Source organism: Rhipicephalus microplus, chromosome 8 (assembly GCF_043290135.1).
Source record: "Rhipicephalus microplus isolate Deutch F79 chromosome 8, USDA_Rmic, whole genome shotgun sequence".
In the NCBI taxonomy this organism is placed as follows: Eukaryota; Metazoa; Arthropoda; class Arachnida; order Ixodida; family Ixodidae; genus Rhipicephalus; species Rhipicephalus microplus.
The window spans coordinates 39,064,586-39,186,960 of record NC_134707.1 but is presented as its reverse complement, the minus strand read 5'-3'; the positions used below and the strand labels follow the sequence as shown (position 1 = coordinate 39,186,960).

Genomic DNA, 122,375 nt, shown 5'->3' with positions numbered 1-122,375 from the left:
GTTGTTTCTAGAAACTCAGCGTCACAAAGTCATGTCTGAAAGAGATCTTTATGCGCTACGGGATAAAAATACAAATAAGCACGAACAAGTGAGGACATGCGAGGTATTTTATCGTCTTCGCTATCGAGTCTTGTTTGCTTGGTTTATAAGTTTGCCAATATACAGTCAGATGGTTAAATGATTCCCGGTAGCTGAAGTCACCTCCCATTCACCCGGAGTCAACCTGAACCTAAAGTGAGTCGATGAAACAAAGTCCTGTTGCCTCACATAAATACAGGGTCGGAACGCAAGCGGAGGTAAAGAATATTCATGTGTCGAGAACTAAGGACACGATACCCAAATATGCATATAAATGATAGTCCAATTACACTAGGTCTGCGAAAGCATTTTGCAGCGACTGCCATATCACACTCCAGAAACGCTCAAGCCTTTCCGTGCATTGAGATTCCGGTAGATTTCTGTATTCTTTTTTTCACAAAAGATTCATCTCATGAGGCAATGCGAACACTTTCAGTTTTGGGAGTTGAAAATCAAGTGTACCTCCAAGAGTTTTATCGCTCAGACAAACTAACATGCTGAGGGGGCAGGTTCACATTACAGTACTCCAAATAAAAGTATATTTGTCTACTTCCCAATTCTTGGTGCCACCAAAAGCTTAAATCATTTTAGGCCAAAAAAATAAAGCTTATGAAAGCTAGCGTGACGTTCCGTGTTTATATATTACCACGCGTGGAGTTGCAATTTCATGACTATTTTCTTCAGAAAAAAAAATATACGTGATTTATTCAAAAGCTAGTACTATTTTCGTAAGTGCTGCGCTCATACACAAGGTCCCTTGATATGCATACACTGACGTACAAGATACGTGTTCGTTGTCGTATTTCATTACGTGTATACTTTGGGGCTTTCAAGCGGCACATTCTCAGGGCTCAATACAGCCATGCACAACAAGCGCAGGAGTTAAGTGATAAGGAAAAGAAGAAGGAGCGTGAAGAAAAGGAGAGAGAGGGCTAACAGGAAAGAGAGGACAGGATGCACAGGCACGATGAAGAGCATAGGAGGAATACGCAGGTAATAAACAAAGAGCTAGAAAGACTGCACTGTGAACGGGACACACGGCAGCAAAGAGGCCCGACAACTGTAGATGTAGCGCAATAACAGTGCAACGACGTGGTGGTGCTGTCGAAGGCCGAATAGAAGGGTAGGGCTTGTCAGGAAATGGCAGAGGCCCTAAACTGTTCCGAGGGAAAAAGAGCTCACGGTCAAATCAGGTTGTGAAGACTCCGTGGTGCTGGAAACGGAGTTGAGGTTAACGAAGTGTTGCTCCAGCCTCGTGCCTTGCCGCCCTGTAGACGATGGCGATTAGCGTCAGGGGTAGATGAAAGGCCTAAAGTTAGCACCCAGAAGCATGCAAAGTGGAGAAAGCTTGAAAAACAAAAGTGTGGCAGTGCTCATATTCAGCTTGACGCGTTTGACGAAGAGCTTCAAACGGCGGGCCGAATTGGCGAGAAAAGGGCCGTTGTCTGCTCTGTGTGGTTTAAATCGCATGCGTCTCAGTGGACGAAGAAGAAATAAACGAAAAGCACTATGTGCGCGGCAGCGCTTGATTGATCGATTGATAGGCAATCAATAAAATGGTGCGTCTGAGACAGCTGATCTGCATATCGTTGCTGATCAGCCTCAAAGGCGGGCGAAAGGCTCCAAAAGCTGCACCAAAAAGCATGGAAAGCGACGAAAGCGCCCTAAAGCCAAGGCGAAAATCACGAAGCGTTTGATGAATGTGTTCACACGGCGGCGCAAAATGGCGAGAAAATTGCCGTATTGTATGCGACTGGAGAGGCGAAGAGAACAAGCACATTGTGTGTGCAAGCGGTCGGAGGGCGAGGGAATTTTTCTTTGTTTTCGCTGCGCGTTGAACGGGGTGCGGATCACTAAGCTCGGTGGTTTTCGCGAAGTGACAGGAAGGAGCAATGACAAGTTTGCTTGGAGGAACGTCACAGGGTTTTGTAGCAAGGTAATAGATCTTTGCGCATCTTGTACACCCCACTTGGCGACAGAAGCCTTCCGGGCGCAACCCCTGCGAGTTCGATTGAAAGTTGCTGAGAACAGCTGTTCGCTTTCGACACAGCACTGTTGAAAGCAGTGTTTTGGTGTTCACTGAAGCAAAGAATAGGGCTTTTTTCTTCGATGTCTTTGACTCTTGACGCTTAATTGAATAGTCTTGAGATTCGTTGTCTTCTTTACTGTTCTGTTTATCGCTGGCAGATAAGCGAGGTGCAGTTCATCGAAAATTAAGGGCGCGCATCAGAGTGAGTTGAGGACTCTTGAAAGGAGCAACTTTGATAGTGATAGGAAGCTTTTTCTGGGAATTGTTTTCCCGTTTCCGTTGGGTGTGTCATGCGAAACACAAGTAAATAGAAGGTCAGTGTGCACCACTAACTTATTAGTGGTGCCGTAGGAGTCAAAAGCAAAAGGCATGCGAAACTTGTTTATGTTTGTTATAACTGATTCGCAAGTGTTCTCTATAGAAGCAATTAGAGAATGGTTTCCGTGGAGGCTGATTACTCGAGCGTGTTATAATTTTTTGTGGCGTTGTGGCCATGTTAATTTCTCCTGTCGTTATTTTACTGTGTAGTTGATTGAAAGGGGAAGTTTTTTTTTAATTCACTTTTTTGTGTGCACTAGTTGTTTTTCCTATTGGGGTGCATACGGAAGTATTTTCACTGCTGCATAGAAATGCACTCAGCAGTATTTTTTTTCTTTTCTTGTCATGGTGTACATTCACGTGGTGTATTTTGTCCGGAGGGACGCAATGCACTGCTATACGTTTTTTCTTCTTTGTTTGAAGCATCAACATGTTGTATAACAGATCTCGGTGGTCTAAAAATTGCTATTGTTGTCGGTATAGCGGTTGTTATTGTTACGTTGATGCACCCCGCCTATCGTGTCGAGTATGAAGACAGCCCTTATTTCTTCTTGGTGTGTAGTACTTGTTCCTTGATGTCGAAAAAAGTGGTCGCCGTGTAAGCAAATGTTATAGATGACATTCCGAAAATGTTCTCGATGGAGGCAAAAATACTGTACTCTTTATATTTATGTTTGCAGTTGTTTGAAGTATCGAAATCTTTGTGTAGTATACTAGTGTATAAAATCTTTCATTTTGTTGTCACACACACGTCTCTAATCTCTTTCCTGCTTTGCTTACGTGTGGATTGAACTAACTTGTGGTTAATCCCGCCGCAGACTTCGCAGTGGCGAAGCTAGAGTGGCAGCTTGTAACATCGTACAACATGCTCCTTGGAACAGCCCTGAACTGCACTTCGCAGCGTTAAGGGTGATCCCCGCTTGCTGGAGATCACCGAGGTATGCTTAGAGGCGTTGGTCGTGCTTTTTTATGGTGCGGCCAAAACGAGGATGTCGTCTATTATATTAGCGACATCAGCCAATCCTTCCAGCAGGGGAGATATCTGACGTGGAAAGTACTCTGGGGCCAACGTTATGCCGATCGGGAAGTGGCAAGAGCAGCATTCCGAGGATTTTATCGATGATTGGAAGCACGTGGCATTCGCGCAGGACGAGCTTATTGAGTTTGGTCAAATCTACCCAAAGGTTGTTACCTCCAGCTGGCTTTGTAGCGACAACGAAGCTTGAGCACCAGTTTGTCGGTTCATAGGCGCGTCGGATCACATCATCCTCCTCCATGTTGTTGAGCTGCCTTTTGATTACACCTCACAGAGGTATCGGAATGCACGGGGCCGTGTTGAGGGAGTGTAGCACCACATCGGGCTTAATCCGAGTCGTGTACACTCCCGGAAGCGTGCCAAGGCCGGTGAAAAGGGCTGGAGGTACTTCTAGAGGCAGCGTTACCAGCTGGGCCGGCATGACAGTGCCGAAAAACTAGACGACACCATTGGCGACGATGGCGACACAGCCAAAAAGAGGTTCTCAATGACCTTCGATCACGCATAGCCATTCGTTAACTTTCCTTCCCCGCCAAGGAAGGACTGCGTAGAAAGTACTAAGAAGCTTCATAGCTTGTTTGCCGAGCCCAAAATGCTCTTTGCCACGAGGCTTGACGAGTATGGCTGGGCAGCCAGAAAACGTACGTGACACCACCGAGACGTCGGCGCCGGAGTTCACTTTGCACACAAATCCGTCGAGGTGCACTTCAACGTTGCGTTCTTACACCACCTTGACGGCGTGTAGCTCCTCCATTTTGAGTCACCTCTGCCAGGGACACACATATCCAAATGACCTCGCTTGTTGCAGTGCCTAATAATTTCTTTGGCAGCTGGGCCGCCCGACCATCAGTGAAATTCCTGACCGCGAATTCGGCCCTGCCTGCCGTGGCTGCTTCTGAAAGATTCTGTTGCCTAGTCGTCATGGACCTTGTTGCCAGAGTCTCGTTTGACATGTCATCCACGAGTACGCTGCTTAGTTAGCGGGAAATAGCCGCAGTGACGTCCAACGCTGACGGTGTTTGCTAGCAGTGAAGGTCAGGCGTTGTTTTTCGCCCTAAATATTTCCGTGCTGACGGGCTTGTACGAGTGCGTCGGTTATTTTGAGGCTTCGAGTGTGGATCAGCTTGTCCGAGAGACGAAAGCCTAGAAAACCCGTGACGAAACGGTCGAGAACAAGGCGCTCTTTGATAGCAAGCGACGGATAATTGCAGCGCGTACCGTGTTTCGCAGGGCCACGAGGAAACTGTTGCCTGCTTTGCCGGGCTGTTGCGTCCGCTTTTGGAAGAGAGAACTCTCGTACACCTCGTTTACTGGGGGCTCGAAGTGGCTTGTGAGACACCGGGTGATTTGCACGTCCGACCTATAGGCGTCTTCGGTGGGCATGAGCTAACTGTGGACGACGCGTTCCCGGGGACTCATGCAGTAGAGGAGCATCCTAACCCGCGTATCATACGGCCCCGCGTGCATGCCGATAGCGAAGCCGTATTCCTCGAAGTCCTGTAGCCAGGGAAGCCACTCGCCTGTATCGTCGAAGGAAAACGGAGGAGGGCTCAGGAGAGTGGCGGGAGCGAAGGCGGGAACGGGAAGACTAGTAACCGCGGTGGTGAGACCATGAAGAGAGGAGGCCTGTACTGGTAAGAACAGGAGCATCGTAGTTAGCCATGCCGAAAGGCAAGAACCAGGAATTTCACTTCTGACACCATGTAATGGGCGCGTTTGAGCAGAGGTGGCCAGGGCCACAGGCGAAAGCCTAAAGGCCGAGATAATGAGACGTACGCTCCGCGTTCCCAACAAAGTTACCTCGTTTATTCGTACATGCTTCTCCTACACAATTCATGGCTCTATTGAGGAGGAAAATGAAAAAAAAAAAGATGCCCGTTAGTGTTGGGTGGTTGCACCCTTTCATACGTCAAGACACACAAGTTCTTTGGAGTGGCAATTGATATGAATTTTACGGGGTTTCGTCAAGTACAGAAACCAAGGTAGATTTGTCGGCGTTGCACGTTTTCCGATTTTAACCTGATCCCAGCTGGGCTGCAGCTGCCAATCGATGGTGTTCTTTCTTGCAGCATACGTCTATGAGACATTGTAATACTAACTATTCATTTTACATATTTTATTGCGTATAAGCATGAGGAAAGTCGAGGAAGCACAAAACAACAGTCTTCAAATTTGTCTTGGTCTTCCAAAAGGGTGGTCTCGAGCGGACAATGTAGCAGAAGCAGATGCCTGCCTCTAGAAGTTATCTCTTCGCAGGAGACAATTCGTATTCATCTCAGGCTTGTTATTCATTCCAAAACTCACCTCTTGAAGAATTCTTCTGAAACCAATACTACATCTAGCTTGGGAAGGCCATCTAAAGTGTATGCGCACTTACACCGATGTCTGCTAGAGCGCCACTTATTATGCCAAGGAACATCTCAACTTTGGCACTGTCACTACTAAAAATTGTTTTTTTATATCCCCGGCATCGGCGCAATAAAGAAAATGACCTGAGCAGCGACCCATCAACAGCGTTGCAGTATAGGTACCAAGAACATGCTGACGTAATGCACGTACTCACAGACGGCTCTACAACAGAATGTCTCACGTCTTGAGATGCTATAGAACATGCTGTCGTAATGCACGTATTCACAGACGGCTCTACAACAGAATGTCTCACGTCTTGAGATGCTATCTTGGACAACTTTTTGAGTTTTCATGTCATGTTTTTCTACTTGTGATACGCAGATCAAGATTAAACATGACTCTTAACGTAAGAAAACTTCAATAATCTCCTTTAAAGCATGATATCTCCTATACAGTTATAATAAACTTAAAGTAAGTAATTAGAATGGGCTGAGAATTCGACACTTTCTTTTTTGCTCACACATATACTACACACTGAGTTATTTGCATTTTACAGGTAATGTGAAGCAATACTAGCCCGTATTGAGTGATGCTGGGCATTTAGCACCTCTCGCATTAGAATTTTCGTCGTTCGTTTAAACTTATTATAGACACTTTCTGTGGTTATTTGTAATATAGAGTTATATGGAACCATATGAGTCCTAAATGACTCATACGTATAAATGTGCAACGGCAGATCAAGTCTGTTTTAAAGTACCTATATTTTACACACTGTCATGGTAAAGAACAAAAACTGTACAACTTGCTATAAATTCTTTAGGTCAAAGGAGGCTTTTTTATTTTGAATTGCATGCTTTCTAAAAATATCAGCGTATTTTAATTCGAAGCAATCACTGAGAGAGCGTTTAGCTCACTTCTTTGTTCAATGCCAACAACGAAAATGTTCTTAATACATGCCTTAAATCGAAGACTTTTTTTTCTTTTCCAAGTCAAATGTTTTCTTAATATCGCAGTGTATTTTAATCTGAAAAGATCACACAGAGAGCGTTAAGCTTTCTCCTTTGTTCGTTTCGAAAAGGTTAAACAGGTACATTCGTTGACGCGCATAGTACTGCCAAGAGGCCTACCTCTTTACGGCGTCATGTTTAAAAACGACACTGCTGTAAAAACTCGCCCTTTAGATCAAGGTGGTTCTAACATTGCCGTGAGTCCTTTCTTAATACATGCGCTTCGGGAGCTGCTTAGCCATTCACTCACACGCATCAGTTATTTGTTGTTTGATTTGAGAGCGTAAGACTTCTGGCTATGAGTATTTTCCAGTGTTTTCGGGCTAGGGCAGATTATTTGCCAAGCTTACTGTGCAAGCCGTCAATCCCCTCGTTTTTTTTTTAGCAAAGCAGTCTCATATCAACATGTTTCTGGCGAGTGAACTGTGACATTAAAAAAAATAATTGTTTCCTGCTAAGCGTCGAGGCATGAAAACCATTGTTCCACGTTTGTTACGAATGTTTTACACATTTGAATGACAATTTAAGCCAACTGCTTTTCTTTGAGTATCTTGCTTAAGTTATGTCATAAGATATTTTCTGCTGTTGTTAGAGACCTGAAGTCTGAAAATATTGCACAAAACTAAGTAAAAAACAAGACCATGGCAAAATGAAAAAAACGAATTGTACATATAGATTGCAACTTGTAAGCGAATTTCAATAATTGCTATATAAACTTCAACGCCATTTGTCTTTATAGGAGCGCCCTGCCGCGGTGGTCTAGTGGCTAAAGTACTCGGTTGCTGACCCGCTGGTCACGGGATCGAAAATCGGCTGTGGCGGCCGCATTTCCGATGGAGGTGGAAATGTTGTAGGCCCGTGTGCTCAGACTTGGGTGCACGTTAAAGAACCCCAGGTGGTCGAAATTTCCGGAGTCCTCCACTGCGGCGTCTCTCATAACCATATCGTGGTTTTTGGACGTTAAACCCCACAAATCAATCATCAATCAATTCAAAGGCACCCTCCCTTCGACAAAAGGGCACGTGGCCGAGAGTGCACAAGGAATGTGACACAGAGTCATGCATTTTGAGGAACAAGAGAACATCGATATCATGGAACCCATTGAATGAAAGACGTCACAAACGACGTAAGCGACGACTCAAACAATTACTTCAAAGCCTTCCATATAGAAGATTCATTCCCGCGTGATCAAACAATCCCTGCAGCAAAGAAGGCAGTGCGGAAGCACAACGGAACCTTGCGCAAGAACATAGACAAACTGAGCCGATTCAGGAACATTGCGAGTACCTACGAAAAAATTAGCGTGATTTACTTCAGAATATTCTTGACGGCCCAATAAACGACGACCAGATATGGTGCACGCTGGAACACCTGGTAGACACAGAATGTTACAAGTCAGCACACAAACAAACTTGGCGTAAACTGATGCATGTGTATGAAGGCAGCAAGGAGAATTTCGTCGTAGAGGCTACCACGCACTTTCCCGCCACTTTCATAATACAGCATGCACGGACAATATACCGGTGGGCGGACAAGGGCTGCTAAGGGAAGACTTAATCATGGTTGAAATCAGGGCAGCGTTTCAGAAGCTAAAGGCCAAATATGAATGATGAAATCTTTTTGCGATGACAATAAATTAACAATAACATTAGTTTATGCCATTTAATTATTACCCTATGTGAGTTAGCAAAGCCAGATATTGTGATGTAGACTTCTACAGTATGTTCGCTCCAATGTACGATAATGAGATATTTCTCTTTTCAGGAGCTCCGCTACAAGATTCCTTTGGCAAGCAAGCTAACAAGCAATGGTTATAATGACGAGCAACTTCGTAGTGTGCTACATCTTCTTTGCACTGAGTTCTATGAGGTGAGAATAGACTTTTTTGAAACAACCAATCAAATCACTTCTTAATTACAAAAAAAAATAAATCATACCCTGCTCTGTATCTCAACATAAAAAAGTTTCGTGCTCTTTCGTCCACGCACACCATCGGTGCCTGCTAATTTGAGACCTAATTTTTCTCGCAGATTTTTGCATCCCAGCACAAAAATATTAGATGCGAAGCAGAATGGTGTAAGGCTGTCCCTCCGTGCGTCCGTATGATCGCGGCGCAACGATCTCCCCTCGCCGCAGAAGCTGGAGTGATGTGAAGTAGGTCCCGGCGTGGCTGCACCTAGACGTCACACTCCCTTGCAGTGCGCGCTTACGTCATTCTCTCCCTTGCGTGCCACACGCTCACCGCAGCACCTGCAGCTGCCATCTCATCCGTTCGCCTGCAACACTTACCACCACCGTCACTCGCTCCGCTACCGCCACTTGCTACGCCGCCGACTCGTCAGTTCACGTGCAGTAAACCTGACGCGTGCTTAACGTACGCGTTCAAACATGTCTGTACGTGTTACTTCTCCCTCGCTTCACCCTCTTCGTTACCGGAAACGCTCAAGCGGACATTGAGTGGTAACACTATCTCGGCTCATTTAACTGCGCTAAAGAGGACGCTGGAAGACGACTCTCCTTCGCCCGCCAAAACAACCGCGGGAGTGATTAGGCCTGTAAGCGATGTCCGAATGAATGTAGTCAAGGCAAGGTTCAAATTTTAAGAAAAACTGTATTGTGCTAAGTTACAGGTGAATCGGCAGTGGTTACATGTAAAAGAAAACTGGACTCGGTGCAGGAGCTCGATCGGATACGTCCGACGCCACTCGCGTCTCGGCTCGCTCTGCGGTGCGTTGCTCTGCGGTCCCGGCTCGAATCTCGGCTCGTTCTCCCTCTTTGGCGATGCGTCGCTATGCGGTCTCGTTCGAAGGCTCACTTTTTGTTTTTTGAATGTTCGTTGAACCAATGGGCAACCGCGTCGAGTGGACGCGCTCAGGGCTCGGAGTCCACGTTAACGCAGTGCAGCGTTTCCCGAGCAAGCACGGAGACGCTGCCGGAGAAGGAGGCGCTGCCGGAGAATGAAACGCTGCCGGAGAATTCAGCTGTTTGAACTCGAGTGCCGCTGACACGGCCCTCCCGAAAATTGCGCCTGTCGTCAGGCGTGCGTGTCGTTAGATGGCGATGGTTCCGTAACTTCTAGGAGCGGCTCCTTATATCTACGAAGCTGCTCCACGTTGACGATTTTTTGGTTGATCATGCCCGGTCTGTGGGGTACTCTTTGGATCTCGGCCCTGTTTCCTCCGACGAGGGCTGTTATCTCCAACGGACCTTCATAGCGAGGGTCTAATGTGCCTCGAGCGCTCAACTCAAGCAGGACGAGGTCCCCCGTTATGAACCTCGGAGTTCGCCGCTTCTTGTCGTATCGGACCGTTGTTTCGCGCTGACTCTGCAGTAGCCTCTCTCTTGTCTCCGCACGTGCCCTTGCCAAGTCGTGTAGTCTATGAGACTCGTCAATGTCTCCCTCGACTGAGGCGAGGTTGAGCTCTTCTAGAAGTTTTGGGTCGTAGCAATGCATGAGTCGAAATGGGCTGTGGCCACTGTAACGATGCTTCGTGGCGTTGATTGCTAGCGTTGCTCGGGGAAGTTCCTTCTGGCATTTGTCCTTGTTGTATAGCATTTTGCGTAGCACCTGTTTCAATGTTCCTACCATTCGCTCGATCAGTCCGTTTGATTGTGGCCAGTACGGTGGGGAGTTCTGATGAGCGATTTCCAGTCTGCGATGGAATTGGTTGGTTTTCTGGTTCACGAATCCCTTGGCTTGGTCCGTAATAATGACGATGGGAACTCCAAATCGCGGAATTCACCGGTTTGTCATGAAGTCAAGGTAGTGCGTCGACGAAGTGCTCGGTACGGTCACGGCGTCCATGTATCTCGTGGCGTGGTCGATACACACGAGGATGTGGTCTCCCTTCTCGTTTAGCGGACCCATGTGATCCAGGGATACCACCGCATTTGGCTCAGTAGGAATATCGCGTGGGATGAGGCAACCTTCATTCCGTGTCGTGCGGGCGTTGATACTCTGGCACGTGTGGCAGGAGTCAGCATACTCGCGTATGTCCTTTCTCATCGATGGCCACCAGTACTTTCGCTGGATCAGGTCTCTTGTCTTCTCGACGCCTAGGTGGCCGTTGTTGTCGTGGAAAACGATCATCACACTGCTTCGGAGGGCAGCGGGAATGATCACCCTCCGACGGACTCGTGCTCCCTCGAGCGATTTCTTCACCAGTATGTCGTTTTCGATCTCGTAGTCTGAAGATTTGTGCTTGGCCTCCTCCCAAAATCTTCTGCAGTCAGTATCCCTCTCCTGAAACTCGCGTAGGCGACTGTGTTTGTCGACCACTACTGCGCAGCAGTGGAGGTCTCGGGTCGAAAGGCCCTGGTCGAAAGCTTCTGCAGACTCCGACTGCCTCGAGAGTGCGTCAGCAGCGGAGTTCTGGCGTCCTGGCTTGTGCTTGACGTCGAAGGTGTACTCTGCTAAGTCGAGCGTCCACCTCGCGAATCTGCGGTTGCTGGCTTCCTTCTGGACAAGGTATGACAAGCTGAAGTTGTTCGTGAACACTGTAAAACGAGGGCCTCCTCTCAGGTAGACCGAAAACTTTTCTGTGATCGCCCAGTGGAGCGCCATGCACTCGAGCATATTAGAGTGTAGACCACGATCGTGCTCGTGTAGTGATCTGCTTGCGTACTCTATGATTCGCTCCTTTCTGTCTTGAGTTTGAGAAAGCACCGCACCCAGCCCGGTTTGCGAAGCGTCGACGTGAACGTTAGTCGGGCAGTCTGGGCGGAAGCTCGCCAAAATCGGCGGGTTCTTCAAGGCGTGTTTTATGGCGTTGACGGTTGCTTCATGAGCGTCAGTCCATACGAAAGGAACGTCCTTCGCCAGAAGGTGCCGTAGCCTGTGCGTGACCTTTGAAAACTCCGGTATGAACTTTCGGTAGTGGTTAGTGAACTGCAGGAAGGAGTACATCTTCTTTGCGTTGCGATGCGGCTCGAACTTCTCGACAGCGGCAACTCTGGATTCATCCAGTGTTCGTCCTTCGGCGAAGATCACGTAACCCAGGAAAGATACTTTGTCTTGAATCAACTGGCATTTCCGGAGATCCATCTTCAAGCCGTTGATCACGACTCTCCTGAGTGCTTCGTTCAGCAAATCCAAAGCCTCCCTCACTGTTGTTGCTCCCTGCCCGACATCGTCCATGTACGTAGCTGTCCCAGGTAAGCCATCGAACGTGTGACGCATGACTCTTTGCATGGTCTGAGGGGCCTTGCAAAACCCAAAGGCCATTCGAAAGTATTCGTACTTTCCATCAGGAGTGACGAATGCGGTCTTGTGTACGTCGTCCGGCTCCATTCTTATAGTGAGAAATTCCGTCTTCACGTCCAACACAGTGAAGTAAGCCGATCCGTCGAGCATGACATCGTCAATAACGTCTTCCATGACAGGCATTGGATAAGAAGGGTTGATGGTTTTCTCGTTGAGCTTGGGATAGTCGTGTACCATTCTTCGTGGTGTCGTCGGGTGGTGCGGTTGGTCGACGAGTATCGTTGGAGCACCGTACTCGCTTTCGCTCGGCCTTATGATGCCCTTGGAGAGGTAGTCATTCACCTGTTCTCGGATGAACTTGCGATCAGCCGGTGAGCACCTGTGCGGCCTCGATGACATTGGTATATTGTCTCTGAGTTCGATGCTGTGTTCGGTGTGAGGACACACGCCCAAAGTGTCGCCTTTGGAAGTGAACGCTTGGTGACGCCTTAACAGAATTGCGTGAAGTTGTTCCCTCTGTGCCTCGGTGGCATCCTTCGTTATCTTCCGTGTGGCGTCTTCGAATAGACTCGTGAAGTCTTCGTCGGGTGCGGGACATTTCGTGTTGAGGCGCACGTACCCTTCGTCTTCGGAAAGACTCTCGTCCGATTGCCGGCAGAACTTCGCAATAAGCGTTTCCCCGGTGCGGTGTGGTGTGCCTTGTTTCGGTGGTGGCACTTCGGACGCTGAAATTTTCCAGAGGGCTCGACTGGAACGATAGTCACATCGTTTGACGTGTGAAACGTTACGTCGACGTTCGCGACTCGTCCCCAGTCTGATCCCAGAATCAGGTCGATGCCGCTGGGCAATTCCGTTACCACGACGTCCTCGAGTAGCACATTCATGGTGCCCAGTGTCACATCAAGCGTTGCAGCGAGAGTTGGGCATATGCTGCGGTTAAGAACTTCAATGTTCTCGCGCGATACCCATGCGCGCGTGGGAATGTCGTCCGTCAAGGCATTGGCACTCATGATGGATAAGTTGGCGCCACTGTCAATGCACACGCGGACGGGTCGGTTGTTAGCAGTACCGGACACTATTGGTAATGTGCCGCCCGTCGAATGCAAAAAAACAGTTCGCTTGCCTAGGTGACGTAGTCCCTGTTTCGTGGCTGCTATTGTCCCTCTTCGCTTGTTTTTCGTCCGCTCTGACCGTTGCTGGCGTTTTCGGCTTTCCACAATCACGGGACAGGTGACCGATGTCGCCGCAGTTGAAGCACGAACGAGCAGAGATGGGCCGCGGGTGTTGAGCTCCCGAGAAATCGCTGCGCGGGTTGGCCTTCGGCAAGTTGGCAGAGCTGCTGGCTGGCACCCGCTGGTTCGAACCCTGACCACGGCTTGCTGTAGACGATGACGGTTTCTTGTCGTTCTCGACACACACGGTCGTGCGACGCCTCGCGTCGAGCAAAGCCGCTCTGTCAATGAGTTCGGTTACTGTGCCACACAGCTGCGCTGCGAGTGGGTTGGCCCATGTGTCGTCCTCGATGCCGCTGAGAATGAGGGAAATACGTTCTTCCTCTGCTAAACGGTACGGCGCCTTGTTCAGAATGGCGTTCTTCGAGTACATGTACTCGACGATGGTCTCGTGGCTCTGAAGGCGTCACTTCGTCTGCAGTTCCAGGAACTCCGGCATTGTCAGCTTTCGTTTGAATCGGAGAATGAGCGCTTCATTCCATTGCTCCCAGGTGTCATACTGTGAGCTGTAGGGGCTGTCCCAATCCTTGGCAGATCCCGTCAAGCGGCTTGCTGCTGTCACCAACGTCAGCGATGGCGTCCAGTGGGCGAGCGCTGCGATTCTCTCCACTTGCGTGATCCATTCGTGAGCACTTTGTTGCGGCGTCCCATCGAACAAGGGGATTGAGGATGACGTGTCGCTTGTGGAATGACTCTGGATCGGGCTCGTCGTCGGTGGACCTCTCGACAGCGTGTTGGCGAGCAGGGCTTGTGTGTTCACAAGAGCGGCGAGGATCTGAGCCATGGAAGGTTTTCCCTCGTGCGTTGAAATGGTCGGCGCGGTGGGGCGTGCCGCGTCTTGGTTGGTACCGTCGTTCAATGACGGTGGCCGCGTCGAACGCGAGGACATCGTTATGTCAGCAGGGACGGAATGGTGCAGCCCGAGGGTTGGAGTCGTCACCCGTTCCGTTGGCAGTGAAGCGTTCTGATGGGCTTCGTGCAATGTCTCACGTTCACTCGTGGTCGCACGGATAAGCTGGGCTCGCAGGCTGCTCAGTTCAGTGCAAAGCCTCGCGTTGTCGGCGGACAGCGTCTCCAGGTGCGCCTGCCTGTCGTCGTCGTAGGCAGCCTGGTCCTTCGTTGACGAGTCCGTCGGCTCTAGGGCTTGGCGAGTGATGTTGTCACGGATGATTCTTGCGATGAGTTCGTTCTTTCGTCCGGAGCACCGTAGACCTCGTGCTCTCAGCTCGTCGACGAGTTGCTTTTTCGTTACATTGTCCATCCTGCTGTGGTCGAGGGTCGTGAACACACTTTCGACGATGGTCGTTTCGGAGTCTCGAGACGATGCACGGCGTGGCGTCGCTCCTTCTCGTGGCGTCGTTTCCTCCTCCGCATGCAGCTCGGTCGATTCACATCCTGTCGGCTGCGCCATGTCAGCGATGTCCGAATGAATGTAGTCAAGGCAAGGTTCAAATTTTAAGAAAAACTGTATTGTGCTAAGTTACAGGTGAATCGGCAGTGGTTACATGTAAAAGAAAACTGGACTCGGTGCAGGAGCTCGATCGGATACGTCCGACGCCACTCGCGTCTCGGCTCGCTCTGCGGTGCGTTGCTCTGCGGTCCCGGCTCGAATCTCGGCTCGTTCTCCCTCTTTGGCGATGCGTCGCTATGCGGTCTCGTTCGAAGGCTCACTTTTTGTTTTTTGAATGTTCTTTGAACCAATGGGCAACCGCGTCCAGTGGACGCGCTCAGGGCTCGGAGTCCACGTTAACGCAGTGCAGCGTTTCGCGAGCAAGCACGGAGACGCTGCCGAAGAAGGAGGCGCTGCCGGAGTATGAAACGCTGCCGGAGAATTCAGCTGTGCGAACTCGAGTGCCACTGACAGGCCTAACCCAGCCATCGCCTAAAACGAGTCTTCCAGCACAAAAGCACCCTTGTTAGCGCCATTCATCCCATCACGCCAATCATGCGCAAGAAGAAACATTCCCCAAATCAAGCTAAACCGAACCCGTGCACAACTGCTGCTGCGCATACTGTCAGGGTTTCCTTTGAGAACGCGGTTGATAATTTTTTGCTCTACGCTTTATACCAGCATTAAAGGCACATATCATACGGACCTATACAATATCTCAGAACATAGCTCCGAAAAACCTATAACAAATAGTTTCCCAAAATAATGAAATACTTTGAAGTATTGTTTTTGACAACATAATGATTGATACAACATTACGTGCATGAAGACACGAATATCTATTCATGTCTTCGTGCGCGTAATGTTGTAATGTCATAGCGCAGCTGTGCTACAAGCCATCCTGACATTTACAGGATCTCTGCGCACATGGCACATTTTAAAAATAAATGGCTGTGTTTGAAATGTGTTGTCATTTGCAAAAAAAAATTATGCGTGGGGTAAAATGCCAATGTTGTTTTCAGAAAATGCAACAGCGACAAAAATGTTCATCATGGATAAATATCGCCGGGCACGAGTGGATTTTTCTTGTATGCAAATGGGCAGGGTGTTGCAGCTCTTCGGTCAACCTTTGTCAATGCACATGCGATTTATATATAGAGAGATAAAGATGCAAGGAAAGGCAGAGAGGTTAACCAGACGCACATCCGGTTTGCTACCCTGCACTGGGGAAGGAATAAAGGGGAGAAAAGAGGTTGCAGATAGATGAAAAGGTACACACAATCACGAGCACACTCGGGGAGCACACACTGTCTACAGGCGGTCGCTCAGGTTTGTTGACTTTAGGTAAAGTAGCAGTGCTTTAGTTGCTTTCTGCGCAACTGAGGCAGATGCCCAAGGTCCTAGTATCTTCTGCACACAAAATGGTCCGCGGTCAAGTTGATTCAAAACCATCCGGAGCTGGCATCGCTGTGTGTCGTAGCAAGCGCAGCTGCACAGGACGTGTTCGATGGTTTCTTCAGCTCCACCGTAGTCGCATTTAGGATTGTCTGCCATACTAATGCGAGAGGAGTACACCTTTGTAAATGCAACACCCAACCAAAGGCGGCATAACAGTGTCGCATCGGAGCGGGAAAGTTGTGATGGTAGCTTTACCTTGAGCGAAGGATCCAGTTCATAAAATTGACACCTTTGGAAGCTGGTAGACGACCAGAACGTGCTTGTGAGATCTCGAGCCAGCAGGTAAAGTTGTCTTGCTGCATCATTCCTTGATAGAGGAATCGGGACTACACGGGTTCCTTCATGGGCTGAGCGGGCTGCATCATCGGCTAATTGATTTCTGGTAATACCGATATGTCCAGGCAGCCTTTGATACATAATATCATGCCCTCGTGCTAGAGCTTCATGATGGCAATGTCTTATTTCTTGTACCAATTGGTCATGACTCCTCCTACGCATGGCAGACTGCAAACTCTGAAGCGCTGCCTTCGAATCACAGAATATGACCCATTTTCCTGGACGTTCTTGAACGAGATATTGTAAAGCAGCCCTTATAGCAGCAAGCTCTGATGCCGTAAATGTGGTCATATGCGACAACTTGAACTTGATTGTCATTGCTGCAGCCGGAATTACAGCGGCACCTGATGAGCTGCTGGACGAGACGGACCCATCAGTGTATATCTGCGTTCGGTCTAAGTACAACTCTTGTAATAATAGCAGTGTTGCTTGCTTCAATGCTACTCCTGAGTAATTGCTTTTCTTTTTGATTCCCGGAATTTCTAGACGTACTTGCGGCTGGTCGAGGCACCACAAAGGACATGCCATTCTCGCAGCTGGCGTATATCCTGATGGAATGCTGTTTAGGTGCTTTGCTATGACGTCTGAAAACGTAGTACGTGGTCTTCCGGAGGGTAGAAGGGCCAAGTGATGGTCGGGGACACGGCTAGCATGTCGAATGTGCGCTCTGAGGCAATCCACAACTCTATATGTCCTGACCGGATGGTCTTTGGCAAGCATGATTGTGGCATAGGTAGAAGCGCATCGGGGCAGTCTTAGGCAGATACGCAGTGCCTGACCCTGCAAACTCTCCAATGAATGAGTATTGGATTCCATACGATTTATTGGCACACTGGCAACCTTGCTGCTGATCAGTGTTCTTTATACTGACCAGCAGCAATACACCTGAAGAAAATATTTCACAGCTAACATTTAGACTACTTCGAAGTAATTATTCGAACCGCAATACATGTGATCACATTTAGCACCGTATCCGAAAGCGAGCCCTGTTCTTTATGCATGTTAGGGTCATACTGGGTCCAGAGATCCGATAACAGGTAAGCGTCTACAATTCGAAGAGCATTACTGCTGCATCTCACTTATCTCAGGCATGTTACAAGCCAAGTGCGGGACAAAAAAGGAAATAGAAACTCTGAAAAGTAGAGGAGGATTCAAAATGCCGTAACAACTCCTTTATAATGTGGGGCATATTGTATTTTAGACAAACACACAGTTTTAAAGCATCACGCAAAGGCTTCAATGATAAGTTGTGTTGCTGCAATGTCTGTTTAATGTACACTTCAGGGTTGTTTCGCATTGCCGACCATGCCGTCACCGTTAGGTCTTGTATAGTATCCAAATTGATAACTTCATCTCACGCTTTCACGCTTCCTTGGTAGTATCTTCAAGTAAAAGGAATTATAGCACCAGGAAGGGCAAAATTGCTACCATTTTCCGCTGCGCTGAAGGCTTATGCGGTGTTCAGGAGGACTGTTTGAACACGCCTCTGGCCGTAACTGCGCACTTTAGCAAGAAATACTCGGTCACACCCATCATATCGTCGCAGGGATTTGCAGATGAGATAGAAGGGGTTGGCAGAGAACTCCTTTTACGTGCAGTGGCCTCTGCGCATGGTCTACGATAAAGGGATGGACAGCATGTGCGTTTATTCGACCACTAATGCTGTCTTACGAACAGCACGCCGAAAAAGCTGTTTCAAACTGCCAAAGCACACCACTTGTGAAAGTGGAATTCTGCAAGTGGCATTAGCAGCATATACCACAAATTTTATGAACATATGCGCTCTTTGAAGCCGATTATTCAATTGCAGTCAGATTTACTTTGCAAGTTCTGCTTAAAATCTTGATTGCCGATAAGTGGTGCGATAATTTCTTCCCCATGCAGCAGTTGTCTTAATATAGCAGTGCCTTAGAAAATTATTGCATTTGCATACAAGCGATAAATTCAATTTTGAAAGAAAAAACACAACTTCAAGGCCCCATTTTTGTGCCACACACTTGAAATCAGGCGCCTGGGATGTCAATAGAAAGTTATCATTTGACTCCAGTCAACGAAACAAAAAATTACCCAAGCAGCATCCGAGTAGCCCACGCAATCTTTCTATCGCCATCAGTTTAGAAAAGTTGCCAAAATTGGCGAGCTTGTCAAACCTGGACTCTGATGATCGGTAGTGATTGCACCAGAGGTTTCGCATGTGTTGTCGTTTCTATGTGTTAATGTTGTATCTAATGATGTAGTAATACTTTCATTCCTGCTGTGTTTTGGTGCTTTTAAGAGTCTACAAGAAGTATGTTTCACGCATTCCCACAAGTACGCATTAGTAAAATAGGCTTAAAATATTTAAAAGAAACATGAGTACTAATGAACCTGTGTTATGAAATAGGGCGAAAATGATAAACCGAAATCACTTTATCCAATTTACATTCAAAACATTGCCACAGAAAATGCTAAAATTATTCAACAACAAATACGACCCTAATACAAATGCTGAGTGTAGCTGCTTAAGTGTTTTCATAATGCCGAGGCTCACAATTTCACAGACACACACATTTTTGTGCAGTTGCATACCAAGCCACTAGTAGCCTGACTGGAGTCGACAATTATGTGCAGGTCATTTCACATCAAGTGGCGCGGACTTAGCGTAGTGCTATTGCCTCGCCAACCGCGAGAACACGTGAGGCTGTGCGTGGGGGTGTTCCACAACAACCACCGGAGGCAAGCCTACAATCATGCAGCGCTTTGTAGAACTATGCAAAGTCTGCTGCCCTGCAACGACCAAGGTGTGCATTCCGCCATGTTGACGAATCAGCGTGCTCCACACGTGCGCGCAAATAGAGTGCTGTTCAAAGTGTGCCTATGACGAGTGAGTGCGGCGCCAATGCTACATTGTGATGGTGTGCCGCAATTACTACAGAGATGAAGTGCCGTGAGTGACGCAAGTGTGGTCCTGTGAATGCTACTGTTGTCATAAAACCTGTCGTCTCACCTCTGTCGTGTCCTTCTCATCGCGCTCTCTTTACTATCACCCTCTTTTATCCTCTTCGCTATCCGTATTCACTCTATTTAGTTCTCATTTTCTCCGCTGGTTACGATGATGCCGAGGCTGCTCATTGCAAAACAGATGCTTTAGAACCAGATAGAACAACAGATAGAAGAGTGCGCAGTCACCTGGCAATACCAGGGCACTCATAATCAACCCTTTTGACTTTTTAAACAATAGATCTATCTGCAGAATAAAATAATACATTCATTAGAAATAATTATGCCCTTTTCAGCTCTGACTGGCAGCCTTCAAGACATACAAGTGTAGAAGCTGGACGATCGATTTCCTTTCACGGCTGCATGGGAGTGGTAAGTAAAAAATCGAACAGCAAAGTACCCCCCTGATGAATATCGCTTACGCACTTGCAATTTTACGTCAAACGTTCAACTTGCCTGATAGAATAGTTTATTATAATTTTTTCAGACGCAAGTAGGACAGTACCACCTAAAGTGAAACCGGGGCGACAGGCACATAATTCAGCGCCCACAAAAGCTTATTTTCTAAAAAAAAAACAGCGAATGAGGTCAACATGCAAGCTTCCAAGCAACACCTTTTTATAAAGCTATGTCAGTCAATTGCAGTGCCACAGAGTAAGGCCACGGGAACCAATATCTTTCGCGGTTAGCAACAGCACTTGAAAATGCCTTAAATTTTGTGGGAGAGATAACAGAAGGTGAGGTATTGCATTTGTATCATCGATAAAAGTTCCATTTAACACACGCAATAGAGACAAGCAGCATGTTTAGAGAAGTTGGCTGTATATTTTTTTGCAGATCATTTTATGCAAGAATAATTATACACATCTTCAGCAGTTTTGTGCACTTGGTACACGTTGTCAGAATATTTTCTTTAAGAACGATGGGAACAATAGTTGTGCTCTTCTCATCGTGGTTACGCTTCTGTTCTTTCCAGAAATGTCAGTATGGCACGTGCCAACCGAACTGCCAATGTCCGAATGAGATGCACAAATATTTAGAAAATCACGACTGTTACTAGTGCTGACGACAAATGTTAGCGGAATTTCGTGATACGGTGTGTGCAATAAACATCTTGCAAGCATTTTTTGTCTTCGGTCTTCCCCGCCCCGCCGCGGTGGTCTAGTGGCTAAGGTACTCGGCTGCTGACCTGCAGGGCGCGGGTTCAGATTCCGGCTGCGGCGGCTGCATTTTCGATGGCGGCGGAAATGTTGTAGGCCCGTGTGCCCCTATATTTTATGATGTATTGGTACAGGCGCCAGATGTAATCAGCGTGAGTTGGCACTCGCATTTTCTTTTTCCCCCAAGGTATTGAGTTACAACATCGAGCACGATTCTGTAGCAAGAGTGCAGTGCTTTAAAAGCAGCCACATCGTTCATGTGCACGGGTTTGAATTCCACATAAAGCATCGCTTTATTGACAGATTATTCTGTTTTTCAGGATAAACAGTGTGCGGTTATATCTCGTGCTCCGTTGAAATTCGGAACAATATTGAAATCTCTGTCGACATTAGTGTGGTGCTGCTATCATCGATACACTCCTGTGTGAATAAGGTGCCACTTCAAGCCATATAACATCACATTATATGTAAAAAGCTAACAATACGCTGGTAAAATTTACAGTAGACTAAGCACAGCCATACTCACTCTTGCGCTATTTCACTCAAAATAACTTGCTAAGGTACAGAATCTTGAAATGACGAGTACCTCATGCAAAGTAGGTTCTTTGTGTGACTGAGAAAATGAGTACGAGATAAAATGATTTCATTGATTCACATCTGAGGTGGAACGTCCCAGAGCCACCATATGATTATGAGAGACGCCAAAGTGGAGGGCTTAGGAAAAGTCTTTGTTGATGTATGGTGCCTTCATGCATGTGTACCCTGCACTGCAAAGGAAAAACCCTAAGTTCTTCAATATGCGCACAAATTTTCCATGGTGTGGCGAGTGGAAGAACGTCGCCCGCACTACGAGAAAATGTGAATGGGGGTCCAAGAACATAAGAAACCTCTTCAAAGTACAGAATCTCGAAAAAAGACAGCAGGTAATCTGGCTGGCTTACAAGAATTGCAAGAGCTAGCAGGCGGGGCTGGTATAAGCCCAGGGAGCCGAAGAAGCTAATGGACTCCTGGACTGGAGACCACACCTACTTGTCCAAGAAGGAAAAAATAGATAAAAGTTTTTACTACAACAATATAAATCAAGACCTCCCACCTTCAGACATCGTTGGCAGCGGAGTTCACAGTTCTTCGTGCCACATTGCAATGGAGTAGTTATCAATAGGCGCACACATATACCATAATGAGCGATTCCAAGGTGGCAGTGCAATCACTTCTATCACCTTTACGCCGAAGTCCACACGAGCAACTGTGTTCGAGATTGCAGAAGAGACACACCATTTATTTTTAAAAGAACATAAAATAGCCTTATTAGTGAATTTCGAGTCAATTTAAAATAATCGGCAATGAACATGCCGATCGAGCTCCCTGCTCTGCCCATGCAATGTAAAATCATTTCCGCTCTCCTAAACTCACGCTGCATAGCAGCTCTTCTTGCTTGCTCGCGAATGCACTAAGTTGCAATAGAATAAGGCACATTTCGTGCACGCACAATTATATACCCTAAACCAAAATTTTAGTCTTCATATCCCCCCAGGAGTTTGCCGTATACACTGCTGCGCAGGTTATGGATGGGTGTCCCATTTAACCATGCCTATGCGTTCCACAGAGGAATGGCTGACACTGCAGGCTGTGATAATTGCGGCACTCACGAGACAATTTGGCATGCTCTGTGCGAATGTCCGCAGTACCGCTCGCAGAGACTATCGCTTTGCAACCCACTCGATAGCTTTACAACTACAATCTTTCGGAAGAAAGAATCCTTCGCTACCGACATGACTTTAGGTCGCAGAGGAAGGCTGTGAAGGAGCTGCTGTGCTTTCTTCATTCAACCGATTTCTCCCAACTATTGTGAGCGGAACGCCCTGTATGTGTGCGTATGTGAATTTTTCTTTTTTACTTATTAGATTTGTACCTATCTCACTTTATCCACCTTTTGATCCTTATTTCCCCAGCCTTGCACAGGATAACAAACCAGTTCTTCTACTAGGTAACTTCCTCGTCCCTTTTATTTATTTCTCCCCAGTATCAATACTGAGGATCCTCTTTCAAGAGCACACAGGTCTGTGAGCAAAGCGCGAATGGGGGCTTCTGGACCTATGACAATCGTCGCTGTTTCACCTTTTGCAAATTTAAGTTCACTTGTGTATTTTCTAAAGGACTTGAATTTTATTAACATATTTTAAAAAGGAAACTAGCGTAACATTTGCGCTTTCTTTGTAGAAAATGAAACAAATATAAGCTTCTGAACAGCTTCTAAACATGGTGATTAGAATGACTTAGCTTCCGCCTGGCTTTTCAGTTTGTAGTGTTTGATACCCCTAGATTTAATATGCGTCTACCAAGTGAGAACGTCAGGGTAGTTGAACGAGAGATCACTTATAAAGAAATTCCCCCACCTATCAGCCAAAAGGTGATAATAAGGCGTATCATTAAACATTTTACGGAGAATTCAATTAGAACTAGTCATCTCCAGCCTCACCACTAACCGATTCACGAAAAGAATGACAGCTTTTGTGAACACGAAAATTTCTTCCCGCGTCGCAAATGGAAAATTAATCGAGTATATGTCAACAACCAGAAAGCGAAGAGGGTGCCGCACAATGGCCTTTTCTTTTCCGTGATATTTCTCGCATAAACGATTACCTGCACGACAACAATCCTCTTCTATAAGAATACAATGCGTTCACAGATATTGCGTCATAATTGACTAAGTTTACTAAAAAAAATGGTATTTCGAAAATCTCGCTTTCGCGCGGGTCACAGAGGCAGTGCTTTGCAGACTGTTGGTTGGACGATTTCGAATAGTTTGCCTCCAACGAATAATGTTTACCCCCGTTACTATCCTACCACGTTCTCTTCAAACCGAACTGCAACATTTAGTGTTTTTGATAAAAATAAAGTTACGTGTTGTTCAGATGTTTTTGCTTGTATATTTTTAATGTAAGTGCGGATTAAAACATACGTGGTCCTGCCAGACACGCACGTCATCACCTTCGTCTTTATGGGGATTTGAGAGTGAATATACAACAAGAAATGCACAATGTAGCGGCGGGAAACGAGTGGTTTGTATTCTTTGATAGTCGGGCGAGGCACATTTTAGCTGCTTGAACTCAACAGGCTGCGCATATTTATGCGTATGTCACTAATCGAAAGCTTCATGGAATGGTGCCTGTGCATCATTGGGCGTGTAACAAGTGTTTGACCTTGACATTGTAATAATATGCATCCTCACCAGTTAGAATATTCATGTCAAGCAAGTAAATTAACTATGCTATAAGGATTAGGTTTTCATTGTGTATCGTTAAGATATGTATCTAGAGTGGCTGTGTCTACGTACCTTTTAAAGTACAGGGATGTATGAAGAGCAATGCTCGAAGAAAGAGTTAGTTACTCCAGCAGTAAAATAAAAACGACAGTTAGCCGTCAATAATCTAAGCGTTGGTGAACGTCTACCTTTGTACACGAGTAACTGAACATTACAGTGTCACTGTTGCTGACTGTATTAGCGCTGAAAAACAATTAAAATACACTCAGGTTTTCGCACCCTATATAAGGGGACCAAAATGTACTGACTTCTGAGTTCTCTTTCTTCATCAATAACTTTTATACGGTGCCTCAAGGTTAACCATTATTCATTCCGCCTAGCCCAGTCCGTGTAATTATCTTGAGGCGCACGTCAACGAACGTGTGGTTTTAAATAAACCTGTGTTTTGCCAATCGTTTATTTGGCTACACACAAAGGTGGCACAAAATCCACAAACGGAATCATAAATTCTGCGCTATAGTAGATCGCTTTAGTGAATTTCTGAATACAAATCACAGCACTTCTCGGAACAAAGCATGACTGCAAACGCACTGAATCATAACACAATAACCCGTTGTTCTCAACCACTCTCCTGACGTTGTTTCTTAATGCACTCAAGCATCCTGTGTCCGCGTATTGGATAGCTGTCCTAATGTCTCCCTTACAAATTCATCAGTGTCTCCAATAATACCGGATACCTCTACCTTTAAAAAAAAATACTTAACAGTTTCCTTACCAGAAGGGTTGCTGATCGGGCTAATTGCTCATCCATGAACGTAGCGTGTCTTAGCGCAGTACATAAAAGAGAGGGACACGACATAGACGTAGAGATAGGTAGGCGCTAACATTAGTGCCTACCTATCTTTACGTCTGTGTCGTGTACCTTTCTTTTATGTACTGCGCTAATACACAGTACTTGGTTACTTTTCTGTATAGCTTTTTTTTTTGTCATGTTCATTATACTGGTTGCCGGGTCAGTAAGGAATATGAGAATTTCTCCTTGGAGCAAGAGGTCCCTGTTAACATTATTACCTATCAAAACTTATTACAATGTAATTCCTTTTGTTAGTGAATGGTTCTTCATAAAAAAAGTATTTGTATTTTAAACAAATCATCAATGAAATCTTGTCTATCTAGTGGTAATCGACTCCCCTCTTATCAATTCCGAAATTGAGAACTTCGTTTCATAGGAACCGCTAGTTTGATGAAATATCCCTCGTAGTTTCTAGGAGCCAAATCAGAAAAACAAACAAGCAAGCAAGTAAAAACTCAACTATGCTCCACTGGTTATCTCAATATTAAGACCTTCAGCGTCGACTAATACGTATGTGCTGCAAAGTTTGGTAAGTGCTTCTGCAGACTACTGTTCCACTAAAGTTTCGTGAAACGAAGAATGCGTCATGACGCATGATGCTGAAATAAATCTCCAAGATTGTATACGAAACAGCAAACGAAAGGTGGCCAGCTGCACTGTAGATGTCGCATATTGTAGCATAGAGAGCTCGAATGGAAACCGTGAAAAAGTCAAACACTACATTCAAAAAGAACTTGCTCTAACATTTCGTGTCTTTCATGAAATCTGCGTTTCTTTCTGTGCGTTTCGTAAACCGTCATTGTCACCTCTCCACCTGCACTGTTTCGCCGGCCATCCTGTTTGACAAAGTGAAATGGCTCGTTAAATTTTCGTTTTATGGAGAATGCCACAGCTTAACAGATTTAACAACAATAGGAACGCCCGGTCGGGAACCGTACGCTAGGAACAACCCAATAAAAATCTGCAGTAAAGAAAAAAAAATTGAATGAAATCACCGCGTTAAATACCCATTCTCTAATAAAAATTCACACATTATCTAATAAAATTAAGTAGAACTTATAGAAGGGAAGTAGATACTCCTTCCGCATCAACCATTTCTGCTTTAAATGAAACTGTTAACCAAATGCTTGCCGACGTTCACACTTCTTGTGGGTCTAAAAGTGGTTTTCCTGGTCAATGGCATGTGATTTTTTATATAAAATCCCAGCTTCATTATACTACCATCTTCAACTACGCAGACCTCACGTAAGTGGCAAAGCCAATCGGACGCACGCTCAAGCTAGCTGATTTTCCATTTGACAGTATAAAAGGACACCCGTTAGGCCGTTAGAAGCCGTTCAACAATCTTAGAAAAAGAGAGCCACATTTCATACCAGCACTTTGTTAAACTCTCCTGCTTACCAGGATATCCATTTGTTGACCACGCTTCCGACAGAGGATTTGAAGTGTAAGACAAGGTGAGGTGCTTTCCCGGCAATGTGTGGTCTAGAAACCAGTCAACAATGTTTATATAGAATATTACAGGAGTTTGAATGTAGTGTATGTCTTATATCGCTGCGATCTATTGAGAGTTTAGAATTACGTAAAACTTGTTCGAAAACTAGAGACAGCAGTGTCATTTTTTAGAGTGGGAGTTTTGGCTGATATTTGTAACTATGAAGGTTTAAATGCACTCACGATAAACTCAGGGGGATAGAATTGTGTAATGCCGATATAGTGATTGGAGGTTCAACTGATGCAGATTTTGTTGTTCTTCTCGCACGCTTGCCTATGCCATGGGAATATATATGTAGAAATGGGTATCGCATTTTCGACAGCTGATAAAAAAAATGTGTACTCATTGTTTATAGCACCGAAGTGCAACAAGTTTTCATATACGTCTGCAGCTTTGTGAAAGATTTCAAAATTCAATTTGCACGCTGTGCATGTTTCGATAATGCTACATCAACTATAATGTTCTCAGGAGGTGACAGTACGATCAAGTTGGTAGTTGTGCCATAAAGCAGCTGCTTGTTGCAACAGCTCAAGAGTCATTCGCTGCATCTGCTTATTGCTGTCACGACCCTCCGCGAGAAACATCGCAAAGACTGTCCTATCAAAACTGCCAAAGCTGCCCTATCCGAAGGAAACAGTGTCCGAGAAAGGTGTATGAGTGTATTTGAACTCGCCGCGCTAGACGTGTGATTCGGTTATAGCAAAAATTTGACTCACTGGATCGGCAGACTCAAATTGTCTTGCGCCGAAAAAACCTCCTTCGTTCTGATCATGTTTTCTATTCTCCTTAGCTTATGCGACCGAGCATGACACATGGCTGACAAGTGGAATTCTCGCACGTCCTATGCTGACTATTCTTTCAGGGGCGAAGCTCCTTAGGGCGTGGGCTGTGCGTCCCCTGTAGCCTGTATGTAGCCACCTCTAGTTTAGTTCTTGCAGTGTTCACTAGATGGCGGTAGCGTCCCCTGTATGTAGCCACCTCTAGTTTAGTTCTTGCAGTGTTCACTAGATGGCGGTACCGTCTCCTGAATGTAGCCACCTCTCGTTTAGTTCTTGTAGTGTTTACTAGATGGTGGTACTTGTAGCTGATGATGAAAAGATGCAAGATGCTATAAACTAGAAAGCGGTACTTGTAGTTGATGAAAGACGCGAGATCTTATAAAATAGGAATGATGTCACATATGGCGCGTGTCATTGGTTGAAGGCAATCGTTCGATTTAGTGCGGCGACGTACGCTAGGGGGAGCGATGTAATAAAATCTAGTGGGCTAAATGTACAGAGGATTCATGGTTTACCAGGTTTACCTCCAGAGCTTCGCCCACTCATCATCATTCACTTCGTGAATATGGCGGAATTTTTGTTTGTTTGTCACCCTTCTCTCCTTCGACCATTTCAGATACTTCTGATCTTCCATGCGCAACAATGAAGTAGCGTAACGAATGCACACCTGAAGTAGGGGTTAGTTAGATGCAATTTGCGCAAGTATAGGAAAAAGGGCTCAAAGACAGATCCGCTAATTCCCTTCAGAAGGTAGGGTAACACAATAAACTGAGGTTTGTCAACTGCACATGAACGGCTGTTTATTTCATACCCATTCCATGTGGAGAAGTGTATATAGAACGGATGGTTACAATGACTTGGCGAGCATAAGCATAATCCGGAAAAAAGTGCTTTGTGCTGCCATTCGGCGGCACACCACAGGAAATCTGAAGACAGTGCCTGTTATACTCTTTACACTCAAGACACTGTTATATGCAAGCACAAGGATACTCTACCGAGAGAAGGAGTAGAGCTTTCAACGTAAAAATGAGAACAAACTCTAATGCACCCGCCAGCCGTCTATCATCCTCAACCACAGCTAAATACCCCTTGTAGACCTACAGTACTCAGCAATGGGGTTTACACGGGCATGACCAGTTCCGTCGTTTGAAGTTTAAAATTTTTCTTGCATCATGTTTTTCGCTGTTAAGTGTACGCAGGCACGCATGGTACCCTTATAAACGCGTCTACTGCATAACAATTTTCTGCTCGTAGTCAGTGCTACATATTGCCATTTATGTGCTTTAGCATAGTTATCTCATTCTGTTCGTGCTGTAACTTATTGTATGAGTACCAACTTGCACAGTTCACCGAACTCCTAAACATCACTTGTCGGTTAGAAGCAATCGCACTGTTTCTACGTTTAAGTTCGACAATACGTGTAATCGTAGCTTTGCCTTGAAAATGGTTGCTTTATTACGATAACGTTTGGACAAGTACTGTACCAATGTTTGATCTAGTTCTGGAATTCAATAATTGCACACCATAACTAAGAACAAAGCACTTGCTAAAACCATGAAGACCTCATTATTTAGGTGTGGGGTGCTTAATATATGTCTCTAAAAAACGTTATTACACAAACATTACTCACTATTTGTATATGACATCGCATTATGCGCTTGTTTATCCCAAAATGTGCCAAGAAACTTGTATACGCCAAAATAGTTAAATCGTTGTATACGCCAAAATAGTTAAATCATCATAAATCAAATAGCTAAATCATCATATATCTAATTTTTTTCAGACGTCACCGTAAGAAGAATGGCCACAACGAAGACGCTGCTTCCGATTCTCATTATTTTTGCCGTATTGGCATTGAAGTAAGTGTATGGTCGCCGCCGTGATTTTTTTGCGTTGCTATCGTACAACCTCAAGACGGTTCTTAATTTTCCTGTGTTTTCACCAAAAGCACCTTATCTCGCAAACAGTTCAGGGTATCTTGTTAGAGCAAAGGCGTCTTTCACAAAACAATCAGGGTACCAAGTCTGGTCCACGTGAGCTTACGCAAGTAATTGGTGTGTAAACATTTTTAAAACGTGACACAAGATAAAAGTCCCACTTTTTAGCCACTGAAATACTGCACGCACCTTTCGTATTGGTAAGAAACACTATCAGATTTCCTATCGTTTTGTCACCATTCCTAGAGTGCAAAGCATTTTTTGTTACAAAGGAAAGCCATTTTGAGCGCAGTCAACTGCATATCCATTCAGCTATCGAGGTTAAAACGTACTCCTATACGTCATATTGTCACTGCATTCATCAGTCCACCCCGTTTCGTTCTAGTGCATTAAGGTAGATCCATCTGTTTGGTATATACAACGAAGTCGGTAACCATTGTCATATTTAAGCTTCACTAACACTTAAAACGATCCCCCGATGAAAACATCAATAGATGTCTGTCATGTACAGTTGAATTCAAAAGATTACGACCATCACAGTGAGTTTTGAATAACCAATTTACATGTGTGTAATATAATGTCAGAGCACCAGTTTATTCTAACCCTTCGTCTTCATCTTCTTTCTCCCCATTCACCTGTGAACTGTCTCACGTTTCCCCCTCCCCTGAGAGAGCGTAAACATATTGGGACAATAATAGCGGCGAAGTTTTTTGGCATGTCAGCAGCTCTGCTTAATGTTGCTGCACATCGATTGATATGATAGTTCACAGGAGACACTATACGAAACAGTGTGTAAGGTTCTTTCATCACTGAACTGACCGTTCCTTTGTTCGGGCGCCAAAGTGTTTCGTAGAGCACCAGTTCACCAGGTTAAAGACTTTGTGGTAGGAATTTGTTATCGTACATGATCCTATTCTTCTCATTGTAGGCAAGCATGTTCTCGACTTCACTTTTTCGTACTTCTCGTACACTCTCCATTGGTTCTTCTGAAATTATGAACGTATTCCATACATAAGCTATCATGGTGGATAACGTGTTACTTAATGTGTGGTTCTGTTGTATTTCTCGACGACATCCAAAAGTTGTTGGACACAAGACGTCAGCGGCTTTTTCATTATTTTTCGCTTTAGCCGGGTTACAATAGTCTGAATCGTACGTTGGCTCAGGTCATTACACCGAGAGTTCTGGCAGAACGTGAACAATTGGCGGACATCATTGCGTTTTAGGAACGTTTGAGCTTTCCGGCAGTCAAAGCTGACCCATATTCTGATTAGAACGTTTTAGGCTTCCCTGCACGGAAGATAGTGGTGAGGCGCGAAATGAATGTACCACCTCTTTAATTTTTGTGAGGAAACGCTTAGACGTAGCGCGTAGCATGGTTGATTGCCAATTTACAAAACTTCTTCGTAGAGCCGTATCTAGAAAAGCCACCTATCAGTGTCCATTGCTAAAAGATTGAAGAGTTCTTCTGTAGGTGGTAGCGACTCGAGTGGTTCAAATCTTTTGGCTTTACACTACTTGCAACGCTCACATATCTCACAGTGGCGGACGTAGAATGGAACATCTGCGGTGATTTCCGGCCAGTAGTATATAGTGTGGTAACACCAAGTGCAGAGTTTTCCTTACTCGTACATGTCCTGAATGACAATGCGCTTTCTGCAGAAGGCCCCGTTGAAGCTGGTGAGTAACGTACACTTTGCGAATTCCTTTACGTGTCACAAAAGTGACCCCATTTACCGCTGTTTACTTGCAACAAAGGGGGTCATCCTGGCTACTTCGAAGTTCTGGTACCAAAAAGAACTCATACACAGGGCGCCGAGAAAAAGTGTCCACTTTGGTGTTTTCACTGCTTTATTTTATGTGGAATGGTGACTTCATACACAGACAGCTTCAGAAACCATTTTTTTATGTTTAAGCCTTTGTGAGACAGCATCATCGGTGACAAAAGTGAATGGTCTTCCAAGGAGATAGCCATGCCACTTCTCAACAGCGTCGACTACAGCGAGGCTTTAGAGCTCCGCGATGGCATAACTTCACACTTGTGTGAGTAGTTTACACGGATATGATAAGCAAATGGTGCTCTTTACGATCATAATCTCTCTCTTTCAGGACTTCACTGGTGCCTACGTTAGAATCCTTGCAATAAAGAATGCATGATTTCTCGCAAAATAATATTCGTAAAAATGGCTCGTTTGTCAGACAGTATTTACGTTTTGAAAAGCTTGTTCACATGAAAAATCCCCTTTCTACGAAGTGTCCTTCTTCAATAGACGTGTAAGTGAGAAAACAATGTCACTGAAATGCGGTATAAACTGGCAGTAAACGTTGGTGATGTCTAGAAAACTCTGCAGTTCTTTCAAAGTTTTTTGTCTTGGCAGTCTAAATACAGCTTCTCTATTGCTGCGTTAAGGCGATACTGTACCGTGAGACGTTCTGTGACGCAGATATTGAATATTATCCTGGGCAATGTTGCACTTCTTCAGTGTAAGTTTTGTAGTCTCCGTTTTAAAGCAGGCAATAGAGCTTGGAGGTGCTTCAGGGGCTCAGAAAACGTGTCAGAAAAGACTTCAATATTATCAGAGTAATTAACGACACTCCTCAAGTTATGTTTCCTGATCACTGATTTCACAGCACTTTCAAATGTAGCAGGAGCATTTTACAAACCAAAAGGCAGAAAAAACCACTCGTAATAGCCATTCGGCGTGATGAAAGTTGTTCTTGAAATGTCCTCTGGGTTCATTTCGACATGCCGATAGCCCGAGGTCTAATGTCGAAAGATATTCCGATTTTCTGAGGTAGTCCAGCATATCGTCTATACGCGGAATAGGTTGGTAGTCGGGTACAGTGACGGCATTAGGCTTTTGAGAATTTATGCACAAACAAATACGTCCTTCACCTTTTCTTCTCTGAAAGAATGATAGGAGCCACGCATGGTGAGAAAGATGGAAAACCTGCAACTTGCTCCAGAAGTAAGACCTCTTCCTGACAATTTTATCTTTGTCTGCTGGGGAGCATCGCATCAACATGGTGTTTTGTTAATAGGGACGTTGTTGCTGAAGACGTGGAGCTGTAGTTAATTCACGATACATCCAAAGTACATCTGAGAATGTCCTCGTAACAGTGAAGCATCTTTTTTAAAGCAGCTTGTTGCAACAGTGGAAACAGTGCGATGTCAACGGGCTGGAGCTAGGTCGTGACGGTGCAGAAGACACACTTGGAAGTACGAAGGAAGTTCTGAAGATGCAAAGCCGTAGTATTCAAGTTTATCGAAAGCTTGAAAAAGGAAGCATTGTGCAGGCCTAGGAAGAATTCAGTCTTCATGCCAGCGAAAACGTTTATGTAGACCACCCACTACACTTTTCCCTTTTCCCAACTATATATGTACGCGGACCAAGTTTTTTATGGTTCAGCTGACTTGTTAGACACTAATGCATGGATGATTGAGCTACTGACTCTTGAATTTTCTTAACATAACGTCACTAATACAGGTAATAGTATACGTTCCGCATCCAAAGTTGCGTTCACCAAGTGTCAATTCGTAAGTTTCAAAACGTATAAACGGAGCTATAGGACACCCTCTTCGTTTTTCTGGTCGTCAGTTAGAGCAGACAATATTTCACGACGTAGTCGCTCATTGTGATAGTGAAAATGATTTGGCAAACCAGCAGATTCACACTGTCGGCACTCGCTGGGTGGAGGGGGGGGGGGGGCACTTCAGTCCGGCAAGGTTCCATCGTCGCACAGAATGAGGCTCCCGTCGCAAATTCTGCCACATCGACGAGCGTTAGTAAGCATCTCTCTGGACAGATTCTTCCGCTTGAAGCGCTGCAGCAAGCCACCTGGCCTGGGGTGAGCATCAGACCTGCGAGGCGCCTTTCGATCTCCTCAGACACACCGCCGATCAAGCCTCATAAAACGTGAGCGTCCTTCAACTGTGGGAGGCGACCATGGTGCGTCTTCTATTAGTAGTAGTGCCTGACGCGTTGTTCTTTTGTGAGTCTGCAGTGCATAAATTGGCGTAACGGGGCCTTGACAGGCGCTGTAAATTATGCTATTTTGCTTGATTTGATGCGTTCCCACGCATCTTTTTAGTCGAAAATCTGTGTGAGGTACCAGTGCAATGCCTTACCTTGAAGGTACTTGCTGATGCAGTCAGTTCGATATCGTTCGGGGGAGTGGATGTTGCCGGCTTTCGTTTCAAAGAGACGCAACCACTTGTTCATAGGGGCGTCGTCTTCAGCTTCGGTGTATTTCGGCAGGCTGATCATCTTCTTTATTCGACTAATCAAACTTTTGAAATAGATACTGTCGAGTTACTGTAACGCTTGAGACATGAAGTCACTCTTAACAGCAGTTTATTAACGACGACAGTCTTTCTTGGGGTACTTTGACGCAAAAATTGTGATGTGTTGGTCGACTTGTTTGTGTGTCACCCGAAACGTTTAAAATTTAGCCACGTCCGCAGCGACCACTAATATCCATCTGGTTTCAGCGTTTATACTTGTGCGTATTCAAAATAAAAAAAAATATTGCGCGTACCTGAGACATAATATCACACGTCAATATCTGTGGCGTGGGTATTTATACTATAAAAGGCATACATAAGTATTTCGTCACTTCGTTTCACCTGACAAGACGTCCCTATGCATGCGACACAAGAATTCAGGACCTTTCGCTCCTGTCCAATTAACTATGCAAATCCGTCGGGATCATTACAACTGACTATACTCTTCAATACTTACTCTAAATATTACATAGCTGCTGAGACGGCTTCAACAAGCACCTTTTGCTCATTTCGACCGGCTGGTGATAAAACTTTGTTTTCAAGTAGCATCAGATTGTGATGATCAGTAGCGTATGCGTATCGGTTCGGCGCATAGCGTTTTCCTTGATGTCATTATTTTTCTTTTCTTTTTCTTTTTCTCCTGTTTTGCTTTCATTGCCTTCATAGTGTATGAGTGTATGAAACACTCACCCCGAACAATCTTTATGCCACTTATTGTTTCAACGATGTCTCCTTGTAACTGCCCACCTGCTTGGACCTAAGGGTCTGCAGTATGTAATGAATAAAATAAAAACTAGTACTCTGTTGACTTGAATTATATATAACGTTATGTTCTATAGATTATAATATTTTAATTGCTATGTTCCTTTCTTTCCTTACAACCCCTTTCACTCTTCTGAATCTCATTAATGTGCCTCATTACGTATAATGTGCCATGAAGAATAATAACTTTATGTTAAACCTACTTCCCACTATATCTCGCCACTACCTATCTTCGTGCATTTGACTCAATGTTTTATTTACATCACACATTTCTTTCTTTTACTCAACTATTTTCCTGCTGGACTTTGTAGGGGTCGGAGCTTCGTCAAGCCGCAGTACTTCGGCTTTCTTTCGCTACCTCCTTATTTCTTAAACAGAAATAAAAAAGAATTGACTAACTGAATTTTAAGGAACCTAGCATTAATTACGCTTAAGGCGGACGTTTCCTGCGCTTTGCAAGACAGTACGGTGGTGGCACCTGCCCGTCACCTTGCATTCTACAGATTATGTCCTCCGAGAGTCCATGCACACGCCCAGCGCTCGCTCTAACGGAGGCCATATTTACGTTTAGACATGAGTTCCAGGTGGCGCTCATGTCTCACGCAGCTCTTGTAGAATACCATTGGCCAATGTTCTCGCACAGAACATCAAATGACGGTTTTGTTTTATTAACTCTTTCGATATGCAAGACTATAGTCTTTCGACGACATTCGTAGTGCAACACGTAGATATTGGGCCAATTTTGTTTAACGCCTCCTCTACATCATCTTCCTTCCGCAGTTACGAACGCGCGATCCTCCTTTCCGCAGTTCACGGCGTTAGACGCCTCGATCATGGCGAGTACACCTGTCAGCATAACGATGACGTATTCATATACACCCTTCACCAGTGATCGTACACAGAGCTAAGACGTGCTTCAGCGCGTCCTCTTGTTCACCAGTGACATGGCTCGATTGGTGCGAAGCGCGCCATTTAAAGGGCGTCGCCCCGCTCGTTGCAATGTGGGTGCGGCTGCCACATCAAGCAGCATTGATGTACCTTACATGAGTGTGAGCTTATGTCTTAGTTAGGCAGTCTTTACGTGATGTGCTTCCACAGTATTGGGGAAGATGCAGATCGCACGAAGGTCAGTTCACTCGACAGCAGCGTAGTGCTAAAACAGATAGAAAAAACAACTGTTTCAATTGGTACACACAAGCTTGTCATTTGTATACCTGTGAATTCATTTTGGGCTTTCTTCTTTGCATTTAAACAGTCTACATTACGTGCCAAGCTGTGAAAATAGTTAGTTCACATCGTGCGCTCTTGCTTGTGCTCTTTTCATGCATCCTTTCAACTTGAGCCACGCGCTAGTTTTAAGCTGTTTGCCCTTCTTTGCGTTTTATTCCAATTCGTTGGCTTCGCAGTCATTTTTTCGCTGTTGCAGCGAAGCTGAGTATTTTCATGCCTGTCAGTTCAATATCACAATATATTGCTCACTTAATTCTGTTTCTTTTTTTTTTCAAACAACGCACCAGCTACAGCAAGGCCATCGCGTCTACACTTGATGACCACTGTCACATGAATTCAGGTCCTTCGACGCACTTGTAACTACACTTGCAACAAATGTTTACTTGTAGTGCATAGCATTATCGCCTCTTTCTTGCAAAAAATATCTGCTGCTACGTTATTTTGAAATGACGAAGTAAACTTTTGCCTAACCGTAATGAAACAATCAACACAAGAGATTGAAGGAGCTATCTTGGTTATTGCGCTGGCGTAGTAGTTGATTTTAGGTAATAGTTCCCTATAAAACGTTGTTTTCGGAGATCACGTACATATCCGTGCATTAAGTTCTAGAATACAAAACTAATATTGTGAGCACAGAAGTGCAAGTCTGGTATCAACACTTTGCGAAGATTAAGTTTCTTTTATGTGTACAATCATCCTCGCTGCTTTTGCGCGAGTCTTTTAGAGCGCTCTGATCACGACATGATGAAACTTACGAATTCTTCATGAAATGTGTTCTTTATGTATATTAATCATGAACTGAGAGTATGATGGAATCGTGGCCCAAATATATTCCTATAAAGCAAGCATTGTTGTGCAGCACCAAAACACATTGTTCCAATCAAGTAAAGTCAAAGCTTTTTTTATCTAGCCCCGGCCAATCAAAGCTTTGAGGGCGGTTCGACAAAGAAGCTGTATATGACGGCGAGAACGATTACCAATTACAACGTCGCTTGAATGGTATTTCCGCATTAGAATCGTACCGAGGCGAAATCGGTACCGAAAATTCGCCGGGAGTGATTTTCCAGAAGTTTGTTCTATTTTGCAGACCAGCCAGGCGTGTTTTCATCATTCACAACCATCTGTCTGGACGCAATGATAGTCATGGCTCATTGTCTTAGGTCATCGAGGTCATTCATGCCCATAAACCTCGTCATAGTCTATGGTCCTTTCATCCGCGAGGTGTTTTGAAATGCGGGTGTGCCAACAAATGGTGGTGACCTTGCAGAACAGCCTCTGTCTTTCAAATTGTAATTCTGCACCGGTGAAATACTTCATAATGTTGTATCTTCATCCCTTACATTCAACCATGGCTGGATTCGTAAAGCGCGTGGTCGTTTCTTTTTATGGCTATACTCTCACTGTGTGTCTCAGTGAGAGTATACGTTTTTCCACGATGCAGCGGCCCTTTCGCAGCGACCCCACAATGGTGCGTGGCGAATCGAAAACAGCTGAACGCTGCAACACTATTGTGGTTAAAGATCGAATACGAGCGGTGTTTGATCGCCGTCAATGGGAGAGTCGTTCGTCCCATGGCGAACACCCGGCGTGCAGGTGACAGTGATGATCCTCTTAGGAGAGCATGCACAAGCGCTTAGCCTATTATACGGATTGATCGTAGTTTTGTGCTTTTTTTTTATGGAAAGGAATTCAGAGCTGAGTGATCTGGAGGCGTAGCTTTTGGCCACGCCTATTTCTGCCCACGAATGCGAAACTGCTGAGGGCTAGAAGTAGAGAGCTAGGCTGTAAAAAGTGCTGCATTGCGTAATAATCAACCTATTTTTCTTTGTCAGGGCTGTTATCAAACTCCGCACCACAAATCATTTAGTTTTCAGACCTGCACAAGGTTTTCTCGTTCTGATGCCAATGGCGTGGGATACCTACACATTTCGTGGATCTTCAGGTGTGGGTGAAGATGTCATCAGTAAAATTACTATCAGTTCAAAAGGTTTTTGATGTAACTGACAGTGTCTGGGAAACATTAAGGTAGGTTATAGAAACTGTGTGACATACACAGGCTTTATCGGGTGCCGTTGACATTTAAAGAGTCGTGTTATGTCTTGTTGTGACTGTTACCTCGGACGGAATTTCATTGCACCACTTCCTCTTGAATTTTCAGTGGTAACTGTAGACCTCAAAACTCACACACCAACGTAACTGTGAGAGAACGAAGCCAAAGTATCTATGAATATTGCCTGAAACAAGTGAGTACCGAAGATAAAGTTTATTCCTCAAGAATTTTTTCGAAAGGCTACCTTTGGCTTATGACTCAAGGAAAAAAGGATATCTCCTAGTACATCATTTTAAATTGCCTACGTAAGACATGTCAAAAGCTATACCAAGAATATTTAACGAAGAGGAACAGTGCAGTGGCTATCTCTACAATATACGGGTGACGCTAAACTGGAGATTGTAATCAAGGATGCTCAAAATCTTCAGCTATTGTCAAAATGCTACACAGATCGTACGCTTAGAATAGCATTCTTCCCTATCACTAGTTGTCTGAAATGCATTTCACGTGCTTGAAGTCTCCAAATTTGCATTCAAATAATACAAATATGGACTATTGCGACTAGTAATATACTGTCACACACATCCGGTGAGGCCCCGCCGATCTAACATCGACGTGCAGCAGACTCGCCGGCTTCAACTTTACGCTTCGGCCTGTGACGTCTGAAAGCCCTTGAAGTGGTACATCTCAAATTCATTTGCAGGTTGGTCGACCCGTGAGGGGTTGCACGTGTGGTGAGGTATGGGCCTGACCGACGCACTCATAGAGTAGACAGAGATTTCATTACACACAGACAAGCATTCAAATAAAACAAGGGCAGTAGGCAAGAGATTGGAAAAATAATAGAGGAAAACACTAATAAGCGATGAAAGAAGAAGAGCTAAAAAACAAACTATGCTCTAAAAGAACACTACGACAGTTACAAGAAAAAAAAAACAACGCGGACTCTTAATAAAATAACAGCATGAAGAAAATCAAAGAGAGATACAAGAAAATAATTAGGGAACAACGATCATGCACGCGCTTTTGAACGTCTACGTGCGTCCCTGCGCATACAACTACACTCATTAAAAAGCTGGCTATAACAAAACAACAATTTAAAAAATCACAATAGAAAGATTCATATGGACCAGGCCAGCTCTTGGTACACGTAGGGTAGTTGACGGGTGCCGCTGAATATCTCGGTGGCTCGGTAGACGACGAGGGTGCCTGGTATTGCAGCCGTCTCAATACGTTGCGCGGGACACTCTATACTCACCGCCTGCGCGAGCCTCGCGTCACCGACGACCACGCCTCTTGCTGGTTGCACGTCAATTGCCCATTCGAAGAAGTCAAAACTTTCTCGGGGCGTACGCGTTCTTCCTCGCCCTCTGGAGGCGATCTCCTTTTCTTCGAACACGTGTTCCCTTCGGTACAGGTGTAAAGAAGACGCGGTGGCGCCGTCGCTGGGTCTTTAGTCACCAGATGTCGCCCTCCCAACACAAAAGCGTCTTTCCTTGGACGATGGGGCGCGTGGGCGAAACGAAAATTGCAGTTCTTTTTGACATATACTGACCACCTATCGCCCCTAAACATGCCTGAAATAATAATACAGGCTTGCTTCACACTCAGCCTTATTATAAAAGGTAGTTTTTTAAGATTAGCATTGAAACCAAATCTTCTTAATGAACCGCAACCAGTACACGCTGCTGAGTCGTCACGGTGGATAAAAGGTTCAATCGAAATAAATGCTGGAAACAACACCGACAGAAACTATTCAGTAAAGCGAGTTTCTCGCTTTGTTGATGTTTTTGTCGCTGCTGGGAGTGCTTTAGAAAACGTGCATAATTTATAACATATCACTGAATTTATTCGCTGCTACCCAAACATTACCAGTTGGAGCAGCGGATGTACCCACTCGCGCACCCATGCTTAACAAGACAAGACCTCAGTTCATCACTCTACGACTCTTACAGGTCGAGGCGTATGCATCGCCTCTAAATTGCAATAAATAAATAGATGGCATGGGTGCGGGGTGCCCGCGTAGTAGCCACCACTAATTTACTCTCCAACAGATGCTGTAGCAATGCTCTTCGTTGCGCGAGAGCAGCGAGTCTCCCTCTACGTAGGCGGGCTGAAACCGTCTTCTCACAAGCCGCGACAAAGGAGACCAGCTTAGGGCCATCTAGAGGGCCCACGACATAGGCGTGGAGCTTAAACTCTCCGTCCGCAGTGGGAGTGGCTCACCAGTGTCAAACCCTAAGGGGGGTGGAGCACCACCTCCAGATACTAATAAAGTTCTTTGCCTGCCTGCCTGCCTGCCTGCCTGCCTGCCTGCTGCTACCCCCCACAGTGGGGTAATGGCTAGGGCACTCGTCTGCTGACCCGCAGGTTGCCGAATCAAATCCTCGCCACGCTAGCCGCATTTTTCGATGGATGCGGCGGATCGATGGATCCAGTGGTGTGCACAATGCGCACACAGCCACGTGTAGAAAACTCCCAGAGGCTACTCCCCTTGGCTACTCATTGACCTCGCTAAGGCGTATTCACCACGCGTTTTAAAGATGCGCTGTCTGCTGGCTTGCAGCCTTTATGTTTCGTGCCTGGAGTTAGTAGGCTGGTGGTGAGGGATGTTATCGGTGATTCACAGTTCAAGTACGATTGGCTTAAACTTTTGAAATGTATTCTAATTTTTGAAATATTTTATTTTCCGTGGTGGATTCAGTCTGTTCAAGTGCACGCGGTTTTTTCAATTCAATGCGAGGTAACTAACAAAATTATTCTGTTGGATGCTTTTCAGAGTTGCAACGTCATCTGTCCACCACCTTGCGCGTGCCCGAGCCTTTTCTATCAATGGCTCGGATACCGGGGATGTACAATTGGGGACTGAAAATTTTGAAAAAAAAATGCTAGAGTGTAATAAACTCTCACAAACAAAGTTCATGCTTTGATTTACGTCTGCTCAGCAGTATATCTGCATGAAATGTTGCACCATTGGTCAAGTTTTCAGGGCAGGCCAAATGATTTCTTCAAATGGTTAGCGTCATCTGTTTGTAATAAGCTTTATCTTATTACTTCTGAAAGCCACAAGACATCTGAGAATTTGCCGACAAAAACAAATTCAATCGAAGTGACACTGTTCATGATAACGTATCTAAAAATTGCAGAAGTTGCGAATAAAGTGGCAGGATTGAAACGCAAGTCAATGCCTAGTTGACACGCCGATAAGGCAGTTTATTGGTGTGTTGAAGTTGCACAATTAATACGCTAAACTTCACTTCAGTACAAGTTGTGATGTGTTCAATCCGTTTCAATGTCGCTGTGTGAAACATACAATCCTGGTCATGTTCCCGATTGTTTGGTGCTTAAACTTCTACACTGTGTCGCCATCAACAGGCATCTGGTGGTGCTTATCATTGGAGGTAGTGTTACCTCGATGAAATTGTCATACCACTCAGGTAGAAAGAAAAATGAGAAGAGAAATGTAGTGCACTACGTCGGTTATCATCAGTGGGCTGAAAACGAAAAGAGCCCAGAAGTTGCATTGCCACCCAGACCGAAAAAAGTTGATCCAAGAGTGGGATACAGCGTTACGCCATCTTGAGCAACTTGCGATGATGCTATGACGTAAAAAACAGGACAAGGCGGGGCGCCATTACTTTGTACTACCAATGGTCAAATATACGGCTTCTAGACCGCATACCAGTACAGTGCATGCGAATAAAACATGGCAACTTGTCCTAGTACATCTGACGAAGCGAACAGGCGTACGCTATCCTTGAATTGTAATTCGCACCTGCGAGGAGACGACCATCATACGATATATTCAAATGCGCTTTCTGCAGAAATGTTCGGAGCGTCTTGAATTAGGTTGGTTTGCGCGTACTGGCTTTCAAAGAAGAAAAAAATGTGCTGAAACAGGACGGACACGGGCGCCGTGCCTGTGTGTTATAGTTTCTGCTCCATTATAGCGCTGTTTGTTTATTCAAAGTCAGAAGGTTCAGAGACAAAGGAGAAAACGCATGTCCTGTGCAAGCAGCTGAGAGACAACTCGACAAACAGAGAAGCTGTTTCGTCCATTCGCCGTAATTGACGCCGAACACATTTCAAGCATCCTCAGAACACCAGTGTCCAGAGGAGTGACCAATTATCGATTGCCCATGATGTATTCATGCTTGTGCAACATAAGGTAGCAGCGCACATCCCGAATGCATTCCAACGAGGGGTGTACAAGAAGTACCAAGATGATTGATTTGTGGGGTTTAACGTCCCAAAACCACCATATGATTATGAGAGACGCCGTAGTGGAGGGCTCCGGAAATTTTGACCACCTGGGGTTCTTTAACGTGCTCCCAAATCTGAGTACACGGGCCTACAACATTTCCGCCTCCATCGGAAATGCAGCCGCCACAGCCGGGAGAAGTACCAAGACAAGCGACGCACACCGAAGCGTGAGCGCACACCGAAGCCTAACCTTCACTGTAGTCTTTTTTTTTTACCTTTTACGGATTTACGTCCTAATTAGCATAATATAAAATACCATCACGTATACTTGGTAACTCAAATTGTTAATTCAATTGTTGATTTAAATCCATCAAGAAAAAAAAAGAGCTCTTAAACTTCCACTTTCTCTGTTCAGCAGATAACATAAGATTTATGGATAATAGATGCTAATCAACAATGATGTTTCGATCAAGTCCGCCTCGGTGGAACAGTGGCTATGGTGATCGACTGCTGACGTGAAGGTCGCGAGTTCGATTGGCGTCCAGCACATAAATTTAATAATGATCGGAACAACCGCTAACATTCTGAACATCAGCGCAGAGCGTCAGAAACAGTCTTTAGGAGATAAACACCAACACATAAACGTAGAGCGATTCCAACACGTCCCATGATGGAGGTGATGTCACGACGTCGTGGTCTTCATTTTTTTATTATCTACAACTTGAGCGGCCTAGCTTGGAGGCCAGACATAAATGACCGAAAGGTATCATTTTCACCATTCTTTATGATGTACTAGTCTCCTCAAGATATTTTGAGGGCGAGGCACCGATTTCGCACGACTGCGCTTATGGCCACGTTTACACGCGTGCCAAGGATTCGAACAAGGTGCAATACCCGACTGCACTGAACATAGGTGTATATATGCCAAAACAATGACTGTACTTTCTATATAGTATTTACCTTTACCCAAGGTGCTCCAATAACTGGTGGGCTAATACAGCCTCAAGGGGGCAGCCTCTATAACCTTTTGGTGTTTATGTGCGTATGCACACTTTATCATCTGAATAACAATGGCTATACGATGGGAAAAAAGAACCCCATCTATATTTTTCCTATGCGAAGAACAAACCACGTCTTATGAGGCACAATATTTGTAGAACACAGAGCATACCCTTAATGAAGAGATTTCACTCTCTTACAGTAAAGTGAGGGTTGATCATCATTTATTGAAGGCGTAGAAACACATGTCCATTCAGAAGGAAGCGCAAAGAAGAATATTGTGTGACAATAACTATTTGAACAAGCATCAGTATTAAAAAACAATCAATAAGAGGCATTAGGCAGTGTGTGTGTGAGAAAAGTTTGCCTATACCAAATAAAAGACGCTAGTAAGCTACGTTTTCAAAGAAATATCTCACTTGATAGATGTGAAAAATAACGGTGATATACAAAATGTTCGGGAAACAAATACCAGCAATTTCTGATGTGAAGAGCCACGTCACGTGCATACTAATAGATTTGCTAAAGCGTAGTCAAGCAGGAGATGCTTACTGCCTAAAGATCGACCAAATAAAATAAAGTTTCTGACCTGCCTTCTTTGCAGCTAGTTTATTCTAGTCTTTTTAAAAAAAATCGTCCAAAAATGATTCTTTACCGAAAATTGCTTTCTAAACTTACTTGCGAGCAGAAACGTCAGTGGCTGTCATCTTCATCGCGCCCGCGTACAGTAATGATTATGTTTAAAAAATCATTGACCTCACGTACTACACGTGCGACTGTAAGTACGTACGCCGCCGTGGTACTCTCGAAACCTCTCAGCTCGCGGCAAAAGAGCAGCCTGAGGAGCTCGCCCGGGTTCAGTGGGTTCGCACTCGCACAGTCCAGCAAACCTGTGTAGTGCACACCGACCCCACACTGGAGTCTCCGATCTTCGTCAGAACTGATTCGATTCAGGCCTAGCCCGAAAGCTTGCGATTCACGTGGTCCAGCCCCAGTGTTGCGGAGGTGAATTTCTAGCTCGCTTAGAGATGGCATGTCCGTGGTTGCCTCCAGTATTCGTTCAAGCCTGTTGGAAAGATTGTGGGTAAATGTATTAATTCACTGACTGTGATGACTCACGCAGTGTAAGCGAAGCAATATCAGGAGTCATTGGCTTTAAGAAAGCTACTTCGCAGGAGACGAACGAGCACACTTAACACTAAATAGTTTATTTTTGCTTTTTCAATGAAAGAATACGTAACTTTTTGCCCTGAGGGAAGAACACAACATCATCATCAAAATCAGATCAGCCCCGCTACGCCCACTGCAGGGCAGATTTATCTCCCATGTTCCACCAAGCAAACAGGTCATGTGTATTCTGCTGCCACGTTATACCTGTAAACTTCTTAATTTCGTTTGATCACATTAGTTTATTGCGAAACCAATCATATGGATACTCTCAGCTGATTTTTGCCGTTGCTGTCATGTCCCGAATATGTATGTTGAAATGGTTTTTATTGGCGTGAGTAGGACTTGCACAGCATGCTTATCGACACTGTAAGCAGAAAGTAACAACCGACACAGGAATCATAGTGCTGGGGACAACAGCTCGTGATCGGTGCTTCTGGCTAAACAGATGGCTCAATACAGCGTATTGTTCTGCTTCGTCCTTGCAATACTCTGGTGACAAAGGGAAGCCATCCAGGCGGGTCAAGGTAAAGACAGAAGGAAGTCCTCATGGTATGGCTTGAAGCGACTGACGTGAACTGTCTTGCGATTAATGCAGCGCTTGCCTGTTGATCGTTTGACTGGCTCGATTACATATGGTATATGAAAGCGACGTTCCATGACGCGGTAAGGACTTTGACACTTTGGGGCAAACGACGGGGACAAACCGGGAGAGTGAAACGGCAGTCGAAGCCAGATGAGCGAGTTTACAGTGAAACTCGGGACTTGCTCGTCGCGCTCGTGGCTTTCTTTTTCGAGGGCTTGTATGTCCGATGTGAATGAGCGGGCCAACTGAAGACACTTTCAGCGTGCCGCCAATTTCAGAAACAGTACTGACTTCGGAAGCGCTCGGGCGCTACGGCAAAATGATGGCAAGAGTGCCACATGCTTTACGGTCGTATAGAAGAAAGAGAAGCAAAATGCCGGTTGTATGCGTCGTGGTACTATATGAATAGGTTGAAAACGAGAGCACATATCCCATTTTACTAGTCAGAATTGGCATACATCATGAGCACGTCTCATAGGGTTTGATGGAAGTGTTCTGTTAGACCATTGGTGTGCGGATGGTAGGCTGTAAAGGTGCGGTCAACCGTACGGCGTGTGCGAAGGAGCTATTGAAGAACCTCGAATAAAAACACGCGCCCTCTATCGCTGAGTAGTTTGCGGGCTGCACCGCGACGGAGGACGAATCGTCGTAACATGAAGTTGGCTGCGTTCCGAGCAGCAACCGGAGCTGTTTCTGCGTATCTCGTGAGTAGCTCAACCGCGACAATTTGAATGCCAGCCGCAGTGTAAGGAAGCGGTTCATAGATCGATGCCTACGCTGTCGAAAGGGCGTGCCGCACATGGTAGAGGCTGCAGTAGTCTGGGTGAATGGGCAAACTTTTTTCGTTGTTGGCACAATGGACAGGATTTTATATATTTTTGAAGAAAGGTGTACATGACACGTGGAGCGCTGAAGACGTATGAAGGCGTATGTTCATGCTGTGGGTCCGCATGAAAATACGCACACACTTCATATCTCATATGGCTTGGTATAACCTAAAGCCATTTGTGACCATCCAGTTTTTTTTTTCTTAATTCTTGCGATAGTGGCTATAGACACTGGCGGTGGCAGCGGACAACTACGGCACTGCGCGTGGCGCATAACAGCTTTTGCTGCAAAAAAGAAGAGGTCTGGAGTGACGCTTCAATGCTGGCCGCCTGCCGGTACAGCATGATTAGCCACCCTGGTGCAATACTTGGCCAGTACATTCTTTATAAAAGCACCAATCAACCCTGCTCCCTCAGTCCCCAGCAGCTGTGAAGCGACAGTCTAATGTAGCAGTCACACATGCGACGCAGTGGAGGGTTCTAACAATCTCTGAATTCAGACAAAGTACCATCGTATCTTGAACTTGGCTGCGTTCAGTGTTAGAGCACTATAAAAGTAAGCTAGCCTAGTTGTGCTATTCAAAGAACCAGAGGGTGTTAAATGGAGTCTAAATGGGCTTAGCGAAGTTACGACGACAAGTGAGGCCTATACAGTCCTAAAGAACTGACATGTCCTTCGGTATACCGTGGATTAGTTGACAGAAAATGGCTAGGGGGGGGGAGATTTTGATAAAAAAAATATCGCTGGCCACATAGTGGAATACTATAGTATCAATGAGAGGGTGGCAAGAATCATAAGTTTAACAAACGAACAAGAAGAAGGTGGTACAGGCCGACGCACGTACATCGAGCCATGATGATCATTTGGTTGAATACTTCCATGTAGACGCTGTGTCAGCCATTATTAAAATAAAGACAAGATATAATGTTCTCATGGGCTACTTTAATGCTAAAATAGGCAAGAAATGGGCCAGAGATCATGCATTGAAAGAATATGGCATCGGCTCCAGAAATGCCTGAGAGAAGTTATTACTACAGTTTGCAGAGCGTAATAAGTTACGGATCTTGAGTACCTTCGTCAGAAAACTGGATAACTGTAAGTGGGCGTGGCGAAGTGCTAATAGTGAAGGTAGAAATGAAACAGACTTTATTCTGTGTGCACGCCCTAGCATTGTACAGGATGTCGAAGTAGGTGGCAAGATCCGATGCAGTGGCCATAAAATGGTAAGAGATCATGTTAACCTACATTTAAAAAAGCAAAGACATAAACTTACACGCTAGAAGGCAATCATAGAGCTAGCGGTGAGAAGGAAAGTACAAGAATTCGGGGTTTCGCTGCAGGATATATTCGAGGCTCTGAACGAGGTAACCGACGTTAATTTTGACACAATGAGCGACGATCTTTCTAGTATCATGAGTGTGCAATAGAATTTGGAGTTACAGTCGCCGGACAGGACATTGGCAAACTATCAGATGAGACAAAAATTTCATTAGGACAAAAATAACGAAAGTCTCAAATGCAATCGACAAAATCCACAAGAATAGAGAAGTCAAGGACTGGAAAAATTAGAAGCTTACTGTCCGTTCTCTACAAATTATTTAGAAAAATTATTTATTTAGAAAAAATAAAATTAAGCCGACATAAGAGTTCGATGAGCCAAAAAACCAAGCAGAATTTTGCTCAGGCTACCACACCATATTGATACTATCAATCAGGTAATAATGAAAAGTGCGGAAGACAAACAACCTCTATAAACAGCTGTCATAGATTACGAGAAGGCGTATGATGCCCCGCCACGGTGGTCTAGTGGCTAATGTACTCGGCTACTGACCCGCAAGTCGCGGGTTCAAATCCCGGCTGCGGCGGCTGCATTTCCGGTGGAGGCGGAAATGTTGTAGGCCCGTGTGCTCAGATTTGGGTGCACGTTAAAGAACCCCAGGTGGTCGAAATTTTCGTAGCCCTCCACTACGGCGTCTCTCATAATCACATAGTGGTTTCGGGACGTTAAACCCCACATATCAATTAATCAATCGAGAAGGTGTATGATTTAGTCGAGACATCAGCAGTGCTGAAGGCACTACGGAATCAAGGTATCGACGAACCCTACATAAACATACTGAAAGAAATGTACAGCTACCATAGTTCTTCATAAAGAAAGAAACAGAGTACCAACAAAGAAAGGTGAAAGGTAGGGAGACACGATCTCGCAATTCTAATCACCGCGTGTGTTCAGGAGGTTTTCAGGGCCATAGAATTGGAATATCTTATTAACAAGCGATTCATTGATGGCATTGCCTTGATGAGTAACTCTGGCGATGAATTACAACTCATGATTACTGAACTAGATACGGAAAGTAGAAGAGTAGGTTTCAAAAGTAACATGCACAAAACTAAAGTAACAAGTGACAGTTTCGGCAGAAAACCACACTTTGCCATAAATGGAGAGACGCTGGAAGTTGTAGAAGAATATGTGTACTGAGGAAAGGTAGTAACCGCGGAGTCGAACCGTGAGGGTGAAATAACTAGAAGAATGAGGATGGGGTGGATCACATTGAGCGAAAATTCTCAAATCATGAATTGTAATCAGCCCCTAACTCTCAACAGGAAGGTATATAACAGCTGCGTCTTGCCAGTACTTACCTACGGAGTAGAAACCCGCAGGCTTACAAAGAGTGTTCTGCTCAAATTGAGGACGACGCAGTGAGTGATGGGATAGAAAATGATAGGTGTAACCTCAAGAGACAAAAAGAGGGCAGAGTGGGTCAAGGAACAAACCGTGGTTAAGGATACCATGGTTGAAATTCAGAAGAAGAAATGGACATGGGCAGGGCAATTAGCGCGTAAGCAGGATAACCACGGGTCATTAAGGGTAACTCACTTCCCAGATAAGGCAAACGCACGAAGGGGAGGCATAAAGTTAGGGGGTCCAATGATATTAAAAAAGTTTGCAGGTATAACGTGGCAGCACAAAGCACAAGGCTGGGTTGATCGACAGATCATGAGAGAAGCCTTTGCCCTGCAGTGGGCGTAGTAAGGTTGATGATGATGATAGGTTTAAAACTTGGGTTATGCTATTGAATCTGAAACATTTTTTTTCATACTGCAAACACTTTGAGCGTCTATGTACGCATATATGTATTTATCTAGCCGCCTATGTCTGGGTGCATTTGCGATCACTTCCTTAACTTCGGGTGGACCACAATTAGTAGGGAAGCATAAGACGGTTTCTCAGTTTGGACTGTCTAGTCATGACGATGTGAAAATTGCGTCACGTGCGATGTCAAGCCCTTTCCTCCAGACACGTGTGACCCATACTCAAACACCTTCTGCCATGGCATGCAGGTAGGCGCCACAGGTGCATGAAGGTGTAACGTTGATGAAATACTCCCTGTATTGCAGTGCTACCTGAATGTTTTATAAGCCTTCCTTACGTATTTCAATGACATAGTCATCAAGTTGGGTAAACGCCTGTTGTAGTTAAGTGCCATCCACTAATGTTTGTCTGCGTAGCGCTATCCCGCCATAAAATACAAGCTCAACATCCTAGCTTACCAGTTATGGCGTTATTATCGCTCATGGTAGCGTTAGGAAACTGTAAACACCTCAATACATCAAACATATACGATTGTTTAACACACATGTATTCGAGTGGAACTTTCGTAGATATATTTAGCATCAATCTGTAACATTTCTCTCAAAAAATAAAGTACCACAGTAACGTTCCCCGTCGCATACTTTGCATGCAATCGATTTCCAATGTACATGAAACTTGCCGAATTTTTCATATTTGCAGTGCATTATCATTTCAGTTCATTGCAAACGTGATTAGCCAAATCTTGAAAATAGGCTCAAGGAATATCACCGACGAATTTTGTATATTATCCAGAAGTATAGTATGTTCTTATACCTAATTCGACAAATAACTGTTTCTAGTGATTACAATCTATGTAGTGAATTACCCTGAATATGCAAACGTGCCCCGTATTAAACAACCTAAAATGATGTATTAGATGCATTCTCGCTGTCTTAAATGAAACAAATTTGATATCATACCTCTAAAAGTATTTCATCCACATAAGAAACAAGAAAAAATGACAAAATACCTGTCATTGTTCAATTGCAGAAGTCCAAGCGTCAGAACCTCTTCCAAGGGGACATCCTGTGGTAGGTTGTCACAAACTTGCGGAGAGATGTCGTGAACGCGTATCCCAATGAGCCGGTTCATCTCCAATCTACACAGATGACTCATGCATGGTAGCAGGAAATCTCTGATGGGGTTGGCAAATGCTGGTAATTCGAGAGCGACATGCGCGTTTCCATTTCGCAAACTGAAGCCCTGGTAGAAACGCCGGGGTACCTGTGTGACAGCCGATATGCGCAGCGTCAAACGCACGATGCAGTGGTGCATGGTCAACAGTGACCTCGTGAGAGTCTCCCATTCGGTCAGATGATCTGCAAGTGATGAATGAATATTATTTAATCCTTCTGAACAATTTTCCAAAACACGTACATTATCACGCCATTGTGACAATAGAGAAGGTGGTATTCGGGTTCTTTTTTTCTCGTTAAAATATTTTTTTTATTTCGAAAACAAAAGACACCTGACTGGGGCCCTGATAACTGTACAATCAGAACTCGGCGAAGCAACATCGCTAAAAAAGAACAGCGTAAGGCCCAACCACGTGCACGCCATCTTCAAGCGACAGGATTTGCTGTACACCGGAGGCCCATCCTTCACAACCGCTTGTCGCGTCGCCCGTTTCAGTAAAAAGAGAAACGATCGCTTGTGACCCCGATGCCAGCGTTAGTATTTACGGCAACGTTCCTTACATTCACATGTCATGCGTAGAGTAAGACAGCAGCCATGTGCTGTCGAAAAGGTTTAAATGGGGCGCATTTCTTAGTCGCACGAGGTAGCGCTTCGGCGTCGGTGGTGGCACAGTAAGCACTCTTACTGCTCATGCTCGTATCTCACACCACATGCTCGCGTCCCGTGCCAGCCCAGGCATAGAGTTTCCCTAGATTGCCTAAAGGGCACTCTGGCTGTGCGATAATTCAGCGACCAATGAAGGATAGGCAGTATACGGATTTGCCTAGATTTCGCACTTGCGGGCGGCGAATTGTACTTGTGGCTTCGTTTATTGCTGTTTTTCGGTTTTGCTTCGAAGGAAAGAAAAAAAAACCTTTTTGAGCAGATCCTTTCGAATTTTGTGAACAAATTTGAAACGGCAAGCCTAAAAGAATAAGATGGTGAAGCACAACTGCTGAACATTTGCTGATTTTTGTTTCATGAGAAAACACACGAACAAACGCAATCTTTACTGCGCCAGCAACGCTGTTTTTGCACGGTGAATGACATAATATACACGAACACATTTGTTGCTCAACTTTGCACTGGTAATGTTATCCTCACGAATTGCTGTCATTGCAAATCGCAATGAATCGCTCCCTCTGTAGACAGTTGAAATACCAGGTGGCTGAATTGAATTTATTATAGTTTAGTTTATTTTACCACACAGTTGTACAGTAAGTTGCTGTGACAGAGAAAGAAAGCTGTATAACACCACTGTCTTCAATTCTACATGGTCGATGAATACAGATAACCAAATGAACATGCGCTCATGTTCGCTTACAAGCTTCGATGTGAGCATGCTGAAACCGATTGGGGACGCGATCGTTGTTTACCAGGGCAGGAAAAAGGTAAAATGACGCCAGAAAACTTGAAATGGCAAATAACAAAAATACTGTGTGGTGTAAGCTTCCTGAAATATGTGCGAACAATCTTGAACATAATATATATTTTTCTATATGCTACCCAGCATATATAAGTTAGCGTTTGTGGACTACACGCAGAACCGTCGTTAAACAGGGCGTGCTTGAGCTTCACAGCCTTGGTTGTGCTACCACAGAAAGTTGTCGCCGACTATAGAACCGTCGAGCCGCATGTAAAATGCCGACGTGCCTTACAGCATACACTGTAAACCAAATTACACCCATATAGGTGTTTTATAGTGTCTATAACTCACACCCCAACACCCCACGAAATGGGTGTATCAAGCAGGGCTACACCTATATCGTGGGGTGGATTTCCGAATTTACACCCTATGGCACAAACATTTTTTCGGGTGGAAAGACAAATTTACACCCAAGTGGCCTTAAGGGAGTGAGGGTGTAAAAGCGAATGTACCCAAGTAATCTTAAGGGCGTAAGGGTGTAATATTGCTATGACACCCTAACACCCTTAAAAACAAAAGTAGTGTAGGGGTGTAATTGCTCAAACAGCAAAACGGGTGTGGGGGTGTTCATGCTGAATAATGCCCCAACACCCATGCAAAAAATACCATATTTCGAAAGTTACCCCTTTCCAGTAAGCTTCTGTGGAAGCACGTGAAAGCTTACCCTTTAGCTAGACCTTTCATGTGCAGATGTCCTATTGTAGTGGCTCCTGCCACAGTGTGGCAATCCTGGCCTTAGCATAGCTTTTATGGTGCATATATGAAGCACGGCATATAACACGCAATCCTAGCTTAATGCAAAGGCATCACTCAAAATGAGCTGCCACACATAACACAACGTTCACAAAGTCATGCCATTGTGCAAAACGAAATCAAGCTGTATTTTATTAGGCACAGAGAACATACAAGATTCAGAGACAAATTGTACCTTAATCAAAAGCCTTTTTCAATTGTGCAAAGCATAATGCCATTTGCTACAAAAGAAGACCGGAAATCAGACGTCAATGGTACGGCATGGAGCTCTAACAACCAATGCATGCATATTAAAGTACAACAAAAGAGCCTTTATTTGCACTTAAAAATGAAGAACTAATTTTAACATGCTTCAATGCAGCACAAAAGCACATTGCAGTGAAGCGTACAAACAGCAAGAAGAGTAGTGCAATGCAGCATGCCTTGTTTCTCCAATATACTGAAATAATATATCAATGCACACTATAATTACCACAATGATACGCCACAGTTTGCATGTGTTGTGGCATGCCTTATGTATATTATGCAAGGCTAGTGGTATTCTAATGAATGTAATGACAAAACAGTCTTAAAATGGCATTTTCATTTCACAATAACCCTTGTGTGTTCAGACATTCAGAATACTGGGGAAACAATAATACAGGAGTGAAAACAATAGGCAAAATTACAATAGCTTAACAGTGTCACTAGATACTATCCCCGCAGAATAATTGATTTAAAGATGTAAAATATCAAGCGCATCACATAATATGTCCCCCTGAAACAATGCAACATCAAAGAACATAAAATGGGCACACAAAAGCAGGGTAAAAGAGTAACCACTTACAGCTAGCAGAGGTGGAGCAGCCAAGCTATCATCTGGAGCAATATTTTGGAGCATCATATCTTGCTTTTCTAGGGAGAAAATCTAAATTTGGAGCCGGTTTCACGAAAAACAAACACAGCATTTTTGAGCTCCAAATTTCAAATTTACACCATTGATTGATATGTGCAGTTTAACGTCCCCAAACCACCATATGGTTATGAGAAACGTCGTAGTGGAGGGCTCCGGAAATTTTAAACACCTGGGGTTCTTTAACGTGCACCCAAATCTGAGCACACGGGCCTAATGCGTTTCTGCCTCCATCGGAAGTGCAGACACCGCAGCCATGATTCGATCCCACGACCTGGGGGTCAGCAGCCGAGTACCATAGCCCTTAGACCACCGCGGTGGGGCTCCAAATTTACAGTAGTACAACAAATTATACTGAATCACACACACAAAAAAGTATATGTAGAAATTATTTGACATACGCTAATTCATTCAAAATACACGAGAGTGCAGCTATTTCAACAAAAGCACTCTTGAACTGTCCCACAGTGCAAACAATGCGATCCTCCCTATATACGAATGCTCTTCGACTCGAATCTCATCCTTCACTTGTACTAGCTGAGCACAGCGCCACCGCTTGTCTAAAAATGACGCTGCGTTTCTTGAGAATCGCAGCAGATTATCCCTGATATTGAGTGACTTGCTCTGCCTAGAGACTGCGCTGGAATCAATTTTCTCAAGTCAAGGTGAAGCATTCAGTGAAGGGACGTTCTAAAATACGGGTGTAAAACTCGCAGTAGCATTTGGTGAGCTTGTCCAACTGTTTGACAGGCGACCCAGAAATTCCAGATATTCGTAAAGGAGGAGCTCAAGGGGGTGGCAAAAAGAAAAAAAAAAGGCATACGATTTTCTTTATCGTCGCTTAAGGCTGCAAAAGCCTCATAAATCACTCTGAAAGACGGCCAGCACTTATACTAGTACTCGTTATTGAATGGCATCTGCATGGCAGAGTAATATAGGGACAAAAATATTTTGTGTCCTGTAAATCAAAAAGCACTTTTCCGTAGAGCGAAGGCGTATTCTGGCAAAAGCGACTTAAAAAGCGTTATGGACGTCATAGAAAGGGGGGGGGGGTAAAACTTTCTTTTAAACCATTCTACTCTTTTCTTTTGCTGTGAGGTTAGAATATAGTCAATTAAAAGTTATAATTACGGTTGGCACATCTGTAATAGATTGGATGATGATGACCCCGCCTCGATGGTTAAGGCCCAAACAACGAAAGGTTCCTTTCCTTTGACCGCGTCCTCTCCTTACATAAGGCTTCCTTACAACCAAGTACCGATGGAGGAAGCAAGTGTACTCTGAAAGCTCCCTTGACCCGTCCTCGCGAGAGGAATGGTTGCCGCGCTCCTGCGTTCGAGATTATCGAATATAAGCTTTGCTCACAAGCGTTTATTCTGTAAAAAAAAAGTTGGGTCACCACATCACTTCCAAATTGAAGTGTTAATATAGAGACGCGTGTACGCTTTCTTCCAACAACGATTACTGAATGTGAAAAGCCATGGTAGTCGAGCGCAAAACGTGGTGCATTCTCTAGCAACACTGCGCGCCGTCGTGCCTGGCACCGTGCACGCACGCTCGCCGCTCGTGTCTTCCCGCAGAGGTGGGGTGGGAGGGTTGCCTCGAAAACGAAAACATCACGTGGGCTAGCTGTGAGGCGAAGCGCTCGTTCAGGGCAAGGAGCGGACCTAACAGCGCATGAAGGTAGCCCCAAAGCAACCTTAAGCTGAGGAAGCGCCAAGGAAGCCTTCACCGAGGGCTCCTCAGTGAGGAAGCTTTCAGAGTGACATAAGGCGGCCTCACAAAAATGAAGGCTTCCTCACTGAGGAAAGGAACGTTTAGTTGTTTGGCCCTTAGTCGCCAAAGTACTCAGCTGCATTTTTCATGCAGGCGGAAATGCTGTAGGCCCATTTCCTTAGATTTGGGTGCACAAGAACCCCAGGCGGCCGAAATTTCTGGAGCCCTCCCCTAGAGCGTCTCATAATCAAGTGGTGGCTTTAGGACATTAAACTGCACACATCAATCAATTGGATGGTGATGCACAAACTTAAGTTGAATAATGGATCTTATGTTTCTTGATAAAATTAACAATACTGAGAAATAATTGAGGCTGGTTGGGCATTTCATAATGGTTTTGTGCAGAATTAGGAAATTGTATCCAATTGACACAATTGGCACGGCTGCTGTTCTCTTGAACATGCAAATATGAATACGAAAATATGTAATATTTTGCTACAGACATTAAACATGTGCTGTGAATAGACATGAATGCCTGAATTGAATAGTCAATTTCACGTCAAAACCACGACCGCACAAAGAAAACACATGAACAGGACGGGTGCTCACTAGCAGCTGTTTGTACCTTATATTCATAATATACTCTATATTCATACACACAACCTTAAAAAAGTGGCGAGTCGGCATGAAGTACTGATTGTGTTCGTGCCCCTAACAAACTAGCAAAATTGCGCCGGTGCATCGCTGAAAATCATGCTGAGCAGCTGAAAGGCTGTAAAAAGAAGCATGCGTGGTCATTCACGAAGTCTGCCACTGAAAGTAGTTTACAAAATACCCCTATCGTGCAGAAAGACACATGTTAGCCAGACGACGAGGCGCTGCGTCAATGATCGAGCGAGGGAACACGCCCTTACGACAAAGAATAACGACGGTGCCCGTTCAAGAGCACATGTCACTTCATGTGGATTCACACCAAGAGCCATTTTGATAGGCTTTCACAAAAGAAAAGGGGTATCAATTACGTTAGCAAAACTTCACTCATTATGTATGAGCTGGAAGCCCGGTATCTAGCGATCATGTGTCCTATAGCGTGATTAGGTAAGGAACGGCCCGAGTAGGTTGCACAAGCGTTGACAAAAAGTGGGTTTATATCAGCCTATTTTCTCAAGAAATCAACAATTGCAAATGAGTGCCCAATCCGTTTATGTGTTTTCTTCGTTCGTGTGGTCGTCATTTTGGCGCAAAACTGACTATTATTTAATGCAACCATGCACCAACTATCCTAACAGCAAGTTCTATTACATATTGATGCTACTGCTGCACATGTAAACAACAATAGCACGTGCAGTTAGTTCCCTTAGAACTGTGAAAAAAGCGGCACTATACAGTGCCTCAGAGGAGGCACTTTCAGTATATTTTTTGGTAAATAAAGGGCTTAATAAGCATAGGACCTTTTTCTGTGTTCATGACACACTGTTAGGGTGATTTCATGCTAAATGCCCAGCCGTTTTGGCGACCATCTCAAATGCATTCGAAAAATATTGTGCTGATGAACTGTATTGAAAGCAGTGAAACGGTAGGATATTTCGGAGAGAAAAAATGTTTGGTCGCAAGATTGCCGTCGGAACTTTCCGGGATGTCGTTTGGGTGTGTGTGAAAAAACTTATTTTAAAAGTACGTTCTATACCAAACTTGGTCTACATGTTGAGTAAAGGTTCTTGTGTAAGGTGTTTGAAGCTCAGTAATATTATTGCAACTATACTGGCACATAAGCTTCTAAGAATTCATCCAAAATGTGCTATGTTTGCAATTTCTTTATTGCAATGCTGCAGTTCGTATGAATATCTGTGTAGTGAATACCTACTCCACGCAAGGTATATTTCGAGAAAAAAATTTTTGAGACTTATCAAGCTGGTAAACTTTATGAGAAAAATTCATAAATTCTACAAAATCGTAATTTTTGATCATATTCAGATGCGATTTATGCCTTGTGGTGGCTTAACTAAATATTACCTTTATACATAAATTGAAAGCAAATGAACACTTCTTTTCATATACTATCATTGAATTTTTTGTTTTAAGGAAGAAAATATTTTTTTAGCATTCCCATTGGTGCCTATCTTCCCATTTCGTCATACAACAGCTGCCACCTTGAAATTTTCTATTTTCATCAATGGGAAAGTTCAAAACTTATTTTCTTCCTTAAAACAAAAAAATGTAATGATAACAATTGGCACATGAAACTACCTTTTTTTTTCCTTTCGATTCAGGTTTGAAGGTCATATTTATTTGGACCACTCCGCAGTGCAAATCGGGTCTCAATATAAACGAAAATGACAATTCTGCGAAACTCGTAATTTTTTCTCGTAATGCTTAGCAGCTTGAGAAGTCTCATAATATTATTTCCTCAAAATATACCTTTTGTGTAGTTGGTATTCATTAGTCAGACATTCATAACACATGTTGGCTAAGTTCTTGTAGGCATAGTAGACGAAGAAAGTGCTTAACAGCGCAAACGACAAGAAAGAAAAGATGAGACGAGAACAGAGCCTTGAACAAACAACCAAAGCTTATTACAAACCAACTACAATATACAGAAAACAGAATCTGCGCATAACCACGCATTATAAGCAGAATTGCACATACATGCACCATACGACCTACCTTATCGACAACTGGTCATATAAGGGGACCCCAGATAACTAACTTCACAGCAGTTAAAAAAATTGAGGGTGCACTAAGACAGGAAGCGCCAAGTTCTTGAATATAGAAAGCTTCACTAATCTCGTGCTCGCGCCGATTTTTATATCCCCCGTAATCAAACACTTGTCAAGAATTGGCTGTCAACAAGACTTATTACAATGATCTACCAAGAGGCTGGGAAGGAAACCTTTTAGAGAGTTAGCGTGCTCCCTCAACCGATCATTCATGCATCGCCCTGTTTGGCCGATGTCCACAGGTAAATAATATCTTGTAGAGAATAGCTAAAACACATTCAACATGGTGCATAGCGTGTTTCTTAGTGCATGCTTCTTTCTCAGGTCCTTCGCTGTTGACCCTGCGACATAGGCCAGCGAGCTTGTCGCGTGCGCACAACGCAACTTTTACACCTATTTTTCCAGCGACTTTCTTTAGCCTATGGGAAACTTCGTGTACGTAGGGAATAACAGCCTTGCTAGATTGAGGCTTGTTGAGTTAGCTCTTGCTTTGTGTCTCATCAGGCAATCTTAGTGACATTAGAAGAGTCTCGGCAATAGAAGTTAGCAGGGGATTAGAAAAGCCTGCTTGTTGAAGGCAGGGAACTTAGAACGAGAAACTGCACTCTATCTGGCGGTGACAAGAGTCAGTTAGAATTGCCTTTAGGCAGGAAAAAGCGATGCTTCGCTTGACTAGCTTAGAATTAGTGGACGTAAAAAGAAGGCTTTTCCTTGAGAAAAGTTCGTACCGCCAATATACATGGTCAACCAAAAAACCATTTCCAAGTCAAGGCATCGTAACTTGTCGTCATGAATCGAACTCCGACTTTAATTCCAGTTGCATCATTTCACGCCAAAAAATGCAACTCACCGGTAGAGATGTGTGCAATGGCTCAAGTTTAGCACCGGTTCTTTGTGACTTTTTACCCGCGCGGTATGAAAGAAGTCTCATGGCTAACTTTGATCACACGAGTACAGTTAAAGTGTTCGACTACGTTGACGACTTTTTAGTGCTTTACCGCATCGATCAATCTGACCCTCGGCGAACCACCGATGAGATATTTGACGTTTTCGGGTGTGAAATGAAGAAACTAGAAATACCGTCGGAGTTTATTTCTGACGACAAGCTACGATGTCTAGAATTAGAAATGCTTTTTTTATTCATCATGTATGTTGGCGGTACGAGTCATTCTCAAGAAAGAACCTCCTTTTTACGTCCGCCCATTCTAAGCTGGTCAAGTGAAGCATCGCTTTTTCCTGCCTAAAGGCAATTTTAACTGGCTCTTGTCACCGCCAGATAGAGTGTAGTTTCTCGCTCCAAGTTCACTGCCTTCAACAAGGAGGCTTTTCTAATCCCGAGCTAACTTCCATTGCCGAGACTCTCCTAACGTCACTAAGAGTGGTTGATAAGAGACAAAGCAACAGCTAACTCAACAAGCCTCATTCTAGCAAGGCTGTTATTCCCTACATACACGAAGTTTCCCAAAGGCTAAAGAAAGTCACTGGCAAAATAGGTGTAAGAGTTGTGTTCTGCGCACGTGATAAACTCGCTGGGCTATGTCACAGGGTCAACAGCGAAGGACCTAAGAAAGAGGAATGCACTAAGAAACACGCTACGTGCCATCTTGAATGTGTTTTAGCGATTCTCTACAAGATATTTTTTTACTATTGGGCATGGTTACATTGGCCAAACAGGGCGATGCATGAATGATCGGTTGAGGGGGTACGCTAACTCTCTAAAAGGTTTCCTTCCCAGCCACTTGGCAGACCATTGTAATAAGTCTTGTTGTCAGCCAATTCTCAACAAGTGTTTGATCACGGGGGATATAAAAATCGGCGCGAGCACGAGATTAGTGAAGCTTTCTATATTCAACAACTTGCTGCTTCCTGTGTTAGCGTACCCTAATTTTTCTGAACTGCTGTGAAGTTAGTTATCTTGGGTCCATTTACATGACCGGTTGTTGATAAGGTAGGCTGTATGGTGCATGTATGTGCGATTCTGCTTATGGTGCGTGGTTATGCGCAGATTCTGTTTTCTATAGATTGCAGTTGATTTGCAATAAACTTTGATTGTTTGTTCAGGGCTCTGTTCTCGTTTCTTCTTTCCCTTCTTGTCCTTTGCGCTGTTAAGCATTTTCTTTGTCTACCATACAGCACCAACCAGTCGTATCAAGCACATTGTTAGTCTTGGAGGCGTATGTGCCAGTGAAATTGCACTAATATTACTGCGCTTCAAACACTTTACACATGAACTTGTACTTAACATGTAGACAAATTTTGGTATCGAAGCAATGAGCAGTACTTTTAAACTACCTTCCCACAAACCACACTGAAGCGATATTCCAGTAAGTTCAGAAGGCAACTACGTGACCGAAAATTTTTTTTCTTTTGAAGTTATTTTACTGTTTCACTGTTTTCAATGCAGTAAATCATCACAATTTTTTTAATACATTTGAGATGGTCGCTAAAATAGCTGGGTATGTTTGGCGTGGATTGACCCATTAGTGGATCAACCTTTTAAGCTGGCGACATGTAGGCCATCTCCAGTTTTTCATACAACTGTAACATTATGCATTGTACACAGTTTTCTACACGCACTGCTGTTGATCTGATGGCAAACTGATACTTATATTGAAAATATAAATAGGTATATAGGACACACAGCTTGAGATGAAGCCTTTCCTATCAGAGGAATGTTTCTAAAATGTACAAGATATTTGGTGCACCCTATGAGTAGCGTCCACCACTGCTGCGACCCTTTGAGTGAGGTCGTGAGCCCGGAACAGCTGCTTTCAGGTTGTGATGAAGAGTGCACTGCATTGTCAGCACCCAGTCCATCGTAGGAGACGTAGTGTGCTTTCCTTTCAACATTCTGCATGTAAGAGATGCACAACATTCAACTAAGCATTTAAAAAATACTGGGAACAATCAGAACCTCATTATGATGAGTCATATAACAAAAAGCTCCAGCTTCTTCACTTTCAGCTTTACCACTATTCACTTTTACGTTTACAAGCATCTGTGCATATTAGTGTACGAATGCAAGTGCCATGTTTGAGTATGGTTTTTTCACCACCGTGGTGGTGGTGAAAAAGTGCTTCTCTCTTGAATCATGCACCTACCAAGAAGTTTGAAATATACTGGGAAGCTCAAATTTCAGCGTTTATACCAAGTTTTCTTGCTAAGCTAGAATACCCTAACCAATAGGCCACTACAATGGTTGATACAAAAAATCATATAAACCCATTCAGACAGAAAAGTAGCAATATTTATCATTTACTTTGAAGGATCGTTGTGTAGACATGTACACATCACAGATGTAGGATCTACTGTGTGAAAATAGTGTAAAACATCGAGCAAGCCCCAATATAGAAGGATCAACAGCACTTACAATATGACAACTGCTGCTGAAAAAACAGCACTGTGTATTTGTGGGAGCTCACCTCTAAATGTCTTCTCCAGTTACATAAATTTGGCGTACTCGATAATTTTATGTCTTTCACAGGTTGCTTATTGGTCAACAAAATGATTACTTTAGGCCACGAGTAAAACTGACTACTCTCAAGAATAAATAAGAAGTGCTAACCCTATTCTTCGAGTGCATGCATAAGCAGCTCATTCGCAGTTGAGTTTTTTTAATTCATAAAAACAGCCATGCAACAGATAATGTATCACAAGTAAGTTAAATATATGCTCAATAAGCTCTGAACTGTTGGACCATAAATATGTGTAATTTAAAAAATGCACGACATATTGGAGAAGTAGCTAACAGGAATATATGCATGGAGGGCTTATTAGTTGAATCAGTGTCCTTACATTCGTAAGGATGAAACCTGCACAGACAAAATGCATGAAACAGACAAGAGCTGTTAGGTCTACCTGCTTTCATTTACAGCCACCTGTGTCGCCATCCTCATTTTGTTTTTCGCGAGCGTGTTCTTTAGTAGCTAACTATGCCTACACCATTATCATCTGTGCTGTATCAGTCTAACTGAAAGTTTTGTGTGCGTGTTTGTTGGTACACTTTGGCTAAGCTTTCATATGTAACCACATCGCAAAACCCTACACCAAAATATACAGAAATATTCTATTCTACAATATTCTATGTGCCGCAGTACAATGGTGCAAAAATGCAAAAAGATGTGTGCAATTGAGTGTGGCTGTTCAATCCCTTATTAAAGCAGATCAATATTTCTATATCCTGATTATTTGCGATATACTAGTATAAATATAAACAAACCTAGCAACGCATAAAAAGCGCGAATCACTGATTAAACAAGGTACATATTCTTTGGTTAGCTGCACGATTTTTAACAAAACACGTCACGCCGCTGCAAAGCGCAGGCATCAAAGGGGTACTGATACAAAGTTTAAGTATTTTTCAATTGTTGCTTTAAATAGCGTATTTACTCGCATTAAAAACGCACCCCTATCTTCAGTCATTGAAATCTGGATTTTTTTTTTCTCCCGCGTAATAAACGCGCCCCATTTGTCCACTGCAGTCCCGCTAACTGACAACTGGCGCCTCTTTTACCGTTGATCTGCTTCGTTATTATTATTATTATGCCATTTCTTTCGCCCCCCTCGGCTCGCTCAGCCCCCCCCCCCCCCCTTTGTTTTCTCACCCGCTGCCGAATGCGGTAAGGTTTATCTGCGCGGGGCACATCCCCCCGTTTTCTTTAACCAAGCCCCAAAGCGAGGTTCACGAACACTGCGACTGTTGAGACATCGCAGCTGATAAGCACACAGCGAGCGAAGGTCACGAAGCTACCGACGCCATGAGACGGTCGCTTCCTGCAATTACGAGTATCGCGGGCAAATCGGGAGTTGGCAGGCGGGCACACACTTCTGCACTTCGTTGTTCGCATACACGAAAGCTTACCTTTTCAGCAATAGCACGAAATCCAAAAGCGTTCTCCATGTAGCTCCCAGCGTACAGTCCGTTGATTGCTTGATCGGAAACACTGCTTGCGGCGGGCACAAGCTTCAACGAAAGCCGTTGACAGAGGACACACACTCCGCCGCACCGAAGTTGTTCTGTACTAGCCGACCCGCCACAGATTGCAGTGACACGTACTGTATCTACTGTAAGCACAAGTTAAACTGTGCAAGCCGTATAAGTACGCGTCCCTGACAAAGCAAGTGAATAGTAAAATAATAAACCACCGTGAGCCTGCAGCAAACACGCACACGACATGTTACCACCCAATTCAAAGTCTGCCTGTTGACGATGGCGATGCGCAGTTGCCCCGAGACCTCAAAACCGAAACCGAAACCAAACACATAGCAGTACCGTTTTATGATATAATTTCCAAGCTATGTCAAGCCTCCAAGATATAGTGTAATATTTCTTGCTTGACAACATATTTATTTGCTAGCAGAGCTTCAAAGTCTTTTTTTTTTTGCCACTGACGTGTGCAGGTGGCAAATGCGTAGCCTTCGTATTGTACATTTTTTTTCCCGGGTGAGGCGTTATTGCGGCGTTGTTTCGACATTTCGGAGTCAAAATTTGTTACTTGCGGAACATAGATATAAATAAAAAGTTAGGGAAGGGTGGAAAGGAGGTTGTTCCATATTTGACACATCTCCCACCCTTTTTTATGTTCGTTTGAGGAGATATTTTTTAATTCAAAATGGGGCAAATCTAGAACCGAAACAAGCTCAACTAACGCTGCCTTGACATATACATACTATCAACGTTCTTCTAGAACAGTAATATTTATAAATAATGTTTAATTATTACTGTTTTACAGGAAACGTGAACGTATGTATGAGCCAATTGAGTGTCATTTGAGCTACTTTCGGGTCAGGATTTGGCCCATTTCGCAAAAAAAAAAGAAAGCTTGCGATTCGGATCCGCACGTATGCAACTACAGGCAAAAATTTACATACAAATTGCGCCAGGCCCCCTTTTTTCCTCTTTCTGTTCCCTTGCACGCATAAATCCTAGCAACACCCCTGCTGTGCTATTAGCTTCTTTTAAATAACACTCTGCCACTCAGCAAGAACCGGGGGCTTTGCTTTTTTTTACCGACAAAGTATGAAAGACGCTTGCTTTTATTTCAAGTCTTAAATTTTGTGTGAGCATACCAATGTGCGATTATCAGTACATTGTAACGTGACAGTAACAACTGTCAATTACAATGCTGCAATTAGTCAACTACTCTCCATCTTTGTGGCACGGGTACATTGCGCTAGTGTTGTCTACGATCATTCACGTGTATATTATACGACGCGCAAGCGTGCATTTCAAGTAAATATAAAAAGAGCACTAAGTGCCCACAGAGTGGTGCGACCCATTGGAAGAGTTCACCCGTGCTCAGCGTATGTGCGCCAAGCTTGTCCTGCGGCGCCGCATGCGTGCACAGCAGCTGCATCAGAGTAAGCTTAGCCTGTTAATTGCAAACATGCCTAGTTCCGTGGCAATGCGAATACTACAAACATTCAATTTGAACTGACCCATGTTCATAGATCTAAATATAACTCACTGAATAAATCAGGGACCCGTGTATTGATGCGAAATACTTCAGTGTGAGGAAATATATGGACCCCTATTGTAAAAAATTGGCCCCGAATCTTCATGTGTCTGCAAATGTCGTCAAAAAAAGATAGTCTTGCGTGTGGAGAGAGTGAACAGGACATTTATTTGGTGTTCTGCGCAATAAAGTCGGTGAGTGGTATTCTGTAGGCACTGCGTTTGAGTGCCTCGAGCGTACAGCTAAGGCGAAAAAGAACATCAAATCATGTCGCACGTGAGACATGAGCGCCATCTGGCAGTCTTCCTAGAAAACAAAGCGTGTGGCTTTGATAAGGGTGTGACCGCCCATCTCTGAGGTGATAAGGTGTAGAACGCAAGGCGACGGGTATATTCCACCACCTTAGCAAAGCGTTGGAAACACTCCCTATTCCGTGCAAGCATTGCATGGTCAGCGCAGCGTGATAAGCGCTGCGGCGCTTAATATTACTAATGTATGCTTTTTCTAGCAAAAGACGCACATGCAGAATATATACGTGTTGTTATGGTGCCACAGACATGCGCAATCATGGCTTTTTAATTGACGATTGCACAAGCATGAACGCTCAATCTTGAGCAACACTGGTGGGCGCTGCCGATGAGGTCGGCCATTTCAAGTACCAAATGCCGTATAGAGTGGACAAACCGACAAATGTACAGACAGACAGACAGGCAGGCAGGCAGGCAGACCAAAATTTTTGCGTTGAAGGTCCCCAAAAAAGACTATCGTCTTTAAAAAATGAGGACCTCTGGTACAAAAAACTTAGTGTGATTTCAAATGAGAAAGCGCTCACGATAGCCTGTCGAAAACCGTGTGTAATCGTTTCTTGTTATGTTTAAGTGCAACATAATCTTTTTTACTGATGTCTCTGTGAGAATTAGGGAAGAATGAACATAAGCGGCAGCAAAATATTTTTAGTAGGAATCCCAAAAAGTTAACCCATGAATTAAGTCATTGAACATGTGAGGAATCTTCTGAATATAATAAATAGGGGGTGGTTTAATATATATAATACATAGCACGATATATTTTGGCGAATGAATTATGGGAAATGAAAACGAATGCCGCAACAACGATCTTTTCACCAGACTTTTGGCATGCGGTTTGATTGCATCCGTTGAGATGTGATATGTATTGATGCTCTCAACTATATACATATATGATAGGTGTAACGTTCAAGGAAACACCCTTGGGTGTAATTTGCTAACATATACCTATGATACACCTAAAAATGAGAAATGGGCGTACAAAAGGTGGAATTGCAGAACTTACACCCATACGGATAAGTTTGGCAGAAATAATAGGTGTAAGATGGTTGATTTATTCAAAAATCCACCCTTAAGGGTGTGAAATGATTTGCAGTGTAATATATTTACTGATGGCCTACGCCCTGTTCGACGTTATCAGAGTACCATGCGCGTCATCGTAGCCTGATTTTCTGTTTCCCAGCCTCAAGTTCAGCCAAATGAGTTGCACACGTCCCCAACTATTTTCGCTAACGGCTCCACCACAATACATTAAAACATTCGCTTTCATTTCTTGGTCCCTGTTTCATGGCCATCGTATAGCAGTTCACTTAAAAGAGAAAATAAGCTGGAATTGAAGTGCGAAGCACAATAAAGTTTGCTAAAACCTATCTTATCACTATCGCGTCGCCCGATCGCCAAAGGCTTTTTCTCGCCTTTTTGTCAGGATGATGCTTCTTTTCACCGCATTTGATACATCATGACTTATCGGTTATCTCAACAAAAACCTTATATGTGATTGATTTATATGTAAGATTTAACGTGCCAAAACCACCGTATGATTATGAGAGACGCCGTAGTGAAGGGCTCCGGAAATTTCGACCACCTGGGGTCGTGCACCCAAATCTGAGCACATGGGCCTACAACAAACACAAACCTTCTAGCTCTGCTGCCGCATATCCTTAGTTTTTCGCGATTATTCTGGTAGTATGGTCATTAAAGAGTGCCAAAAGTTTCACAGCTTCTTTAGGACAGGAAACACTCAGTTCGGTTGCTATTTTTGAAAGCAAGTTGTAACCCAATTGATAGCTTCCTCTCTTGAAGGATATCCTGTCTTGTTGCAATTTCCGGAGAGCCCATCACTTTATTCCTAGTCCAATAAAAAATAGCGGAGACATATCAGTGAGATATGCTTTTCCCGCTGCACTTCGACGAGCCACCACCGCTTAGTCCGGTCCTGCTCGGATCCCCGCCGGGTCTGGATGCATCCGCTTCCAACGCCTGGCAACCCGGATTGGGCATGTTTACCGGTGACGCAAGCAGAGCAAAGCATAAATTGGAGCCAGCCGCCAACACCATCGGGCACGGCACTGCTTCCGCCATGCGCTGCTCACAAATGATCTTCTTCCAGGCCACACTGTTATGGACCGTACACTCTTGGCTGCCGGGCTTTTTCCCGCTGCACTTCGACGAGCCACCACCGCTTAGTCCGGTCCTGCTCGGATCCCCGCCGGGTCTGGATGCATCCGCTTCCAACGCCTGGCAACCCGGATTGGGCATGTTTACCGGTGACGCAAGCGGAGCAAAGCATAAATTGGAGCCAGCCGCCAACACCATCGGGCACGGCACTGCTTCCGCCATGCGCTGCTCACAAATGATCTTCTTCCAGGCCACACTGTTATGGACCGTACATTCTTGGCTGCCTGGCTTTTTCCCGCTGCACTTCGACGAGCCACCACCGCTTAGTCCGGTCCTGCTCGGATCCCCGCCGGGTCTGGATGCATCCGCTTCCAACGCCTGGCAACCCGGATTGGGCATGTTTACCGGTGACGCAAGTGGAGCAAAGCATAAATTGGAGCCAGCCGCCAACACCATCGGGCACGGCACTGCTTCCGCCATGCGCTGCTCACAAATGATCTTCTTCCAGGTTAGTTACTTGAACCATGCCATGTGTTACAAAACGAACAATTACTGCCTTATTGCGGTGTCGTGCCCATTAGAGTTGTCTTGCGTTAAAAAGCATATCTTGAATTGTTCATTATGCATAACTTCTTCCCTTGTTCACTTGCTGCTCTTGCTGGCAGGCAATGTTGAATCGAACCCCGGCCCGATGAGTAAGGCAGAGGGTGTTGCCTTCGAATCGGCTTTGGGGGCAATTGAGAAACTGCGTACTGAACTCAAGTCTGTTTTGCTTGAACTTCAGGGTATTAAGGCGGAACAAGCAACTACTAATGGAAAAATCCAGAATCTTATAGCGAAAGTAACTGCTCTTGAAACCGGTGCAATCGATCCAGCTTCCCCTGAAGTAGTTCCTTCTGAAAATGCCTTGCATGATATCTCAAGTCAGCTACAACAAATAACTTCCAGATGCGACGATGCAGAAAACAGATTAAGACGTTCCAACGTGATATTTTTTGGTTTAGAGGATGACGAAAAAGAAAATTGGGCAGCGTCTGAAGAAAAGGTCATCAAATTCTGCGCAGAAAAACTCGAACTTGCCACTACAAGTGTGCAGTATGAACGTGTACACCGCCTGGGCAAATTTTCCATTGGAAAAAAACGGCCCATTATAGCAAAATTGTCTTCATTTAGGGACAAACAGAGCATCTTGTCTGCAGCTCGTAAGCTTAAGGGAACAACTTTTTCGATTGGGGAAGACTTTGCGCCATCAGCACGTGTGGCCAGAAGAAAGTTGGTCGCTTTTGCCAGATCATTCGACAAGCCGTACAAGTTGGTCCTTGACAAGCTTCACTTGGATAAGAAGGTATATGTGTATGATGCCGTTAATGACACAGTTGCTCAATCTTCCAGATAGCTAGATGTAAGCTTAAACTCACACGCGCCGCATCTCTTGCCCCAAGCAGCCTTTCCACTCTCGGTCGCGTACACGAACATCCGAAGCTTGTTACACAAACGTGACACGTTTTGTTCTTTTCTTGATGATAGCGATTCAGATATAGTAGTACTAACGGAGACATGGTTGAATCCAGATATAAGAGATAACGAAGTACTACCTCACAACGACCTTTACAAAATTTATAGGAACGACCGCGTAAATAGGCGCGGTGGCGGCGTACTCCTTGCTATTAAGAAAACGCTTCATTCGCATTGGATTGATTCGAAATCTTCCGTCGAAATTGTATGGGCAGCTTTGTCTATGTCATCTAGTGTGGTATTAATTGGGGCTTGTTACCGTGCACCAGATTCTGATCATTCCTTTTTGGGGGACTTGCGTAATACCATCTCTCATGCCATTCAGTCATGCCCATCTAACCATGTATATCTTCTTGGCGACTTTAATTTTCCTCTTATCGACTTGGAACACATATCATCCTCATGTCAAGCGTCTTTAGAACTAATAAATCTAACGTTGGATTTCAACCTGTTCCAAGTTGTCAAAGAACCCACCCGTGCTTCCAATATCCTGGACTTGGTATTCACCAACGCTCCTGACACAATACTTTCAATTTCAAATGTGAGCGGTTTTAGTGACCATAACCTCCTCCAACTTAATTTAAGCATCCCGAAGCCCGTATCTGGCAAAACAACAAAACGAATTCGCGATTACAATAGAGGAAATTACGCTGCCATTAACACAGAACTAGAACAATTTTTTTTAAAGAGTTACTACCTACTTTCATTTATCGATCCGTAAATGAAAACTGGGTACTCTACAGAGATAAATTAACAGCGCTAGTCGGTCAGAATGTTCCCTTAGTGTCCATAACCAACGATAAATTAAGCCCCTGGTTCAGCAAGTCCCTTAGCAAACTGCGAAACAAGAAGAAACGGTTGTACAACAGGGCTAAACGCTTGCGCACTGATGGGGCATGGCAGGCATACAGACACTGTTTGAAAACCTACTGCTCAGCAATAACCTCAGCTAAAGATAAATATTACTCGCAAGACCTACCTTCCCTGCTTCAGTCTAATCCCAAAAAATTTTGGCGAACTATATCTCCGGTCAGAGATACTAACACTATTACTTTACATGGAGCTGACAAAATACCTATTCCTATCGCCGATTGTCCCTCTGTTTTCAACAGGTTCTTCTCATCTGTTTTCACTCGGGAAGATTCTTCCAATGTGCCTACTTTTCCTGAACTTGACGCCGCCTATATGGAATTTTTTTTTTCCTAATCAGCATGGTTTTAGAAAGGGATTTTCGTGTGACACACAACTGTTTGAATTCACCACCGATTTACATTCAAACATGAACAGCAACCTTCAAACGGACTGTATCTTTCTTGACTTTTCTAAAGCCTTTGATCGTGTGCCCCATTGCCGACTAATCTCTAAGCTATCTGCTCTACGACTTGATTCTTTAACATTAACCTGGATTCGAAACTTCATTTCTTTTCGACAGCAGTTCACTGTTGTGAACATTCTTGCGTCCCCTTTTTCTTCTGTTAGTTCGGGCGTACCGCAAGGCAGCGTCCTTGGGCCCTTACTATTTTTAATCTACATTAATGACTTACCTTCCGAGATTACTTCTTGCATGCGTCTATTTGCCGATGATTGTATAATATACCGTTCTATAAACTCCAGTAATGACCACTTAACCATTCAAGCAGATCTCAACCATATTTGTAACTGGTGCGACAAGTGGCTTATGAAACTGAACTTAACAAAATGCGAGGTAATGTCTTTCACCCGTAAACACGTAAACTCTGAATTCTCCTATTACTTGAACAATACCATGCTTTCCCACACTTCTTCCTACAAATACCTAGGTGTTCTTCTCACAGAGAATCTTTCATGGGCCTCACATATCGAGTCTACCTGTGCCAAAGCATCACGTTCACTGGGCTACCTACGCCGCATTTTGAGAAATGCCCCTACTAATATTCGAAAACTAGCCTTTCTTACCTTTATTCTGTCAATATTAGAATTCGCCTCAGCAATTTGGTTTCCTCATCAAAACTACTTGATTATTATGGTAGAAAGGATTCAAAATATAGGTGCCCGCTTCATATCACGAAACTACGACATCACGTCAAACATAGCGCGAATTAAATCAGATCTTCAGCTGCCGTCATTGGATAGCCGTCGCAGTATTGCTCTTCTCTGTCTGTTCCAGAAATATATTACCTCTAATAAATGAACGCGGCTTCAGCTTCAAACACCTCACTCTTTTTCACGCAGATTGCATAATCAGTTCAGCTTCATGCGCATATGCGAACTAATGCGAACTAATGCATTCAATTCATCACCACTGTCTCGGGCCGTTCGTCTTTGGAATGACCTCCCTGATTGCATAGCCTTCATATCTAATCCCGATACATTTTGCCGTCAGCTACTCACTCTGTTCACCATGTGACCCTGTTTTTGTATTCTGAGTGCATTGCGTAACGGTGCTTTATATTCCCCTTGTCTTTTATTTTAAAATGTATCCCTCTGTCGCTATGTTCATATCAACAAGTGCTGTATTCCCTCAAATTTACCTCGCCATGTATAGCCTAAAATGGGATCTCATTTATATATATATATATATATATAGTTTTTCGTTGTTTTTGCACTGATCCTGCCTGTAAACGTTACCTGTCTGTACCATTCCGATTCCTCCCCCCCTTACCCAATGCCCTGTTCTGGGGCCTGTAAGGTTTTTTTTGAATAAAGAATAAAGATATTTTATTGCAAGATATTTTTATACAAGTGCGAAGCCAACGGGTACCCTAAATAAGTCTAGTGTTCTGTGCATTCGTACAAGTACTGTTTATGTCGTTGCGAAGTGGGCACACTTTGGTCTAGTAACAATTTTACATAGTGCCTAAAGCAACACCTGCATTCTTTCGTAGCAGTGGCTGATTTATTTCTTTAGAACCTGAATAAAATAGGACAATTTGAAGTGAGGTGGATACGTTCAAATTTTTTATATTCTTCATTATTGAAAACTAATGAGATTTATTGCGGGGGAGGTATTCGTCCGAAGAAAAAGTAGAACACTTACATCGCACGTAATCTTTTTTTTTCGGCATTGAAGTAAGTAATAAATGAAGATGCTTTTTGCCTGAAAAACAAACTTTGTCTTTTATAAAGCTGACGTTATAGGTTGTTCTGCATCGCTTAGCATCTCTGCTGTTCCTATCGTGGCCTTCGCGATTTGTTTCTTAGCACGCTGCCGGAAGCAATCACGGAAGCAAAGTTTGCAATGATGCATTCTAAGCGCAAGACACGCACTCACATATTTTGCTGACCAAGTTTCTCACCTAGCACAAAGCGTTGAACCTCACTTTCGAAAAGGGGTTTAGCAGCGTAAAACTTGTTTCTAATTGAGCGCTGAACAACACACTCGAAGCAGCTAAGGAAAAGCCTTCTCGCAATAAAACACGACATTGCACCATCATCGTAAATCCACGAGGCGCGATTTGGCCGGCCAATTTATCGTCTCTTGAACAGGTATGAGATTAAGAAGTTTGTGGGTATAAATTGGCAGCAGCAAGCACAGGACCGCGTTAACTGGTGGAACGTGGGAGAGGCCTTTGTCGTGCAGTGGACGTAGTCAGGCCGCTGCTGCTGCTGCTGAAGAAGAAGAAGATGATGATGATGAACAGGTATGACCACTTACGTGTGTCTTCTGGTTCAACGGGAGCAGCCGTGGCAGCTTCAGTTTCTGTAACCTCCAGCTCGACGCTGCAGCGACGTCGATACAGGACTTCGAGATCCCGAGGAACGCGCACTCTGACAGATTCTGCACCCGGCTCGCCCACCGTTGACATTCGTCCGTGTAACGCAACCATACGTTGAAGCGTGTCGCCAGCAAAGAATGCGCACGCATTCGTGGGAGCCCCAAGCGTGTCGACCGAGATGTTGGATGAGAAGCTGTCGTCCGGAGCCTGTGAACTTTCTGTGCCCTGCAGACGCAAAGCATTCATTTTTAAAAATAAAATAACGCAACTGGATTTGCAAGCATAGTGAGCCTCATGGTACTTGCGGCGTGGGAACTGCATAACGAATGGCCACACAGATTTCTTATTTTACTTTTGTTGTACTTGGTTTACGCCTACAAAGGCTCTCAGTAATGGCGTGAACCGCGCCTTTAGTGTTCGAGAATCTTCACAGTTGTAGTAGATTGTGTTGTTAGGATTGCGCCCAAGACGTCAACACTTGTATCCCAGAGCTTGTGCAACGGCCAGTATTTAGGCTGCAAAGTTCGATGAGAGATATTAGACAATGCGTTTCAAGAATGACTAGTTTATCGACAACCGACGCTCTGCTCATCACTATAAGCTCAGTGTGAATCGTTCTAATCTGACTTTTTGTTTGTCAACCACAAGTTCGGCAAAATAAGCAGTTTTATCTTGGCATACAGTCTGCTGCGTCCGTTAAGGTAACGACCAAGTGACAATATTATTGCACTACTTCTTGCTGAAATAAAAAAGACTTTCGAATTCAGACATGGCACGCACCAACCATCATCAGGTGTAGTACTCCACATTCGCATTTAGGTTACGGGATTACGGCTCCCCTATTGCAAAAAACAGCGCCACTGGGTACCAGCGTCCAGCGCAATGCATGTTTATGGGATGCTGGAGCGGAAGCGTCCCAGTATCAGCGCTGGCATTTGAAAACTTGACCAACATGTTGGTTCGATTGTCAAATGACTTTTTGTCCTTAGAACACGCCGTTCTACTTCATGTTTATAAGTCGCACAGTCAAGATTGACGCGATATTCCTTCCCAAATAACAATTGCGTCTTGATTCGAGAGTGATGAACAGCTTCCGTGTACCGAATGGCATGCGTATAATGGCAAGGATGTAAAGTTTTTTCGAAAAATTCGCAACTTACCTCTGAAAAAACTAGTATTGACTGGAGGAGCAGTCACAAATGACCGGCGGTTGCTGCCGATATTTTTTTTTTTCCTATGATAGTCGCTTCTCGCACTTCCTACTGGGCAACATTTACAGATGATTTAAAACGACTTGTTGGGTACATATGTGCGCACACGATTGAATATTGCGTTTTTTTTTCGCACAAGTGACGATATAGCTGTATACATCCGGTGTGCCAGTGTACCGATTTGCAGTTACATCGGTACGTGCAACTCGGAAACCGCCGCAGAAATTACTAATGCAATCCAATGAAAAAGTATGCCAGTGTGTTCACTAAAGCATACCAAATTACCAACTCGAAATTGCATGTTCTTACATACGAGTCAGAGAAGTACCGGCTACGGCACTCGGAAGGAAGCTTTCGGTGACAGCCTGCGTTGCTGAAAGCACAATACATCGATCGTCGTCGCTCCTTGTGTGGGCACCGTACACGCGGAGAAAGGGTTGATTAGGGCTCAGGGATGTCTAAACTATACTTTACAGTTATTCGCACACTTTAAAATTGTGTGTATACGAAGAAAAAAAGCGCAGGTAACATATACACCGACACGGCTGGCACGATCCTGCCGCTCGCTGGGCCGGGCAACGGGTAAGACCGCTCTCGGCGCGGTAAGTAGGGATGGTTGGAGTCGTCCAATCCGTGCCGTCGAGTCAAGCGTTTTATATTTAACGACATCGAAACACACCTCGGCACACGCTACACCAATGTGCACGCTGCGCTAGTAGAAACAGTGCGTGCTTTAGTATTCACCAGCACTTGAGTTTATCTATTCCAATCGCCAGTGAAAATTCCCCCCTTCCAGCGCTTCCCAGTGTGCACCAGCATCACAGCGGTTAAGCCAGTGCCCTCATCAGTGCGACACAGCTATGTTCCAGTGCCCTCACTCAGCGAATTACCAGTAATTACCAGCGTGTATCTGTGTCTCCAATATGTACCATTATCAAAAAATGTACTGGCATCACGCTGGGGATGCCGTTTTTTTTTTGTAATAGGGTCGCACAGAAGTTCTGCACCACTGTTTTCGTCGTCCTTTTTGGAAATATTATCAAACAGTTCAGCTATCGCATGCCTATTGCTAGAATTGCTTGTTGATTGTTCAACGTACGGGCTGGCATGAGCAGCAAAATTTTGGTAGCTCAAGTACTGAGGACCTTATTCTCTGCGACTTGCGCTAATGTACAAACATATACAACACATGACGTGGTTCTGCTTGTCAAAACGCAAGCCTGTACCTCTTTCAATGTCTGCTGATAGCTTGAGAGCGAAAAAGGGCAGTTCTGGAAACCTGGCATACCATGTCTACCCGTAAACAGTTCTAACGATTTCACACCCGAATATTGCGTCTATCTGTGCTCACGTTCATATGTTTTGTGGTGGTCATATATGTTTTGCGCCACTTGTCTTTTTCATGGAAGGGTAGCCTGACCAGTCGCATGTAGATAAAGATATAAAAGCTGTAACATAACTTTGCTTAAATTCTGCGAAGAAAATGGCCCATAGTAGGATATCAAAAGACGAAGGCCCGAAGCACACATGAGCCACACACCTAGTTCTGTTCTGTTCAACTGCAATCAATGGCCGATTTCAAGACTGATTCGTTCGGCTTGTGTGACAGGTTCGAGGCCCCAAAGTGAATATATTCCTTGAAAATGTCATAGTCGTAGTACACTCTAATGTAAATTAGCCAGGGCTCTCAAACATGCAATTACCTCGTAAAATGCATAGGTTTCTACCACTTGGATCAAATCTGCGTCTTTCGGGTGAGCTGCTAAGCACCATAACCAATAATCCACAGCGACAGCCCATTCGCGAGACGCATTGGCAATGCATAGGGGCTAATAACCTTTACAAACACCCGCTAAAAGTGCTGCTTCGTAAGCTCCGACGAATAGTGTTGCCGTGGTAGTTCTTATGACGCACCCAGATATTAGTGTAGACGGGATACCTTGCACTTCATATTTACCAATATGACATCTCCGTTACCAGCAATCGCAACCGTGCCCATGAGCTTATGCCAAAATGCCTTAGCGTCTGATCATATCGAACATAGTGTAGGAGTTATGAACGAGCACTTACTTATATATCACTAATTGTTATCAAAAGTTTCTTTGTATTTACATACTTCTCGTCAAAATATAATGCTCTCACATTGTAATTGCAGTAAAAAGAAAGCTTATAAAAGGCTATGTGAAAACACGTATAATTTTTTACAGCGTAAATGTAGCGATACAAAAGACGGGGACCAATAAGTGAACACCACAAGCACTTGAGGTGTTCCCTTTTTTGTCCTCGTCTTTTTTTTTGCGCTGCATTTACGCCGTAATAAATCAGTAACAATTCACTTGCCTCTCTGTTTTAGCATGTATCATAAGACATAGGTTCAACAAAATCTAGCATAGCCTTCATAGGGGGTGCACCCAAAACTATGAACCAAACAGGTGCACTAAGGCAGTCAAGGGCAAAGTGTTTTGAAGCATTAGCACTTACCTCGGTGTTCGATGGCTCTTCCATAGACACATCGTCGACTGCTTGCGGGCGATCTCCTTCCATTGCGATCCGTGCTTTCCGCAATATGATCGTGGTTTGAGACGTTGAAACGGTTATTCGTTGCTTGAACTGGATTTGTCATTGATGCTACGGTTGAGACGGGCGAGTTGGGAAAGCCACGTGCATCAGTAGTTATGACGATACGAATATAGCCATACGATGCAGTTGCGCAAATTCTGGTGATAAGGTTATGTCTTATAATATTGTACATCAATATTCCTGATATTGGAACAAAAATGGGATGTGTTTTCATCTTCGCAATATTCAAACAAGGCATTGTTATTATCGCTGACAAACTACAACATCACGAAAGTTTGCGTTTCTGATGGCTGTATTCAGTTGCAAACTTTAAGTATTCGGGACAAATGCTGAAAAATTACTTGCACAAATATTTCAAAAGCCTGTACGACACCATAGTATATGGCACTAATGTTTCAAGCTATCACTTTGTCATACCCAAGAATTAGAGGCGTTGCTTTTAGATCACCGTATTTTGCAGCACGTGGCGTACGGGCCTCAATATTTGAAAATTGGCACGGTAACGTATGACTCGCGGCATACAAAACCAGGACGCAATAAAAATGAACAGGACGTTATCGATTATCAACACTGACATATAAATGCAATGCTTTCAACGGGTGGTCAGTTGGCTATGGTGCATAAGAATGCATGCACACAAGTCATTTAGCCATCCCTAAAAAACGTCGAATACTGTAAGGACACGCTGCGCTTCCTTCAGTCTTTTACAACATATTTCGCCCGATTGTATTTTTGTCCGGACCTGCGGGTATTGGGAGAAAGTGAGGACGTGCTTTCGTTGCTGCCGTTTTCGTATTCAGTTCTAAAAAGCTATTTTCATGAAAAAATTGCCACCTCATAAGGGACTATTGACGGTTTGTTAGTATGCAAGTAGAGACTTGACGTCACTGCTATTTTGTGGCGTTATTTTACATAAGAACAGTTTCACGCCAGCGTGTGAAGGCGTCCAGAAAAACCAAAATCACTGCCAGTGATAGACTTCTTAAGAGTTCAAGAATCAGAAGAAATTAAGGGAGAAATTGATTAGACAGGCCGAATTGCTAAAAGACTTTCTGAACCGAATCATCTTAAAAAAGACAATTTAGTTGAAGCAACGCTCTGCACGTTTCTCAAAGACATAATGAAAGACGTCCGAATTCATGTATCACGTACATGCGTGTTGCACAGCTTGAGTTGGAGTCTTTGCTAACTAATTGTAAAAACCTTAAAAAATGAATAATACGATGTACACGACCATCCACTGCGGTGGTTTAGCCATCACGGTACTCGATTGCTGGCCCGGAGGTCGCGCTTTCAATCCTGGCCATGGTGGTCAGATAAATTTTGATTAGTTATCACTGCTTGCAATTGCGTCAATAAAACATACGAACAGGATAATCAGAGTAATTTCGCTACAAGAAAGTTTGCGACTGGTGAAGCTGTGTGGTGCGAAATGACGATATAGCTGTATACGGTCGGCAAGCCACTAAGAGATGCGTACCATGTTGGTCAACGGGGACGCAGGGAATTCGCGTAGGTACTCGTAGCTAAGTTCTTCAGAGGCACCTTTTGTGATTTTTGAGCAATTTGTACAGTTTATCGCTTGTACCTTGTCAATGTCTCCACTTCTTGTCTGACCTCTGTAGACTTGATCACGTGCCATGGAATGCGCAGGTTAGTGATGCGCTGAAAAAAATTTTACACCTTTAAGTCTGTATGTTCGTCCCATGGGTAACACCCTTGTAGAGTGTTTGAAAACACCCTATAAACGTAGGGTGTAAAGAGACCTTAAACCCAACTATTAAAGGTGTTTACGAACACCTCTAAACTGTGGGTGTTAGGTCAAGCTACACTCCTGTGAGGGCGGTGCAACACATAAAAGCTGCCTTGAAATGATAGCAGTTACATGTATAAGCATACTTGATCAAATGAAGCGCAATTAACGGGAAACGAAAGGGAGAGACACACATAAGGAAATGGTTAGTCCTGTGTGTCTCTACTGTTTTATAGAACAGTTGAGGCTTGAACCCGTTGGTGATGCATATTTGATGGAATGGAGTGCCATGAAAGAGACAACAAAAGAGGGGACACACAGGACGAATCGTTTCCTTCTGTGTGTCTCTCCATTTGTTTTCCCGTTAATTGCACTTCATTTGATCAAGTGTGCTTATATTAACATTATTTTATTCTGGCATGTGTACACAACAGTTACATGCCACCGAGATGAGGCAAAACGAAACAGACGCAACTGTTTCCTGACTAGGTCTAAATCCCCGCACGTAAAAAAACAAAAAAAAACAAAAACAAGGAGTGAAACATATACTCGTTTAAACAGTTTCGTGAACAAAAACAAAACAACAAAAAAGTTAAAAAACAAGAACAGCGCTGAGGAAAGCGAAACACATCTAGTACTGCACAACTCATCAGCATCCCTGTTGTCACAAAACGAGCGCTCAAAAAGGGCGCGCCGCCAACTTTTCGCGAGGAAACGCCGGAGTGACGCCGCGAAGTCAACGATAAAAAAAAGGGAAAGAAAACAAACATCTAAAGGCTCCCCGGGCGCGCGACCCTCTTCCTCGGAAGCGTGGGTCCGCCGACGAACCTCCTCACCCCACATCGGCGGCCGAGCAAGCACTCGAAATTTCTAGATGAAAAGAGGCGTGGTAATGCCGGGTTGAGTCATCCGTCGCGGACGGCCCTCGTATCGCGTTGACCTTTCCCCCAGCCTTCGCTGCGCATCGCGCCGACGAAAGGACGAGAACTTTCTGGAATCTCGCGCGGAAAGTATTTAATGGAGCAGCCGAGGTGAGAGAGGAGGAGAAGACGGAAGTTAGCGCCAGAGCGCGTAGGGATTCCGCCATGTAGTCGGCGAAGGTTTTGTCCGTAGAGACAAAGCAGGAGAAGAAGATGATTTCCTCCTGAGGGGTGACGACTCGAGCTACAGGCAAGAGTGTGTGTTTACGGCTATCGAGCGAAGACGCGTGGCACCAGCTGCGTGTGTGAAGCCGACGTGTTTTCGGCGAAGAAGTTTGAAGCTTGGAGAGTGGCCTATTGAAAACGTGAGGTTTCCTGGAAGAGAAACTTCGGGGGCCGCGGAACGACAACAACGCTGGACTTTGAGTGAGTGATTCTCGGAAGAGTATCATCTGTACTTTGGTTCCAAGAACTTTGGACTGAATAGGTTTTCTATCTCTTTAGTGTTTAAGTGTCTTGGTTGTTCAACGCATGCGACTGCATTGTAGTGCGTATTGTTGTCTGTGTCCGTTGTTTCGAGTGTGCCTGATTGTACTGTGTAGTACGTTGTTTGTTTTGTGACATATTGTACACAACTATTGTGGAGTGTGCATACTTGTGTGTTGTTTTGATCTGCCATTATCGAGAATATTATTTCGTTTGTTTATCAACTCTCGGCTCTGACTTGTTCTTTGGGCCACAGCCGGCGTTCGCTGGCGCGCAAATAGGACCACTTCTAAATTGTCCACGCTTTCGTGGTGTGGTTCGGGGGGCCAACACCTCGGCCCTTGGAATTAGCTCAGCTATCGCCTCCCTAACTAACGGGACCTGTGTGACAATTAATCTGGCGTCCACGACAGAACCTTTTGGTGCACAGTGTGTCCAAAGTAGTGAGAAAGAGCCTCGAGTTGTTGGTAGTGCTATCGGAACGATTTTGTGTGTTGCTCTGTGTTCTCGTCAACGAGTGCAGGGGAGTGTTCTGATAGACTGATTTAGGCAGATACTTTTTACACGCGGCAAGACTTTATTTGCGAGACACCATGGATCTCGAAAAGTTAGTTGCTCTTGGTGAGAAGATGGGTCTTTCTGGCGCCGAACTACGGAAGTGGGTAAGCCAGAAGGAGAAAGAGGCAGCGGAGAGAGCCAAGGAAGAAAAAGCAGCTGAGTTAGAACGAGAGAGGTTGGCAGCTGAAAGGGCCAGGGAAGAAAAAGCAGCTGAGTTGGAACGAGAGAGGTTGGCAGCTGAGAGGGCCAAGGAAGAAAAAGCAGCAGAGTTGGAGAGAGGCTGGCCGCTGAAATGTCGAACGAAGAAAGAGAGGCAAAGGAGCGACAGCTGAAAGAAAAAAGAGAGCAGCAATTGAAGTTGGAGCTGGAGAGAGAAAAGTTGGCAGCTGAAAGGGCAAAGGAAGAAAGAGAGCAACAATTGAAGTTGGAGTTGGAGAGAGAAAAATTGGCAGCCGAAAGGGCGAGAGAAGAAAGAGAAGCGGAGATGGCTGAAAGGGAACGGCAGCGACAGCACGAAATGGAACTCGAGCGGCTCCGCTTGCAACAGCGAAGTGAAACTCCTGTCCAAGCTAGAGTTGAAAGCAGCGAACGGGAGGACCACGGCTTCCGCTTGAACCCAAGCAAGCTGCTCGTAGCGTTTGATGAAAGGAAGGACGACCTTGACGCGTACCTTCACCGATTCGAGACGATTGCGAGGAGCCAGAATTGGCCGGAACATCAGTAAGCAACTGCTTTGAGTACTTGCTTGAGTGGTGAAGCGCTCAGTGTGTACGGTAGGCTGACGCCGACCAATGCAGCCAACTATGCAAAGGTGAAAACTGCTTTACTGAAGCGATTTGGATTTACTGTGGAAGGATTCCGGGACAGATTTCGGACAGGAAAGCCAGCTGATGGTGAGACGGCTACGCAGTATGCCGCCCGACTTTGCCATTATTTCGACAGATGCAATGAACTTTCAGGGACAGCGCGGGAGTACGATGAGCTTAGGGAGCTCCTAATCAGAGAACAATTTCTTACTAGTTGCCACCCAAGCCTGTCGCTGTACTTGAAAGAGTGGAAGGCCGACTCACTTGAAGGCATGCTTGAATTGGCTGATGAATTCTGGGAAGCGCAAGGTGGCACTAATTTGGCCAAGGTCAAGAAAGATTGTCCCGAGGATTCAAAGAAATTGACTCCCGAAAAAAAGAAGCGTGCACCAGAGAGCATTCCGCGATGTTTTCTGTGTATCCGAGTGGGTCATCGCGCGAAAAACTGTCGAACGATCTTTACGAGCCCTACGGTAGTAAAATGTTTTACGTGTGGTCAGACTGGGCACAAAGCGGACGCATGTCGAAACGGAGCGAGTCAAAGTCACCAGGTGTCCTGTGTGCTAGCAGCACCGAAATCCGATGATAAGGCCGTCCCAGATGGATTCGTAGAGTTGCAAAATGGGGAGAAAATTCCTAATATGGGTGCTGTAATGGCAAAACAGCCAACCGGTGTTACGAAATGAATGCCAACGCTGCCTGGAAAAGTTGCGGACAAAAAGATTACGGTGTGAAGAGATACCGGCAGCTCCACTGTTATCGTGCGGAAAAATCTGGTACGGGAAAGTGAGTTAACAGGCAAAACGAAACCGGCTTGCGTAATTGACCGTACGGTTCGGATGCTTCCCGAAGCAGAAATCGAAATTGAAACCCCGTACTTCAGCGGGAAGGTTACTGCTTTATGCATGACGACCCCCCTGTACGACCTTGTCATCGGAAACATCGACGGGGCGCGAGGACAGAATGATCCGGAATGCTAAGATAGAGCCCTCGCCAACCCAGTGACCGCGAGGTACAGTGGAGGAGCAGCCCCTGACGGACTTCAATAGAGCCCAAGGTGAAGCCGCGGCGCAAGAGACAGTAGATGAGAAGATGATCGTGTTGAATGAGTTCACGGGCCGAGCAACTGGACTTACGTCGGCACGACATCGACCGACTGACAGTGTAAAAGAGACGGAGTAGGCCAGCCGGGCCAAATGTAGAGACATGATCAAGCTGGTAAATAAACAGAGAGGACCCGTTGATTGTTATGACCCGTTAACGGTGTCGGAAGTGACAACGATGGCTGAGACGCCGCCTCAGATACCGTCGTTGGAAAAGACTCGCCGAAAAAGAACGAGGAAAAACAAGAAGAGGTCAAGCGAGCACCGCAAAAAAGGGCACAAGCGCAGCTCGAAGTACTCAGTATAGGTGCTGAGGTCAGATTGTAATGCGTTTGTCTGTGTTGAGCCTCAATGTGTTGTGTTTTGTTATCCTGTGTCACAACTGTATGTCGAGTGAGTCAAAATGTTTGTTACGGTGACGTGATGTATAGTATTGTACAATTGTGGTAATGAGAGCTTTGTATATTTGTATTGTCTGGAATATGTGATGGAGCATTGTATTCATGTACCTGTGGCTATACTCTATGTGTTGTGAGTTTGAATTGCAATGTACAGTTGTACTGAGTGATCTATTGTGAATTTGAAGTGTCCTGAGCGACGGTTTGTGTTACAGTCTTTCAGAGTGTGTGGTGACTGTTCGCGCTCGTTTGTGTGGTTTTGAATATTATGCGATAATATTCTTAAAGTGGGGGGCAGTGTCAGAAAACGAGCGCTCAAAAAGGGCGCGCCGCCAACTTCTCGCGAGGAAACGCCGGAGGGACGCCGCGAAGTCAACGATAAAAAAAAAGGAAAGAAAACAAACTTCTAAAGGCTCCCCGGGCGTGCGACCTTCTCCTTCGGAAGCGTGGGTCCGCCGACGAACCTCCTCACCTCACATCGGCGGCCGAGCAAGCACTCGAAATTTCTAGATGGAAAGAGGCGTGGTAATGCCGGGTTGAGTCATCCGTCGCGGACGGCCCTCGTATCGTGTCGACCTTTTCCTCCACCATTCGCTGCGCATCGCGCCGACGAAACGACGAGAACTTTTTGGAATCTCGCGCGGAAGGTATTTAATGAAGCAGCCGAGGGGAGAGAGAAGGAGAAGACGGAAGTTAGCGCCAGAGCGCGTAGGGATTCCACCGTGTAGTCGGCGAAGGTTTTGTCCGTAGAGACAAAGCAGGAGAAGAAGATGATTTCCACCTTAGGGGTGACGACTCGAGCTACAGGCAAGAGTGTGTGTTTACCGCTATCGAGCGAAAACGCGTGGCAACAGCCGCGTGTGTGAAGCCGACGTGTTTAGGGCGAAGAAGTTTGAAGCTTGGAGGGTGGCCAATTGAAGACGTGAGGTTTCCTGGAAGAGAAACTTCGGTAAGGTTTCCTGGAAGAGAAACTTCGGGGGCCGCGGAACAACAACGCTGGACTTTGAGTGAGGGATTCTCGGAAGAGCATCATCTAGACTTTGATTCCAAGAACTTTGGATTGAATAGGTTTTCGATCTCTTTAGTCTTTAAGTGTCTTGGTTGTTCAATGCATGCGACCGCATTGTAGTGCGTATTGTTGTCTGTGTCCGTTGTTTCAAGTGTGGCTGATTGTACTGTGTAGTACGTTGTTTGTTTGGTGACATATTGTAGTCAACTATTGTGGAGTGTGCATACTTGTGTGTTGTTTTGATCTGCCATTATCGAGAATATAATTTCGTTTGTTTATCAACTCTCGGCTCTGACTTGTTCTTTGGGCCACAGCCGGCGTCCGCTGGCGCGCCAAATAGAACCACTTCTAACTTGTCCACGCTTTCGTGGTGCGGTTCGGGGGGCCGATACCTCGGCCCTTGGAATTACCCCGGCGATCGCCTCCCTAACTAACGGGACCTGTGTGACAACTGTAGAGAAGTGATGGAATTTCAAGCAATTTTGCTATAGAAGTACGAAATCCTATAAAAACCATTTCATGTTGATATGTCTATCAGAGTAAAGTTGTGAATAGATTTTATGAGTGAAGAGGTGCAACAGTATCCATCATAATTCAGAATTCAAGTGGAGCTAACAATGTGCGTAGCTTAACAATTGAAACGCAGTGAAGTACAACCTGGTGAGCACAAGCACTTCACCCTGGATCGAAGACTAATCTTACTTTCTTTTTAAAATAATGTACAGATCTGCTTATCTGTGATAATTTTACTACAGAAGGAAAACTGTTACATATATCTACTATTTGATGGTCAAGTGATTGGGTACCATAATTTGTTCGAGATCGTGCTGAAAGAAGTGACGTCTTTCGTTAGTTATATTCAATGTGACGAGTGAGGTACATATTGCTGAATGAAGCGAAATCTTGTTTTATACATTTATAAATAAGAACCATCAGTTTAAGTTTGTAGCATTCAGTGAAACACAACACACGAAAAACAGAAAATAAATTGCTATGTCTACGGCTATCTGGCCTTTCAGTTACATGTAACTACCTTCGTTTCAATGCTGTTTCTATATGTTACAACTCACTTGCACGAGTGTAGCTTGATCTAACACTCATAGTTTAGGGGTGTTCATAAACACCTATAAAAGTACAGTGTAACACCTCCTCACACCCTTACGTTTTAGAGTGTTCTTAAACAGACTAAAAGGGTTGCCCTTGGGACAAAATACTCCCTTAAGGGCGCAGTTTTTTTTTGCAGTGTGCAGTATTTTTGAAACTCAGCTCGCGATGTTACAGTTGTCCCAAAATTTCATCTCTAACGTTGCGACTACAACGAGTTTTTTTTCATTTGCATGTTCTCTAATATTCAGGGATCAATAGTAGAATAGTGGATGAGATAGCAGAGGTTCCATGCAAAGGCGCTTTTAGGTAAAATGGGCGAGCATTTTGGTAGTTTGACAAAGCCTTTGAGAATAACCCACCGTAATGTGCCGTTTCTGCAGTTAGAGTCGTGTAGGGCGCTAGTGCGTGGGAGTGTTGGTACTCATGTGTGCAGTGCGATGGCAGCGATTCCGTGCTGGGTGAGCCCTTGCTAGAATCCTCTGATAATGAAGCGACAAGTTGTAGCAGCGTTTCTGCCATGTTTAGCGGGAAACACATCGTGCACAAGTTCTCTTCGTTTTTGAACTGTCTGCCTGTATAGTGCCCAGGATAGATGTAATTGTAAGCTTTTTTTCACTTTTTCCGAGCCTTGTCTCGGGTGTTTCGGACAAGTTTGGATTGAATACTTTTTCAACATCTCGATTAATTCCGCTAGTTTATGCATGGCTTCATGGCTGTCATTGGCTCCACTCTGGTCACACGAATAGATAGCCTTTGGTGTTTTTCATTGGCAACATAAATGATATCACGAAAATACTTACGAATTTCAAGTAAAGGTATTTGATCTTGTACTGTAATCATTTTAAATTGTTGAAGAAACTAATGCAAGTAACCAGAAAAGCCAGCCAGCTGCGCTGTGAATACTGCTGAAATGGCGAAACTAGTGGTCTGCAGTTGCTTTGAGTGAGGTGAAACGAAGTGGAAATGACGTGGCAGGAAGTGGCAGGAGTGACAAGAGTGGGGGTGGTAGTAGTGGTCAGTCATGACAGCAGTGAGTTGTGGGCGTGGTGACTTCGTCTAAATTAATCCAAGAAGTGAGCCGCAGAAGCTTGATCTACAGGAAAGACTCCCGTTCATCGGCTTCATCGTGAGACTTCGCTGTACCGTCGTTCCCCTTCTCCGGATCTGCGTCGCATAGGAAATTCCTGAAACCCAGGTGCCGATGGCTTGAGAGTAGTTTAGGAGATCTACTCATGGTAACAGTATTGACATCGAGAACAGATAATTTTAGCCACCTCTATATTATTGATAATAATGATCTGAACCTCGGTCAACCATGGCTCAGTGGGTATCGCTTTGTTATCATGTTTTGTCGACGACAAATTTTCGATTGGCTGTGAGGAATGACGGCAAATATAGAGTAGGGGCGAACGATAACTGATAATTTGAAAGTTGGGTTTTATGACTTTTGATTGAAACCACAGAATGAAATAAATAATTGTACTTTGTTGAGTATATAGACAGAATTATGAATATACGCCTCACTCAGCATTCATACCAAGTAATTCGAGACCTCTATAATTTATTTTTGTTGAAGAAATAGTTTAGCAAAAATTATTTCCACAGTACCAGTGCCAATCAATGTTACGCAAAAAAACTAACAAAAATTTCTACGCTGGACTGGAGGACCGTAGATGCATCAAACTTATTTCTTGTTTACCAGCATCTAGGGGCACGGGCAAAAACTGCGCACTTGACATCCGTAGCACTTTTATTTCGATTCATTCAAATGCCATTTTCAAACTACTTGGTTGCAATCAACTGACACTCCATCGTCGATAGTGAGAAAGAGTCGAGTGATCATTCCTTCCATCATCTTCCACTCAATCCCCGGGACAGGGGAAACCCGCCACACCACCCAGCCTCTATCGTACCAGCGACGTTACTGAGTTGAGCTATCACGCCTGCACCTGTCCTTTCTCCGCGACATTTTCGAGGCCTCCCTCTAAGCGCTCCTTCTCACCAGTATTGATGTTTCTTCCCGCTCACCGTAAGGGAACCTTATTGCACAGTCCAGCATTGGCATCACAGTCCCACATCTCATCATATCTTTCATCACCTGGCCGTATTATTACTTTTCGCTACATTTTAGTTCGTCGGTCAAAGTTCAGGCGCACATAAGAGATTGAAATTGGCTATTTATATGTTTAGCTTATCCTAAGCTCTTTCACAGGTGAATATAAAGCTATTACATACATTAACAATCTATGACAATGATAGGAGGGCCCTAACAGCTGACCTTCAGTAGGTATACACGTATACGCGAGAAAGTCAGAAATTGCTTTCGGCATAGTCTTCTTTTTAGATGATCCTTCTACGCCGACTACCGACATCATTGCGAAATAGCGAGAACTACAGCTCGGCTATTTGGTCACTGTATTTTTGTGCTTTTGAAATAAAGTTGCAAAAGCCGCCACGAGAGGGTTGCACCGTGGCTCATGTGTACACTTTTGCTGCCGGTGGCTGCGCTGCATTCGTCTACACAGTATTCGAGAAGCGTTTTTTTTTTTTGGGGGGGGGGGAGGGGGGAAGGGGGCAAGTTGTTAAAACGCATCTTAAAAAATTAACTGCGTTTAATGGGATACACGAGAAACGAAGTGAACGGAACAATTTCAGACTAAAAACTGGTTTACTGAAATGAACACCCCCCAGTTTGTTTTACAAGGGTGATGTACGTTTTAATGAACCAGTTCTCAGCGTGCAATCGTCCTGTTCATTTCGTTTCTCGTGTCTGGTTTTTGGCCCAGTTAATTTCTTCAATAATTGCACAGTATTCACCGTGCCTTCACAAATTTTGCCTCCTGGGCTCATGCTCCTAACAAAGCAGTGGAAAGCAAAATGACAACATCTGCAACAAAGGAGTGATCCAGCCAAGTTTCCCTTTAATAATAAATATTTTTGGGGTTTAACGTTCAAAAATCACCACATGAATTTGAGAGACGCCAGAGTAGAAGGCTTTGAAAATTTCGACCAACAGTGGCTTCAACGTGCACCTAAATTTAAGCACACAGGCTTCAAGTGTTCTCGCCGCAGCCGGGAATCTAACCCGCGACTTCGAGTTTCCCCTTTATTTGTCCTTATTGTGATACCAATTATATGGACACTCTTGGCTAGATTTTCCAGCCAGCGTTGGCTACCGCTGTCATTCACGGTATGTGATACGTATCTAAATGTATGAAAACGGAAGAATGAGAAATAATCTAGTAAAATACAGCGACGCACGCAATCGAATGCCCGATCTCCTGCTTGTGAGTGAGTGGCGTTTGCCCCTGAGCCACGAAGGAGCACCTCCTTCATCGGTGAAATGGCAAGCTATTTCAGCCTACCACTTGCCGCTGGTGATGCTGACCTCGGGGGAAGGATGGTGTTTTCAGCATTACCAGCGAGATGGCGCAATGAGCGCGCGTCACCAGGTTGTCACGACGTGGCGACGCGCGCTGATGCGTTTATTTCCCACGCGTTGTTTGCCCCGAGAAGAGGGGAGGGGGAGATAGACACTCCCGCATGCGCACGCTTATCTAGCGGTAGGGAGAATCGTGCACCTCGCCTTTCACCGGAACGATGATGTTGTAGCTTCCGGGCACAAAAAGGTCGCTGCACTCGCTGAAAAGTCTTCATTTGCGAAAAGGGCGCCCTTTTCAGACACAGCCCCGCCGTGGTGGTCTAGTGGCTAAGGTACTCGGCTGCTGACCCGAGGGTCGCGGGATCGAATCCCGGCTGCGGCGGCTGCATTTCCGATGGAGGCGGAAATGTTGTAGGCCCGTGTGCTCAGATTTGGGTGCACGTTAAAGAACCCCAGGTGGTCTAAACTTCCGGAGCCCTCCACTACGGCGTCTCTCATAATCATGTGGTGATTTTGGGACGTCAAACCCCAGATATCAATCAATCAATCAATCTTTTCAGACACAGTGAAGTAACATCCGAGACACGAGTTCGCAATCATCTTAACTTGTGAATACGTTTCGTTCGTCATTCGTGCGTGAGCGACGCGGAGCACACTTCGATCTGCTGCCCTGCTTCGCGTGACGTTCCGATTTGCTGCTATCGCATTCATTGGACGCTTTGGCGCAGGTGAAAAAATGACGATATTCATCTCTGTGACACGATGCGCCGACTGAGGCACCCAATCACTTCGCGTCGCAAACGGCTAAGATTTGATGACCAGTCGATACAAAGCGCACACTATAAATTCTTCAAGCGATACTTCATCCTTGTTGTAAGAGCAACCACCCTGATTAACAGGGTCATGTCTTGCGATCAAGTCCCCTTAGTGTTCCCTCGTTTTCTTCTGAGGCAAAAACAAGACTATTGACATGGGTCCAGTCACGTGCATGCCATTGTTAAAAAAAACTCTGCCTAAAATATTGACAACGCTCCTCTTTAATTATGGAAGGTTTTTCCAATAATCAAGAGAGAACTACTTTAAGGTGACCACACAGGTAGCCTGCACACGTGCAGCTGATTCAGTAAGACAGGTGCCTTTTCTCGGTTCATAGCTAAGCTTTTTGCAGCCATGAATTCTATCATGGCTTTACAACAAAAGCTGTCGTCGATGTGCCACAGTACAGAACAGTGAGCCTTCCTCAACAGCAACATTCGAAAAATAACACACCCTTCCACTACTATTCGCGGTACTAAAAACAATTATTTTCGTGCCCAAGCTGGTGCTCCGGTCAGCGGAAGGAGTACGGCACGCGATAACAGGCTTGAAAGCAACCATGCAGAAAAGCTACCTCTCAGAACTTTTCCCACTTCATTGGCTTGTCGGGCGCTGAAGGAAATACATTTGAGACGTCATTCTGTGTGGTTTTCAGTGAAGGTGGTTATTTTGGACGGTGGTGTATAACAGCGAAGGCTGTTATGCGATCAAAACACGGGTCACGTGTGGCGCCATAGTTGTCCGCCGCTGTCGCCACCGGTGTCCGTAACTAATATTGCAACAAATAGAAAAAAACTCAGTAAATAGAAAATACCCAGGACACAATGAACAATGGTCCAAGGCGTGCCAGCCCAGTATTCAACAACTGAGCCACGCCGGTGCTTGAAACTCATTTCAAAACTGGCCTTAGGCAGACGATGTCGGGAAAGGAAACGTGTTAACATGAGCATTAAACGTACTAGAACATCAAAGCAACAACAGGGTGTCACAGAATACGAATTACGTATAGAGTGGGTCTTCCGATGACCCAACCTCTTACAAAAGCTTGTTCTGTTAACCTATTGGCTGTGGTGCATACTGACTTGAGGAAGAATTCTTCGTCGTCGTCAGCCGCTGCATAAAAATACTGCAAAACATTCCTAACAAGGTTGTAGCAGATACCACGCTTCTCTCAAGACTGATGAAGAATAGCATAGTGAATGAGAGCCTACTACAACAAATTGTATGTATGGCGTAGTGGCACCCAGTAAGTGTGCTTGTATGAGTTACTCGAAGATTGTTAACAAAAGGTTTTAAAAAGCCGTTTTTCGAGCCTTCGCTGTGACAGTGTTACTGTCAGAGCGAAATACAACAAAATACGAGGTTAGTGAGTGGAGCAGCACAACATATTAGCACGTGGTAGATAAGCTAACAAAATACACGTTCAGGTTCTTCCATTATCCGGATTCGCAGTAGCCGTGAAAGGCGTAAAAAAAGTTATCTGCGTTGATCACATACAGCGCGTGCGTAAAATTATTTCAATGTAGCAACATTGAAAAGACGTGACTTTTCGAACACTCGCTTCGAAGTGGTGCTGCCTATGCCATACGTAGTATTTTTTATGTGAAGAAGTATAACCTTGCGGCAGCAGTCCTAACTGCAAGGCCAGCGTCAAGCTGCGAGCGTGGCATCGTAATGGGGGGACGGTGGAGCTTCAACAGGAACACGGAAGCTACAACGTCCGCAAGACCTGAGGTTAGTATCAAGAATTTTACCTGCCCCGAATGCAATTACAAGCCTTTAAGAGGCTTGTAAGGACGTTATATGACCGTTTCAGACTTTTCTAGAATGCCTATTGCAAATAATGCTACAAATGCTACAATGCTATAAATATTATTTTGTTCAACCAGAAAGAGGCTCACCGGGCACCCGTAAGGCAACAAAAGCGATTGCGAAGTTGTAAACATTATTGATTCTGTTAATGGTACTGATCATTGTTAACGTCTTGCCAATTTTCAATGGTGGACCTTGAAACCGACCACTCAATGCGTAATTAGGGTTCTTTTTTCATATGATGTGATTCTTTAATTCATCCACGCAATATTCCATGTGTAAAAGATTTCCTGCATGACTCGAAACACATAAAGGGTTACTCTCTTTTGAAACACGAGTTGTACCACGAAGCAACTGCGTAGCTTCGTTCTTCAGCTTATATTTGACACCCAGTAATGTGATACACGCGATTTCATTTTGTACCAAGAATTTTATTGTTTATTTAATAGAATCCAACTGAAAATCACACTCCCGGCCAACAAAACCGACGCTGACACCAGAATATCGGGAAACCGGAGTATTTAACTCTTTCGTGTTAAATAACCATTTCGTGTCGATTTGCGGTACCGGGTAGTCGCAGCGGCTCTCCATTTCTCGGATGGTTCAGCCAATGTATTGGTTTATTCGTAATTTACCTGGAATAATGACTTTGAATTTCGCTCATATCATTATTTCATATCTATCCTCTCTGACGAGCCGTTTTCCTCGCATCAAATCACCCGCTGTTTTTTTTTCCTCGGCAGTGAATGCGTGTTACTGGAAGCGATGTTTATATCGCAAATTTTGTTGCGATGGAACTGCCTACGCTTTCATCTCCAGGGGGAAGAAAGAGGACGTGCACTGGAAGCTGGCGTTTGTAATGAAGATCTGGCTGATCCACACGCTGGGCAACAGCCTCAAGGAACGGAGCAAGCTGAGACAACTGCAAACCCACCCGCGGCTGCCGTCGTCCATACATTGGAACGCCTGGTCGCATTTCATGCGCGAAGGATAAGGCTCGCGCAGCGAGCTGAAGCACCATTACAAGTACACATGCCCCGAGATATCGATGTTCGTGTTCAGAGGCCATGCCACCTCGTGTTCATTCGTGACTACCAACAAGCCATCCTCGGTCTTGCTGGTGCCGCTTATGAGCCAGGTAAGCAATTAGACATTCTTAAGAGGCGTTCAACAGCCTGTCAATTCTTAGCGCCGCAACTGCACAGTTGCCAGAGCTGAGAGGCAAGAAGGAAAAACCAAGAAATAGAAAAAGCTCGGTCAAAAGCTAACCACCTTGAGCCGAACACAGTAAAGGATCAAATGTTGCATTCAATCAATCAATCATCCAGCGTAATTTTAATTAACATACTAACGGAAATACCAGTATTATTTAGTCCAACTTCACAAACTGACTAGTGGCCCTTCTTAGGCGCGGCGGACCTCGGGCGTTCTCACAATTCGCGGTTCATCTACACAGTACAAGATCCACACATTGCGAAATCCGTGCTTTGTGCCCCGCCGCGGTAGAGTAGTGGCTAAGGCACTCGGCTGCTGACCCGCAGGTCGCGGGATCAAATCCCGGCTGCGGTGGCTGCATTTCCAATGGAGGCGGAAATGTTGTAGGCCCGTGAGCTCAGATTTGGGCACACGTTACAGAACCCCATGTTGTGGTAGAAATTTCCGGAGCCCGGTGTCTCTCACAATCATATGGTGGTTTTGGGACGTTAAATTACACATATCAATGAAATCACTTCCACTGGTGTTGTGACAATATGTGATAGGTGCAAAATACCATATCATGCCTTTGAAAAGCTTTATCGGGCACAAGCGAAGCATTCTGCATGTAGTTTTATTACTCTCGTACGAGTAATAACCCCACATGTCAATCAATAAATCAATCGAGATCCGCGCATTGTTTCAGGCGGATCGCGAAACATTCGTACGAGGGGAAACGCGTATGAATGGCCTAAATTTCTACTAAAGATTTTTTTTTTTCATCTCACGTGGTGCCTTGCTTGGTGCCTCCAGAATTGCTGCAACTTTGTCTAATCGCGGAGGGTATGTGATGGCTTCATTATGTCACGTCATGTAGCAAAGTGATCATGTGATATGATAACGCATGAGTCTGTTTGTTTATACTGCCGCACCCATTCTTTATTTCTTCACTTTTCCCGTCTCTTTTTTTCGCCCTTTTGTCCTTTCCTCTAGTGCACAACAGTAAACCGGGCGTTACTGATGCCATTAGCCATTAGTTTACTGATACCAATAGCCATTAGTACTGATGCCATTAGCCATTAGGTTTAGCCATTACTGATGCCAGACTTTACTGCTCAGCACAAGACGCGCATTTAGTTATAGGAACCTTATTGATCGTACTGTACCGAGCTAACAAAATTCCTGCGTTATGCCAATAGCATGTACTTACTTCACTGCTGAGCGTCCTGCACACAAGCAATTACTATGGAATGTATGCTCGTGCATGCGAGCATCCAGTAATTATAACCGTGTAGCAAATAACTTCTTTGCACCCAAGAGATGGCCGCCTCTGTTGCATTGCGAGTGTCTTTTCTTTTTTTTTTTTTGGTGCGTGTTTTCTCGCATGAGAAAATCGTTTAACGCATAGACATATCTTGCAATGTAGCACTGCAACAAAATAAACCTACCATTCAATCGCAAACATGTCAGCTTATTTCTACGTGCTTGCATTGACAAGAATCGAGCTGTTGCAGGATTTTAAAAAAATCTACTTTCACTTATTTTCAGAGCCTCTCGTCGAGTGGGAAACATTTACAAGGGTGTTGTTGACCACGCACCACTGTATATCCCGCTTATCTGTGCACATCTCGGCTGTCCAACAACCTCGTGGCAACTTCTACCAGGGCTTCAGTTTGCGAGACGGAAGTGCTGTGATCTCGGTGGAAATCGAAGCATTTGAGGACCCCTGGAGGGACTTTATGCTGCGCTGCTTACAGTACGTCTGCCGACTGTGGAATCCCCAGCAGACTTCAGTACATTACTCTGAGCACGGCTCCGTTCCACGTCCGGATGACCTAATCAATCAGATCCACGCGGCTGTCGTCGAAGGGATAGACCTTCCGGAACTCAACGACAACAGGTGCTTTATCGGCCGTTTACATTTGCTGGTTATAGTAGCAGCCAACGCAGTTTTCTTTCATTATGAGTTAACAGGGACTATTAAAAGAACGGTACGAGCATTCCGGCAGACTCTGACGCATTGCTGGATTCGGTTTCATGCGAATGTACTACCAGTACGAAGCTCGGAATGAATTTTCTTTCTGTGTAAGCCTGGTGCTGCAAACTTAACTCGCGAACTTCGAGACAACTCGGTGGTCAGGCGCGGCGCATCGCTGCAAGTAATGAGACTTGCTGTGATCTACAGCAGCAGGAAAATGTATCATCAATGTTGTCGGTTGATAACGCGCTTCCACGACGTTGCAGAGGTGTAAGCTGTCAAACGCCAATAGGCATTGCGCAGGCTTTTACATATCAGTGTACAGTGAACAATCAACTGCATCTGTAAAGGCTCGTTTTACTTTTGTGTTACAATCGCCATCACGGAGAGATCAACCACGTATTATATTTCGAAACAGTGTAAAAAACAGGCGTGGCTCGGTGGCAGATTACTCGATTCCAACAGATTTTGCCCCCAATTGTGGTGTTTATTCTTCTATCTGATCGAAATACTTAACTCATCGACAATGCCGACCCATGCACCGAAATTTGCGTGACACTAGTTTTTTTGTCGCTGTTGGTTATCTTTTACCAAAGTATGGGTTTCTAGACTCTGTAAACACCCATGGGGTGTATTATCACATGGGATCGTTTGATTATATATAGAATCACATTGGTTGAATTAGCCAGCAAGAGGATTACATCAATTTTGTTTGTATGTTGGCGTGCATTGCCATAATGAGCAGATTGTATAGCGAAGTCAAAAGTTTAACTATACGGACGATATTAAACGTCTTGTTAATGGCAGTTCACCACTAATTTCTTTACGTCTATACTTACCATAGTAAGCAAGTATCGCAGCAACGTTCGTTAGTGCACCGATGAACTTCAAGAGAAAGTACACACACATGCGCAATCACACACATACTATCGAGAATTTTATTATTAACATGTTCTCTGAAAGTAGCTTCACAAATATTTACGTTCGTAAATTGAATTGTCACATACGATACCATTTAACAGAAATAAAATTAAGCAAAATTATGCATACTTTTGCGCAGTATCTTGCATTTCGTTAAGCGCGTATACGTAGCCATCACGTAGCATAAAACTGTTATTGAAACATAAACTAGAAACTTAGTTTTGTTCAGGTTTTGCACAAAACGGAAGCTATTGCCGAATGATTTACGGCATCCACTAAGCATCGGGCAATGTGGGTTTAAGTAGCTGCCTTGTTAAATACACCAAGGAAAGGTTTCTTGGTTAGTGAGGGTAAAAGTGATCAGCTTATTCACTGATCTCTGGTGGAGTGATGCTGCAAAGGTAGTATTATACTCTGGGAACTTGTGAATGCATAGGTATACAAAATGTTTAACAATATTTTATAAAACTGCATCAATGCTTTCTGCTGTTGATCTAGGTGCTCTCTTTAGGAGGCACCAAAGGAATGGCGATTGGCGCTAAACCACTGCTCTCTCGTGCAACACAAGGATAGTTATGATGACATGATCAAGCTATTTATGATAAACGTGCCTTTTACAACTACTCTGCCAGTCTGATGTTGCTGACAACAGTGCATAGAATTATGCGCGAAGTATACGACACGTTGTCAGAACTCTCATGATTGGAATATTTACTCGTGTTTCGATAGCCTTGCTTTATTGGGCTTTAAAATTTCGTGATAAAAAATGTTACCAGGTCACCTTAATTGCCATTTTCTTCACCCAGATATTATTCGCTAAACAATCTCTGGCTAAGTTCCAAAGGAACCAGCTAGACAAAGTTTAGTTCATTAATTACCATGGGTACTGTTTTATACAGTGAGTATTATTTCAGAACATTTTTCCCGAAGTGCTTTGAAGACATTCTTGTTAACCTCCGAGAGTGAACAGAAACAATAAAATAATACGTTTTTAAATATTTACCGCAGACTTCCCAGATTACTACAATCAACCACGGACATGCCGTATCTGCGGCATATTGCGATCTACCTCAGCAACGCTGGTGCGGGCCCGGCGGAACCATGGGAAGTCTGGTTGAATCTCACAAACCACCACCACTCCGAGCGTAGGACATTCTCGTTCGAGATCGATGGAAGCCTACACAACCTCATGAACTGCGAAGGAGTCCAAACGTCCGGAGTCACGGCAACGCTTGATGTAGACAGCGCCGTGCCACTGCCTAGGCTAGTGGCGCGTCGTGAACTAATGGGTACCTTTAATAATCATTCCCGATACAGAATAACACTAACACACGATGCGTCGGCGAATACTTATGTTCTCTACGTCCTGCCAATGGTTTATAGGCGCTAAGGACATCGCCTGACACCGAATATCACAGCTGGTGAAGTTCGGGAAGAACATATTCGTTAACATCAAACGCAAACGACTCCGCGCTATCTTTTCAACGCAAGTATTCAAAAGCGCGTCTGTTCAAGCCATCGCTTCCACTTGCTATTGAGGTTTTATTTTTAATGATGAACGGACGAGATTTTGTGCCTCGGAAAAACCCGAAAGAGTGACTCTTGTTCAGACAATAGGATTTAAGTACCTAGCAGAACACATCCGACAAAAACAGTGAAACAGTGTTGCAGAACTTTAGTTGCAGAACTACGTCGGCATGGTTCCTATTTTTTCCAAAGAATGTGTGAGTCCTTATTATTATATTGTAACTCGGGGAATTACAGGCATGCTGTCAAATGCCAGTGTACGTGACCCTAGTCTTTTGACTCGTCAGTAGCTTTCGCATTTAGTATTTAGTGACATGTGCGATGCGTTATATTTGTTGGCATCTACTTGCCTTTTAAACGGACCTATGTCATTTTAATGAAATTTTATATTTTATGCGTTTTCGTTTTCATAAAGAGAATCTAAGAATATCCAGACTATTTTGTTTGTCCCAAACGAGAACACTGAACATGCACTTGTTGCACTGAACATGCGCTCTCAGTGAGTAGACGGGGTTCTGAGAAAGATTGTATTTTTGGTAGCCCCGCTCTCAAGGAAATCGTTCGTAGTGAATGTATTGAAGAAAGATACGGTACCATTCACGAGTATGTTCCACTGTGCAGCCGACAATCTATATGTCATTACCCCAAGTCACTATGCGTCACGGATATTGGGCAAATCGAACAACTTATCACTGATTCACTGAAAATTAGGGCAATAGTTAGCCCAAAAATTGGCTTCGAAGTGACGGTGGCGAGCAGAAGACCCCAGGTACACGTAGAATGAGAGAATTTGAGGGAAGGGAAACGAAACGGCACCAGCGAGAAGACACCAGAGCAATAGAAGATCTGCGCAAACGTGTCAATATCTAAAAGAGGCCCGAACTCTTGGGCTCAGAGAGAGTTTCTCTGTAGTTTGAACAACTCTGTCTTGTTTATGACTTTCTGTGGTTTGACTAGAATCTCTGTGCGCTGAGCATCTACCTTGAAGCAAGCTGCATCACTTTAATTAGGTTCTAGTAACAGCCCAGACACAACCCAGAAACAATTGGATCGGTCTTAAGAATGGTTCTTTTTCGCTGTGTTTAGCATTCTGCAGCTTAGTAGAAGCCTCGCCTTTCTTTTCTTTTTCTTGTTGTTGCCTGAACCTCTTTCCTCGTTTCTTGTCCAGTAATTATCTACGTGTTACGATTTGATCCCAGCAGGAGAGCAATAATCAATCAGCCACCACTGTTCTCATGCGATGACAATAGTTTGTTGAAATGCATTTTGCGCAATAAAATATATGCAAACACGCAGCGGCATAGAATATTGACAATATTGGCGACGACTTGTAGACATAGCCGACAAAAGCTCTGTGGTAATCACAATGCTGGTTGTGCTTCCTACGTGTATGAGCTTGAATAAACCTAACCAGGCCACATGCATGACCAGCTTTTAAGAACTGACTTGATAAAAGACACAAAAAGAATATTGAGCGACGACCGAGAAACACGTGCGAAAACTATATCGCCCATTCGTTTTCGTACATACTAACAATAATGTAATCAAGCATGGCAACCTCCCGCAGTGGGCCGGTCGCTGCGGTTGTACGGTGTTCGGCCGTGACTTCGTTCCCGCACGTGGCTGACGCTTTTCGGCGGAGGCAAAGTGCTGAAGGCCCGTCTCTTGTGATACATCTGAGCCCGCTAAAGAACACTAGATGGCGAGAACTTCTGGAGCCCTACGTTACGGAGTACCCCACAACGATGTGGTAGTTTTGGGGCCCGAAAGTCCGCATATAACCCGTGAAGTCACGGCGTGTACAAATGAAGACGCCATATTTAATGGCGGAAACACGCAACGCACGTTTCTTTAAATGACTTTGAACTTAGTATGTAAATTTGTGCAGGCCTCCGGAATAATTCACTGGGGATCATTCACCTTCATTATGCTGTGCATTCCTGCAGAGGATCACTTTGCGGCATGCACTAACGTTTCGACGATTGTTCAACATGACGCATTTAACGACCAACGTGAATAGTTTTTCTTCACTCAAAACGAATACAGCTAAAAAACAAACTGTGCATGCATTTCAGGCTTAATATCGAATTCTTTTTATGCAAGTACTGAAGCTGACTGGTGCCACAATAACAATGTCATTAGTTACACACTCATTGACCTTTAAATACGAGAACTTGCACAGAGCAACGCTTCCCTTCATTTTCTTACTTGGAATGCAATCCTGAGCGCCTTGAAATTATGCCACGCGTATCAGACGCCCTTATGACAGCGCATCATAATTCGTGACTGAAGGGCAGCGTAAGGTGCATTGCGAGGCGATGCACGCACCAGTAACCCTACGTGTGCTTTTAACGGGCTGCCTAATGCCACAGCTAACGACAAGCAGCGGCATTTATTTTAAACGAAGCAGCGTGGTGGGGTGCTGTACATTCAGGTCCTCATAAACAATGATGTTTTACGATTTATTGCGATGGGTATAGAAAAGGCGGAAGTTAGAGGCAAGTCAGAAGATTGAAGAAATCGGACTGCTGAACACATGGTAATGCTAAAGCCTACGCTGGAGTTTCCAAGAAGACAATTCAGCTTATCGAAACGTTATCTCTAGTGAATTTCCATGCACACTACTTTTTGCCACATTATCGAAATGTAAAGTAACTACAAGCATTTTTGTAAACGAACGAGTTTAATACTACAGGCTGGCGGCTAAAGAGATTCAAAGAGAACGGCTCTCCCTTCAACAGGCGCCGACATCGTGCCCTACGTAGCCCTCTAACACCTCTTTTTGAAGTGGACATTGATTAGCACCTTTAAGATCGAAGTTCGTTAAAAGCCGAACACAAAACTTCCTAAAAGGCTCAAACACACTTGTTGTGTGCCCCGACCGCACCGCTCGTTCTTGACGGCATCGACAAATACTGACAGCTGGACCTCCATGTAGCGACAGTATAATGATCCGCATTTGCCTTGATAAGCAGGGTACCTTTACACAACATAGGTAATTACTTCCAGAAGGAAACATCGAACATGCCAGGAGGAGCGCATTTACACGAGTTATGAAAGTAATAAGTGCCAAATTAAGAAACGACATATCAAAACGAGCCACACCATGAAAACTTTCTCAGTAATGTAGACATCTTAGGCCATCATTGTGCAAGTAAATCATTTCCGTTACAGTTAGTTTTAACTGAAACTGTTTGCAGGGCACCATTACACAGCTCAAAGTGGGTGTCACACTTGCTGGTATGTCACGCTTGCCGTGCTCAATAATGCCGTTACTGAATACAAAGTACGAGCTGCGTGGTATGTACCGGTCCATCTCTGTGGCGGTGTTTATCGTGCCCTCGTCACTGAACGTTCTACAAAAGCAGTAATAAGTTGAAATGTGAGACACTAACTTCGAAGACTGGGCGTGCCAACAGCGACACAAAAGAGATGTCCAGGTACCGCTAGCACCGACTTTCATCTGAACAAGTGCAGAGCGTCTGAGAAAAATTGGCCCCGTATCTGCATGGTAATCTGCAAATGTCGTCAAAAGACGATAATCTTGCCTGTGGATGGAGTGAACAAAATATGTTCTGCGCGAGAAAATCAGTGAATGTTATTCTGGAGGCACTGCGTTAGAGTGCCTCGAGCGTGCAGCGGAACCGAATGAGTGCTTCAAGTCACGTCACACGTGAGACATGAGCGCCATCTTGCAGTTTTTTTAGAAAACAAAGCGCGTGGCTATGAGACGGGTGTGCGCGCCCGTCTGAGAGGTGATAAGGTGTAGAATGCAAGGCGCGGGTAGGTGCCACCACCGTGTCATCTTAGCAGAGCATTGGAAACACTTGCCTTTTTGAGCATTGCATTTACTGTCAGCGCAGCGTGATTAACGCTATGGTCCTTAGATGCACTTGTGTGTGCCTTCTCTAGTATAAAGTTACATATACAAAACATCGACGTGTTGTTATGGTGCCCAAGACATGCGCGATAATTGCTTTTTGATCGACAATCACACAAGTATGATCGCTGAATCTTGAGCAACATTGGTGGGCGCTGCGGATGGGGTCGGCCGTTTCAAGTACCTGACGCGGTTAGGAGTGGACAAAACGACAAATGTACAGACATACAGACCAAAATTTTTTAGTCGAAGGTCCCCACGAAAGGCTATCGTCTTTAAAAAACTAGCAGTAGTTCTATGCAAGAATACAACCGATGAGCGAAGCTCCTTAGAAACGTGACGAAAACGACTACGCGCCTAATCACCCTGCTGTCTTTCATGAAAGCGGTAGGATTGGGAGTGGGTTGGGAAGCGTCTCCTACGCTCGGTGACGGGAATGACTAGGTGAGTGAGTGGGCGATGAATGAAGCGCCGCGAGAGCCATCTGCCGGGAGCCCGGCTGTTTTGTTTTGCTTGGCGCGCTTGCCCAGCGCAGAGCACTTCGACGGCGATGGTGTAGTGTGGGCCTAAGGTGCTTCGCTGCTAAAGAAAATCAACTTTACGACCATTTGAGCTTCGCCTTCAAGAGTATAATGCAGTAGAGTAATCAGGTATAGTACTCAAAGTTTTCACAACGGCTATCCTCGCTTCGGTTTCCCGTGCATGTTCGACTACGCCGTGAAGAAACGGATGACTGTTAGCGTAAATTTGACTGTTTCAAGCAACTCTAGAACACCTGGATAGAGTATTCACTCGTTTAGAGTCCTTTACATCATGATAATTCGTTTCACGAGTAAGCGAAAGGCTCGCTGTGCATCCGTATAGCAACGTGTGAATCTACGCACCCGCTCCTTAAGTTAGAGCTTTTGCTGATGACTATGGTTAAGTATGTCTGATGCTTTGTATCAGTTGGGTCTTCAAAACACAAACTCGTTTCCCAATTGACACGTTTCGACTTCTGGCAAGATCCTATGCTTCAGCCCGGCATATAACATGCGTTAAGGAGGCCCCTACGAACACCCTGCACTCAGTTTTTTGCAGGAAAAGTTTCGAGAAATATTGTTTTTCTGCGGTATAAAATCTGCTCTACACACAAATAGGCATGGTCCAGTTCTCACTCGGACCCAAAATATTTTAGTATTTACTTGATTTGCATCTTTCGTGATGTTCCGGTCATCCACCAGATGATCACTTTTCACTGGCAACCAAGAACGTCCTGACTGACACCGATGCTGATGCCAAGCCAGGTGTTTCGGAAATACTTGCGCAATTAGAAGTTTTGTAGTCGTCTTGAGATATCACAAGTTTCATCCCCAGAGGCCGACAACACCACCTGCCTCATACTGCTGTGTCAGCGGTGTTGCACGGCTCTCCACATCGATAATGCTGTGCTTGATGGGTTATCGTTGCCATCTTTTCTGCGTCGCCGACAAGTCACACACTTTTGCTTATGTAGGCATAAAAGGGATAAAACAAAAACTTCATTTTTTTACTAACAACACGACCTAAGACATATCCACCTCAATAAAATTCTAATCAAATACCCATGTCCTACATAGTAATGTGATGTAGTTGATATAATCTAAAAAAAAATTCACCACCAATATAGAATTACAATGTTGAAAAAAAGTTTCCCTTCGTACAAGAATACAAATACTCAAAAGTATATCTGGAATAATATCTCAAAGTTCTTGTATCACGACACTGCCCAGCCTTTGTCCCTGGACGTTTAGAACGTGGTACGCCGATTCTTAGGGTTTGTCTGTGTGGGCGTAGGTGATTTTAAAAGCGTAATTTAGGTTGGACCATGAAACTTAACTCACAATTAGGCTAAAAATCAGAGCAGCGGAACATACCAACACGTCTTAAATAAGACAATAAAGGGCGCAGTCAACCACAAAAGTTTACAGACCACGCGAACGCGCGGCGGAAAGCGTCTTCGCGACATCTCCGCTGCGTTAGCAGCGGTTGACATCACCGCCGCGCCCAAGATGCATCCTTCCCTTACACCATGGCTCGTTTCTCTTCCGACTGGGTACAAATACTTTTCACCTTTCACTTTATAGCGCATCGCACTTTTGTCATCTGCGTGCCCCGCCATGGTGGTCTATAGTGCCTAAGGTACTCGGCTGCTGACCCGCAGTTTGCGGGATCGAATCCCGGCTGCGGCGGCTGCATTTTCGATGGAGGCGGGAAATTTGTAGGCCCTTGTGCTCAAACTCGGGTGCACAATAAAGAACCCAAGGTGATCGTGATTTCCGGAGCCCTCCACTACGGCGTCTCTCATAATCATATGGTTCTTTTGGGACGTTAAACCCCACATATGAATCAATTAAAAGAATTCACTATTATTTCTTCAGTGCTTGCTTTTAATAGGCTTTGTTATATGATAAAATTGCAATCTCTCCCTAATGACGATATCATTTTCCATTTACCATCCGCTACAGCATTTCAACTTAAATTCAAACAGAACCAGCTACACGAAATAAAATTCATTATTTTACCTGGGCACTCATATATATAGAATGTGAACTACTTTAGAACAAAGTGTCAGCACATCGTTGTTCGCTCACGTAGCTGAACAGAAACTATAAAGTAATAGTTTTTTTTTCAATATTCACCGCAGCCTTGCCGGTATATTGGAATCAACCATGGACATGCCGTCCCTGCGGCAGATTGTGATATACCTCAGCAACACTGGTGCGGGCCCAGCGGTACCGCGGGAAGTGTGGATAAAGCTCGCACACCAAGGCCACTCTGAGCGTATACTTTAGGGCGCTCTCGTATTAAAGGTCGATGGAGGACTCTGCGTTCTCACGAACAGCGGTGATAACAAAACGTCCGGGGTGACGACCACGCTTGGTATTGACAGGGCCGTGTTACTGTCTAGACTCGTCGTGCGTCGCGTACTGGCGGGTACTTTCGTCAATTAGTCACGCTACCTAGATAGGCTAACATACGATGCGTCGCCGTATAATTACATTGCGTATGTCTTGCCAATAGTATAAAGGCGCTAAGACGGTTGTTTGACTCTGAATACGAAAGGAGGCGAAGTTCTGGGAAGGAAACATCCGTAAATATCAAGCGCAAAGCACTCCGAGCTACTTTTCTCACATCTCGAAAGCCTCTGGATCAAACTATAATACAGGAAAGCTAGTTTGTCCAAACCATCACTTCCAATTGCTATTGAGGTTTTATTTTCAATTATCAACGATTCCCACTACCACAGGTAAAATCGAACAGGGCTCAGACAGTCACGCTACGTTTACTGTGAACCGGCGATTACCCCACTTCGCATTTTCTAAATAAAATTCACCGTGACAGTGAAATTGAAGACGAGTGTGACGTGTGCGATGGCATCGTTGGAATCAGACATTCTGGCGGGCTGTCCCGCGACTCTCGCTGGCCCCGAAGAACAATGGCTTTACTGGCAGAAGAAGTTGGTGCAAAGCGCGTCTCGTCAAGATCAGCTACAGGCAGTCCAGTAGGTCCACGATGATGCCACAAGGTTCGGCCCGACGGTACCGACGTGGACGCGGCCCGCCTCGGTCTGACAAGACCAAGCTTCAGGACACCAATAAAGTTTTGTGAATGAATGAAACTGGCGCTTTCGTGCCCCAGGAAAAAAAATGCAACATAGTCACTTTTGTTCAGGCGTCAAGATATGAGTACCAGGCTGAACAACATTACCAATAAAAGTAGTGAAGCGGTGCATGCGAAACATCGACAAACTGGACGAGTTAGAATTTCAATCCATTCCGATGTAAACGAATGTCGTCTGTTAACAGCGTGGGCTTGGACCTTACTTTTTACAGGACGTGAGAGCTTTTAACGCTTTGGAATTCTCGAGAGATGGCTGGCGTGCTTTCTAATGCCACCAAGTTTGAGCCCCCTCTTTTTCGCTTGTCGGCACCTTTCGCAATCAGTATTTTGTGGCATGTGTTCTGCAGTAATCTTTTAGTAGCTGCTTGCTTTTTAAATAGAGTGATGTCATTTCAATCCAATTTCTTGGTAAGCTTGTGAACTTTAGTATCCTAAAAGAAGATCGTAGATCATCTAAACTATTCTGTTTATCCGGAATTAGAACACTAAACGTGCGATTGCGGTGTGAGTAGACGTTGTTCGGAGAAAAAATTTAGTGTGGACATTTAAAAAACACTTCTTCATCTCATGCGCATAAACCATCATCACATGGTGCTCTCTATCTTTCTCGTTTTTGGCAGCATTTCTTGACTTTGTTCTGTGCCTTAGATATGACTGGTTCGTGCCACGTCTTCCAAGCCTAATAAAGGCGTGTCAAGTACTACATCGCTAGTGGTGGAGGTGCTGTGGTTTAGCATGTCAGCTCTTCACGAAGTCTTTCGTTGTTAATGTATTTCAGAAAAGTGTGATGACCTTAACGGGTATGTGTCACGTGCAGCTTGCGAGAACGCTATCGTCAATATGAATGTTATACGCGCCACAAAAATCGGCCAAAAGCACCTATTCATCAGTGGTTCACTAAAAATGAAAGCATTTGCTGCCCCAGTAAATCGCTTCGAAAGGATGGCGACAAGCCGAAGACCATAATTATAGTTCGAACAGAATCTGTATTACTGTATTACTTATTATTACTGTATATGTATATTATTACTGTATACCATATTATTACTGTACATTATGTATTACTGTATAATTTTAAAAGAATATTAGAAAACGGTAAAGGTAGCGGCGGCTGCGCGAGGACCCCGTTGCGAAAGAGGGCATATGCCAACAACGACATGCTCGTATCTACAAGGGACGCTTGGGTTCAGCACGAGTTCGTCCGTAGCGTTTGGGCAACTCGGCCATGTCTATGACTGTCCGTAGTCTATCTAGAACCTCTCTGCGCAGATAATGAACCTAGAAGCAACCTGCCTCTCCTAGCTAAGGACTAGACACAATCAACCAGTAACCCTATTAGCCTTAAAAATTATCCATTTTTCACTGCGTCTAGCGAAGTGCGGCTCAGTGTGAGCCTCCACATTTATTTTTTTTTGTATTGTTGTCTGACCGCATTTGCCGGTTCGTTACCCAATAATCATTTTGGTGTCGTGATCTAGCCGCAGTAGGAGACAAATATTAGATCAACCATGGTTGTTGGTCTCATGTGATGACAATCATTTTATGAAATGTGTCTAGTGAAAAAAAAGTGTTTTCAAAGATGCAGTGGTGTAAATTACATAAATGCATCGTGGTTATTGCAATTCTGCTTGTTTTTGGTGCGCGTAGAATTTCAAGTTCACCTAACCAGAGCACATTCGGGACCTGCTATTATGACCTGACACGTTGACAGAAAGGAAAGGTACGTTGTGTAATGGTCGAGAAGCACGTATGAAAGCCTCGGGGGCAATGACGCAATCAAGCGCGATTACCCGCCGCAGTGGGATAACTATTACAGTGCTCGGATTCTCACCAGCAGGTCGCCAATTGGATCCCAAACGTGGCGGTCGCACTTCCATGGAGGCGAAATGGTTGTCGATGTCGATGCAAGTTAAAGAACAGCAGATGATCGAAAGTTTCGGAGCAATCCGCTATGCCGTACCTAGCAATCATGCGGAACTTGGGAGTGGAAGTCGAGATATTAATTGTATAAACCGTGACACCTACAATTGCGGTGCTTTGCGAGGCGATGCACACGAGAAAAACCCTAGCTGTCATTTCGAAGTTATGCCACAAAAGTATTGCAGCTAGCGACAAGCAGGTATGTTTCTTTCAAACATAGCATGGCGAGATTCAGGTAATTCCTAATCTCAGGAACAAGAGTTTCTTAACAAATCCACGATATTGTCACGGGGTCGTGACGTGGCCGAAGACAGAAGACTTTATGTTGGGATTTAAATGTTCATTTGGGCGAACCTGTGCCCGGTAAACGGGAAGTCCGATTACAGTAGCAGTCTTGCACAGATAGCGTTTAAGAGAATTTTATTTCCGGATATATCTTACACAGCTTATGTGCACACATAAAAATGTACAATGGTGAACAATGCGTAGTGAACGGAGCGTCGGCCTTCGATCAACAACTGACAAGCGGCGAAGCGCGTCGGCATTTATACTCTTGCCGTCAAATGTTCTAGCGTTATCGCTGGCGGTGGCATAGGTTCCAGAATAATCCGTACGGTTCGCGGAGTGGGCATGATCTTATCGAAATGATCTACTACAGTCCCAAAGCTTCTCGAAAAGTGCAGGCGTGGTTTGCGCTAAGAATTGTGTAGTGTATTGGGGCGATAGCAAAGCTTGAGGAATGACACGTGGCATTGCCCCCCTCTGAAAAAGGCATCGTCCCGATGCTTTAACTAAAGATTAAGGTACAACAATTATGCAAGAAAGTAGAATGAATAAATTACGATACAGCAATAATACAAAAATACACTGTTTCAGTTTGTTAACGCGCATGAAACGGCTTGAGGCGCGCGACATGGAGGACTTCAGGTCGTGATCGGCGTAGTTGAGAGTTTGTGATGCCGTCGGGGACAACCTCGTAATCAAGTGGGCCGAGACGTCGAACCACCCTGCACGGTCCGAAGTACCGTCGCAGAAGCTTTTCACTGAGTCCACGTCGGCGTATTGGCGTCCACACCCAAACACGTTCACGGTATTCCACGAAGCGTCGTCGAAGATTGTAACGGCGGCTGTCGTTCGTCTGTTGATTCTTGATGCGGAGACGCGCGAGTTGTCTCCGCGCGAGTTGGCTTCTTCGGCGCGTTGAAGGTACTCACTCACATCGAGGTTTTCTTCGTCGGTGACGTTGGGTAACATGGCATCGAGCGTCGTTGCCGGGCTCCTTCCGTAGACCAATTTGTATGGAGATATCTGCGTCGTCTCCTGCACCGCCGTGTTGTATGCGAAGGTCACGTATGGAAGAATGGCGTCCCACGTCTTGTGTTCGACATCGACGTACATTTACAGCATGTCTGCGATCGTCTTGTTTAGCCGCTCGATGAGGCCGTTGGTCCGTGGGTGGTACGCTGTCGTCAGGCGGTGGTTTGTCTGGCTGTATGCCAAGATTGCTTGAGTTAGGTATCAGTGTGACGTTAGTTAATGCCTTTGGCAACGAAGTGAAGTCCTTGGAAAGAGCACTACATCTCGGGGAGAGGGTAGGTGATGCACGCTGTCGTGCTGCGCACTGGTGATATTAGTGCTTTAGTCTGTTATGCTTACATATCTATGCTTGGTTTTGATAATCAATTCAGTTAGAAGTTCGCGCTCGTCTATGTTTGTTTCGTTCGTTGTCCAAAAAAATTGCGCAAGAAGAAGCTGATCATGGAGTAGCCTCTGGCTTGAACATACAGCTTGTGGCACTCTGCAGAAGACGATTCCACTTGTGAAAACGTTGACTTCGGTGACTCCTCGTGTCCCTAATCTTTAACCTCCTGAATGTGCGCCCTGCTTTTAGTGTAAGACGCACGTCGCGTTTGCCGTTGTCTGAGCAGAGATACGTTCACATCGTATACAATGCGACACGTGAACGCCTTTGACACCATTCACACAGCAGTCGCATGCATCTCATGTGCTTCCTGTCACCTCCCAGTATTCAGCAACGCCAAAGTGGAGATACTTGCGTTTCATCGACTGAGAAATCGTACCGCGACAAGTACACTGTGTTGTCTGGGACACTTTATGGCATTAGGTACGAGGATACATACAAAATATACAAAATTCAGGCGTTAACATAAGCGAGGCATATTTTCTTCTAATTTTTTGTTTTTACTATAAGAAAGAGTTCGTTGGTTGGTGAGAAAGCAGGCGTATATGAAAGAAACTGCAATCAAATGGACAATAGTTTACGAAAAGATTCATGTGTGTACGTATTTGTCACTGCAGTGGAATGTTTTTATAGACTGACTCGTTTGACAAGCGCACACTCATCCGAAAACTCTACCATCGGGCCTTTTGGTTTGCTCAGAACCCACAGCAATTGACTCAAAAGTACGTTGCTTCCAAGTTCAAATAGCGCACCGAAGGAACTATTTTTGTCAACTGTAGAAACAGTTTCTGTTCGGTAAAATCAATGTCAACGAGCTCTGCAGCTTCCAGCTAAACAAAAGAGACTGGAAAAGTTTGTTTTTCATGAATGTTACTTCAGCCTGCGTAGAAGGAAGCATGGTCTGCACGTTTTTATTATTGCACAGCGCTAATGTTAGGCGTATGCTGAAACAAGAATAATAAAAATTGTGTACGGTAAAAAGAGATTACTTGGACCATGATGTACGATGCTTGTCAAAAATTGGTTGACAACACTGACTCAAAGTCCTTCGACCCATGCGGCATTTTTGCCCGAAGAAGGCACACCATGAAACACTAAGCAAAGTTATGGTCCAGAGAAAAGCGGCGCAACACGTCTGCTATCTAAGAAAGCTTAACAAAAATTCGCTTTTGACTTTTCATTCTATAAATCTCGGAGACCATGGAAGACGATAGTGTAACGTGAGTCTATCACAAAAAAAACACGTTTGTTAGATATTCTTTGGCATTGTCACAAATCTTGAGACACGTGACATTTTTTTTTCAGAATTATGTCAAAGCAGTGTGTCAGTGCTTCGATGGCCGTGCTTAGTAATTTTTCGAGTGAAGCGGGGATCTGTTAGAAGTGGTCCCAACCACCTATTTAACGAGGAAACGTTGTGCCATCATGTCGGCACGTTGCAGGGAAGCTGTGGCTGACGAAAATGCAATAGCCCCACCGTGCTCGAGAACTGAGGCAAGTGTGAATACTATTCAATGCTGCATATGCCCACCTATACGGGGTTATTCACTTGTGCTCTTGTTGGACGTTAGCTTCCTTCTAGGTGCACGTTTACATTGTATGAGACGCTTAACACAAACGTAATGTAAACCCTGCTGTGTGTCCCCTGCCCATCACCCATTTATGCTTAGAAATGAGCTTGAAGTTTTTTTCAGAAAAAAAAAATGTTTCTGCCAGCATGAAGTTTGTAAGACCATATATAGTTACATGATGATAGTTGCGAGAACAGAACGATGACAAAGAGACAAGAATGCCAAGAAGGTTTGTTTGTCGTCGTTCTGCTCTCGCGCTACAACTATCGTCATGTCCTTCCAACTAGCCTAAACTGCCACACCATAGTTACGCAGTGCGCCCACGTTCGGAAATTATAACAGTGACTTCTAGCGAAAGTGCTCAAATATTATGAGTGCGTTTCCTCACGGGCTTTTGTCGACGCTAATTGACACTTTAATTCTGTTCGCACGTGCGGCGCCTCTATTCGCTGTGGCTTTCCTAAAAAAATCAGGATGGCGCATTACGTACAAGATCATCGAACGTCGCTTAGCCGTGTATTTTTCACCTGTTCTAGTATCTTGTGGTTCCATTCAAAGTGACCGAATGCTGCGCATGGTAAGCTGGATCAAAGTGTTTTGCGGCTTGGCGTTTTTCTGGCCGGTTTTCCTCCGCACCAATGCCTAGGCGAAATTTTGACACTGTTGCGCACAGCCCGCAAGCTCCGGCTCCCTTGAGTTGTTTTGGTTTCTGTTTACAGTAACGTCACAAGTGTCACGTAGCATAGCATTTAAAGTATCTCTGGCTTGGTCATGATATAGACGTACGGGTGACAGGTGTACAACCATTATCAACGTTTCCGTAGGATATATGTCACTTCTATAGTTTAGACCCATACGGGGCTGAGTGAACGAAGGAAAAGAATTCAGCGGGCATGTTGCTCTATTGTACACAGCATCCACGAAAAGCAGCAGAAAACGAAGCAAAGGAAGGTAAACTGGACGTTCATTGCACAATTTTAAGAGTATTCAAGTAACCATGATAAAGGTTACTTGAATAAACATGGTATCATGGTTACTTGAGTATCATGGTTACTTGAATTCAAGTAACCATGATAAAGGAAATGGCTACTTGGCGTCGGCAGGAGCCAAACCTGGAACTTACAGATAACGCACGTCATGACGCTGGCCAATTCATTTATAGTGGGTGTAATTCAAAGGTTGTGGGTTGCGATCGCATCGACAGAAGGCACAATTTTTCGTCCACTTTACCTTTACTTTTTTATTTTAACTGCGAAGCTTTCTATTGCAGTTAAAAAGCCACGAATTTTTGCTATGTTTCTCTTACCTTGTCTGTCTGTTTCATTTGTTGTGCGCGATTCATAAAAGTGAACCCCTCAAGTTATTTTTTCATGTTTCTTGTCTGTATACGTGAATCGCCACCAACAAAAGCGACAGATAACGCGGACGCTGATGACCTGCCAGGAAAACAGGAAATGGCAACGTCATGCTTGTCACCAGTGACATGAAAACATTTTGTACGCATGTGTGTTTTGAGCCTGGCCAATGGTATCACCCACAAAAAATTTACCGCGAGTCTCTGGTGAAATAAGAGTCCGAAGTTTCGATATATAACAGTTGGTTAATACCGTATAGCAGCCGCCAGCCTGTCACTGTATTACACTTGCTCGAACTTATTCGATTGCGCGTAACTGTTGAATTAATAGGACTCTAAGTGTCGTGAACGTAATAATAAAAAATAAGCAATATGGGGGGTTTAACGCCCCAAAACGTCGTAGTACAGGGCTCTAAAAACTTCAACCACAGTGTTTTAGGGGCGAAGCTCCTTAAAGCGGCATCCGTTCGTCCCTCGTAGTCGTAGTGTGTAACAAGTGTTACATTTTGACCTGCAAGGTGGTGCCGGTGGGAGATTCCTCCTGTGTCTTGTTGAGCAATAAATGTTCGCGGCGTGCGTGTTAAATAAAAGCCGAATGCTCCTGTCTCTCTTTCCCCATTAGCAGCCATTGGCATGTTCCAGTAGGAAACGTTAGTAGAAGTGTGAAAAGCCGACTTCTGCTGCCTTTCATTCCCAGTAGCAGCCATTGTTTACCTCCAAGGTAGTGCCTGGTGAGATTTCTCCTGTGGGTGAATAAACAATAAAAAATTTTTTGTTCAAAACGCTTTTGATGGATGAAATAAACCAACGAAAGACGCCAGACGTTTTCTAAAAGCAAAACGAAAAGACGCTAGATGTTTCTAAAGCAAAACAAAAAGAAGACGTGAGCTGCTTAACGAAAGACGCCAGGTGTTTTCTAAAGCAGTGGTTTTTATCGGGCGAATTATGGAACAAAATTTCACGGTATTACTTCCAGGAGCTTCACCCAATCTCATCATCATTCACCTCGTGGATCTGCCGTCAATTGTTTTCAACATGCACTAAAACTTGAAGACACGGGCCTACAGCATTTTCGCCTCCATAAAAAATGCAGACGCCGCAGCCGATATTCAATTCAGCAACTGGTGGATCAGCAACAGAGTACCTTAGCCACTAGACTACCACCGAACGTGAATAATAAATATTTAAGGGGCCCAAGAAGAGTTCTGACAATTTTTCGTAAACAAGTTGGACCGGTAGACCGAGCCTAAATAGTCATTTAAAAACCAATGTAAGCTCACTCCGTTATCTGTGTAATGTATTACAATCCTGTAGAGCTGTGAACTGCTGCAGATCGCTGAGACTCGGCCAAACGCGTTTACAAATACCCATTCAGAGAGCGACATGCTCTGCGCCATTGACGTCACCGTGGCTTCTCATCTGATTGGCTTCCGAACGTGCGGCACAGGCCCTGTGAAGGTAGAGCTTAGTTCCGAGCGCTCGAAGGAACAGTTGAGGTTGTTGAGGGTGAAAGGTAGAGTGGAGAAGGGTACCTGGTTAATACTCGTAGCTCCGTCAATAAGGGGTGCTTTGATTGAAATATTGTGCCAATGATTTGCTTCAGTAGTGGTGCAATCAAAACTGAAATGCGAAGAAACCGTTCCAGTGACTTTAAGAGTGAAAGGGGAGAGAATCGCGAAGCTTGTTGCATACTACAGCGCCCTTAGCGCCAAATGGTTCTAATTACGATTCTTTCTCAGGGTAAAACAGGAATAAATCAAAATAAAAAAATAAACAAGTGTGACAATAAAATATTGAATGGCACCTTGTCAAGAGTTTGTGACACAGCTTTTGTGCCACGCGGTCGTGTTTTCACAAAGTGAAAAAATTAATTAGGAGCATATATATCACGAGAGGCTAATGCGTGGAGTCTTGCCTGCCCCTAAAAATAGTTTGTCTAAAATTCGTACATTTCAACAGCACTGCAGTGATACATTTTGAGTGTGGAGGCATGTACGCTCTTCCACTTCTGCTTCTACTTCAACGAAAGCACAAATAATTTAAAATGTACACTGTAAAAAAACAGAGTACTAGAAATTGTAATTGTATTCACATTTGTTGAGATTCATTAAGTGCTAATAGTCTGCACGTAACTTTTCATTCGGGTTTGCCACATTCAGTGACTCTCGAAAGTCCTCAGCGGTGGAACAGAGGCTATTGCACTCGGCCGTTGACCAGAAAGTCGTGGGTTCTATCCTGGCCATGGCGTTCGCGTTTTCAAGCAGACGGAACGATAGAGGCCCGTGTATTCTGCGACATCCGTGCACTGTACACGTTTTCCGCGACCGCTAGGTCCCGTTTTCCGTGGTCCACTGGTCACTCTCGTTCCCGACATGTTTAGTCTAGACCCATGTATCCTTACTATGCCTCAAAAAGAATGTATATAACAGCTGCATGTTACGGGTGCCTACCTACGAAGCAGAAACCTGGAGGATTACAAAGAGGGCTCAACTTAAGATCAGAATGACGCAGCGGGCAACTGAAAAGAAAAGGACAGGTGCGACCCTAAGGACAAGGAGGAGGAGGAAGGGCAGGGTGGCTGGCCACTTAAGGAGTAGAAGAGAGCAGAGTGGCTGAGGGGAAAAACGGGTATTAGGACATCATAGTCAGTCAAGAAAAAGAAAGTCATGGGAGGGGCGCGTAGCACGCAGTCATCATATCCACTGGTCCTTAAAGATGACAGACTGGATTCTGAGATAAGGAAAGCGGGTGAGAGGGATAAAGGAAGTTAGGTGGGCAGATGAGATTAGAAATGTTGCGCGCGTAAAGTAGTTGCAACAAGCACAGGACCGAGTTGAATTGCGGAACATGGCAGAGGCCTTTGTCCTGCATTGGGCGTAGTTAGGCTGCTGCCGATAATCCCGCCGTGCGTCGTGTAGTGGTTATGGAGCCCAGCTGCTAAGCCTAACGTCATGGGTTCAATCCTAGAGGTGGTGGTACCATCACGATACAGGCACAGGGCCATAACTCATGCAACATGAGTACATGTCAAAAAACACCAGATGGCCAAAACTCGTGATTTTTTTCAGTACAGTGTGCGTAATAATCACAACGTGATCGCGGCATACAAAACTCCGACTATCATTGTTATAGTGGTGAACTGGATTCTACCAATAGGTGGCGTCAGCATTCAACCCTCCGCGCCTACTATACAGACCGAACCTGCCAAGCTGCTTTAAGATCACCTAAAAGTGCTCAAAAAACATTCCCTTGTCGTATAGACGGCTTCCACAGAATGGAACGTAGCCTCGAACCGAAGAACTTTCGTCACTCTCTCCACCGGCAGTTCAGCCACACAGCTCGTGCGTGGGGATTGCGGCGTTTTACAAGCACGGCGCGTGAAATATCACTGTTTTTTTTTCTTTTTTATGCGCTTAACCAGTTGGGCTACCAAAAATCAAAATGTTAAACAAGAAGAAGTTCGCAGGCTACCACGTCGCTGTACTTTGCTGCTACATCAACAATCTAAAACACAATAGGCGGCTGGCTGCCGAAACATGTGAGGGGCGGCTTCCTTCTAAACAGCTCACAGACCTTCTTTCCTGGCAAATATTTTATTATAAGTGTGGCGTATACTCTTACAGTAGCCATGCATCTGTCATTACACAAGCTTGTGGTTCTGCTTGCGTGCTTGTACTGTTTATGATATGCAGCAATGAAAAGGGAGCAATGCAAAGCTGAGAGAGAATATAGAAAGTAGTTTGCCCGAATTTTTTTTTTTGTGACATCAACATCCACCATTTATACGCAACAGCACTCACGTTACAATGTCTGCGGCAACCGAAACGTAGGCGCATGAAAGTTGAAGATTTTTGAATGAGCATTCTTCAAACTGCATGGGAGAAAGGCTTGCATCACACAAGTGTTCTTCGGCTCAGGAACATGCCCCTAGCGCTTTTCGACGACCCGTCATTTCTCGACTTGTCAATTTTGCCACGATAACTGGGGAAATTTTAGGACATCACGTTTCTTTTTTCGCGGCTGCCGGGGTGTTGTAAATATTCAACCGACAATCGTTTTAGCCAGGTCATTGCCGGAACACGCGCTCTCGCCATGATATTTCATTCGAAAAAACGAACAATGTTAGCAAAAATAAGCGTGATGTTTCGGCGTATCGCCAGTGGCAGTTGCTCATGCCGAAGCGAACTTACGCCATGGTGTGCTTCCAGTATAGCAAGACGTTTATTTTAGTTTTCTATTTGTGTTATTCTGCACAACGTGAGGAACGAGCTTTTCACTATAGGACGACGACACGACTCAACATAGACATCGGTACTTGTGCTTCCTTTTTACTATAAATTTTGCAATGTTACATCCTCAGCAGAACTAGATAGAGAATATGAAGTTACGTTACTTGAACCTAAAGAATGACAGCTAACAAACCGGATAGTGATTTTCAACACTAATGCGCGCACTTGAAGCAGCTGGACAGTAGCATACGTATTCGTTCGTCTCAATTACGTTTCACCTATTACTTCAAGAGGTACAGAAAATTTAACGCTAGTGCATAACCCCAGAAACCAAACATGGCCAGCTAAAAATAGACATAGTAACAAATTACTCATTTACAAGTTCTGTTTAAAGAATGCAGTGGAAATCTGCTTACCTTCTATATCATCGACACGGCTGTGGGAACCTCTAGTGTGTTGCTGCTGCTTTCGATTTCAGCCATTTTGAAGCTTATAGCTTAGCAATTACGTACTAGCACCTTTATGCTCGAGAAGCGTGGCTGTGTTTTGATTGTGTTGCACGAAGAACAGTTGTACCATGCGTAGTGAGCACGTACGCCACCGCACATACAGACGTAACGACATGGTGGAGAAACATGGCCGACGATAGAACGCGCTGCGGCGAAAAAAAAGGGCAGCTTCTTGTCAAAATTGTTTACTTTCAGGTATTAAAACTTCGTGCCTTGATGTCACGACCGGTACTTAATAATAATCGGTTTCATAGAGGTTCATCGTGATCGGCTTGCTATGCAGGAAACGCAAGGGGGATCCTGCGAAGTCACGTCAAGCTCTCCTCCAGGTGCTGCTGTCCTCACCTTGGCACGCTTAACTGCGTTGCACCAGCGAAGAATAACACAGCGGGATGAAGCAACAATACTAGTTCACGCTCCCAGAGATCTCAAAGTGGAGTGGCGGTCAAACTGTGCCTTCCGCTTCCGGTTAACTGAGCGAGGAGCCACCGCAGCTTCTGCTGCCGAAGACCCGCGTAAGCACCTCGGTATTTTTAAGGAGGCAACTAAGTCATGACAATCATGACATGCCACGCTCGTGGTACGCATGCGGGGATTCCGCTAGCCTGATATATACACAAATTCATGTGGCTTGACATTCTACAGGACTACTGTAAATGGCTGCTAACATCAAAATCCTGGCACGCATGATATCTACGGCCCAGCTGGTTCACACGATATGGTCTTGGAGCGGCCTCAACTATCTCACTGACTTGATGTACGTCATAGTTCATAAGATATTGTAACGGTAGGATGAGAACGACGAAGAAGACAAAGAGGAAGACGATGTTGTCAGATCTGTGAGCCAACTGGGCGCCATCTTGTCCACCACCGAGTTTATTCCTCGTTTTATAAAGTAAAGTTATTCTCCCGTAACATCATTGGTGGGAGGTGCGGGGTACTCACTTCACGCAAAACGGAGCTTCGTAGCGGGCGCCTAGTGGTCTCCCCCATGGCGACTGCAGTCAACAATGCCGACCCTTCCCCGTCTACCGTGCCTTCTCCAACTACGTCCGTGCTTTCTCCAATTGGACCGTCAACCCTCATCTTGGAGCCCCCGAGAGATCCAGGTACCTTTTCTGGCACTGATGGCATTGACGTAGAAGCCTGGCTGAAGTCATACGAACGAGTGGGTGTACGTATGCGATGGGATCCAACGCTCATGCTGGCCAACGTGGTTTTTTATCTCAGAGGTACCGCAAAGGTCTGGTACGAGACGCACGAGGAAGAACTGACTAGCTGGGAGTTATGCAAGCAAAAGCTCCGGGAGCTATTTGGCAGGCCTGTGGGAAGTCAACGCGCCGCCCAAAACGAGCTCGCACGTCGAGTTCAGACGTGCACCGAATCATACCTCACGTACATTCAGGACGTGCTCGCTTTGTGCCGCAAGGTAGACTCGCAGATGTCCGAAGCCGATAAGGTTGGCCATATTATTAAGGGCATAGCAGATGACGCCTTTCACCTTCTTGTGTTCAAGAATTCATCTACGGTCCACGACATTATTTCTGAATGCCGGCGCTTTGAAGAAGCGAAGAGCCGCCGTGTTCTCCACCAGTTTGCCCGGCTTCCAAACACGGCTGCAACGTCCACATGCGAAGACCCTCGTCTGCCTTCTACGGAAAGTCCCGGTGACGTTGTCCGTATTGTCCGTCGGGAAATAGAAGCCGCAGCTCCACTCGTGTCAGCCTCCCCCAACTCCGAAAGCTATCACGCCACCGTCTCTCTCATACAGACCGTCGTGAGGCAAGAACTGGCCAACGCCGGCTTAAACGTCTGCTCCATTCATCGTCCAGACTACGCCACACCAAATCCACCCGTGACTGTCCCGCCCAACCGACGTTTTTCTGCCAGCCCACATTATCGCGACCCGGCGGTATGGCGCACCCCAGACGACCGGCCGATATGCTTCAATTGCGGTCGTATAGGCCACATTTCGCGTCACTGCCGTGCTTGGTCCAGCTCTGCTCCGTGGTCTCACCCTCCGCCCCATCGCCCACCTGTCTGGAATTCACGCTCATCACCGAAAACAGAGCCGCTAACGCCTGAGAATTCCTCGCGCCCCCGATCCAGCCGCTCCCCTTCGCCACAACGCCGTTTCTCCCGCTCGCCCCCATCTCGCCGATCGCCGTCCCCAAGCTCGTTCCGGCGTTCACCTCCGGAAAACTGACGGGAGCAGCTCTTGGAGGTGATGCTGCAATACCGACCCGATCCCAAAATCCTCTACTGACCTTGCCCGCACATCAGAACCTTATCAATGTTGACGTCGACGGTGTACCTACTACAGCCCTCATTGACACTGGCGCACACGTGTCTATCATGAACGCTGACCTTAGAGCACGGCTGAAGAAAGTCCTTACTCCTGGCCCAACTCCTGTGGTCCGAACGGCCGATGGTGGAAAAGTCGCCGTAATTGGTGTGTGCTCAGCTCGCGTCAGCGTCGCCGGACACCACACATCGGTTCTGTTTTATGTTTTAGAACACTGCCCTAATGACATAATTTTGGGCCAAGACTTTTTGTCTGAACATTCGGCCTTGATAGACTGCTCTGCCGGTATAGTGCAACTCGCTCTACCTAATGTTGTTGATCCTCCAAGTTGCCCTCCAAGTCGGCTTTGTTCTACAGAACACCTGCGTCTCCCTCAACGAACAGTAGCTTACATAGGCGTCTCCCCTGTTCCACCTGTCCCAGACGGTGTTTATATTGTGTCCCCCAATGTTGACGTCCTGCTTTCGCACAACGTTGCGTTTCCTCACACCGTCATCACTATTACGGCCAATGCATCCTGCCTACCCTTAGTGAATTTTTCACTATGTACACAAGTCCTCCCTCGTGGTATATCTCTAGCCGAGATCGTGCCGGCGGCAGAGTGCCATATTTGCACTCTAAGTTATGACAGCATCCCGAGTGCCGAAAAAACTTCGTCTACTCCTCCATCAGACCAAAGTGTGTTAACCAAGATGATTGCCCCCGACTTGCCGAAAGAACAAGCTAACGACCTGCGTTCCCTGCTTGCATCTTTTTGGGACATCTTCGACCTTGGCGACCGCCCACTCGGCCAGACGTCCGTTGTTAAGCACCGGATTGATACAGGCGATACGAGTCCAATCCATCGGAGACCCTACCGTGTTTCCCATGCAGAGCGGCGCATCATCCAACAGGAGGTCGACAAAATGCTTTCTCGGAATATCATCGAGCCTTCATGCAGTCCCTGGGCGTCCCCTGTTGTACTTGTAAAGAAGAAGGACAACAGCTGGAGATTTTGCGTCGATTATCGCCATTTAAACAAAATAACGAAGAAGGACGTCTACCCTTTACCACGCATAGACGATGCCCTGGATTGCCTTCACGGCGCAAAATATTTTTCCTCCATTGACCTCCGCTCTGGGTACTGGCAGATTGCCGTTGATGACATGGACCGTGAGAAGACGGCGTTTATCACTCCCGACGGCCTTTACGAGTTTAAAGTGATGCCATTCGGTTTATGTAATGCGCCCGCCACATTCGAACGTATGATGGACGCTCTGTTGCACGGCTTCAAGTGGTCCATCTGCCTGTGCTACCTGGACGACGTTATCGTTTTTTCGCCTTCTTTTGCGACGCACCTTGAAAGGCTATCGAAAATCTTATCTGTCTTTCGTAAGGCGGGCCTGCAACTCAATTCGGCAAAGTGCCACTTCGGCCGTCGTGAAATTTCTGTCCTCGGACACCTCGTTGATTCCGTGGGGGTTCGCCCTGATCAAGATAAAATACGCGCAGTAAGAGATTTCCCTGTACCAACCTGTACCAAAGACGTTCGCAGTTTCGTTGGCCTCTGTTCTTACTTCCGCCGCTTTGTTAAAAACTTCGCCGACGTAGCACGCCCTCTCACTCAACTTCTCAAAAAAGACGCTGGCTTCATCTGGGGCCCTGAGCAAGCAGATGCGTTTCAAAATCTAGTGTGTCTGCTTACGTCTCCGCCTATCCTCGCCCACTTTGATATTTCATCTCCAACAGAAGTTCGTACAGACGCAAGTGGCTATGGCATCGGTGCAGTCCTCGCCCAGAAACAACAAGGACGAGACCGTGTTGTTGCTTATGCCAGCCGCCTTCTTTCGCCTGCTGAAAGAAAATATTCAATAACCGAACGGGAATGTTTGGCACTTGTTTGGGCAGTCGGTAAATTTCGTCCCTATTTGTACGGCCGGCCATTCACAGTAATCACAGATCACCACGCCTTGTGCTGGCTTTCGTCCCTTAAAGACCCTTCAGGCCGTCTTGGCCGTTGGGCGCTGCGCCTTCAAGAATTTGATTACTCAGTCCTGTATAAAACCGGCCGCCTGCATCAAGATGCGGACTGCTTGTCCCGGTATCCTGTCGACCCTCCAGACGGCGACTCCTCTAAAACCACCCTTCCTATCGACGTTTTCTCTCTATCCGCGTTTCATGACATTGGAATCGAGCAGCGACGAGATACTTTCTTGGACGGTATTATCCGAAGGCTCACATCGGTAAGGCCCGACCCTTCCCTTCGAATGTTTGAAATACATGATGGTGTATTGTACCGTTGCAATATGCGTCCTGACGGCCCCGAAAGACTACTCGTCGTTCCCATTCAATTGCGTCACACTGTTCTCGCCCAGCTTCATGATGCACCTACAGCGGGTCACCTCGGCGTGTCACGGACCTACGACAGAGTTCGCCGGCGCTTCTTCTGGCCTGGCATGTACCGCGACGTCTGCCGTTATATTGCAGCCTGCGACCCTTGTCAACGACGGAAAAAACCAAATGCCCCTCCGGCCGGACGTCTTCAGCCACTGCACATCCCACAAGACCCATTCTACCGTGTTGGCGTGGACCTGCTTGGCCCTTTTCCTACGTCAGCTGCGGGTAATCGGTGGATTGCAGTAGCAACCGATTATGCTACCCGATACGCGATCACACGGGCCCTTCCAACCAGCTGTGCAACTGACGTGGCCGATTTTCTTCTGGAGGACGTCATCTTACATCATGGCGCCCCTCGACAACTCCTTACCGACCGAGGCAGCTACTTCCTTTCCAAAGTGGTTGATGACCTCCTCCGCTCCTGCGCCACTAAACACAAGCTCTCGACTGCTTACCATCCACAAACAAATGGTCTAACGGAGCGCCTCAATCGCACTCTCACGGACATGCTCTCCATGTATGTCTCCGCCGATCACCGCGACTGGGACACTACGTTACCGTTTGTAACATTCGCGTACAATTCTTCCAGACACGACACCGCTGGGTTCTCTCCTTTTTTTCTGTTGTTCGGCCGTGACCCTGCGCTACCTTTCGACACCCTCCTGCCGGCCGGACTAAATGACAAGTCTCAGTACGCTCGTGATGCAATAATGAAGGCCCAAGCGGCACGCCAAGTTGCTCGACGACGCTTACTGGACTCCCAGGACAATCAGAAGAGCGTATACGACGCCCGCCATCGTGACGTCCACTTCACACCCGGAGATCTCGTTCTGTTATGGTTCCCCTCGCGCCGCGTTGGACTTTCGGAGAAGTTACTCCCACGCTATTCAGGTCCCTACCGTATCTTACGCCAAGTAACTGACGTCACATACGAAATCACCCCTACGGACCCCGCCATCCTTCACCCTCACACTGACGTAGTGCATGTTACGCGACTCAAACCGTATTACTCCAGTGCCTCCTGATTAGCACCGGGTCGGTGCTCCAGCCGCCGGGGAAATCATGTAACGGTAGGATGAGAACGACGAAGAAGACAAAGAGGAAGACGATGTTGTCAGATCTGTGAGCCAACTGGGCGCCATCTTGTCCACCACCGAGTTTATTCCTCGTTTTATAAAGTAAAGTTATTCTCCCGTAACAATATGACCGAGATTCTAGCTCATGCATGTTACAGGATATGTTTCGTTAGGGTAGTATCCAAAAAACAGTATAGGAAGAAGAAGATGGAAGCTTGCTATGAAAAGTCCGTAAAGAGGTGTTGTGTCCAGCCGAAGTTTCTACAAGTGGACTTGTATTCCTCAGGGCTAGAACAGAGCAGAGCATAGTGTGCATCAATTTGTACAGACAGAGATACATGCTGGCAATTATATGATAGTGAACGACATATAAATACAATAACTTCACTGGCCCGAAGCCCCTAGAATGTGGTGTATGGAGCTCCTCAATTATAGTTTTGCATTTCATTGATTCCCACAGCGTGCAGTGAATCTGACGGCATTGTTTTCTTATGTCGTTATCTGATAGGCTCTAGTGATCTTCTGGAGAATGTGCTGCACGAAGTATATACGTTTAAGCAACTACGCAACCTTTTCATTCACGGTGTTAGAGTGTGTTCGTTACTTTTGTACTGTGCGAAACAGTCACGTTTCTCCGCTCTCAGCCGACTGTCTTGATGTACTGTTTGGCCGATTCAACCGAAGCTTTTGTTCTCCCTCATCATTCTTCTCGCTGCAAGTGCGTTCAGTTGTACGTCCAGTCGAGTGCCATCTATTGAAACTGGGATAGCTTCATTGATAAGCTTGGTGATTAGTGCGTTAGGCCTCCTTCGATAGCTCGCCTTCAGAAAAAAAGAGTTGGTGCTCATCTTGCAATTATCTGTTTCTTGTGATGTGTCAGTGCTACAAATTCTGTTTCTTTAGAAACAGGCCAGTTGGAAGTGAGAGCTTGTTCGTCTGTGTATTCTTCTAACGTTTTTCGCACTATTATTTTGCTACCAGGAACTGCAGTAATTGAAACCTAGCAAAGAGTTCATGCACATTAGTTTGCGATTTGCTCACTTCATTGGGCACAACTTCAATGTTGCTAAAATAAAAAAACACTGTTTATTTTCAGTTCACTTCCGTGAATGGGAAACACTTGTGAGGACAACGTTGAGCTCACACCTCTGTCTCTTCCGCTTGAATCTGGAGGTATACGCTGTCCACCACTCAGTTCGGTGCTTCTACCACGAATTCATTCTAGAAGACGGAATCGCTCGCATAATTGTTCAAGCACCTACGATGGAAGACCCGTTCAAAAGATTCGTACTCCCCAATCTCCAGTACTTGTGTGGAAGTGCAAATCGACAGCAGACTTCACCACCGGCTTGCAACAGCCCTCACTCCCATCCTGACAATTCACTCCCAGAGAGGTGTGCCGCTCCAATCGAAGAAAATGGACCTCTGCAGTTTCACGACAACAGGTACTTTATGGGCTTCTCACGGCACATGAAGAAGGCTGCATGAGGGCATCTTTTCTCTCTCAAACTCCACTCTCAGTGATGATACACGGTTTCCGTATATGAGGGGTAGAATGAAAAAGTCATAGCTTTGTTGCAAGCAAAGGTGAAGCAATGAACGCGATAGCAAGTTTGAAAGGTCACACGCAAAATGGAAAGCAGATCGAAACGTGCCCCGTGTTTCTCGCGCAGAAATACGCACAAAACGTACTCACATGTATGGATGCACGCGAATAAGCGTCTCATTTGTTACTTCGCTGAGTGTAGAAAGCGTGCACATTTCGCGAACGGAGCCTGCAATTATTGCAGTGACCCTTGTGCGCCCGGTAACTACAGCAGAATCGTTCCACGTAAAACACGAGGCCCGCCAAGGCGTACGATCCTTCGCTCCTCACCAACGCGAGATAAGGGCGCGCGAGGGAGCGTCGTTCCCCTTCTCTAAGCCGAACAAAGTACCCGTAGGATATCAGAGCGGGTGCCACTGCGCGAAGTGGCGACGTGCGCTCGTTGCGCCATCTTTCTGGTAATGCTGAAAACACAGCAGCTGTAAGTGGTAGATATAAATACCTTGCCGTTTGAACGGTTGGAACGCACCATGTCATTGATGACATCTATAGTCTACTGAAATGGCGCTCTTTGACCATCAAACGGCCCTTGCGCCATAAAATACCACACATCATCATCAAACGTTTCATTCGGCTCGTTTGCGAAAGAAGTGTAATACTGCACCCGTGTCGCACCGGGTGGTGAGGGCTTCAGTGAAAGCCCTACGCATAGCACTCGTCCACACTGAAATAGCTCTGCGACGCTATATTGACTGTCAGAGCACGTTCCCTGCTCGAACATTCAGGAATCCTGAGCTGCAGGCCAGATGAGAGACATATGGCGCATCGCGTTACCACTCGCGTTTACAACTCCACAATTGTGAGCACTGGCTGCCAACATTTCAGTTATCTCAGCGCAACGGAGGCTTTCACCACCGTTTGCATAAAACTTTGTGTTCAGCAAAATTATCCGTAAACATTTTCGTGTGTTCGCATCATGTCTGGTACCACCTCGTCCGCTTAGCACCGCTTCCAAACGGAGTTTGGAATGGTGTTTCTCTGCCTGCAATTGCTTAGAGTGTACTGTCAAAAACTACCAGTCAGCGCTGCAAGTTAATCTCAGATGGCTACGCTTTGACAGAGCGCTTGTGAAGTTGGTTTTCATTATATGCATCTTGAAGTTATCCGCGTGGTATTTATAGAGTGCTGTGCACCACTCTACATAAATTGCTACAGCGACTGCAAAGAATCGATCCCCTTTATGAACGTTAGTTATAGGGACGAAGATGTGGCAGCCATCACCACAAGTGTGCCCAGACCAAGTGGGTCTATTGCTGCTAAACAACAGTAGATCTTGCACAAGCTCTTGTACGTAGCTGCATAACAGACATTCAGCTACATAGACGAGCACGTATTTCGGTTTTGCGTTATACTTATTCTTATGATGAAAGGATGAATCTCTCGGCTTCTCTCATTCCTGCGTGCGTCATACGCCAACTATTAGATATCAGCCAACTAGCCAGCAAAACGTTGTTATAATAACGATAACGATTATCTCAGTGTGAAGCTATCTACGCCGCAATCGTGTAGCAAAGCGCATGCGATAGGCCTGCGTTCCCTGAGGAAACGATTGGACTTGAGTTATAGAGACAACGCCTGCTCTAAAAGTCATGCAAAACTTAATCAATCTGCTCATCGAGCATTCGACAATTTCCTGATAACCATCATTATTAAAAATTTGACTTTAGATGTTGCGCTGTTGTTTCTGTAATATAGGAAGTAAAGGTAACGTTTCTATAACCCCTTTTTT

The 122,375-nt window shown here is 44.9% G+C and overlaps 3 protein-coding genes and 1 long non-coding RNA gene across 4 annotated transcripts in view; 3 read left to right on the top strand and 1 right to left on the bottom strand.

Annotated features, from left to right (window-relative positions):
- Positions 1-25,938: 25,938 nt before the first annotated feature.
- LOC119186237 (uncharacterized) lies at positions 25,939-40,148 on the top strand. The gene is made up of 4 exons (XR_012885581.1): positions 25,939-26,150; positions 28,751-28,826; positions 37,340-37,424; positions 40,011-40,148. It is a non-coding gene; the product is annotated as an uncharacterized LOC119186237 (long non-coding RNA).
- Positions 40,149-42,640: 2,492 nt separating this feature from the next.
- LOC119164394 (uncharacterized) lies at positions 42,641-74,741 on the bottom strand. Its single transcript, XM_037416575.2, has 4 exons — positions 74,608-74,741; positions 70,855-71,140; positions 49,118-49,466; positions 42,641-43,499 (listed from the first exon to the last, which is right to left on the bottom strand). The coding sequence occupies exons 1-4, from the start codon at positions 74,668-74,670 to the stop codon at positions 43,127-43,129; spliced, it is 1,071 nt and encodes a 356-aa protein (XP_037272472.2). The 5' UTR covers positions 74,671-74,741; the 3' UTR covers positions 42,641-43,126.
- A 13,902-nt stretch (positions 74,742-88,643) lies between these two features.
- LOC142768953 (uncharacterized) lies at positions 88,644-95,900 on the top strand. The gene is made up of 4 exons (XM_075871573.1): positions 88,644-88,778; positions 89,676-89,994; positions 91,599-91,950; positions 93,958-95,900. Exons 1-4 carry the CDS (start codon positions 88,719-88,721, stop codon positions 94,337-94,339), a joined length of 1,113 nt encoding a protein of 370 aa, XP_075727688.1. The 5' UTR covers positions 88,644-88,718; the 3' UTR covers positions 94,340-95,900.
- Positions 95,901-120,142: 24,242 nt separating this feature from the next.
- LOC142768471 (uncharacterized) overlaps positions 120,143-122,375 on the top strand; it is a 4,928-nt gene continuing 2,695 nt past the window's right edge. The window contains exon 1 of the mRNA XM_075870452.1: positions 120,143-120,485. Within this exon, the coding sequence (XP_075726567.1) occupies positions 120,304-120,485 (182 nt within the window). The 5' untranslated portion in view covers positions 120,143-120,303. The remainder of the gene's footprint in view (positions 120,486-122,375) is intronic.

Bases quoted from the DNA above. Each gene is read 5' to 3' on its own strand.
- LOC119164394 (XM_037416575.2), bottom strand. From the start codon at position 74,670: ATGGAAGGAGATCGCCCGCAAGCAGTCGACGATGTGTCTATGGAAGAG. The intron at 71,141-74,607 runs GTAAGTGCTAAT...TTGCGTCTGCAG, and splicing joins AAGAGCCATCGAACACCGAG to GGCACAGAAAGTTCACAGGC. The intron at 49,467-70,854 runs GTAAGTGGTCAT...CATCACTTGCAG, and splicing joins CGTTGAACCAGAAGACACAC to ATCATCTGACCGAATGGGAG.
- LOC142768953 (XM_075871573.1), top strand. From the start codon at position 88,719: ATGGGGGGACGGTGGAGCTTCAACAGGAACACGGAAGCTACAACGTCC. The intron at 88,779-89,675 runs GTTAGTATCAAG...TTTCATCTCCAG, and splicing joins CAACGTCCGCAAGACCTGAG to GGGGAAGAAAGAGGACGTGC. The intron at 89,995-91,598 runs GTAAGCAATTAG...ACTTATTTTCAG, and splicing joins TGGTGCCGCTTATGAGCCAG to AGCCTCTCGTCGAGTGGGAA.